At 36.2% G+C, this 144,179-nt stretch overlaps 4 protein-coding genes and 5 pseudogenes across 7 annotated transcripts; 5 read left to right on the top strand and 4 right to left on the bottom strand.

The window, feature by feature from the left end:
• Nucleotides 1-40,193: 40,193 nt before the first annotated feature.
• Nucleotides 40,194-42,138, bottom strand: LOC143626993 (flotillin-like protein 4; annotated as a pseudogene). Its single transcript, XR_013152522.1, has 3 exons — nt 41,487-42,138; nt 40,795-41,163; nt 40,194-40,700 (listed from the first exon to the last, which is right to left on the bottom strand). The product of XR_013152522.1 is annotated as a flotillin-like protein 4 (transcript).
• A 24,295-nt stretch (nt 42,139-66,433) lies between these two features.
• LOC143626972 (lysM domain receptor-like kinase 4) lies at nt 66,434-69,183 on the top strand. Its single transcript, XM_077096886.1, has 2 exons — nt 66,434-67,289; nt 68,109-69,183. Exons 1-2 carry the CDS (start codon nt 66,496-66,498, stop codon nt 69,181-69,183), a joined length of 1,869 nt encoding a protein of 622 aa, XP_076953001.1. The 5' UTR covers nt 66,434-66,495.
• A 3,970-nt stretch (nt 69,184-73,153) lies between these two features.
• On the top strand, nt 73,154-76,240 carry LOC143626971 (flotillin-like protein 4; annotated as a pseudogene). Its single transcript, XR_013152519.1, has 4 exons — nt 73,154-73,253; nt 74,589-74,791; nt 75,289-75,657; nt 75,731-76,240. The product of XR_013152519.1 is annotated as a flotillin-like protein 4 (transcript).
• A 1,975-nt stretch (nt 76,241-78,215) lies between these two features.
• LOC143626970 (uncharacterized) lies at nt 78,216-78,842 on the bottom strand. The gene has a single exon (XM_077096885.1). The coding sequence runs from the start codon at nt 78,840-78,842 to the stop codon at nt 78,216-78,218; it is 627 nt and encodes a 208-aa protein (XP_076953000.1).
• Nucleotides 78,843-89,422: 10,580 nt separating this feature from the next.
• On the top strand, nt 89,423-91,069 carry LOC143626969 (flotillin-like protein 4 pseudogene; annotated as a pseudogene).
• Nucleotides 91,070-91,123: 54 nt separating this feature from the next.
• On the top strand, nt 91,124-91,676 carry LOC143626968 (flotillin-like protein 4 pseudogene; annotated as a pseudogene).
• Nucleotides 91,677-108,518: 16,842 nt separating this feature from the next.
• Nucleotides 108,519-110,373, top strand: LOC143626991 (flotillin-like protein 4; annotated as a pseudogene). The gene is made up of 3 exons (XR_013152521.1): nt 108,519-109,167; nt 109,255-109,623; nt 109,805-110,373. The product of XR_013152521.1 is annotated as a flotillin-like protein 4 (transcript).
• A 5,352-nt stretch (nt 110,374-115,725) lies between these two features.
• LOC143626967 (flotillin-like protein 4) lies at nt 115,726-126,212 on the bottom strand. Its single transcript, XM_077096883.1, has 4 exons — nt 125,655-126,212; nt 125,015-125,106; nt 116,546-116,837; nt 115,726-116,232 (listed from the first exon to the last, which is right to left on the bottom strand). The coding sequence occupies exons 1-4, from the start codon at nt 126,210-126,212 to the stop codon at nt 115,726-115,728; spliced, it is 1,449 nt and encodes a 482-aa protein (XP_076952998.1).
• A 208-nt stretch (nt 126,213-126,420) lies between these two features.
• On the bottom strand, nt 126,421-130,597 carry LOC143626994 (hydroxyproline O-arabinosyltransferase 1-like). Its single transcript, XM_077096901.1, has 8 exons — nt 130,085-130,597; nt 128,817-128,884; nt 128,522-128,723; nt 127,891-127,988; nt 127,733-127,802; nt 127,578-127,649; nt 126,771-126,884; nt 126,421-126,699 (listed from the first exon to the last, which is right to left on the bottom strand). The coding sequence occupies exons 1-8, from the start codon at nt 130,484-130,486 to the stop codon at nt 126,640-126,642; spliced, it is 1,086 nt and encodes a 361-aa protein (XP_076953016.1). The 5' UTR covers nt 130,487-130,597; the 3' UTR covers nt 126,421-126,639.
• Between the last annotated feature and the right edge of the window lie 13,582 nt (nt 130,598-144,179).

Raw genomic sequence — 144,179 nt, 5'->3', positions numbered from 1 at the left:
GGGATGTTCATCTTTTTGAGGACGTCATGCTGGATAATGTTGACTGAGCTGCCCCCATCCACCAGGATCCTGCGTACATAATGGTTAGAGATAAATAAAGTAATAATCAAACCGTCATTATGAGGATGAGGAATGTTCGGCTTATCTTCCTCATCGAAGAAGATTCTCTTGTCTGTTGTTAATGTGGTTGACACTATTGGATGATCTCCGTTATCCATCTTGATCTCCTTGGCGAATCTTTTTGTTGCGGAGAAAGAAGTTCCACATATGTCTGAACCTTCCGAGATGAAATTAACTGCTGGCACATCTGGCTTGTTTTGTTGAGGATCCTGGATCCTTGAATTGAAAAGGACTCTCTGATCAGTCACCCAAGTAGCGGGAATCAGTGGTCTTCTCTCATTGTCCGGCTCGAATTCCTCTATGGGGATTTCTTTTATGGCGCAAGAGTCTCTAAATAATTCGTAGTCTCTGGAGACAAAGTTGATCACATGGGCATCTGGCGGCGGTGGTGTTGCTTTCTGTGGAAGATCTTCAGGATCCTGGGTCTTGGATTTCTTTCTTCCCAAGAGTTCTTTAAAGTGACCGTTGCTCAGGAGGTACCCAATTTCTTTCCTTAAGCCGATACACTCGTCTGTCGCGTGGCCAAAATCTTCGTGGAAGGCGCACCACTTAGACTTGTCCTTGAAGCCGACAACCCTCTCATTCTTTCTGGGCCACCTTGCTTTTTCTCCCAGATCCTTCATGGCACAAATCAAGCCATGAGTATCTACAGAGAAACAATAGTCGGAGATGCAAGGATAGTTTTCATCGTCATCTCCTTCTTCAACTGCCCGTACGTTCTGATTGTTGAACTTGGCGTATGGCTTCGGATTGTTGTTCCTATTACAGGATCCTTTATTCTTCTCAGGAGTTTTTTGTTTCGTTTGTACCCCGAGATGATCTTGGATCTTTTTATCTTCTTCCAAGCGGATGTACCTTAATGCCCTGCTTCTGACTTCATCTAATGTCCTGCACGGAGTCATCACTAAATCATCATAAAAAGGGGAGCTCTTTTGAATTCCCATCTTGAATGCTTCAACATCAGTAGTCATATCAAGGTTTGGGATTTCTAGAGCTTCCTTGCCGAACCTGGTAACGAAATCCCTAAGTGATTCATCACTAGGCTGGATAACACGATATAAATCACTGGTTAACCTCTCAAATTTCCGACTACAGAAAAATTGAGTGTTAAACAAATTAACTAAATGAGAGAAAGATGTAACCGAGAAAGAGGGGGGCTTAGCAGCCATTTTAGTGCAGCTCCCGTCAGTGTGGCTCCAAATCCTTTACAAAGGCAAGCCTCTTTGAGTCTTTCAGGAATAGGATTAATCTCCATCCTTTCCCTATATTGGGCAACATGTTCCTCAGGATCGGTGCTCCCATTATATGTCTTTATGTTGGGAGTTTGGAACCGCTTCGGAATTTCAGCATCACATATGGGCGGAGCGAATCTGGATAACTTTTGACTTCCCTCCGGTATCTCAGGAATTGGACGTATCACCCCCGGGAAACTGGATATCATATCTTTTAGCTTCTGTAACTCCCTGGCCAAGGCCTGGTTGATGCCTGAATCCTGCATGGGAACATGGTTAGTATCTAAAGATATATGATCGTACCAGTTACCTCTCTGCTGGGTGGAGTTTGGTATTCCAGACGAGTATATGGGAAAAGAGGAGTCAGCAATCGGAGTGGGTCCTCCAGAAGAAATGGTCTGCATGGGGATTATATTCCCATCATGGATTTCGGAAGATCGTAGGTGCTGGACTCCTGAGGATCTTTGATTCTGAAAGAAGGAACCTTGAGGTTAAGAATTATAGGACCCTGAACATATAACCCAGAGGACCCTGGTGGAATGACCGACGACCCCTGCTGAAATGGCGAGGATCCTTGAGCGTATTGACCCACGGACCCTTGTTGAAGGATATGTGATCCTGACTGAAAGAGTGAGGATCCTTGAGCCTACTGACCCATGGACCCCTGTTGAAGGATGGATGATCTTGGCTGAAAGGTTGAGGATCCTTGAGCTTGCTGACCCATGGACCCTTGATGCAGGATAGAGGATCCTGGCTGAAATACTAAGGATCCTTGAACCAGTTGACCCATGGACCCCGGTTGCAGGATAGAGGATCCTGGCTGAAACAGTGAAGATCCCTGCGAAGGCTGAGTCATGGATCCTGGACTGGTGAAATCCAGCATCCTGGGTACCAAGGGAGTGAGATCTTCTGTTGGCCTCTTATTCTTCCTGAGATCTTCTATCTCACGAAGGATCCTTTGGTTGGTCTTGTTTTGTTGTTTCATATATGCTTTAACCTGTGAAAAAATAGATGAAACATCACTGTCAGTATTAACCACCGGGGCAGCAGCAGCGGTTTTCGAGCTCTGGAAGACTGGTAGTTGCATCCTGCTTCCAGCAGCAGCAGTTCGTTGTGCTCTCGTGATTGGCGGAGGCATCGGTGGCAAGGTCCTTGATGAGAGAGAAACCGACGATGGCATGGTTGATGACGCAGAGGTTGATTGAGAGGCCATTGCGAGTGTTTAGGGTATGGAAAAATGAAGGTTGATGAGAATAATATGGATTATAGCACCAATTTCCCATGGTGGGCGCCAAATTGTTTTGGACAAAAATCAGCTAAGGATCAAGTATCCAAATCTGTTATGTGAGGTAAGGTGCTAACTTGATAGTAACAAGTGTATAAGCGTGATATCGGTGAACACAATGGTTTGATCACGAGGGAAAAAGCCCTTAATCACGATAGTCTTACTTCGGTCAAAACTTATCGAGGTAATCGTTGGTAAAATAACTCCGGTCAAGGATTAATAGGATAATCTTTGGTCGAAGCACTTTAGTCAATGATCAACAAGGTAACCTTTGGTCGATGAGTATATGGTTATCATGGTCTCCGGCACAAAAAACCCCCCGGATGGTGAAAACTATCACCGTCGAGTTTATTAATGAACAATAAGTGATTACAAGTGTTTATGGAGTATATGATCGAGATTACAAAGAAAGCTAGTGTAGAGAGAGTGTTTAGTTCTGCTCTAGTGTGTGTAAGTACATGTGTCTTTTTCCTACTCAATCATATCTCATTTAAATAAGATAATAAAAATAACGATCTTTCCTATTTATCCGGAAGTCTTCCACCTAGCCGCTCCACGACCTTTGACCACGTGCCAATAGCCACCCATTAGCGAAATAAGCGGAAGAATGAGTCACACAGCTGTTGTTGATATTTAAACATCAATCTTCTAGAGAGTTCGTCCATAATCAGCTATGTTGAATTAGGATCCTGGATCCACGTTTCAACTATAGGATGTCCCGTGAGGATAACTCGTACAAGTACATTTTAAAGTTGCTATACCTGTCTAACACATCACCATACTAAACGCAATCATTAGTAAACAAATAATACCAAGGATCGTCGATCCTTTATATCCTTACGTATATTTCAAGAATAAACTATCCATAAGACAGTCAAGGATAAAGGATCCTCGGTATAAAAATCGTGGCCTAACAGGTAATTAATCTTCGGTTTGGATTTCGGACTCAGTTTGATTACTTGTTGCTTGATCACCTTCATCAAACCATTTGAGCTTAATAGACTGCAAGCTACGTTTGCTTATTATTTATGCGTGCTAATTTTCACGTTTACATTTCTGCACGTTCTAGTTACTCATGATCTTCCCATGTTCACATTTATGCATGATCTCCTAAATAGAGGAATTTAGTTGTTTTGCATATTTAAATTCCTAGTATTTTGCATTGAAAACTACATTAAAATAATTGTAACAATTCTTAATTTACGTTCAATACATTTTTTGATAGCAAATGCTCGGCACACCCGGGATCACCCTGACAAATGGATTATCCTTTAGTCCAAAGAATAGAATGTTCATTTCATTTTGTTTATTTCTTTCTGAGTCTTCGGTCTCAGTCGCAGTGGTCTCTTTCAATTTTTGTTGTAAGAATGATTTTACTGGACACATTCAGTTGGTTTTTGTTTGCATTTTGTTTCATAGGACATAGCAGATTTTGCATCAAACAACCTTGTTCATTGTCACGTCACCATCCAAAGTCCCAAATATACCTCTACAATTGGTATTCAACATTGGGAAAACAAGTAGTCCAAGAACACATTAAATTTACTTTTGTGAGTTTGATATATAGGTTTCTAATTGAATATTTGAAAATTGATTTCTAAATATAAATCCTAACAATTAATTCGAATTTATTTTAGGCTTATAGAACGCAACTGGAATATTTGATTAACTTTTCCTTTTTATTAAATATGAATTTATTTTGTATCTTGGATATATTGACCAAGTTCTTGAAGTAGAAACGGTGTCAACTTAAAATTGTCTTAAAAATATTTAAAGCTTATGTTAACGTTTTAAACATAAGCAAATTAATCAATTCATCCGTTTTTTTTAAAGACCAACAAAGTCCAGCAGCATGGTACATCCATTGACAAAAGACCACCCACGATCTCAAACCCTAGGTCGTCATCAATTCCGGTGAAAACCGACAGCCCAAAAGGCACTCTATGATAAAACCCGGCCCATCTCGTGTACACCATTTTGTAACGAACAAAATTCTAACCAGTGACATTCCTCATAGAAAGTAACCGAACAAAATTAACATTATGACCTATTAAACGATAATGGGTTTGCTCGTCGAAAAAAATGGGTTCGCCCGTTAATTCAACACTATAGGTTATATATAAAACCGAAAAAGTACCGGGTTCAACCGAACCTCTTGGTGATAGTATGGCTCTGCCACTGAGTGCTTTTATCTCGAGCTTCATTGCTTCCGTATGTTGCGGCTTCTTACTTGCTTCGGGGTAGTTTTTTAGATACTTTTATTTCGTCCTTAGTGATGACCACGTGTGCATGCCGAGGATTGGGTCTATGGTCTCGGATCGTTCACCTTAGCGGTTGTACTGCGGCTTCCTTTTTCTCGGTTTTGCTTCGGTTGGGCTTTTGGAATATGTTTGATCACCTGTTGCTTGATCAAACGGTTTGAGTTTAATTCTTGAAGCCCCAGGAGAAGATTGCAAGCCACGTTTATTTGTGCATGATCTTTTAAAATAGAGTAATGGTAGTTGTTTTGTATATTTAAATTAATTCCTTATGTTTTGCATTGAAAACTACATAAAAAATGAAACAATTCTTAACATACGTTCATTACAGATTTTTTTAACAGCAAAGTTTCGAGGCATCCAGGATCATCCTGACAAATATATTACCCTTCAGCCCAAAGAATATCATGACAAATATATTACCATTCGGCCTGAAGAACGAAACATTCACTTCATTTTATTTCTTTCTTTCAAAGTCTTTGGTCTCAGTGAAAGTAGTCTTGCGATATGAGAGAGGTTTGTCATGTTCTCATCCTTCCTAGATCTTACTATCAATTTTTGTTGTGAGTTGGATGTTACCAGACACGTTTAGTTGTTTTTATTTTGCATTTTACTTCTTGGCAGATCAACATCCAAAGTCCCAAATTTAGTTTTACAAACTAGTATTTACACCCCCGCGTTGCGGCGAAGGTGTAGAATCTTGTATTTACATATCCACTCCACTCGAAAGCATAAATTATCACCACCACCACCTTTGTTCGCCATCCCCTCTCCCGCAGTCAGTAACTTACGTTAACCATTAAAAAACTAGATAAAAAGTAGACGTAAAAACGTTGAACCACACACGATCATTGCATCGTGTTAACACACAAAAAATAGACCGAACACGAAATATGAAAAAAAATAACTAAGTCAACTTAACATCTACGCGTTGCGATGAGGCTACTAAATGGGAAAATAGACAATAACGTTCAACCACACACATGTGTTGCAACGTGTTAACTCGTTAAATTCAAATGTAAACAAAAACAAAATATAAAAGATGAAAAGTATACGGCACCAAAGTTGAAATTGAAAAAATATATTTTATGGCATACTTGTAAACTATGAAAAAAGTGTAGGGACTAAAAGTATAAAAAAATAAAAGTTATATAAAAATGAATATTACATGATACAAATTTGAATGCATAATGTACAAAACACTAATGCATGTTTCTTCTATTTTTATTATTATATAAATTGCCATTTAACATAGAGAAAACAGCGAGTCCAAGAAACCCACCTAAAATTTACTTTCGTGATTTTGATAGGTTTCTAGTTGAACATTTGAAAATTGAATTCCAATTTGAACTCTTAACAATTAATTTATTCCAGGCTTATAGAACGCAATTTTTTTAAACAATTATTCCACGCAATTGGAATATTTTTATCTCCCGTGACAATTTCCTTTTTATTAAATAGGAATGTAATTTTTATCTTGGATATTGACCAACAAGTTCTTAAGTTTTTTTTTATTAAAACCGACTGAAATATTGAGAATTTGAGACATTCTTACGTGGGCAAAAGTTACTAACTGAAATAGGATACAATAAGTATATATGTGAAACATATGTTATTCTAGAAAATCATGTACATAAGCTTGAATGCTTGATACCAATAACTGAATCAACAATAATATAAATATATGTAAAGTGAAACATAACAATTAAAAGGAAAGAAACAATCTAATTATAAAAACATGATCATGCAGTGGGAACTTAAAGCTTTCAGTGGTGAATTGGGTTTGGTTCAGAAGGAACTAATCTTTTTGCAACTCCATATCTTGGATCGATTTCATCCAGCAACAACGATGGTTGTGGTAGAAGTAGCCGACGAGTATAGACCAAGTGTGACTTTAAGTAAGGATGATGTATGTGCTTCGGGTTCAAGATGGCGGTGGTGGCGGTTTCTAGCGAATTAGTGGAGGCAGTGGTGATAACGAGAGGGAAGAGAAACAACAACAAAACAACACATTTCTTGCAAAAGTTCAACATCTTCTTTACTCTTAAGATATCTCGAGATTAAGAAAGATGGTACATGAATTGGTGATAGTAAAAGGAGTATTTATAGCAAGTGTTTGACTATAACTAGGAGTCATAAACCTAAAATAAATGTAACACTAATTTTGGATCATCCTAACTGTTTTTAAATATTGTTATTTGCGATATATGCTAATTATTAATACTTCATTCGTTTATCATGAAATAATATAATTAATATAAATTTATCGTATTTTATTGTGATTCTAGTGACAAGGTTAGTTACGTACAGAAGAACATTAAAAGTGTAAAGGAAAAAAGTGAATACGAAACTCAAATTTTATTAATTATTAAAAAATTAGTATTCTATAAAAGCATTATTTTGATTTAATAGTAATACTAGAAAAGAATTTGGAAACTAATTCTAAAATTGGTTTAAATTGGAAATGATGAATAGATATCGTAAATAAGGTTCACCGTCGTTATTTTTCTATCGAATTGTGCGACCATACAAACGGTTGCAATTTTGCAACTGACTTTGTGTGCAATAGCAATATTGCGACGTGCTTGTTGTTACCGCTTGCAACAATTTTGCCTGTATTATTTCAACTCCCTCCTAGCTGATTACTGTATCTCACGTGCCTGGGTGAAAATGACTTTACAATTCATTTGTATTTGGTTTTCCAGTGTAAGTTGATTAACTGTACATTATGTGTATGTTAAAGATTTAACTAAATGTTGCATTTATTGTTGTGTCAAATCTCACGCCCCTTAACCAATGAGCTACAAGGCGGGGACATTTATAGTGTTTTGTTGTATATATTCTACATGTACATGCGCATTTTATCAGAGAAAATTTGGCCTGATAATGCGACAGTAGAGATTATACACGAAGAGGTGGGCAAGATGAGAGATCCAAAAATCCTTTTATTTATATCATTTGATCACTTTTGAACATCATCGAAACTCTGTGTGCCAAAACTTATGTAAGTCTAGTTGTTCTCTATTTATTTTTAGTTCTTAATTTGACTTATGTGGGTCAACTTTATATACACAAAGTAGCAGAGGATTAATAAAAGGGAAGCGGTCCGGTTTTAGTTTTAATTTAAGCTTGTTTTCAAGTTTTCTTGGAACAACCGGCAACTCTAATGTGTGATTATAAATAGAAGATCTTGTACTTGTAATTCCGATTCGGAACCTTAGGTGGCGGTTGTGTGTTGTGGTGGGTGATTATCGATCATGTATCGTTGACGGGTTCCGATTCAGGACCTACCTTATGTGGCGGTTGAGTGATTGTGGCAGTTGTCTGCTGTGGTATGTGATTGTTGGTGATCAAATGCTTACCGATGGCCACGTGTTCACTATATGGCCTTGGGATTTTGGTTGTTATCTCATTGATGGTGAGCATAGGGTCATCTGAGAGGTGTTTGCTCTGGACTCAATGGTTTTTTTTTATTTCAAATGAACATGAACCTTATCTTTTTTGGGTGTTCAAGGTTATGATGATGGGCCTCTGAGCTACGACTTTATTCACTATGTTTTGGTTATCTCAATTATTCACTATGTTTTGGTTATCTAAATGATGGTGAACGTACAATCATCTGAGAGATGTTCGGATCTGGATTTTAATGGATTTTTGTTGTTAATTAGTTAATGTAATCTTTTTTGGGTGTTACTAGGCTATGTTGATGGACCAGGGCTCATCTGAGCCACGATGCAAGTCTGTGTTATTAGAATATGTCACAACTTTATGCTTTTTGCTATGTCATGTTGTTAATGAATTATGTTTATAGCTCTAACATTTTGGGGTGAGCAGAAAACCGAAAATACCAAACCGAAACCGAATTAACCGAAAAAACTTAACCAAAGCATTAACTGACGGTTTTTTTTTGGTTTTTCTGAAAAACCGAAATTTCGGTTTCTGTTCGGTTACCCATTTCAAAAATACCGAAAAAAACCGAACCGAACCGATTAACTTTAAAAAATAAAATAAATAATTTAAATGATTGTTAATATATTTATACTAAGCCATATGCGACAACAACCGAAACAAATTAGGAGTTTGTTGGTTCAATAGATTTGTAAGAGAAATTAGAGCTTGTGAAAGGAATAGTAAATGTTAATATGTATTTTTGTACGTAGGAACTAGTCGCATAAAACAATTAATAGAACAAAAAAAACAAAAAAAAATAAAAAATAAAAAAACCGAATATAACCGAACCGAAACCGAAATACCGAAAACCGAAAAAGCGAAACTGAACGGTTTGTATATATGAAAAAACCGAATTTTCGTTTTCGGTTTCGGTTTCACCCAAAAACCGAACCGAACCGAACCGAACCGTTCTCAGCCCTACTAACGTTTGATATTTAAAGTGACAATTAGTTGTTTGAAAGTGGATGTTTATTTTTCCTAATTTAATTAAAAACAGTTTGCATAATGGATTTGATTTAATATTTGGATCATATTTTATTCTTTAATTAGATTTGGTTGACAAAGTAAAACATATGGATCAAATTCACTAGAAGTTTGGTTATCGATATTAAATTTGCAAACATATAGTAAATTTTTAATAATATACGGGGCATAAAGGATATTTTTTAATTGGTAGGTTTGGTTAGGGATGGTGTGGATGGCGTGTCATGTTCCTTTAATTGGTATTGTGTTATCATTACCGACATGTATAGACTTAATAGGAAAAGATGACAAATACTGTGAAATTATACTTGGATCATGGGTGAGATGGGCAGCTGCTCCGGTGTCCATGTGCCATGGGTGTTGACCGAGGTTGACTTGCTGCATTGTTTAAGCTAAGTATGACAAGGTTATAATCAGTATACCCGGCGAAAGATGACGAGGCAGGTGAGTTGTTGGATGAGCCAGGGGTAGTTGGCGGATTATATTAGGCTTCGCCTGTTCTACCAGATCCTTGCCACTGGGTTGTCTAACGAGGCGGGAGTTGTTGCCGGCCGTGTATGGGGGTTGGGACGGGTATGGGGTGGGTGGTGGATGCCATTGATTAGGCCACTAAGTATTGGCATAGAAATTAGGTGGTGGTGTTTGCTGTTGATAACCACGATGTGAATAATTCCCATAATTTCCTCGACCCCGGTTTTGACCACGGCCACTCTGGCCTCCTCTGCCTTGGTACCCACGTCCACCACAACTTGAAGAAATAGATCCAACATACGGCGTGGCAAAACAAAAAGTCCCTTCTGGCCTGGACCCGATTCACAATTGAAAATTTCTTGTTCCCTTTGTATTGCTTTCAAGATCCCCATAATAGAATAAATGAATATAAATACACTTCTATGTGTTAAGATGTCTTTTTGCTGTTTTATATTCTAACATGAGTTTCTTAGAAATTAAAAATCAATAATATTGTGATGCAGAGTAATCTACTTTAATCTTTCTTACCCTTAATCTCATAAGCTAGAATGTTTGTGCTTCGTTTCGGTCTGTTACAAAATATTTACGATAGACCGACCAAACCCGTTTAATAATGTTGTGTATTAAAATATCATTGAAAAATTTTACATGTTGGATTAAGAGTAGAAAATAGAAGATGTGTGAGTTGTCATTAAAAAAAAAGATTTAAAAGGTTAAAATACTTGCATCAATACATTTCAGGCGTCTATATGTTAATAATGTGAATTTTTTTGTTGATTAGGTGGTTTAAAGAAAAAAAATGCATTTAGGTGGTTGACTAGAATTTAAGTGGTTTTAGGTAGTTTTTTTTATCTCAGATGAAGGATTACTAGTACACGTAAGCTTGCTTTCCACGTATCTCTCCACATCATCCAGATGTTCAACAAGTGTCGTCCAAGTCAGCGGGGTGTGACATGTGGAATCCGCTATTTTAGATAGAGGGTTACACAAACTCCTATTACCTGGCATTTACCACCATCTAGAAACTCTTTTTTACCACCTGGACACGTGTCACAACCCCAGGAATCCATTATCTCAAATGAAGGATTGTCACCACAAGAATATATTCTTCAACTTTCTCCTAAATGAATTGTATTGAGCTTTCAGAATTTATTCCAAACTAGCATGCAGACTAAGAAATAGTTTAGGGTTGCAACCTAACTAAGCTCTTAATACGTCAATCAACTTTTACCGTCAATGAACATGTCACATTTACGTGTAGTTAGTTAGGGTATGGGATAAAATAACAATAGATTTTACAAATCCTTCACCTCATTTTTAAAATAATACATTACACTACATTAAAGACAATAAAATGTAAAGCACAAAACATTTTTCAAACGATAACTTATTACAAACACGCATAGTTAACCACCTAAATAAGATTCTTCATAAACAACCAGATGACTTATTATTGACGATAAGGACACCTATTTTTCATGTGACCGGGGTCCTTGCATATTGAGCAGTTACGAGGAACATTTATATAAATGTGACATATTCATTGATGACAAAAGTTGATTGATATACGTATTAAGAGCATTGTTAGGTTGCAACCCTAAACTATTTCTTTGAGCATTCTCATCCAATCCGCCATCTCTTAATCCAAAATCGCACTAAAAACATTACATTTTCTATCTCCTTTTTAATTAAATAATAATACTTTTTTGTACATTTATCATTACACTTTCTCTCTCCTTTACTCACAACCACTTTCACCAAATATTAAATAATTATGGGGTGAATGGTAGTTTTTCAAATATACAGAAAAATCACTGTATTTTCTCTCTCATCTACTAACAACACCCTAAACCACTTCATAGATTATAAAACCCCCACTCACCAAATTTGATGGTTTGAATCTAGTCTGCATGCTAGTTTGGAATAAACTCCGAATGCTCAATACAATTCATTCACAAGAAAGTTGAAGCATATATTCTTGTGATGACATTACTCTATTTGAGATAGTGGAATCCTGAGGTTGTGACATGTGTCTGGGTGGTAAAAAAGAGTTTCTGGATGGTGGTAAATGCTAGGTAAAAGGATTTAGTGTAACCCCCTATCTTAAATAGCGGATTCCACATGTTACACCCCGTTGACTTGGACGACACTTGTCGAACATGATGACGTGGAGAGACATGTGGAAAGGAAGCTTACGTGTACTGGTAATCCTCCATATGAGATAGCAAACTATCTAAAACAACTTAAATTCTAGTAAACCACCTAAAACTACTTGTTTTTTTCCTTTAAACCACCTAATTCACAAATCATTCTTAGTAATGTTGTGAAAATAACATAGAAATTTGTTAAGGAACATCTAAGGGAAACCATAAAAAGGTTAAAAGATTTACAATTTTGTTTTGATAACAAACAGAAAGTACATGCACTAAGTTAATTCACAATTAATTTGGTTTTCGTAAGTTGTATTTCCTACTGTTGTTAGACTTAATTTTCGTCCTCAAATCAACTAGGCGGGTTGGGTCAATCCATCGAGCCTATGATGGATTGGTGTCTTGTTTATCAAGTTGAGCACGTAACTTGGTTCACATTGAATAAATTACTTGGTGAATAAGTCGAGCCAATAACTTAGACATAATGGAATTTATTTATTAATTATTATCAAGATTTGATTTTACCAATTACTATTTAAATATGATAAGTATGTGTATTCCATCCTAGTTGGGTTTTCAAGGTTAAATCTATACTATATAATAAACAAATGTTTCTTAATGGCATATGGCATCACAAAAGATAGATTCTTACAAAATTTTCCAACCTCTCTCTCTTATTAAATACATTTCTATTTCTTATTAATAGTTTTATATTTAACTTTTTTTCTTTTTAATCTTTCATTTTCTCTTTTTAATAAGTATTTTTTGATTTAAAAAAGTTCATACCAACATAATTATGTTATTTTACTTTATATAAATATATTGTATTAGTTATTAATATTAAGCTCTTATAAGTAACGTTTTTTCACTTTGAGTTTAATAAAATAATTAATTTCAAATTTCAATGAAGAAATTTTCACTTTATGTTTGTTTTGCAATGAAAATTAATAAAAGCTAAAGCCAATTACTATAGATGGTTGATTTGTTGTTGAGACAATCTGTTTTAACGTATGATAATGTAATGCCCATATTTGGTATTAGTCTTTTGTATTTGTTAGTTGTAGTTTGTTAGCTTATTTAAGTTTATGTTTTGTATGTTTGGACCCGAGGCCTATTGTATTTGTAGCCCATTAGGCCGTTCAATATGAAAGATGTGTATGGGAATACACACACTATATATTGTGTGTCTATCAGATACACAACACAACCTTTTGCAAATACTATTCTCTAACCTACAAACTCTCTCTTTCTCTCTTCTTGTTCTCGGCCGAAATAATCACCAAACAAGATCCGAGATCTCGGTCCTAGCTAGTTGTTTCCGCCAACTAGTTGAGAGGTTGATCCAAGATAACTAGTAATAGTTAGTGTGTTGTTAGATCCGGTCACGGGACCTACAATTGGTATCAGAGCTTTTGGGCTCTACTAGTTGTAGATCTTGGGTCACAACCTTGGAGTTAGGTCTTGTTTGTGTAGAAAGACGGATTTTCAAGAAAGTTTGTGGGTTTCGGGTTCACTAGTTCAAGAAAAAGTCTTCAAAAAGTTCAAGAAAACGTATGTTCAAGCTTCAAATCTTCAAAGGGTGTTAAAGATTATGAAAATTGTGTTAAATAGGTGTTAAATCTTCAAAAGATAGTGTTTGGAAAGGTGAATATGTTAGATTATGTGTAAATCTACAAAGGTTGGATCAAAAGTTGTGATATACACAAGAAAGGAGTGTTTTGAAAATGTGGAGGAAAGTGGTGTGTAGACTTTCCCAAAATACAAATCCATTCGAATCAAAATTTCATTTGAATCGAGTGATTGATTCGAATCACTATTCGATTAGAATCACTACTCCAATCGAATACAAGTTTGAAGTTTAATTTAACACAAGGCAAATCTATTGGAATCAAGAAACCATTCGAATCAAATCACCATTCGATTCAAATAAAAGCTGAAATCAATCCCAAGTCCTTTTCATTCGAATCGAATCTCATTCTATTCGAATCTCCATTCGATTCGAATAGAACATTCGATTCGAATAAAATCACACTTGATTAGATCTCCTGATTCGAATAACTTTCCATTCGAATACCTTGTGTCAAGCTATATTACATTCGAATACTCATTCGAACACTTATTCGAATATCCATTTGAATAGCCATTCAAATAGTCATTCGATCATATTGTACTTGTGTGTTGAGAAGATCTGTTTCAAGTGTGTTGATCTTAAAGTTGTTTGAGAAATGGCCACTCCTAACACTGTAGCTAGTAATGAAGCTGTAACGAGTTGTGTGATATTTGAAAACCAAGCCGGAACTACGACAAAACCTCTGAAGCTGATGAAGTGGGACTGTGATTTTAATTAATTCAAATGGAGATTTAAAAACTATCTTAAGATCTTTGACTACAATCTCATTCGACCATTTGAGGAAGGTCCACATATTCACACAACTACAACTCCTGATGGTGATATTCCAAAGCCGGTAGCTGACTATAATGATGCTGATAGAAGAATGTTTGTTGAAGACAACAAAGCCTTTGGTGTTCTTAGTGTGTGCCTTTTGAGAGAAATTGCTTTAACTCTAAGAGATTACACTACTGCCAAGACACATTGGGATGCCCTGGTGAGCAAGTTTGAAGGTAATTTGGAAAGGAGAAACATCCGAAAATGGATGTTGAAGGGAGAATTCAACATGTTTAACTATGTTCAAGGAGAAACTATAGCTAGTCTAATCTCAAGATTTGAAACATTGATTACCAACATCAACAGTGCTAGTATTGAATATGATAAAATAGAGATTAATGACAAGCTACTCAATTCTCTCCCTTACTCCTGGAGTAGTAGTGTAATAACCATCAAGAGAACTACAAATCTTCATGTTACAAGTCTGGCTGACCTAACCTCCATCATCAAGTTGTATGAAATGGATGATAAGTTGAGTAGCAGTGTAATAACCATCAAGAGAACTACAAATCTTGATGTTATAAGTCTAGCTGACCTAACCTCTATCATCAAGTCGTTTGAAATGGATGATAAGTTGAGGATGGGTAACCACATTAGTTCTCTCTCCAAAGCCGGTATGTCTACTGGATCAGGTGTAAGCACGACATTCATAAGTCAAGCTAATACTGCTGCTCACAATGCAAGTTCAACCTTCAAGACAACTTCTGTACCCCAAGCTTCATCAAGGTCAAGCTCCAGTTCTTTTCAGAATGCAATTGACAGTGATGATGCACAAGCCTTAAACGCTCATGGGATTAAAGCCTCAACAATCACTCCAGCTTACTCTGCTACTCAAACCATCTCCCATGATGACTCCAACATGGCACTGTTTCATGCCTTTATGGCAAGTCATGAGGAGTTATTGCAAGGAAAGTTACTTCCTCCTTCCATTGAACAAGGAGATCTTCCCGAGATCAACAAACATGATCTCAAGAAAATGGATATCAAGTACCAGATGGACATGGTCGTTCACAGAGCTACTAACTTTATGAAGAAGTATGGGAAGAACAGTTTCAAGGATGATGGGAAGAACATTGGGTTTGAGAAGGACAAACTTCATTCTTACAACTGTGGGGAACCTGGTCACTTTGCCAGAGTATGCACCAATCCACCGATGGTCGTGGGTGAAATCAAAATCATGGAGATGTCGGATAATAGAGTGCTAAAAGGCCTGACAAGAGGCATGTCCCAAACTACTCCTCGAAGACAAGACTCCCAAGAATTAGTCAGGGAAATGGATCCAAAGGAAACTTCGAGTCGAGTTCAAAGGCAATGATTGCCTGAAATGCTGAGTCAACCCAGCCTGATTGGGAAGATGAGCAATTTTGAGGAGTTGAAGAATCCTCTGACCTTGCTTGGGATGGCCTTCACGAATCAAGCTAGCACCTCATTAAGCACTGCCGATAGAATTCCTAGACCTGCCTCTCTCATTACCGAGGTACATAAATTCTGTTCACATGCTTGCATTGATAAAGTACTACACTATAGAAATCATAATGCTAAAATCTTAGAACAAATCCAAAGCATTAAATGTCAGAATGATGGATTTAAAAAGGCTGAAAAGATCTATGCTACTAGGATTAAAACTCATAATGATGACATGGCTAAACTTATTGAAAAAAGTCTTTGTAACTCAAAAATTAGCTGAACATCATGAAAGAAACGTAGTTAAGCTAAATGCTAAGATTGTTGAGTTAGAACTAGAGTTAGCCCAAAGAAAGATTACCAATGAAATTATTTAGTTATCTTCTGAAAAGCTGAATAGAATTATTGGAACACAGATGGGGTTAAACATAAAAATAGGAATAGGCTATGATAGTTCTGCGTTTCCACCTCCTTTCAATGATAACTAGCATTGGTCATGTACCTATCTCAAAGTCATTTGTTCCTGCTGTTCCTAAAACAGTTGAACCGATTTTTCAAACAGTTAGCCCTAATGGCAGTTCATCTTCTTCAACAGGTTGTGTAGAAGAAAGTGAGTGTGTGGAAACAAACAAGGGTAGTGGAGATAAAAACTTACTTTTTGATTCATCTATTGCCAACCCTGTCTGTAATAATAATTCTTCTAAAAACATTTTGAACAATTATGTAACTTGTGAGAGTGTCCATGTTGGCACTTCTCTTAATGTTGAGAATGAAAATAATGTTTCCACTTCTGATAGTGATTGTGAAACTGTTTTTGATGAAAGTGTTTACAATAGAAATATGCAAGAAACGGTATATGTGATAATAACTTACCTATCTGTTCATCAAGTGATCGTAAGGTTTGAGGAAATTAAAGTAAATAAAAATTGTTTTGAAAAGGAAAAAGCAAGTACATCTAGTAAATATGTTCCACCTCATAGAAACAATTTTTATCAATCAACAAATCAATATTATCAATCTCAACATTATAATCAATTTGATAATAGCTACTATGGTTATTATCCACAAGATCATGTCAACTCTTTCTATTAAAATGTTTTTGATGATCGGGGTTATAGATCTAACAACCTGTTTGTTCCGTTCCAAGCATCACGTTTTTCACCACAGTCCATGTACTGTGATTCTGATAGATTCTATAAGGATGATAAGAAAATACTTTGTTATGTGTGTGGTAACCCGTCTCACCTTGCAAGACATTGCAAGAACTGACATAAAATGCAAAGAGAAACGAATAATCAGTTTAATCAATTCCGTTCAAGAACTAAACCTAGTTCAAGAACATGAAATGATCGATCTGATAGTTCTGCCAGTGAAATGGATGTGAGATCCATAAATAAAAGGAATAGTAAACCTCCTTTTTGGATAACCAAGAAGGAAAGAGCAAAAAGGAATTCGAAGACTGAAAAGTCTAAGGATTCTTCAAAAAGAAAGCAGAAAAGAAATCCAAAGATTGAGAAATCTGAGGATTTTGGTTTGAAAACAAGAAGAAGACAGTCTAGAAAATTTTCTAAAAACAGGAAACCTGTACGCGCATGGACTCCTAGAGACTTCTCTTCTGATTCTGACACGTCCGAAAACTTCATAATTCAAGATGTGAAAAGGAAATTTGACAACCTTGTGGTTGACCTTCTCGAGACAACTAAGTCTCGGTAACCCATATCTAATTAAACTATTAATGTGTGTAGGGTCAACCAAGACAGTCTGTAAATAGTATTTGGTACTTGGATAGTTATTGTACCCGACACATGACAGGAGACGAATCCTTACTGTTTGACGTTAAACCATTAGATGGTGGATACGTTTCTTTTGCTGGAGATATGGGAGGGAATATTACAAAACATGGTAGAGTGTCAAATGGGATCCTGACGTTTGACGACGTCAATTTGGTGGAACAGCTCAATCATAATCTGTTCAGCATTTTTCAAATCTGCGACATATAGTATTCCACCTTGTTCACTAAGAATGAATTATTAATTCTTAAACCAGGTTTCAAGGTTCCAGAGTAATGGATATTGATGCGTACTCCGAGGCATAATGATGCTTATATAATAGACATGAATAGCTCTTATTCATGTAAGACCGCTTCCTGCTATTATCTAAGGCCTCGAATAACGACTCATCTCTATAGCATAGATGGCTCGGTCATGTAAATTTTAAAAATCTAAACAAGTTGGTTAAAGGGGAACATGTGAGGGGCTTGCCTGTTAAATCTTTCTCTTGCATTGAAAAATGTATTTCCTACTCTAAATGCAAGCAACACAAGCTCCCTCACAAAACGATCAAATCCATAGATTCCATTCTTCAGCTGTTACATATGGATTTGTTTGGTCCTATTCATCCTATGGCAATCGGCCGAAAAGCCCATTTTCTTGTGATGACTGATGACTTTTCCCGTTTCAGCTGGACAATCCTTTTAAGGCACAAAGATGAAACCGCATAATTTTTGATCAAGTTCATCACTTTAGTGGAGAGACAGACAGATAAGAAGGTGAAGTGTATACGAAGCGACAACGGAACTGAATTCTGCAACCGAGCTATAGATAACTTTTGCAGTTCAAATGGAATAGAACGTCACTTCAGTGCTCCTTATACTTTGCAACAAAATAAAGTAGCTGAACATCGAAAGCGTACACTGATTGAGGCTGCAAAAACAATGTTATCTTACTCCAAACTACCACTGTTCTTTGTGGGGTGATGCCATCAACATGTCTTGCTTCATTCAAAACCGAGTACTCATTAAAAAGCGTCTGAAAAAGACTCCTTATGAAGTCTACTACAAGACAAAGCCTCTAGTCAACTACTTCAAGACTTTTGGATGTCCCTGCACCATACTCCATACCGGTGCTCAGCATGATCCCAAGTTTGCTGAAAAGGCTGATGAATGCTATTTTTTTGGGTACGCTTCCAACAAAACCGCTTATCGAGTCTACAACAAGAAGACCAAGCTGATTCTGGAATCCTACAATGTTGACTGACAAGAGCTGAATGTTGCTAATGCTCGCACGGGACCAGATTGGTTATTTGACTATGATAATTATTTAACCAGTTTCGTGGCATGTCTATTCCACAACCTGCAAGTACTCAAGTTCCATCTTCCTCACAAGAACCCTTGTTGATGCAAACTTTAATCAACAGTCTGTCTGAGATGGATATTTCTGCTCTGCCTGCAATACCTGCACCACCTGCAATTCCACCTCCACCTCCACCTCAAGAGAATAATCAAGTTGGTAACAATCCTGCTCCTCAAGATGCAGGCTCAACTGAATTAGTTGTTGTCGAAGATGTGTCCAATACTGATTCATATGACTCATTTCAGTCTGCTGACAGTGTGGAACAACATTAGACTGAACCCATAGCAGATCTTCAAGTAGCTCCTAGTGTGGTAGAATCTGTTGCCACGCCTCTCTCTGTTGATGAAACTGTTCAAGTAGCTACTCCTGTTGAAGAACCTGTTGTTGGTGATTCTGACCACACTGCAACAACTCCCATTAATACCATTGTTGTTCCATATGATGAAGATCTGTAGGAAGAACAAATTGCTCAAGAAAATAGAGTTGATCAACCTGACTCTGTTTATTAACTGCCAATGTTCTTGAAACCGCTCCTCGCATCTTCCATCCTATTTAGAATCTCTCTGTAAACATTTAAGCCGAGCCCATCACCATTGTCGAAGACATTCCTCAGTTGCCTATCCATCGACTCCATCCTACATAGAACATCATCGATTCTCTATCCACTGGTATCCAAACGAGAAGCAAGTCTGGTACCATTAACAAATGTCTTTTTGCGTGTTTTATTTCACAGGTTGAGCCGAAGGATCACAGAGTGGCTCTGAAAGAAAACTCGTGGGTTGAGGCTATGCAAGAAGAACTATTACAATTCAAGAAGCTTCATGTTTGGAGATTGGTTAAAATGCCGCCGAAAAAGAAACCAATTGGGACAAAGTGGGTCTTCAGAAACAAGAAAGATGACAAAGGGTTATTATAAGAAATAAAGCAAGATTGGTTGTATAAGGTTTCTCTCAGCGTGAAGGCCTTGATTATGATGAAACTTATGCACCTGTGGCTAGGCTTGAAGTAATTTGTCTTTTTCTAGCATATGCCTCGTAGATGAATTTCAAAGTGTATCAAATGGACGTAAAGACTGCTTCCTTGTATGGGAAAGTAAAGGAGGAGATCTACGTGAAGCAACCTCTAGGTTTTGAGGATCCTGATCGTCCAAACCATGTTTACCGTCTTGATAAAGCTCTTTATGGTCTGCACCAAGCACCTCGTGCATGGTATGCTACCCTAGCAGAACATTTATGTTTGATCTCGTTGATTATCCTAACTTAATACAGATCGTAGATCTGAATCGTATATAAGGATGATGGAGGTATTTTGAATATAATTTGCAATTTGATCCTTGGTCTTTAGATGTGGGTGCAAGAGTGGATAAAATTTAGTTAAGGGGGTATTATTGCATAGAAATCATAGTTATTATCAATAAATAAATAAATGAACAAAATATATATAAACTTAAACGAATGCGGGAATTAATAACGAGCGTTCGAATAATAAATGAGGCAAAAGAAAGAAAAAATAAAATAAACTGGTCGGGTTTCGGATTTGAAAAGTAACTAATGTTACAGGATGGAGGAGAAGGAGGTTTAGGTCCTAAGGCTGTGAATGATGAGCCTGAAGTTGTTGTTGGAACCGTTGCAAGCACTGAGCCTGTGGCTACTACTGTCGTTGCTTCTAGGTAGGTCAGTTCTACAAACTCACCACTTGTTGCACCCACCACTAGTGCACAAGTGAGTGTTGTGTTTACAACTGCCTTGATCGTTTATGTTGATCCACAACAAACAGCACAAGGCGGTGGTGATGATGGAGACGATGATGAGTCAGATGATGATGATAACGATGGTGATGAGAAAAAGGATGACGAGGACGATGTCCATGAGTATGACAGTTATAGGAACCTCTTGGTGGAAACGGTGATGATGGTGATGGTGGTAGTGGTAATGGAAATGATAGTGGTGATGCTACCGGAAATCAGGCGGTTGATGAGGAACCACCACAGGAGGCTAAACTCGTGAGACGGATGCTACAGTGGAGGCTGAAATTGCCTCTTTACTTAATGCTTGTTATTTTGCAGGTACCGTCCCGACAGTTGAGAAAGTCATGGAAGGAAATAATGATGATAGCGATGATGGCATCAACTATTCTCCTAACCCCGGCACACCAGTTAGAGAGAATGTTGAGCCGATTGCTGAAGAACCAATTGTCACTCATGCTGTTGATCATGCTCAAAGAAAGTCTAGAAAATGTGTCACTATAGTGAACAGAATGGCAAGCTTAAGATGTAGGTCAAAGCCATTCCATGATGCTGATCTTATCCTCTACGCCAAATGGCATAAACATAGCCAAGGATGGGCTATCAGACGTGCCAATGGCGAACTTACATATATGTCCTATTCAAATATGCACACACTGTCTGTTTTATATGAACTATTTCAGACGGGCAGTTGGTGGAGGAGAGGACGAGAAGACTTTGCAAGGATGGAAGAAAGGTTATCCATAATTTCCTCTCAATCCTGGAAGAGCTTACAAGTAAAATGAGATCAATCCAATCACAAGCAAGCCAGTGAAAGGATGGAAGTACAGGATGCCTAAAGATCATGGAGAACCTATCATGCATGGAATGCCGTTTGAAGACAACTTGTTTTACGACTTCATCTGCTGAAAATTTGACAATGAGACGGGTGAGGTAATAATTCATTGCAAAAGTATGCATCACTTCAGGTTCTTCGATGAGCATGAACTATCAGTTTTTGGGAAGGAAGATCTGCTTAAACTGCATGGATCTCCTTTGTGCACAGTTGAAGACGTGCGCAAGGACAACACCGACGCCATCGTGGGCAAGTTCAACAAGTTTGTCCGTCTACTTGTTGAAAAACAACCATTTGACGATAACGAGGTGTTTGAGTACGAGTCCGAGTCTGAATGAAGATAGAAGTAAATAAAGCAAATACTAAAGCCTAGAGGGAGATTGTAAGGCCCATTTTTGGTATTAGTCTTTTGTATTTGTTAGTTGTAGTTTGTTAGCTTGTTTAAGTTTATCTTTTGTATGTTTGGGCCCGAGGCCTATTGTATTTGGAGCCCATCGGGCCGTTAAATATGAAAGATGTGTATGGGAATACACACATTATATATTGTGTGTATCATATACACAACACAACCTTTTGCAAATATTATTCTCAAACCTACAAGCTCTCTCTTTTTCTCTTCTTGTTCTCGGCCGAAATAATCACCAAACAAGATCCGAGATCTCAGTCCTAGCTAGTTGTTTCCGCCAACTAATTGAGAGGTTGATCCAAGATAACTAGTAATAGTTAGTGTGTTGTTAGATCCGGTCACGGGACCTACAGATAAGTTATGTGTTTCATTATCTACAGTTAAAGCAAAAACAAAGTGAAACTACTAATTTTGATATGGGGGTTAAAATTACAAATAAAATTACATATATTGTATATAAAATAATATTTAGAGATTTATGAATTTTCAACAACTTTTTATTTCTATATTGTGTAAAATGTGTAATTTGTTCTACCATACATTATATCTTTATATCTTTAGAACATATCTTATATTTCACATTGTGTTATTATTTAAATAAATTTATTTATTCTAAACACGAATTTCTTAACGTCATATGTCATCACACATGAGTGATCATTACAAAATTTTCCTACCTCTCTCTCATATTAAATATATATATATATATATATTTCTTTTTCTTATTAATAGTTTTATATTTTATTATTTTTTTTCTTTTTAATCTATTATTTACTCATTTTAGTAATTATTTGTTGGTTTAAAAAATTTAATACCAACATAATTATATATATTGTTTTATAAAAATATATTGTATTAGTTATTAATATTATGACTTTATAAGTAATGAATTTTCACGTTAATTTAGATAAAATAATTAATTTCAAATTTCAAAAAAAAGAAATTTTCCTTTTATGTTTGTTTTGCAATGAATATTAATGAAAGCTAAGGTCAATCGTTTTAGATGATTTGTTTGTTTTTTAGACAATATGTTTTAACACATGGTCATATACGTTTCCATTATCTAGAGTTGAAACCGAAAACAAAGTGAAACTACTAATTTTAATATGGTGGATAAATTACAAATATTGTATACAAAAATATATTTAGAGATTTACGAACTTTCAACTATTTATTTCCATATTGTGTATTGTTGAAGTAGATGTCGTGATATAATCAAAAACAAGTATTTATAAGACTTAAATACTTATAGCTAGTATGGTTAAGTAAGGTCGTCTCCACAGTGAATCAGCGGAAAGTGCAAGTAAAGTTCAAAATTATTAATTATTATATTAAGCGGACAAAGGATGTCAAGCGGTTTATAAAGGATGATTATAAGAACACACGATTACTTTAAGTAGACTGTAAACAATTGTGAGAGAATGATTCACTTCAGGTTCAGGTAGTGTGATTACCAACTAATCACATATTCATAAAGATTAACTGCGTAGTAATTGCTAAAACTAACAGTTGGGTTGTGAGGACAAACGATACCCTAACCAAACTGTTGACACAACTAAACTCCGGTTTGCCCAATTACCAGTTTAATGTATGAAAATCAATTATAAGTAGTGACTAGCGATTACTGGTTCAATGACATAAGAGCTAACCCTACATGTGATTAACACAACTAGAAAAGCGATGCAAAGTTTGATAATCAAAATCATAAACTGTTTAAACAATAAATTCATAATGTATAACAAGATTAAATACATTCAATCAAGTTCATACTCATTCAAACATAGAATCTGATCAAAGTTAGTTTACACAAAACCATATCCTAAAGTTAATACAATGGTTTAGCCTAACATCGGCATCACGAAGGATTCGCTTATCTGATGAGAGGACGAAAGCATGTGACGAACAGGCGAACCGGAGGCTTCAGGATGGTGGAAAATCGTCCTAGGGCTTGTACTTGGTTGCTAGAATGAATGATATGTCGAAATAGGGGCTCAAAACTGATTATATAACATCTAGGGGTGAGCCTTTAGCTCCGCCCTAAGACTCAAATTGAGTATCTCTAAGGTCACCCTCAGGACCCCTTAGCGTCGCGCTAAGGGTGTTTGACACAATTTTCTTTATGTTCTTCTTTTATTTTGCATAGGAAAGCGTGTCAATCATCATGACAAAATCGTTCAAAGCCCATAATTCATCCCGATAAGCATCCTTAACGTCAAATATCCTGAAACACATAAACACGCTTGAAGTCCCAAAGTTCACTTAATATTTAAACTAAAAGTAAACATATAATATAATAATATACATGACTTTTATCCGACCATCAATTGTGTAATTTATTCTACCATATATTAGAGCATTCTCATCCAAACCCCTGTTTTATGTGAATGATGTTTTTATAATTTAGAGATTGATTTAATGTGTTGGGAGTGAAGAACTGTTATATTTTGAAAACACAGTGATTTTTCTGTATATTTGAAAAACTACGGTTCCCCCCTATAATTTTATAATATTTTTTGAAAGTGGTGGAGTGTGAGGGAAAGAGAAAAGATAATGATAAATGTATAAATAAAATATTATTTAATTGAAATAGAGAGAGAAAATATAGTGTGTTTTAATTTAGTTTTTGTTTAGAGACAGAGGGTGAGATGAGAATGCTCTTATATCTTTATATATGTTGAACATATTTTTTATGCTTCACACTGGGTTATTATTGAAAAATATATATTTATCCTAACCCGTGTTCTACAGGGGTACCTAACCTAGTTAGTATATATACCTGAGCTTATGTGTTATATCATTAAGATAGCTTAAGAGTTGTAATTTCGAGCTAATGAGAATTACAAAGATCAAGCTTATGACCTAAATTTTCGGTTTTGTGTTTATCGACGTGGTCACCAAAAGCATTGCAGTTGGTCTTCTGGTCTAATTTTATGAATTGATAGTTAAGGCCTAAAATCTTATCGTCTTATTCGAAACTTGACTCAACGGGGGTTTCTTCACAGTGATGGGTTTCCTCCTTTACATTCTTCTTGGTGAGAAGGACCTTGAGTGTCAAAATCAGTATGTATAAAGGTTCGCATCCCATCTCAGGAAGGCTCTCTCATGTATTAGGGTAGTTCTAAAACTAGTTGAAAAAAACGTCAATTAAGCATTGTTTTTATTCTAAACGTGGGCAGGGAAAGAACTTGATTTTTGGTATTACTTGGCTTTCTGAGTTATATGCTTTTTTTAACTGAAAAATGTATTCATTGTTCACTTTTGAAAATGCTTGAGTTAATTAACTTTACTATCTCCTAAAGAAGACTTGCATAAAAGTATGAGGAAAATGGTTGAAATATGTGTAAAACTAGGAGAGCTCCAAATCACACAAGAACGGACATGTTTGATCGACACACTTGATCGACTCTTTTTGTTTAATAACTTGAAAAACAAAGATACAAATAAACGAATCCACTATGTTGGTATATACAACCCAAACTAGATATGTTTTACACGTTACATAAGTGAGACGCGTCTAGGGTCAGTTATAACAATATTGATGTATGTATTAATATATACTTGTAACATTACTCTAAATGTATAACTTAATTTCAGCATTAATTTTACGACTTATGAAGCTCTTATAAATATTCCCTCAATTAACCATTACCAGCACCGTTTATCTCTCCCGAAGAAGTCTTAAAAAGATGAAGAGCTTTCCCTTGTTGTTAGTCTTCCCTCTCCTTATCACCACCATCTCATCCACCAAGTCATTAGAAACATCCCTTAACTCTCATGATCAGCATTCCACCACAACCAACACCATCACCACAATCTCCAACCTTCGTCGACTACTTCTCACACCACCACCACCACCAACGCAGCACCAACAACTATCTTCACCGGAAGAAATAGATCTAATATACGGCGTGGTAAAAGAAAAAGTGCCTTCTGGATCGAATCCGATTCACAATTGAAATTTTCTAGTTTCCGTTACATTGTTTCATGATCCCCATGATACAATAAATGAATAAAACATGCATTTCTACATATTAAGATGTATTTTCTCTATTTTATATTATAACATGAGTTTCTTGAAAATTATATATCAATAAGATTGTGATGCTAGAGTAACCTACTTTATTCTTCCTCCACGTAATCTTGTAAGTTAGAATGTTTGTGTTTGTTTCGGTCGGTTGTTACAAAATATTTACGATAGAATGACCAAACCAGTTTATAATGTTGTGTATTGAAATATCATTTAAAAATTTTACATGTCGGTTTAAGAGTAGAAAGTAGATGGTGTGTGAATTCTCATTAAAAAAAGATTTAAAAGGTTAAAATATTCGCATAATTACATTACAGGCATCTATATATCCACATTAATAATTTTGTGAAAATAACATTGAAATTGGTGAAGGAATACTTAAGAGAAACCATGAGAAGACGTGGACTAGGTTTAAAAAGGTTAAAAGATTTACAATTTGGTTTTGATAACAAATAGGAAGTACATGCGCTCATGTAACATCCCGTTTTCTAGTTTCGGTTAATAAAATGAAAACATGAGTTATTATGAGTCAGGCTAGCGTTGGGTTAAATGGGTATGGGTTATGGACTTGGACTAGGAAGGAAAGAAGGAAAGACCATGGGCTTAAGCCCATGATCCGTAATTATATAAACCTTAATTACCAAATAATTCATTCATTTACACATATTCCATACACCACTCAAAACACACACTTAAGCTTTCTCTCTAGTTTCTCTCTTTTCTATAGCCGAACCAAGAAAGAAAACCGATCCCGATCCAAGGTAATGATAGTATGATATTGTATGAGCTCAAACCCGTTAGATTTAGTCAGGAAACGACGAGCCGAAACCTTTAAACCGTTAAAGTCACGAGATCCGGGTGGAATCGGGTATTAACCGAGCAAATAATGAGCCTAGGGATCACCCTAGCTCAGATCTGGATCAAACGGGACGAAAAACGGTGAAAATGGTGCTGAAACCCATTTTTCCGGCCACTGCCCGGTTTTCCAGCGGTGACGGCGCCGAAAGGCGGCGGGTACGAGGTTAGTATGTCAGAGAATGTTTCTGACATTCTCTTACCTAACCCTAATTCGTTAACGTAGAGTTAACGATCTAATTCGTCAGCTGATTCGTTAACGAAAGCTTAACGAACTAGCCTTAGTTCGTATCCAAATTCGTCAAAGAAAAGATAACGAATTAACCCCAATTCGTTATGGCCATTCGCTAAAAGGAGATAACGAACTAGAAGGTCCAATTCGTTATAGAGGGGTCATTCGCTATGAGGTTCAATTCGTAAAAGGACCAGTTCGTTATAAGGTCCAATTCGTTAAAAGGACCAGTTCGTCATAAGGTCCAACTCGTTACAAGAACTAGTTCGTTATGATACCCAATTAGTTAAGAACCAAGTAACGAACTAGAAGTTTGATAAATGACAGAACAGTCCCTGGACTTAGAAAAAAAGAATGATTTAGTTACAAAGAAGCCCTTGAACCTTTAAGTTAAAAATTTATTAATGATTTAAAATTTTAATGGAAAATGTGTAAAGACAGTTAATGGAAATAAAAGTTGTCCAAGCTGACCTGGCAGCTCGACCCCAGCCAGGGGCTCGGCCCCTTGGACCCTGCTAGGGGCTTCCGCCCTATAACCCCGCTGACAGGGGCGCTACCCACGGACCTTCATTGAGGGTAATAATTAAACTAGAAACACGATATGGGTAGTGATAGTTAAATTGATACGTGTAATCCTTATACAGTTAGTCGCGCACAGCTAAAGAAGGGAATAACTATAAACGGTGAACGTAATCACATTCAGGTGAGTTTCTATCCCCATTCCTTGTTATGTTTTTCGGGGCTGTGTGCATACTCGATGTGATTTGTTAATACACTTATCCTAAGTGATAAGTATATGCCATATATGTATTTTGTGAAATGTATGAATGATTTCTTGTCGGTACGTGAACGATCTTCGGATATTGCATGTACTGCCAGGTAATGGTTTGATGATATATATGTTATAGATGAAGAATGAATGATGTATGTACGTATGAAACTTACAATTATGTATATAAAAAAGTATGGTATGGAGGTATGGAAGGAAGGGTGACCGGACCCTAATAATATCCGAGGATGGAGGGTACCGGACCCTAATAATATCCAAGGATGGAGGGTACCGGACCCTAATAATATCCGAGGATGAAGGGAGACCGGACCCTAATAATATCCGAGGATGGAGGGTACCGAACCCTAATAATATCTGAGGTATGTAGGGTGAAATGCCCTTTATAATGTAAGGTTAGCTATGAATGTGTATGGACGACGATGAACAGGTTATGTATGTAATGCGTACCTTCGGGCACGTATATGTGTATGTAGAGTAAGTTATGTGATTAACTAGAACTCACTCAGCGTAGCTGAGTTTTAGTATGCACGCAGGTTAACAGATTGAGACAGCTGGTTTGAGATGGACACATGATAGGATTGAAGAGGCTGGTATCTGAAGATTTGTCATTATGTTTTGAATGTTATAAATTTACGTTATGTTTTAAAGGACAAGTTATGGATGTTTTTAATGAATGGTTGATTTTAAATTATTCCGCGAAAGTTTTAATTAATTCTGATATTTAGAACGGTGTTTATGAGTAAATCCAACGTCAAAAGCGAGGCATCGGTAACGGGGCCTTACAGCTCAGTTCACATTTAATTTGGTTTTAGCAACTTGTATTTCCTACTTTACCGTCAATTAAGCATCACAGTTGGTTTTCTGGTCTAATGATATTAGATAACAGTTAAAGCCTAAAATCTTATGGTGTCATTCGCAACTTGACTTAACGGGCTTTTTTCACAGTGGTGGGTTTCCTACTTGACGTTGTTCTTGGTGAATCAGACCTAGAGAGTCAAAATCAGTACGTATAAACGATTGGCATCTCATCTCAGAAAGACTCACTCAAGTATTAGAGTAGTTCCAAACGTTGTTGAAAAAAAAACGTTAATTAAGCATTGCTCTTATTCTACACTTTGACAGGGAAAGAACTTGATTTTTGGTATTATTTGGCTTTCGAAATTATATGCTTGTTTAACTGAAAAATGTATTCATGGTTCACTTTTTGTAATTGTCGATTTAATTAATTTTACTATCTGCTAACGAAGATTTGCATAAAAGTATGAGGAAAATGGTTGAAATATGTGTAAAATTGGGTGAGCTCCGAATCACCCAAGAACAGACGGGTTTAATCGACAGTTCGACACACTTGATCGACTCTTTTTGTTTATTAACTTGAAAAACAAAGATACAAATAAACCAAACCACTATGGTGGTATATATAACCCAACATGACTACAACTAAGACTCAAACTATATAATTTGAAATTCAAATAAGATCCTAAGGTAATTAAGATCTTCCCTTTGACTTTTATTAATCTCCTACAATCAGTTCTTTAGAGATTATTGTACCACCCTTATAATTTTCGTACATACTAACTGTTTTGACCCCTTGAGTTACTATTGCAACGTTTTTCACATTCGCTCTTAAAACCAACCTCAATCATTTCCATACTTGAGCAAATGGCCAACAGCTTAACTTGACACACGCTTTGTCAACACATCTTCTATTGATTAAACCTTTTAACACATTTTCATGTATGTAATGATAATGCACTTCTATATGCTTGGTACGTGCATGGAACTTCGGGTTCCTGGCCAATTGGATCGCGGATTTACTGGCATCGCAAAACCCAACTCGACTCCTTCTTGTACTTCTCTCCAAACCCGAATAAGTTTTTCACATACCTTGGAACCTGATGGGCTGCATATGCAAGCGACGGGACTGTTCTATTAACCAACGCGAGACTCCCACCAAAAACGCTATGTCCAGCCTCGTCAACATTAGGTATATAAGATTTTCTACCATTTTTAGGTAATCGGTCAGGTTTTCCAACTCTTTTCCTTCTTCTTATACAATCAAACATTTTCTTCCAACGGTGTTACCGTTGGTTTTGAGTTTGACATACCAAATCTCTACATATAGTAAATCGAACATACACTTTCTTTGGTGAAACGCTAAACTTGTGTTGGAGTATTCAATCTCCAATCCTAAAATCTGGCCAATTGCCCTAGATCTTTGATCTTAAACCGGGTACTGAGGTTACCTCAAAGCTTCTTGGTTTCGTCCTTCAAATTCCCAGATACGATCATGTCATCTACACAGACTAGGACTACCTCTACACTCGACCCGGATTGCTTAATGAACAATCGACCCCAAGCAACTAGTCTTGCCTTATACCGATTGATCGTCCCGTCTTCTTTCGTCTTGATTTTATAGACCCACTTAATTACATGTCACGATTTTACTCCATCCGATCTTGGGACCAATTCCCAGGTTTTAATATTGTTATGTGCTACGATCTCTTGTTCCACTGCTTGTGTCCATTCTGGTTTCTTACTTGTTTCGGAGTAGTCTTTTGGTTCTTTTATTTCGTTGCCAATGGTAACCATGTGTTCCTTTCCTCGCTTATGTCTATTATATATATATATATATATATATATATATATATGTAGATCAATTCAGTATGTAAACAGGAGGGTGATTTTTAGCTGTGAAACTGTCAACTTTCGAAAGCAAGCACCCCCACTCCGAGGATTGGATTTCAGACTCTGTTTGAGCTTCTTCTCTTAGTTAATATTTGGTTTGGATTTCGTACTCTGTTTGATCACTTGTTGCTTGATCATCTTCATCAAACCTTTTGAGCTTAATTCTTGAAGCCCAAGTAGAAGACTGCAAGCTATGTTTGTTTATTATTTATGCATGCTAATGTTCACGTTTACATTTCTACATGTTTCTAGTTACTCATGATCTTCCCATGTTCACATTTACGCATGATCTCCTAAATAAAGGAATATAGTTGTTTTGCATATTTAAATTCCTAGTATTTTGCATTGAAAACTACATTAAAAAATTGAAACTATTCTTAATTTGTATTCAATACATTTTTTAATAGCAAATGCTCGACACACCAGGGATTACCCTGACAAATGTATTATCCTTCCGTCTAAAGAACAGAATGTTCATTTCATTTTATTTATTTCTTTTAGAGTCTTCGGTCTCGGTCCAGTAGTCTCTTTCAGTCTTTGTTGTGAAAGAGATTTTATTGGACATGTTTGGTTGGTTTTTGTTTGCATTTGTTTCTTGGGACTTCGCAGATTTTGCATCAAACAACCTTGTTCATTGTCACGTCACCATCCAAAGTCTCAAATATACTTCTACAATTGGTATTCAATATAGGGAAAACAAGTAGTCCAAGAACACATTAAATTTACTTTTGTGAGTTTGATATATAGGTTTCTAATTGAACATTAGAAAATTGATTTCTATATATAACTCCTAACAATTAATTCGAATTTATTTCAGGCTTATAGAACACAACTGGAATATTTGATTAACATTTCCTTTTTATTAAATATGCATTTATTTTGTATCTTGAATATTTTGACCAAGTTCTTGAAATAGAAACCGCGTCTACTTAAAATTTTCTTATAAATATATAAAGCATATGACAATGTTTTAAACATAAGCAAATTAATCAATTCATCCGTTTTTTTTAAGACCAACAAAGTTCAGCCGCATGGTACATCCATTGGCAAAAACCAATCACGATCTCAAACCCTGTTGGTCACCCCACGGTCGTCATCAATTCCAGTGAAAACTGACCGCCCAAAGGCACTCTATGGTAAAACCCCTATCTCATGTACACCATTTTAAACGCCAACAACGGTTTATTTCATTTTATTTATTTCGTACGAACTGACCTCCAGTGAAAACTGACCGCCCAAAGGCACTCTCAGTCCAAAGAACATAATGTTCATTTCATTTTATTTATTTCTTTTAGTGTCTTGGGTCTCAGTCCAGTAGTCACTTTCAGTATTTTAATGCGGTCAAAGACCCCTGCTGTTCTGGTAAACTCTACCATCATGATATTTTGTACGAAATGCAAAACTGTGGATGTCGTATGAGTCGTATTTGTATAGGTTGCGGTGTGCTCCGTGTGCAATCCACTTTACGGTTTCCGATATGGAACCTGGGGAGACGGTTAGTTCTCTTTCAACCTGAATTTCATTACAAAGATTAAATTCACCTACATTGCATAAACTATAAAAGATTTTTAAAAATTACAGAAGACATAATAAATTGATCTACCTTGTCGCGTAACCAGTCACCAAACTTTAGGGTATGCTCCTTCTCCAGCAATGCTTATCGTTTACCAGGCATTTGGTTTTTCAAAGAGGTCTTGTGTTGTCTGTAAGTAGGAGTATAATATATTGTGAATTAATATATATACATATACATGTATATATATATATATATTTAATTTAGAGTATATATGTTAGTAATACTTACTCGATATACGCCGCTATTTTGGGCGTAGTCTGCAGCACATAGAAATGTTCTCTCTTGAAGAGATCAGGAGAAACTTTCAACTGATTTAGCGCCTGCGACAGGAATTGTCTCCCCATTATCATCATGCTTATCATGTGGAATACCAACAGTACTCTTGATGTTTTTTTGGTATTCGCTGAGAAACTCGATTGTTTCTTCCGCAATGTTCACCTCAGCAATGCACCCTTCTGGATAAGTTTTGTTTCGCACATGCCCTTTGATAACCTTCATACACCTTTCAAAGGGATACATCCAACGAAAGCATGGTGGCCCACATAATTTTATCTCTTTGGCAAGTGCAAGGTTAAGTGAACCATGACATCAAAAAATGATGGAGGATAGTACTTCTCCAGCAGGCACAGTGTAACTATTTGCTCTTCCTGCATCTTATCAAGCTCTTCACAATGATTTCTTTGCTACAAATCCTGATTATAGCATTTCTCATTGGTTCTGGCATGATGGACCATATTGCAAGGGGCAAAAATTGTTGCATAAGCATGAGATAGTCATGTGATTTAAGGTCTTGTAGCTTCCTTTCTTTAAGATTTGCCAAACTAGAGAAGTTAGAACAATACCCTAGTGGAGCCTTAAGTTTATACAATGTATCAAGAAACATGTCTTTTTCTTGTGCTAATAATGTGAAGCATGTTGCAGGCAGTTCTGTAGTGTTGTCTTTTACTTTCGGTTGCAATCCTTTTTAATCCCTAAAAACTACAAATCCTTTCTAGCTGCCAATCCGTCTTTTTCCCTACCAGGGATGTTCAGCAATGTCCAGACAATACTCTCTACCACATTCTTTTCAACATGCATCAAATCAATACAATGTTGGACAGGTAAATGCTTCCAATAGCTGAGCCGTTGGTACCATATGTTGAACTTCTTCCAATATGGCTGCGGCGTTGTGTTATCCCTTTTTCTCTTACTCCCACTTAGAGATTCTGATCCCTTTCCACATTCATTCTTAATGTTTTTGACCTCGTCGTATATCTCTTCCCCTGTCATAGGCTCTTCAGCGGTTCTCATCTCTTCTTTTCCAGTGAACGTCTTTGTTTGTTTTCTGAAAGGGTGGTCATGTGATTGATACCTTATGTGGGCAGCATGACTCTGCCTTTTTGAAAAAGTCGAACACAATGAGTGTCACCCCGACACACTACACAACCTTTAAATCCACTGTAAGGGCAACCACATAGTGTACCAAGAGCAGGGTAATCATTAATCGTCCATAACACAACTGCACGTAGTGTAAACATTTTTTGTTTATATGCATCATATGTTGGCTCCCCGACCTCAAATAAAGATGCTAGATCGTCAATTAAAGGCTGTAAAAACACATCAATATTGTTTCCTGGCACTCCAGATATTAATAAGAAAAGCATGATGAACTTTCTTTTCATACACATCCAAGGTGGAAGGCTGTAAATGACTGCTAAAACATGCCAGACACTAAGGTTTCTGTTGCCTCTATGTACGTCGAACTCATCACTTTAAATCCTTAGACGAAGATTTCTTGGATCACTTCTGATGGTATCTGAGTACCTGTCATCTATGACTTTCCATGCTGGTGAATCTGATGGGTGGCGTAAAACACATGGTTTATTGGTATTCGTGGCGTGCCATGTTAAATTCTCTGATGTGGTCTTTGATTGAAAGAGGTGCTTGAATCATGGAATAATGGTAAGGTACCACAGTACCTTAGCGGGCGTGTTTATGTAATTTTTGTTAGTCTTATCATCCACCTCCCACCTTGACTTGTTACAAACTGGACATGCTTCCAAATACGTGTAATCCTTATAGTAAATAATGCAGTCATTGATACACACATGTATCTTTTCGTATCCTGAGCCCATTATCTTCATCATCCTTTTACCCTCATACATATTATTTACCATTTCGTTATCAGCAGGTAGCATCTTTTTCAACAATTTCAGAAGTTCATCAAAGAACTTATGAGATACCCCGTGCTTGCTCTTCAAGTTGAGTAGTTTTACTAATGCAGACAACTTGGTGAAGTCAGGATATCCTTTATACATGGGCTTCTCAGTGTCAGCAAGTAGTTGTAGAAACTGTTGATGCTTCTTGTCTCCTTTGAAATTGTCTTGTGTAGCATTTACCATTTCTACAGTTTCACATGCATCTGGAATGTTGCTGTCAACAAACCTAGTATTATTATCAGTCACATTAGTTGGATTGTTGGTGTCAACAAACCCAGTATTATTATTATTAGTTGGAATGTTGGTGCATGCAAACCCAGATTTATTAACATTAGTTGCAATGTTGGTGTCGGCTTCTCCATGTTTTATCCAAGTAGTATAATTCTTATCAATTCCACATGGTACGAAGAGTGTAGTATTTACCGATCATAAGAGTCTCCAACACAATTTCGACCAAAAATAACTCAATATGAGACAACGTCGATGGGCCGAGTTGCTTAGCGACTACGAATGCGAGATTCGCTATCATCCTGGAAAGGTGAATGTGGTGGCCAACGCTCTCAGTCGTAAGAAACCACTCAAATTCATACTTCTTACTTGTGTTCTTGTCCAAAATGATCTCGAAAAACGTGTTCTGGATGCTCAACACGAATCCGTCACCGAAGACAATATGTATGACGAGATGTCGTGTGGTGCTGAAACCCAACTTGAAACTAAAGCCAGTGATCTGCTTTACTTTCTGAACCTTATGGATCCCCGATCGTGATGATCTTCGCACATTTATTATGGACGAAGCTCACAAGACACGATATTTCATACATACTAGTGCGGATAAGATGTACCTTTACCTTCGTTTTATCTATTGTGGCCAAGAATGAAGAAAGATATCGCCTTATATGTTTCTAAATGCCTCACGTGTTCCAAAGTGAAAGCCGAACATCACCGACCTTTTGGCTTACTCGAGAAACCTCCCATCCCCGAGTGGAAATAGGAAGGTATCACTAAGCTTCCATCTACCCGTAAGAAACACGATAGTATTTGGATAATCATTGATCGTATAACCAAGTCTGCTCATTTTATTCCCATCAAAGAGACGTATTATGCGGATCAATTGGCACGTATTTACGTTGAGAAGATTGTTTGTCATCATGGAACCCCTTTATCTATTATATCTGATCGTGATGGTCGTTTTACTTCTTGATTTTGGAAGTCTCTTCAATCCGCTTTGGGTACTCGTTTGGATTTTAGTACTGTTTATCATTCGCAATCTGATGGACAATCCGAGCGTACGATTCAAACTCTAGAAGATATGCTCTGTTCTTGTGTCCTCAATTTTGGAGGTAATTGGGATATTCATCTACCGCTTATCGAGTTCTCCTATAACAATAGCTTCCACTCTAGTATTGGTATGGCACCTTTTCAAGCACTCTATGGTTTCAAATGTCGCTCCCAAATTTGTTGGAACGAAGTTGGGGAATCTCATATCACTGGTCCTGACTTAGTTCAAGAAACTACTAATCGTATTGCTCAAATCCGTCAAAACCTCCTTGCTTCTCATAGCCATCAGAAAAGTTATGCTGATAAGAGACGTAAACCCCTAGAGTTCAGTGTTGGTGATTTTGTTCAACTCAAAGCATACCCTTGGAAGGGAGTCGTTCGTTTTGGAAAGAAAGGAAAACTAGCTCCTCATTTCGTTGGTTCTTTTGGAATCATTGATAGAGTTGGTATTGTTGCTTATCAGCTCAAGCTTCCTGTTGAACTCTCAAATATTCACCCGGTGTTTCATGTTTCTAACCTCAAGAAGTGTCTTGCCGAGGGTAATCTCCACATCCCTCTTGATGAAGTTGATATTGACGAGACTATGCATTTTGTCGAACAACCCGTCGAGATCATGGATCATAAGGATAAAGTTACTAAACGAAGCTGCATTCCTCTAGTTAAAGTTCGTTGGAATTCCAAACAAGCCGCCGAGTTTACGTGGGAGCATGAAGACCAGATGAAACTCAAATATCCTCATCTTTTCGTTGTTATTGATTCTCTAATTTCGGGACGAAATTCCCAAAAGTAAGGGATACTGTAACAATTCGGGTTCCCCGCATTTTTTTGTAACCGTTACCCGACCCATTTACGGGTCTGGGCTTTAACATCAATAAAAAATTTCCGCATTTATCAAGTTAAATTGATTATTATATTAATATTTAATTATTTATAATTATATCTTTTGTATCTTGACACATTTTACCCAAAACATAAGATTTATATTCTTTTGTGTCCATCTACAAACTCCAGCGTCCAAATTGTAATTATTATTTTAACCCATATCACTAAACTAGGTATCCATATGCCAAACCCGTATTCACATTCAATTTCTCGAACCCGAAATCATAATCTATTAATTTGAAGTTTGAATTTTCGTTTTTTTTGTTGCATCTGATCTCGTAAATATCATAATTATCATAATTACGACCTAATAAACGATATAAACGTGTTAAATAAATTCAAATATGATCTATTATCCCGTATTAAATGAACCATAAACCCCAAAATATATTTCCTATATAAACGAGCATGATATTTGCAATTGAATCATCCCTTAGCACCCTTAACACATCGCCGACCTAACCCCTCTATTTAATTGAGTTATCGTTGATGTTTACCCATCCATTCAGCACCAAGTATAGCCAACTCTGTGCTACGCTAACTAACCTATCTCAAATCGTTAAACAAGATAATTGTTCAGTGTTTTTGGATCGTGATCAAGTAGTGATCAAAAGCCCTAAGGCTAATTTGATTAACTTTAAGAAATTGAGTCAATTGTAATTATTAGGGTTCATATTCAAATCAATGTTTGCGTCTGTTTATAAATATTCAGATCTGGGTTATATTGCACGTCGTTGGTAGCCCAGCTGGTTAAAATATATGACTTACGGGGGGCAGGTCGCGGGTTCAACCCTCTGCCACCTTGAATTTTTAGTAATTTTTATTATTTTTTTTCTTTTTAAAATCATTTAATAAGTATAATATTAATAATGATTAAATAAAGTTATTTTATTAAAAAACCGACTATTGAACTTGGGTTCTCACATCTTTTGTCCGTGTATGTACGTATATGTAAACATATATGTATACATACATATATATAATAGCATGTAAACTAATATTTATGTTTTAATATATATATTATAAGCAAACTTTATTTATAAATATATTTATAATTTAAAAAACTAACAAAATTTAAAATATTTTTATATACTTTATATACAATTAACAAACTAATAATTTTTCATATAATATCTTTATATATAATATTATATTATGATTAAAAAGGGGTATAATATTAACTTAATAATAATTATAATTATTGAGCTTTCATAATCGATCTAGTTCATTAACCTAGCATATCCGTATTGTATTTTCCTTTATAGGCTTTATCTTTAACGCGTGATTCCGCGAATCATCATTCTTAATATTCCATTTCACCTTTGTTCGTCTATTGAGGTGAGTACCACATTCCCCTATTTTAATCGTTTTCCATGTTTTGGGGACATGTGTGTCAACATATTATTTCTTATTTATACATATACTCAAATTGCAACTATTGTCTTATGTGTTAATAATTTTATACCATATTTGTTATGTGCGTATGTGCTCATTGTGAATCGCATTCAGTGAGATCCAACATAATCTCATAATAGTATGATCATACGCCAGTCGTTATAGCCGTTGTGCTTCTCGACATCTCATTTATCTTTGCTCATTGGTTAAATTCCTTTCTCATTTGACTTGTTGCAATATATATATTTTCGTATTATGTGTACATTAAACTGGTGTGTTGCTTACTCAATTTGTGTTGACAAAACTACTTTATTTTTAGCGTATATGCAGTCATCGTGTGATGTGAAGTTTTGGAAGATCACTTAAGGAATAAAGTTAGAGAAATTTAACAAGACTTATGTTTGTATGATTTATGTTTGTTGGTGAACTATTTGTTGGATTTAGTATTGAATACTTGGTTTTTATTTGAATTTATTAAATAGATATTGAAAACCCCAATAGTGCATGATAGTACCTTGAGAGTTTTGGACAATCAGTTCACGCCCCGGCATTTCCACCGTAGGTTGGGGTGTGACACCAATGTTGTCACCACCACAACCATCGCCTCTGCCGCCTGACCGCCACCGCTACCTCGTCACCACCGCCACGACCATTTTCGATAGAGACGTTCCTCAGAAATATGATCAAAAGTAGGATGTTACAAGCTACATGAAAGAAATTTCCGGAAGTCCACAAAAAAATGATTGCTAATTGTCCGAAGAGAGAAGAAAAAATATTTCGATAGATACGTTCCTCGGAAATATCATCATGACTCTCAAAGTCATGCGCGGTAGCAATACCAAACCAAATACGACGAGTAATGGGGTCCTGAGCTAAGCCATGGCTAAACCTTGGAAATCTTAAAGCCATAATGTCTCTCAAATCTTCTTAGCTATTGTAAATTTACCCGCTTTCGACCAAACATTTGAGCCCCCCACCCCCTCCCCATTTATGATTTTTTTAAATACAAATTGAGTGGGTCCTTCGACGTTCTTGTTCAAGTTTCACCACTAATTGAGAGCGCACACAAGAAATATCAAGGGTTATAAGAAAAGGATTAACCAAAATATGTCTAGTGTTTTTCATATGTAAATGTTTTAGATAGACATGTAATTAAAGTTTGTAACATTAAGGACATAAATTTTTATGTCTGAAAATATTTGTCATGCTTTTTTTCTAAATAATATGTTAGCTATCGTTTATTAAAAAGAGAAAACTAGTAACTTAACTGACACGAGATAGTTGGTTTATCTCATTAGGGGAGGTTCGGAGGGTGTGCGAGCCGCACCATTGGCCGGGATACATAAGTTTTTGGGGCACAAGCTTTTTTATACATATTACATATATATGTTTTTTGGTTTAAAAAATAAAGTTATTTGCAATGGTTTATGAGATAATTACATGCTCAGAATGGTTTTTGTTTATAACAAATCGATCGATAAGCCATGTACATTATGGAATAAAAAATTTTCGTTAAGGCCTATGAGACTTTTTATATTGGCTCGGCCGAGGTATTTAAATTCTCGGAGACGGCCCTGTATCCCATTAATTATAATTATAATATGTGTGAATCTATCCACGCCCAAATCGACGATTAAGCAATGGTCAATTGAATTAAGCATCTTTTTGAATACTGATCGAATTAACCAAACCGACCTATAGCTAAACCGATCTATGTTCACACTAGAAACTTTATTTTTAGTAGATTGGGCTATCCAAAAGGGGTTGGGACGCAGCTTGTTGCCTGCTTAACTGCCACTTCATTGTAAACCGTTTGGATGTTTTTATCGGCTAGAAAATATAGAGTAGAAACTAAAAAGTGAAGATTGATCATTGAATGAGATCAAATAGCAAACTTTATGTTATTATGACACTTTAAATACTTTGTATTAAGTATAAGTATAAGTAACCCAACCGGTTCCATATTTGTTTACTCATATAATCTGTTCCAATAGTAGACCCGGTCATGTATTTGTTTAACTTCTTTTATATCTTTTACTAAACGCAGTCAGTTTGGTTTGTCGTTTACCAAAACCATAGACAATGATTCGGTTAGAATTTTCATTAAAACCTACGGAATCAGAGCATTAACAAGTTGATCAGCAATAACGATTACTGGTATCTTACGTTACTAGCAAGTATAGTTTCAACCAAAACATACATCCAACACCATCTAAAACATTCAGTATAACACCAAGTAAATTAATTCACAAAAAACTATAATACTATGACTCACAGTAACGATTCAATAATTTTATTCACACAACCAGATAATAATTAAACAAAAGACATAAATTCATGATTCCATATATAAAACCTACTCAGTAAGCTTCCCCGCCCAGTTTGGTTGCGACATTCCAGTCTGCTCATGAACCGTGCTAAACAAAGGCGGTAGCATCTTGTACAAGTTGGCCACTTCCTTCATAGCTCCACCCGGCCCTTGACCATCACCGCCATCCCCAACACCACCCGCACCAGTCCAAATGCTTATCTTCGGCTGCAATCCCTTAACCGCCTCCGCGTTAATCTTGGCAATCTCTTGATACATCCCACCATTGATCATCAAATAATCCCTTAACGCCCCATAATTGCCTCCCAACGCACCCAAAAGTGTCCTTATGTAAGTCCCCTGAGCCTGTGCAAGAGCAACCAGACCTTCAGCCTCCTTCTGTTTCGCATATAGTTCACCGTCTGCCACTTGTTGGCGAGAGTAGAATGTGGCCTCCGCCATAGCCTTTTGAGCCGCTGCTTCTTTTTCTTTCTCATATAGATTCGCTTCTGCAGCCTTTTGTTTCTTGTATAACTCCCAGTTTGCCTCTTGTACCTTTAATCATAATATTATACCCAATTTAATGATTACTTATTAAACATATGTATTCAAGAGATAGAAGATAAAATTCATAATTTGTGTATAATACCTTTGTTTCATATTCAACACTAGCTTTGCTTAAGAACTCCGCCTTGAGTTTCTCCGTCTGAGTCAACGCGTTCATGATCTCAACCTCCTTCTGCAACTCTGCCTCCCTAAGCGCCACCGCCTTGGTCGCCTCCACCTCCGCCACCTGTGAATCCTTGGCCCACTTGGCCTTCTTCATTGCCAGCTCAGCATTTGCTTCTGCCACCTCAGCCTCCCTCTCATTCTCAAACACCTTCACTTCTGTCCTAACCTTTATCTCTTCCTTCTTCCCCTGCCCTTGCCTCTGCGTCGATATGATCCTTGTTTCCGCATCAATTTTAGCTGCGTTCTGCAGCGTTTGTCCTTCTCGAAGCTTCGCCCCAATTTCACCCTAAATCACAAAATTAAAAAATATATTATGACCCCATGATCTATGAAAGTAATTTTTAAAAGACAATATCAAATTATGAAAGGGCCGGCGACACAACTTTCTATTTTCCTTTAAAATTAATTCTAAGCAACACAAAATTAAACTTACATCATATCAAATTATATTGATTATTACACAAACTTCAAAAAATATATTGACCCATGATCTATGAAAGTAATTTTTAAAATACTGCTATTCAAAAAGGGCTAGCAACACGGTTTTCTAATTAAACTTATGCAACATAAAATTAAGCATATATCATATCAAATTATGTTGATCATTACCTTCATCTAGGCTTCAGACACATCAATCTTCGCCTGATTCGCAGCTTCCATTTGCGTCTTCTGTCCTAAATACGAGAAATACTCGTGTCCAGGAACATCAACCAACTGCTTAACATTCGCATTATAAATCCACAACCCGAACTGATTCAGCTCCAACTGAACCTTCTCAAACACTTCTTGCTTAAACTCCTTAGTTCCTTTAAAAATCTCTTCCATAGTCATCGAGGCAGCGAGAACACGCGTCTCGCCCTCAATAATCCCCTTAACAAGCTCATTCACATGTTGTGACAGTTTATCATGAGGGGAGATGAGTTTAGCATACTTGTGTAGGCTTTCTTCGTCGTCTGAGCGTGGACCGATGGTGAATACGGCCGGGAGGATGAATGGGAGTTTCTCGGCGCTCATGGCCATGACTTCGAACGTGTAATTCACCGGAGAGATGTCGAAAACCGAGTAGGACTGCCCCGGGAGAACCCATGCTTTCTTTGCGATCTTGATGTCGTCGATCCCGAAACCGGTGATGACTAGGTACTCGGAGGCACTTGCTACACGGTACATGATTAATGGCCGGAGATGACAACGGAGAAAAAGAGAGGAGGGGTTTGTAGTATGTACTTTAAAGGTTTAAAGTTGATATGTAGACTATGGAATATGTATATATATATATATATACACAGACATATGATCGAGTTATGAGTTAATCATAAATGATTGAATATTATAACAATTTGAAGATTATCTTTTGAGAGTTTGAGATGTACAAAAACTCAAATAGAAAATATATAATATAAACGATGGACATAAATCAAATAATCATAATTATTATTATTATTATTATTATTATTATTATTATTATTATTATTATTATTATTATTATTATTATTATTATTATTATTATTATTATTATTATGGTTATGGTTATTAATATTTAGTTGATACAGTCATATATACAGTATTGTTTTTATTTATCTATTATTCAAATTATTCAAATTTTAAAAGTTACTTGGAATTTGTTGACATTGGTGTTTTAATGAATCGTTAGTAATACTTCTTGTTATATTGTCAACTTTATAATTCATAATAATGTATTGAACTAAAAATATATATAATATATAGCGTAACTAACCGTTTTTTATTCCTTGTAAATGATAAAGCATGACTCTTAAATTTCTTAAAGTTAAATGAAGTTGCATTGAAACTACAGTATTTGAACCGCAAGGAAATTGTTGCTTGACATTTAAGTTATTAAAAAAAGTTTAATAAATAAATGCTTTTGTATGAATTTAATGCTAAATTTGTTTAATTTGTTTAATTTGTTTCAAATTAATTTAGAAAAAAAAAAGATAGTAGTAGTTTTGTGCTTATCTTTTCCATAATCAAGTTATTAGTTAATTCTTTTTATACTCAAACTTAATCAAGTAGTTACTCAAATATATAACTACATAATCTATGGTTTGAGTTTTAGTCTAACAGATTTCCTATGATCAGTTTTGGCTCGAACCTTGAAACATGTTAGCAAAATATTGCGCCGTTTTTAAATCAATCAGATATATAGGTTCAACTTCAACGGTTGATAGGTTAAATTTTATATATGTTTTTGTAAATGTGTTTATCTTATAATAACTTACATTGATTTTGAACATTTATGCTAGTCTTACTTTGGGGTTTTGTGATTAACTTCTCATACAGTTATCTCAATCTCTCACGTTATAATTTTATTTTATTTTTCATTTAAGTAAGGACCTATTAGTAAAGTTGGTAATAAAACAAGGCAGAGTTATGTTATAAATATTAAACAAATAAGATAATTAACTTATATATAATGATTGAACGGGTAATTCACAGGCTGGCTTTTACATAAACAAGGGAGTACTTACAAAACAAATGTTGTCCAAAAACCCTTACCTTAAAAAACCAATGTCAATATGTCATGTGAAGTTGTGAACTTTGAAGCGTAAATGGGTTTAATAAAAACATGATCAAATACATTTTATTCTTAACATGAAAACTGTGATAACCAATTTGCTGTTATTATTAGGTTTAATTTTATAGGTGTTTGTTGTTATTTTTTGTCCGTATTTGCTAATTTTCGATTATGAAATTTTATAAGTGTTTGCTGATTTATATTTTGTTGTTATTATTAGATGTTTTCTTATGTTGTTATAAGTATTTGTTGGTATTTGCTGTTATTATTTTGTTCTTGATTTTGATTGTAGTAATTTTTAGGTTCTTTTCTTTGTTATTATAAATCATTGTTTATGTAGATTGGTATTGTTTCTTACGTTCTCATTTTTTTTATAAATTGGTATTATATCCTACGTTCTCATATTAAGACTAAAATGTACATAAACATTCCCCGGGTTTAATATAACTTGAATCTTTAATATATATATACATAACTAGTTTTATTCCCCTATATTACTGGGTTATTTTACATTTTTCGGTTCTAATATTTATATATTTTTTTGAATTTTTATTTTATTTATTGTAAGTAAGTTAATAATATAATTAGGGTTTATGGTTTATGAAGAAAGAGTTTCACAAATAAATTAGATGTAATAACACGTTTAAAAGTTATCTGGGTTTGGTGAGACTCATAAATAATATATTTTTTTATTAAAAAAATCGGATATTAGTTTTTAGTATATCTTTATTTTATAGGATTTTCATATCAAGTATTTTGTAAGATTAATTATTAACTTAATGAAATATTATAACCCGTTTAAAGGCTATCTGGGTTTAGTGAGACCCATACCTTGAATTCGGGTCAAATGCATGAGAAGCCTCCATTAACAAATAAAACAATCTGGTGGCTTGAGAGGAGGTAGGAAACAATTAGCGAGCTTTTAAATGTTTCGTTTATATATATTTAAGATTATCGTGAGACTAAAATGCATTCAAAACATACCTTAATATAAATATCATGAGACTCACTCGAATTGATGGTTTCATGTGCGAATCTTGTAAAGATCGAATAGCAATATAGTGACATTTTAGCATACTTAGTCAAGTCGAATACGAATATGTGAGATCTAGATCCCGTCTTTTACATGTAATGTGATTCAAAGTAAATTTACATGTTAAAGTAATGTTGAGATGTGTTTCAAAGTAAATTGACATGTTAAAGTAATGTATCGTGTTATGGTAAAGTAAACATGTTTTATAGCTAAAGTGTGAAAGTACATAAAAGGGTAATGATTTTTTAAAGAAAAAATATACTAATAAAATAAATGAGCATATAGATTTTTATAAACTTTAGTGTGTTTTCAGAAAATATATATAATCAAACAATCATTTAAGAAAAATATATATGTATATGTGTGTGTGAAATTGTTTCGTTAGTTATATGTCACATTGTCACTTTTTAACTTAGTTGGCATGTTACCATGGGTTTTAGCTTATAATAAACACAAAAAATAAAATAAGTGTTTAATTTTTCTTATATATAACCATTTATATGTAACCAAACAATCGTTTAATAGAAATAGTGTACAGTTTGACCGTTTGTTACCTTCTTAAAGGATTTTTGTCATTAAAAATAGTCCTAGTCTATCGGTTGTACACATTCGAAAATAAAAATCACAATTAATTTCAGGACCACTTGCGTTTGATGCAGTTGTAATACTGGATAGTAAAAATAATATAAAGGATAATACATTATGTCGTTATTTAGATGTCATTATTTCTCGAGTTGCTCACGAAGTTGCTTCACCAATCATACATTTTCTTTCACCAATTTATCCTAGCTTCTATTTCATGTATTAAGGGGAAACAAATACCAAATCATAATGGAGTTTTTGTCTTAGAAAAACGAAATCTTAATTTTTAAATATAGACAAAGTATTTGATTATAATAAAAAGGTGGATAAGTAGGTAACAAGTTGTATCACAATCCGTTCCATTGAGTAGAATAGGAGGAAAGGAGACGATGACATGTGACACAATTAGAGTATAACTATTATATCCCCCTCTTGTTATAGTCGTCACTTTTCTTTTATCTAAATCCTACACACCCTAAACTCTCAATTTTAATCGAACATTGCTCCCAATTTAAATCACTTTCCGTTTCCATTTGTTGAAATCAAATCGAAACAAGACATTGTTACCTATATAGTCTTCGTTTTTAGTTTTCACCTAATCGATCATCATCATCACTAATAATTAATTATTAGTAATTTAATTATTTAGCATACAATCAAGAAAACTTTAATTACATCGATATCTTCAATTAATAAGCACTAATAAACAAATAGAAAAGTCTCCAAACATAGTCACTAATCATTTTGAAGGATATAAACAATTAATAATATATATTTAATTTATTTAGTAAAAGGAATTTGTCAAATTGTACCACATCAAAGTCCACATCTTGACAGTGAGGAAATTAAACAAGAACCAAACACGACATCACCTACGAAGTTACATGGAAAATCAATTTGATTACCAAAATAAGAGACTAATTTAGTAGAGTTATGTGAAATAGATCATTTTGAGAAATGAATAAAATATTGCTTCGTGGGCCACTATAATAATATCATATATCACACAAAAAATTTGCTCTCTAAACACATGATATCATTACCCAGTACCTATTGATTTTTCTTATTTCATTCTATTTCATCACATCGTTCTCTGTAGACGTGCACGGTTCGGGTTCACCTTGAAAACCCGAACCGGTTCGGAACCGGTTTTTTTCACACCGGGTACAAAATGACACCGGTTCCAGTCAGGAACCGGTTCGGTTCCCGACCCGAACCGATGCCCAGAAATGCAAACTTTTAGGAACCGGGTAGGGTGGAACCGGAACCGGTTTTTACGTAAAAACCGGTTCCACCGGTTTTTTTTGAAATTTAAACATTATAGCCGTTAGGAACCGGTTCCAACGGCTATATAGCCGTTTTTGACCGTTGGAACCGGTTTTTTAACTATAAATAGGTTATCTTCTTTCTATAAATAGCAAGGTTTATTTGTGTACTTGTTAAACCACTCCCAAAACTATAAAACACACTCCAAACCACAATTAACCTTAAACCGACAACAAATGGCAACCAATGATGACGTTGTTATGGTGATCGAAACAACAAGATGCCCCGATGTTTAGGTTCATTACGATTTGTGTCTCATGACCGACTCACATGAGTTGGCACGTTGCAAATATTGCTCGAAGTTTTCTAAAGCAGGGTCTAACTCGACATTACGAAAACATAAGAATATGTATTGTCGAGAGAAAAGAAGATTGGAAGCTAAAAAAACGGAAGTGGGAGAGTCGTCCGGCTCTACAACCCAAAAATAAGTATTCCCGGATTAAAACGACGGACTTTGTTTTTTATGTTTTAGTTGTTATGTTTAGTATCGTTTATGTTTTAATAATGTTTGTAATAGTTATTTTTTAGATGAATAAAATGTTCGTCGTTATTAAAAAAGTAACAAACAATTAATCATGAGTAACAAAAGTAATTATAATAAAACAAATCAAAACTAAATATTAGTTGAACAAGTTGCAAATAATTTTACCAAAACAAATAATTACAACTCTTCTTCGTCTTCATTCTCGTATTCACCCTCGTCTTCGTTATCGGAAGAAACCCCGTCCTCCGCCTCCTCATCATGAATATGACGCTCTATTGGTATTTCGTCTTCAAAGTTCGCCTTGTGTTGTACACGATCCACCGCATCCAAATGGTCCTTTAGGCAAATGCAAACCTCTAGAGACTCGGGAGTTAGTTTTGTTCTTCGCATAGATAACACCCTCCCACTAAGAGAAAAAACCGATTCGGAAGCAACCCGTTGAGGCTTGTACGGCAAGCAAATCACGAGCCATGGCGGATAGAATGGGAAATTCGTTTTGTTTACCTTTCCACCAAGCCAACAAATCAATATTGCGAATTTCGTCGACCGTTGCGCCCTCAACATAGTTTGCTCCACTATATCGACCAAGTTCACTACTTGGTGTGTTTCCTCTTTGCCTCTTAGATGCCGATTCACGAATCCCATTCATCAAGTTTATAAGTGGGTCATTGCACGGCCTACCAGTTGTTGTTTTTTTCACAAAAGACGATCTCGTGCTTGGACCATACATTTGAAAATAATGGTCATAAAGGTCTTGAAGGTTTTTGTTGAACTTGTCCTTCGCTTCCGTCGACAACTTCGGGTCAATCTCGTGCATACCTAAGTTGTCGAATATTTCCTCAATCGTTGTTTCAACCCCATTAACATTCCAATAGGGGTTTAATGCGGCGGCACAAGTAAAGACCGGCGGTATGATTTCAAAATATTTTATGAACTTTTCTTTTATCACCGCAACAATATTTTCGAAGAGTTTGTTCTTCTCCGCAAAGCTTTTAAAAACACAAGACATATAGTACAATTCTTGCAAAACCCAACAACTAGTAGGGTAATAGACTCCCGATAATTTTGTTGTTGACTTTTTGAACACATCAAGATACTCCAACAAATAACCGACTTGGACCCAAACACTTTCCGGAAACATATCGGCCTCGCGTTCTTCAACAAGATTGTTATGAAAAGCTTGTAAAGTTTGGCGTTGGGCAAAAGCACACTTTAACATATGACAAGTTGAGTTCCAACGGGTTGGAACGTCCCAATTCGGCCCCAAATACTTTCTTTCAACCGACTTGCAATAGTTCTTATATTCAAGATGTCTTCTTTTACCACTTTTGAAGACATCTTGTAACATAAGTCTAAAGTATTTTAAATCATCACAAATGTGTTCATTGTCAAGACCTATTTGAACAACCAAGTTGATGATATGTGCAACACCGTAACAACCATATGTGCAACACCGTAATCAAATCCCAATTCTTCCATATGTCTTGGTTGCGGTTATGGTTGACTACCGTAACAACCCTTGGGTCCTCCGTAACAGGAACGGGGGCAACAAAAATACTCTTCTTAGCCTTGTTGTTAGTTTTTTTGATGGGTGCCATAATAATATTTAGTTGGATGGTCGGGTAAAGGAACGGGTTTGCTAAAGGAGTAGTATTGTAGTTTGTTTTTGAGTTTGGTGGTGAAACAAGTAATGGAAACAAGTTATATATAGGTTTGGGCATCAAAAACCGGTTCCAACGGCTATATTACCGTTGGAACCGGTTCCAACGGATCTATTGTCTCAAAAACCGGTTCCAACGGCTATATTACCGTTGGAACCGGTTCCAACGGCTAATTGGTGTCTAAAAAACCGGTTCCAACGGCTATATTACCGTTGGAACCGGTTCCAACGGCTAGTTTGACTTTTGTTTGACCCTTCAAAAAAAACCCGTCGGAACCGATTATTCCGGGTACGAACCAAACCGGTTCCAATTAAGAACCGGGTAGGAACCGGGTTGGAACTGGTACTGACATACAAATAGGAGAACCGGGTACGATTTTCGGGTACAAAAATACCCAAACCGGGTATTGTTCCAACCGGGTTGGAACTGGAACCGGTTCCGGTTCGGTTCCACCAGTTACATGTAATGTGATTCAAAGTAAATTTACATGTTAAAGTAATGTTAAGATGTGTTTCAAAGTAAATTGACGTGTTAAAGTAATGTATAGTGTTATGGTAAAGTAAACATGTTTTATAGCTAAAGTGTGAAAGTACATAAAAGGGTAATGATTTTTTAAAAAAAAAATATACTAATAAAATAAATGAGCATATAGATTTTTATAAACTTTAGTGTGTTTTCAGAAAATATATATAATCAAACAATCATTTAAGAAAAATATATATGTATATGTGTGTGTGAAATTGTTTCGTTAGTTATATGTCACATTGTCACTTTTTAACTTAGTTGGCATGTTACCATGGGTTTTAGCTTATAATAAACACAAAAAATAAAATAAGTGTTTAATTTTTCTTATATATAACCATTTATATATAACCAAACAATCGTTTAATAGAAATAGTGTACAGTTTGACCGTTTGTTACCTTCTTAAAGGATTTTTGTCATTAAAAATAGTCCTAGTCTATCGGTTGTACACATTCGAAAATAAAAATCACAATTAATTTCAGGACCACTTGCGTTTGATGCAGTTGTAATACTGGATAGTAAAAATAATATAAAGGATAATACATTATGTCGTTATTTAGATGTCATTATTTCTCGAGTTGCTCACGAAGTTGCTTCACCAATCATACATTTTCTTTCACCAATTTATCCTAGCTTCTATTTCATGTATTAAGGGGAAACAAATACCAAATCATAATGGAGTTTTTGTCTTAGAAAAACGAAATCTTAATTTTTAAATATAGACAAAGTATTTGATTATAATAAAAAGGTGGATAAGTAGGTAACAAGTTGTATCACAATCCGTTCCATTGAGTAGAATAGGAGGAAAGGAGACGATGACATGTGACACAATTAGAGTATAACTATTATATCCCCCTCTTGTTATAGTCGTCATTTTTCTTTTATCTAAATCCTACACACCCTAAACTCTCAATTTTAATCGAACATTGCTCCCAATTTAAATCACTTTCCGTTTCCATTTGTTGAAATCAAATCGAAACAAGGCATTGTTACCTATATAGTCTTCGTTTTTAGTTTTCACCTAATCGATCATCATCATCACTAATAATTAATTATTAGTAATTTAATTATTTAGCATACAATCAAGAAAACTTTAATTACATCGATATCTTCGATTAATAAGCACTAATAAACAAATAGAAAAGTCTCCAAACATAGTCACTAATCATTTTGAAGGATATAAACAATTAATAATATATATTTAATTTATTTAGTAAAAGGAATTTGTCAAATTGTACCACATCAAAGTCCACATCTTGACAGTGAGGAAATTAAACAAGAACCAAACACGACATCACCTACGAAGTTACATGGAAAATCAATTTGATTACCAAAATAAGAGACTAATTTAGTAGAGTTATGTGAAATAGATCATTTTGAGAAATGAATAAAATATTGCTTCGTGGGCCACTATAATAATATCATATATCACACAAAAAATTTGCTCTCTAAACACATGATATCATTACCCAGTACCTATTGATTTTTCTTATTTCATTCTATTTCATCACATCGTTCTCTGTAGACGTGCACGGTTCGGGTTCACCTTGAAAACCCGAACCGGTTCGGAACCGGTTTTTTTCACACCGGGTACAAAATGACACCGGTTCCAGTCAGGAACCGGTTCGGTTCCCGACCCGAACCGATGCCCAGAAATGCAAACTTTTAGGAACCGGGTAGGGTGGAACCGGAACCGGTTTTTACGTAAAAACCGGTTCCACCGGTTTTTTTTGAAATTTAAACATTATAGCCGTTAGGAACCGGTTCCAACGGCTATATAGCCGTTTTTGACCGTTGGAACCGGTTTTTTAACTATAAATAGGTTATCTTCTTTCTATAAATAGCAAGGTTTATTTGTGTACTTGTTAAACCACTCCCAAAACTATAAAACACACTCCAAACCACAATTAACCTTAAACCGACAACAAATGGCAACCAATGATGACGTTGTTATGGTGATCGAAACAACAAGATGCCCCGATGTTTAGGTTCATTACGATTTGTGTCTCATGACCGACTCACATGAGTTGGCACGTTGCAAATATTGCTCGAAGTTTTCTAAAGCAGGGTCTAACTCGACATTACGAAAACATAAGAATATGTATTGTCGAGAGAAAAGAAGATTGGAAGCTAAAAAAACGGAAGTGGGAGAGTCGTCCGGCTCTACAACCCAAAAATAAGTATTCCCGGATTAAAACGACGGACTTTGTTTTTTATGTTTTAGTTGTTATGTTTAGTATCGTTTATGTTTTAATAATGTTTGTAATAGTTATTTTTTAGATGAATAAAATGTTCGTCGTTATTAAAAAAGTAACAAACAATTAATCATGAGTAACAAAAGTAATTATAATAAAACAAATCAAAACTAAATATTAGTTGAACAAGTTGCAAATAATTTTACCAAAACAAATAATTACAACTCTTCTTCGTCTTCATTCTCGTATTCACCCTCGTCTTCGTTATCGGAAGAAACCCCGTCCTCCGCCTCCTCATCATGAATATGACGCTCTATTGGTATTTCGTCTTCAAAGTTCGCCTTGTGTTGTACACGATCCACCGCATCCAAATGGTCCTTTAGGCAAATGCAAACCTCTAGAGACTCGGGAGTTAGTTTTGTTCTTCGCATAGATAACACCCTCCCACTAAGAGAAAAAACCGATTCGGAAGCAACCCGTTGAGGCTTGTACGGCAAGCAAATCACGAGCCATGGCGGATAGAATGGGAAATTCGTTTTGTTTACCTTTCCACCAAGCCAACAAATCAATATTGCGAATTTCGTCGACCGTTGCGCCCTCAACATAGTTTGCTCCACTATATCGACCAAGTTCACTACTTGGTGTGTTTCCTCTTTGCCTCTTAGATGCCGATTCACGAATCCCATTCATCAAGTTTATAAGTGGGTCATTGCACGGCCTACCAGTTGTTGTTTTTTTCACAAAAGACGATCTCGTGCTTGGACCATACATTTGAAAATAATGGTCATAAAGGTCTTGAAGGTTTTTGTTGAACTTGTCCTTCGCTTCCGTCGACAACTTCGGGTCAATCTCGTGCATACCTAAGTTGTCGAATATTTCCTCAATCGTTGTTTCAACCCCATTAACATTCCAATAGGGGTTTAATGCGGCGGCACAAGTAAAGACCGGCGGTATGATTTCAAAATATTTTATGAACTTTTCTTTTATCACCGCAACAATATTTTCGAAGAGTTTGTTCTTCTCCGCAAAGCTTTTAAAAACACAAGACATATAGTACAATTCTTGCAAAACCCAACAACTAGTAGGGTAATAGACTCCCGATAATTTTGTTGTTGACTTTTTGAACACATCAAGATACTCCAACAAATAACCGACTTGGACCCAAACACTTTCCGGAAACATATCGGCCTCGCGTTCTTCAACAAGATTGTTATGAAAAGCTTGTAAAGTTTGGCGTTGGGCAAAAGCACACTTTAACATATGACAAGTTGAGTTCCAACGGGTTGGAACGTCCCAATTCGGCCCCAAATACTTTCTTTCAACCGACTTGCAATAGTTCTTATATTCAAGATGTCTTCTTTTACCACTTTTGAAGACATCTTGTAACATAAGTCTAAAGTATTTTAAATCATCACAAATGTGTTCATTGTCAAGACCTATTTGAACAACCAAGTTGATGATATGTGCAACACCGTAACAACCATATGTGCAACACCGTAATCAAATCCCAATTCTTCCATATGTCTTGGTTGCGGTTATGGTTGACTACCGTAACAACCCTTGGGTCCTCCGTAACAGGAACGGGGGCAACAAAAATACTCTTCTTAGCCTTGTTGTTAGTTTTTTTGATGGGTGCCATAATAATATTTAGTTGGATGGTCGGGTAAAGGAACGGGTTTGCTAAAGGAGTAGTATTGTAGTTTGTTTTTGAGTTTGGTGGTGAAACAAGTAATGGAAACAAGTTATATATAGGTTTGGGCATCAAAAACCGGTTCCAACGGCTATATTACCGTTGGAACCGGTTCCAACGGATCTATTGTCTCAAAAACCGGTTCCAACGGCTATATTACCGTTGGAACCGGTTCCAACGGCTAATTGGTGTCTAAAAAACCGGTTCCAACGGCTATATTACCGTTGGAACCGGTTCCAACGGCTAGTTTGACTTTTGTTTGACCCTTCAAAAAAAACCCGTCGGAACCGATTATTCCGGGTACGAACCAAACCGGTTCCAATTAAGAACCGGGTAGGAACCGGGTTGGAACTGGTACTGACATACAAATAGGAGAACCGGGTACGATTTTCGGGTACAAAAATACCCAAACCGGGTATTGTTCCAACCGGGTTGGAACTGGAACCGGTTCCGGTTCGGTTCCACCAGTTACATGTAATGTGATTCAAAGTAAATTTACATGTTAAAGTAATGTTAAGATGTGTTTCAAAGTAAATTGACGTGTTAAAGTAATGTATAGTGTTATGGTAAAGTAAACATGTTTTATAGCTAAAGTGTGAAAGTACATAAAAGGGTAATGATTTTTTAAAAAAAAAATATACTAATAAAATAAATGAGCATATAGATTTTTATAAACTTTAGTGTGTTTTCAGAAAATATATATAATCAAACAATCATTTAAGAAAAATATATATGTATATGTGTGTGTGAAATTGTTTCGTTAGTTATATGTCACATTGTCACTTTTTAACTTAGTTGGCATGTTACCATGGGTTTTAGCTTATAATAAACACAAAAAATAAAATAAGTGTTTAATTTTTCTTATATATAACCATTTATATATAACCAAACAATCGTTTAATAGAAATAGTGTACAGTTTGACCGTTTGTTACCTTCTTAAAGGATTTTTGTCATTAAAAATAGTCCTAGTCTATCGGTTGTACACATTCGAAAATAAAAATCACAATTAATTTCAGGACCACTTGCGTTTGATGCAGTTGTAATACTGGATAGTAAAAATAATATAAAGGATAATACATTATGTCGTTATTTAGATGTCATTATTTCTCGAGTTGCTCACGAAGTTGCTTCACCAATCATACATTTTCTTTCACCAATTTATCCTAGCTTCTATTTCATGTATTAAGGGGAAACAAATACCAAATCATAATGGAGTTTTTGTCTTAGAAAAACGAAATCTTAATTTTTAAATATAGACAAAGTATTTGATTATAATAAAAAGGTGGATAAGTAGGTAACAAGTTGTATCACAATCCGTTCCATTGAGTAGAATAGGAGGAAAGGAGACGATGACATGTGACACAATTAGAGTATAACTATTATATCCCCCTCTTGTTATAGTCGTCATTTTTCTTTTATCTAAATCCTACACACCCTAAACTCTCAATTTTAATCGAACATTGCTCCCAATTTAAATCACTTTCCGTTTCCATTTGTTGAAATCAAATCGAAACAAGGCATTGTTACCTATATAGTCTTCGTTTTTAGTTTTCACCTAATCGATCATCATCATCACTAATAATTAATTATTAGTAATTTAATTATTTAGCATACAATCAAGAAAACTTTAATTACATCGATATCTTCGATTAATAAGCACTAATAAACAAATAGAAAAGTCTCCAAACATAGTCACTAATCATTTTGAAGGATATAAACAATTAATAATATATATTTAATTTATTTAGTAAAAGGAATTTGTCAAATTGTACCACATCAAAGTCCACATCTTGACAAGGAGGAAATTAAACAAGAACCAAACACGACATCACCTACGAAGTTACATGGAAAATCAATTTGATTACCAAAATAAGAGACTAATTTAGTAGAGTTATGTGAAATAGATCATTTTGAGAAATGAATAAAATATTGCTTCGTGGGCCACTATAATAATATCATATATCACACAAAAAATTTGCTCTCTAAACACATGATATCATTACCCAGTACCTATTGATTTTTCTTATTTCATTCTATTTCATCACATCGTTCTCTGTAAGAATAAATATATGGATACTAGCTTTTAGCCCGCTGTTACGCGGGGTTATTTAGATTTTTTTAATATGATTTTGAATATATAATTTTTATTTTTCATTTTGATTGTTAATATTTTGGTTGCTTTTAATTTTTTCAAGTTATAGATTCTATTTTGTTATTTTCTTCCTTTCTTCTTTTTCATTTCAGACTAAAAGACAAAGTGGCGATTAAATAAAAAATCTAAAAGAGGTTCATGGCTAACGGTAAAGATGTGCAATTGCTGATTCTTTTGTAATGTATCTTTTGTGTTTGAAACGGTGTTAATAAGGAATCAATGGACATTTCCAAATATGTTACTCAAAAGAACCAACACAATACTTCATAAACATATTGTCTTCTTAAAGTTTCCTAAGACAAAACCTTTGTGTTGATGAAATGCTCATCATAAGCTGCTGATATTTTACCTTCTAATGTTACCCAAAGACATGCCTAAAACATCTTAGTCAATAGCTAGTATCACCTGCAAATGATTACTTTTTATTTAATCTTTTGATAAACATATACTTGTTGTAACAAAACTAATACGCGACTTTTATTCATAGTCTTAAAATGTGTCTTTTCCCATAAAAATGTCTTTCTCTCATCATTTTGGGTGAACTTCAGCAGTTCCCTTTTGGTGTATGAAATTTGTAAAAACAACTTTTCTTTTATAATGTATTTGGTGCATTTTTTTTACTGTTTATGGCTACTTCAAATGGTAAAAAATGAATATTATCAAGTTTTGAAAGTTTGATGTATCAAATGGGATCTTTTGAAGTTCTCTACAGGCTATTCAAATAAGTTACAGGTTCAATACTTTTTTTGTTTGGTTAACCCTTTTATAATATTTCTTTAAAGAATCATAATTGGTCAAACACTAAAACATCCAATTATTACAACATAAACATGTCTATACACTCGCTTCTATGTTCTTTACAGTTAACTATCTTAGTATCACATCACTTTCACAATACACATTTGCCATCTAAATGTTGATTAATATAGTAGACCAGATGAACAATAGGTTCTCTTGTAACAAAAAAGCAAGCCTTGCATGGAGCGAATATAATTTCAAATCTAGAATCAAAGATAAGGTTTGAAGGCCTTCTTAACAACATTTCAAGATTTGTAAAGGGTATTCTGATTCAAAATCATATTCAAATTCCATAATGAGTTCTAACTTTGTGTTAATAACATGAGTTCGTGATCTAATTAAGTGATTGTGTTGAAATAATATAAGCTCATGCAAAACTGTATTTATCTATAATAAACTACACTTAGGATAGAAAAACGTAAAAGATATAAACAAATGTCGCTCAATGAAGACACCTCCAACTCCGGATAAACCTAGCAGAACTTGAGGCTTGCCCATTTTAACCTGCAAAAACCAGAAACAAAAAACTCTTATGCATCCTCAAACTTGAAACTTTAATGAAATGTCTCATTTGAGCTTAAAAAAAGAAGCACCACTTCAAGGAGATCATATCTCGCATGGACTCGTAGGGAGTTAACCTCTTCAATAGGCTTACAAAAGTGTGCTGCTGTTGAGTCGGTGTCAACTCTGTCTGTTGTAATCAAACCGTGAATGTGAATAATACAACTTCTAAAAAAGAAAAAATTTATATATTGTATACTGGTGAACAATTATTCTTATTTTATTTATTTATTTATTTATTTAAGTTTTCTTTGCAAAATTGGTTGAAATAAAACACACATTCTTATCAAAGTAAGAACTGAAGTTTTGTTTTTATTCATGCAATTCGACTAATTTGCAATCAATATGTATATTTGACTATTTTACGATCAAAATATAATCATGACGAAAACACCCCTAATTGCTATCTGAATAACCCGTTTATTTATGACTTGTAATCTGTAATCAAATACAGATCCGAAATCTTCAGTCTTTTACCCTAGAAATCCAAATTCTGAAATTTCCCTATTAGTCAAAATATTGCACTTTGACCCGAAATCAATTCAGCCAAAATATTGCACTGGCCCATTTAAATGTTAACCGATTTTCAACAACTCTTCGAAAACTAATCTTTGTGACCAGAAAGAAAAGAAAAACAATTTCCGGAAATGATAAATTGATCGAAAGCCCTTTTACTCGTATCTTAAAACTGTTTAAAATTCTGTAGTTTGCAAAATACCGATTTTGTCCTTGATAGCGATTACTTAGCAGTTAGCACACTCAAAACTGCAGATACTGTTGCAAGTCTGGCCCGTTTACTACAGGGTGCGATTTAACCCAGCTACTTTAACCAAAATACCCATACATTCAAAATTTCCATCAAGTTTTAAACATGCCGTTTCCCAATCGCATGTCAATGACCAGTTAACAAAATTTTATAACTTTTTATCAACCAGCACTAAAAACCATGCGTCAATTAACCATGTAAGCTCTTAGGCTGAGGGGTGTGGAGCGCGACAGGGGGCGCCTGAGCCCATCCGCTCGCGCCCCGGGGCGCGAGCACCACACCACCGAGGCTCGAGAGGGGCGCGAGCGCGGAAATCCAGGCAGGCGCGGATGGGCTAGCGGCTGGGAATAGGCGTGATGGAGTCTTGGGTTGCGTAAATAGAGCCGTTGGGCTCTTTGTTTATTAAAAAAAAAAATTTTTTTTCTCTATAAAACCAATATCACATACCACCCAAAACCAATATCACATACCAATATCACATACCATCAACCCATTTTAACCATATCAAACACAACTTCAATCTCCAAACTCATATATAATATCCCAAAACCAATTTTTTTTTTAAAATAATGTCGTCGTACTCGTCTGATTCCGACTCCTCCGAAGAGGATGATTTGCTTCTTCATGTAGGGGGAGTTTTGACCGCAACCGTGGTCAATCTCTTGCAAAATCAAGCCCATCAACCCCGACTCCCGAGGGTTAGAGCACCACCTCGTGATCGTGATCGATCGGGTGCTAACGATACTTTGATGAGGCATTATTTTAGCCCTCAACCGGTATACGCGGAGTCGGATTTTCGAACTCGTTTTCGAATGAGCAGGCAATTGTTCACGCGTATAGCGAGTGATTTAGAGGCACGGTATCCCTTTTTTCAACAAAGGGAGGATGCTAGGGGTCTTCCCGGTTTTACCCCTCTTCAAAAATGCACGGCTGCTATCCGTCAATTAGCGTACGGCATCTCGTCGGACGCTTTGGATGAGTATTTACAGATGTCGAAAAGGGTTGCACGTGAATCCCTTCATTTTTTCTGCCAAGGTAAAAAACATTAATTTTACTTTTTATTAAATATTTATTACATTTTGTAATATATATTGTACGTAGGAGTCATATCGACTTACGCTCGGAGATATCTGCGTAAACCTACAACGTATGACATCCAACGCATATATGAGGTGCACGCAGAAAAACATGGTTTTCCTGGGATGCTAGGTAGCATCGATTGTACGCATGTTGGATGGGCTATGTGTCCAACGGCCTGGCGAGGTCAGTTCCACCGTGGTGATCATGAAGGGCCGACCCTCATACTTGAGGCGGCGGTGTCACAGGATCTTTGGTTTTGGCATGCTTTTTTTGGTGTTGCTGGGTCAAATAACGACCTTAATGTTATCGATCAGTCACATTTGATCAACGACCTTATCGACGGGGTTGAACCACCTCAATCTTTTCTTGCAAATGAAGAACTCTTCAAGTACGGGTACTATCTGGTCGATGGTATTTACAACGAATGGGCTGTGTTAGTTCAAGCTTTTACAGATCCAGTCGCCGACAAACGGAAGTATTTTACGAAGAAGCAAGAGTCTGCTAGAAAAGATATTGAAAGAGCTTTTGGAGCTATAAAAAAACAATATTATGTTCTGGCGAACCCGATACGTTATAAAAAAACAATGTGTGTTTTTTTAAATAATTTCTTGTTTTTTTAATAATACGTTTTTTTAATACATTTATAAAAAAATAAAAAAAAACCGCCCGCGCCCCCTCTCGCGCCCCTCCACACCATGTCCCGTGGCGCGAGCACCACAACCAACACCCATCTTATCAAGTTTCTCTCTCTGCCACATGTCACAATATTATTGGCTGGAGCCCCCACTCGCGCCCCCTCTCGCGCCCCCCACACCCCTCAGCCTAATTAAAAGTTCCCTGTCCGCGAAAAGGCCGACATACCCACTGCTTACACTACGCTTTACTTTTCATACTTTCTTAACTCTCTCTCTCTCTCTCTTAAACTCCTATCTCTCATCTCTCTCTATCTTTAGTTCCCAACAGCCATGCCTTCTCTTTGGTGACTCCATGGTTGTAGTCTATATTATTGACAACGCCGGATCTATGGTTATTTATCTAGAGAGAGAAAGAGGGACTAAGGGTGGGCTTTAGAGAGTGAAACAAAGAGACGGGAGTTGCCCCACCGTTGTCGGCGGCTTTGGCTGTCTGTGGCAGCGGCAGAATGTGCGGAACCTATTTTTTTCTTTGCACTCCTTCTCCGGTGACTCCATAGCCACCCAGGATGATTGTTAGTGGCAGTGGATCTAAAACTTTATTGGGCTCTAGGGAGAGAAACAAGGAGACGCCTTATGTTCTTCATTTCTTGCTTAAACCATTTTTTATCACCCGATGATGATGAGAATTTGACTGGGTGTTGCTCAGTCGTTGTCGGTGGCTTTTGACGTCTATGGTGGAGGCTGCCATGTGTGTATGTTGATGATTATATGTTTCTTAAGTTTGTATGTTGGCTATGATGATACATTTGGAGATATCTGAGCCTCTTTAGCCACAATAACTCGGTGATGATAAGCCTAGGTTCGTCAGAGAGGTGACTGATTTCGTAATCAGTAGTATGTTTTCTGCTGATTTTATATTTTATATAATTTATTGATCATTGAGCGTCCTGTATTGATTGTTAAGTTCATGGACACTCACAAACATTTATTTCTCCCACTTTCTATGCATGAGTTACAACCATTTTAAGCGTGTTGACAGAGGCTCCAACTATCTGTGGCGGGGCGAAGCGTCTGGTGCTTTATGTTCTCAATTTATTTTGCTTTGAACCATTTGCGTTGACCCGATGATGATGATGATGAGAATATGTTGTTACCGACAGCTTCGGCCGTCTATGGTAATGGCAGCAGCTGCCATTTATATTAATGATGATAAGTATTGTGTATTGGCTATCATGATAGTTTGAACAAATCTGAGCCTCCTTGGCCACGGTAACTAGGTGATGATGATGAGATGAGCGTAGGTTCGTCATGGAGGTGACGGATTTCTTAAGAAATAATTGATTTTAATTTCCAATATACCTAGATTGTTACCTTGGTTGAAATTTGTAACTGTGTTTGTGTTACTATGATTTTATTCTAACCTAACCATTTGGTGACATAATGACATCAAGAGTACCAGGGTTGTAGGCCTTGAACCAGCTATGGTTGTATCCATTCCCACTATGAAATTTGACCGCTAAGTCTTCGGTTCCATGGAGTTTGCCGAATAGTACATTTTACATGTTTGTGAAAAAATATTAAATATATTTGCTGCGGTTACGGACACTCGAGCATAGGTAACAACAGCATAGGTAACAACGAGATACATACGTGTCCTCGCCCCAGTGTGCGGGGGGCAAACCATTAGTTCGTAATTAAAATTTAACACTTCCTAGTTCAAACAAGTTTTGATTTAAAAATTAGTTTTTATTTCATTTTAAGTTATGACTTTCAACCTAGTCATCTAAGAAAATGAATATTACGTCACGAGACTAGTGTTTTGTCTCAATAAAAGCTAACTTCATAAGACTCAAACGAGTCATTCATATTTTTTAATCACGTGACATATAATAAATGATTACATATAAGGCCATGGGTTATGGAGCGCCAACAGGGGGACGCGAAGGACGTGACAGCAGGCAGCGATCGCGAACATCACTACCACCTATCCGCGATTAGGGGAGCGAAGCCCTGGGGCGAGCCGGATCACGAGGCTAAAAATAACAGTTGGACACTGGGTTGCTCAAAAGGAGCTGTTGGGCTTGAAGAGGTTTGAGGAGGGCTACTTGTGGGAGTTTTTAAGGAAGTGCTCGAAATGGATGCAACAATGTGAGGAGGACTTTGACGAAGTAGCAAAACGTACGAAAACTATTTCGCCCGGCACATATGTCTCTGTAGGTCTCTTGACTGGATCTAACAATACACAACTAGTTATCTTGGATCAACCTCTACACTAGTTAACGTAAACAACTAGCTAGGACCGAGATCTCGGATCTTGTTTGTTTGTTATTGCCTTGAACAAAGAATAGAGAAAGAGGGAGTTTGTATGAGTAAGTATAAGATATTTGCAAAAAGGTTGTATTGTGTAAGAGATACACACACAATATATAGTGTGTGCATTCTCATGCACAAGTCTTTCATTACCAAAATAGCTCAATTGGCTTAAGTACAAGTGGCAGTGGGCCCAAACATACTTTACAAAGTGTTTAATAAACATAAACAACATAAACAAGTGCAAACGAAGTACAAGATACAAATATCAAAGACTAATCCTAGAAATGGGCCTTACAATCTCTTCGAGCGGGTAGGAGAATCAAATTAACTTCGACCTAAACTTGTCCGAAGGACATTTGAAAGACCAAGGTTGTAGCCACCCCCGGGTAGGGAACGTGGGAAAAACCGGTTGGTGATGATGACTATAAAAAGAAAATTAAGGAAATGTCAAGTGGCATCTTCTCGATTGGTGAAGCTCCACATAAAAAAACCGGTTCAAGAGTTTGGCTTTTCTAGCCAAAGACTTTAGCCACCTATCACCATCCGACCAAGCGATAATGGAGGAAGAAAAAGGTCGTATTCGGAAGGAATTTGCGAAAAAAAATAAAAACGCTATTTTTATGTATTTTTTAGAGGTTGTTGCATTTTACATTTATGTTTTTATTTTCCTTTTTATTTTTATTTTAATGAAATGATTTAATTTAGTATTTTTGTGTTTAATAAAAAAAAATTCAATGATCGATCCCACCTGAACCACTACACTCTGGGGCTTAATCATGTGTCACGTCAGCACCTACGTATCGGATATGTATTGGATCACTTGGGGTGGGATCAAGCCCCATTACCCTTAGCCCAAGTAAATATATCATAACGTAAACCGGTGGAAGGATGATGGTTGTGGTCTTGGTCAGCAATTGGGGTGGAGAAGATGAATGAGCAGAGAGAATAAAGGCTTGTGTAAAAGGTGGGGCCATTAGATTATGTGATTTATAATTCATTAATTATCAACCAAATATCATAGGAAATTACCTATTTGCTCATGGCACATGACTTCGCTTAACTGAATTTTTGAATAACCATTAAACAAAAGGACGAAATTCAAATAAACATTTATTATAAAGGACACTGTCTGAAAGTAAACTTTTAGAAAAACTTAATCAATAAATCAATATGTTTAAAAGAAAATTTTTGTAATTCTATATCTTTTTTTAGAACAAATAAAGGAGGATATATAACTTTGATATGGAAAGCGAAAGTTCTTTTTTTTTGACAGAATCACAGAAATTGTCCTTTATCTTTGTACAAAATTTCACTTTGTGTTCTTTATCTTTAAAATTGACAGGTTTTGTCCTTTAAGTTTCGAAATGCTACATCGTTTGTTCTTTAACCCTAACCCGGTTGGTTTTTCTCGTTAAGTCAAGTCATATGCCTTGCACTTGAGGGACGAACTGGTAATTTAACCTATTTAATTCAATTTTTTATAATTAAAAAAAAAGAAAAATATCTACACTTCACCTCTTTGATTCTTTGTTTATAAACATTGAAAACACACTCTTTAAAAAAACACCACCATCACCATAGCTATCATTGATTGTGACCACGGAATCTGGAACCATCTTCATCTCTCATTAAGGCAGCGCGTAGTGGGCGTGGGTTAGGAAGAAAAAGGGGCGAGAAGGCTTTGGAAACCCCCCCCCCCCCGATTTTTGGGCGAAAAGGGGCAGGGGCGGGGTTCTTTTGTCGCCGGGATGGTTTGAATATAATAATAATATTATATTAAATGGACCGTTTTCAAACGGTAAAAAATAAAAAAAAAAATTAATTAAAACAATATACATATATATATATATATATATAAACAAACACCTTCTTCTCCATTTCATACATAATTCATACCCAAATTCTTCAAAAAATCTAGCTAAATGAATCTTACAAACAACCCGAACCAACCGAAACCCGTGGAACTCACCGCTATCATGATCGAAATCATCAAAAAACACAAAAAGTTTGTCGAGGAACTCAACGATACCATGAGAGAAACCAACAAACAACATGAAAAGATTGCCGCTATGATGGAGTTGCGGAAGATGAGTAAAAAATACGAATCCCTCAAAGCGACCGGGTCACATGAAGAGGCTGCATTGTTGCAACGACGACAAGTCGAAAAAATGCGCGAATATTATGGATATTACTATTTTTTTTAGTTACGTTTTTTTAGTTATGTATCTTTTTTTAGTTATGTATTTTTTTTTGTAATTATTTTTAATTTTAATGCATTTTTATTTAATTATTTAAATAAATTGGTTTTTATTTGATTAGTTTAAATATAAAAAGAAAATAATAAAAAAAAAGATACTTTGGGCCCAGTTTGTAGCCCCTACACCATTACACCCCAAAAACAAATTCCCACCCTTTGCTAACTGGGCGCCACGTTTCGCAATTCGACCAATTTGTATCCCCTCCACTACGCATAGCCTAAAAGAGTATCACTATCGCCGCTTGTGACTACCACCACCGCCAAGTTAAATACCAGATCCGACCCTATCTTCACCTTCTCTCTCTCCGGCCAAAAACTCTGTTAAGATGGTGGCGGCGTTGTGGTATTGCGGTATTCCGAGAAACCCTAGATCTGGTGTTTAAATCGATAAGCCCTAGATCCGGCTCGCTATCTCCGTTGTCTGAAACATTTCCAACCACAGATCCACTTGCCGACGGCGAGAGGTAGTGTGGTGTATGCACAAAACTCAAATGAAAAATTCCCAACTTGCACAACCTTTGCTGGAAAAGCGAAGCAAGGCAGAACCCTACCCGTCGTTGCGGGGGTGATGTTGGTGTAACAGTCGTGGTGGCCGGAGGTGATGCTGTTGGATGCTGTGGAGGTAGGATAGACGGTGGGGTGCTTTGGGTTTTGGATTGGAGTTAAATTAAGGGGTTGTTTGGCAAATGTTGAGGCATTAAATTAAGACTGTTTGACAAATGATTAAGACTGTTTGACAAATGATTAAGAGACTCTGAACCAGTAAGTGCTGAATCATCAAGTGCTGTTTGGTTGGACCTCTGAATGATTGTGCAGAATGATAATTTTACCCTTCAGAACTATTTGATGTCGTGTACCAACTTACCATCACTTTCTCCACTTTGTATATTATTATAAAACATATGTTTAAAAGTTTATTACATAAAGTGACAACTTACATTAAGTTTTTCATGCATTTTGCAAGAAAATTAAAACCAAAGACAAATCAAATGCATTTTCCTACCACGTATACCAAAAGACCGATTCATATAAATACAAGAGATACAAACACCGTCTCCCAATATAAACTTTAATGTAGATTGTAGTATATAAGTGCAATCAATCAACACAATAAATCAATAAAAATAATGAACATAAGACAATGTGTTTTCAATACATGAGCATACTTTAGTTGTCACAGTTGAAACTTGAAGCCTCCACATACTGACCACCATTTTCTTTAAAACTGTGGTTTGTGTTCACCTTGATGTATGCATTAGTGGTTCCTTCAACTATGTACATAAGTTTTTTTTTTCTTTTTTCCTGTCCTTGCGTTCTAGCCTACCTTCGCACCTACAAAACAATAACAATATGCCTTTTAAATCAAGATCTCATTTTGATTATTAAATACAAATCCAATCACCTGTTAATTATACAAACTAACAAGAACCACACGCATTGCAATGGTAGATATTGAATTACAACACTCTAGTAATGAGCTGTACCGATACGGTCGATACCAAAACCTCAAAAAGTTGGGGCCGAATTGGTAACAGTACCCGTTTCATTACATTACCGTGTACCATTTGCTCATCTATACATATACTCTACAAATCATAGTTATGCCATCGATTCAATCTAGCGATGACTCAAATCCTCAATAATCAACGTTATATTAATCTTTTAACCACTTGACTAATATAACTATAAACCAGAAAAATGACACAGTGCTTGAGTACAATGAATCCAGGTAATAATAAGAGAATACAAGTCTAAAATCCATATTGATAATTACAACAGTAGAACCATTACAACAAAAGATTTATATCATATTACAGATCTTAGTTTTGTGATCGGTCGAAACTTACAATGACTCAAAATCTCCGGTATATGTACGAGAGCCGGCAGCAGTGACTCGCCGGAGATGGAAGGCCGGCGGTGATAGGTGGCAAGGACCTGCGACGGTGACAGGTTGTGGTTATTAGGGTGAATGCGCTGCTGATATGTGGTAGAGCTGTAGAAGGAATGCCATATGTTAAGGATAAAATGGTCCTCTTTTTCATTCAGATTCTCTCCAAAGCTGAGCCATTAAGAGCTCCATTCAACAATTCAGATGTGAACTTCTATAAAACAAACAATCTGAATCTAGCCGAATCAGACCTTTGTCTCTGAATGATGTCATTCAGAACTAAAACAAACAGCCCCTAAATAATATATGTGCAAATGTTTTAATTTAATTTGTTTAAAATTTAAAAGAAAATAAAAAAAGGGGTTGTGAAATTGTTGTTATGCCTCCATGTGAGCTGCACATGATCTTACTTAACGACGGAATTTAACGAGGTTAGGGAATAGGACAAACGTTGTTAGATTCTGAAACGTAAAGGAAAATACTTATCAATTTTGAAGATAAAGAATACCGAGTGAAATTTGGTATAAACATAAATGACAACCTCGGTGTTTATATTTTTTTTTAAATAAAATATGACATGTCATCTTACATGTGTACATGAAAAATAATACAATTTTGACCTATTCAACTCACTATTGAATTAATAAAATACATAACCTAACTACTAAAGTAACTTTTATGTTTTTTATTATTTAGTTTTCGGAAGCTTTGAACATTTCTACATAGATAAAAGCCAAATCCATATATTAGGCAAGATTCTGAGGAAACTAGGTTCACGTAAATACAATTAGAAAATAACAAAATTTGAAGACTTACATACTAGTCATATACTTGGAATGTTTCATCTTTTTGTTACTGATAGGAACAATAGTAGTGTTACTTTGATGGGTTTATTGACTTAGATTCATGGGTTAAAACTTACAAAATTACCCGATTCATATATTTATTTGTGTAAAGACATTAGTTTTTTAACTCGAACAAAAACATTTTTAAGCGCTTACAAATCCGAAAAAATTACCTATAGATTCTCTCCAACATTAACAACCAACAAAATTCTATGAATTCTCTTAATAAAAGATAACTAAAAATATATATACTTACCTATCATCCCAATCTCCATTATTATAAATCATAAAGGCCATGGCATTCTTAAGTCCTAAGCACCCACACAACCATAATCTTTTCACTTCACTTCTTCAAAAGATAAAAGATATTGCAAATATGAAGTGGGCTATACTCAATATCTTCTTGTTCATCAGCTTCCAATCTTCATGCATCAAATCTCAACAACAATACTCAGCAAACCAACCTTTTAACTGCACAAACAAAACCCTCTACACTTGCAACGGCCAACACACTTCATGTATCTCCTTTCTTGTCTTCAAATCCCAACCACCATACAACTCCGTGGCCACCATCGCCGCCCTTATGTCTGCCAACCCATCTAACCTTGCCCGAATCAATAATGCCTCGAAAACCACCGTTTTCCCTGATGACAAAGAGATCATAATTCCAGTAAACTGTTCTTGCTCCAATAAATATTATCAATCAATCACCACTTACCGTATTAAACCACAATCACTAACCTATTTTGTTGTAGCAAATAACACGTTTCAGGGTTTATCGACGTGTGCTTCGTTAAAACATGCAAATCTGTACGACCAGTTCGAGTTAAAAGAAGGGTTTGAACTCAAAGTTCCACTTCGTTGTGCTTGTCCTACGAAAGATCAAATCTTGAATGGCACAAAACATCTGTTGACCTGCCGGCTTAGTTTCGGTGATAGTGTGAATCTTGTTGCTCGCAGATTTAACGTGACTGCCGAAAGTGTGCTAACAGCAAACGGGATTAGTGAAACCGACACTTTGTACGCTTTCACTACGTTGTTGATTCCGTTACCCGACAAACCTTATATTTCCCCGACAGTAATCCAACGGTAAGTACTTTTAATCGAGTTTATTATTATCCATTATAGTTATTATTATTGTTAATATTTTTAGTGCAATTAGATTAATTGGTCGACAACGTATTATAATAAACATTAAGCAAGCTAGGGATGTGCGGAGTGCACACTTGTTTTAGTTTGTTATGATTTTGGGGCGAAGCCCCTAACGAACGGGGTTGCGGGGGCGGTCCCTAGCTGGTCTAGGGGCTTACTAAAACTAATATTTAAAATCTGAAAAGATAACTGCTTGAAGCAATTATCTGTATTAATAACTGCCATAGAGATAAAACACCATTTATGTTTGATCGACAATCTCTTTGGTTCTTCTTCCATACACATTCCATACAAATTTCTTGTCTCAAGTCAGAGTTTTATCAGATTAAAGCATTTTGGAGAACCGCTAACCAAATTAACTTTTAATCTAAAAGTTATCATACGACTCTGATTATTCAAGTTGCTACTTCAAAATCCCCAACAATTATTTGACGTATCTTTTATAGTTTTATTTTTAATTTTGTTCGTTAGTCATTATTCCACTACAAGCAAAATAGGACGTTCTATGCAAAACTGAGTCAAAATTTCGACAAAAACATATGGTGGCGAGAAATTATGTCTTTTACTAATAGGGTTCTATCTTTGTTTTAAATATTCGGATAGTTAATAACGTTTTATTATTATTAGATGGTTACCTTTATTAATAGTTATCATTTCCATTTTAATCTTCAATAGATATGGTTTTTAGTTATAGTTATTCAATACACGAAAGATATTGTTGATCACCACTTTTTATGTTATTTTGAATTCTTTCAGGTATAATCCACCAAATTCGTTAACTTCTGCGAGAAGATCGAAAGCACACAAATCAAAAAAAGTTGGAATTGCAGCAGCGTGTTCTTTTCTTGTATTCACAGCTGTTCTGGTTACTGTAGTAGGCATGATTTACATGAGGAGCAAAAGGAATAACGAGACAGAAAACGAGATTTTGCCTGCATATCTTCTTGCTAAAATTTCAAGCTTTGAGCGAATTACTAAAGTTTATAGCTTTAAGGAGCTGCAAACCGCTACAGAAAACTTTGATAGTAAGCATTGGATAAAAGAATCTGTGTACCAAGGAATGTTTGGAAACCAGATTTTAGCTGTTAAAAAGACGAGTATTGATGTATGCAAGCAAGTGAATATATTGAGCAAGATTAACCATATTAATTTGGTAAAACTGAATGGTTTTTGCAAGCATCAAGAATCGTGGTACCTTGTTTTAGAATACATGAAGATGGGTTCGCTTAAAGATTGGCTAAAGGAACCTCGTAGTTTGCGTATTCGTATTCAAATCGCTATTGATGTGGCTAGCGGGCTTCGTTATCTTCATAACTTCACCAAGCCGGGGTATGTGCATAATAACCTTAACACCTGCAACATAGTTCTTGATGGTAATCTAAGAGCAAAGATTACAAATTTCAGTCTTGCAAGAACTATTGATGAAGGGAATGATAATAGAATTGTGGGTACTAGAGGTTATATGGCTCCTGAATATGTAGAAAATGGTTTGGTTACGTCGAAAGTTGATGTTTATGCGTTTGGAGTGGTGTTGTTGGAACTAGTTACTGGGAAATATGCTGTGTTTAGATATGGAGGTCAAGAGGTACTGCTTTCTACAGCAGTTGGTGCAATTATGGAGGGAGAAAATGCACAAAGTGAGATATGGGGTATGGTTGATTTAGGAAATGAAGAAAATGGAAGCATGGGTTATGCAGTTCAAGTGGTGAGATTAAGTCTGAATTGCTTGAAACATGATCCGGAAAGCAGGCCGAGCATGGATGAGATTGTGTCTTCTTTGGTTAAAATTCAGGTTAATTTGCAAAGTGATGCAATGTTAGTATCGGATTGAAGATAATGGCGAAGAATGTTGTAAGGGTATCCGTAATGGGCGATATGTGAGGGGCGATGAGGGTGATATTTGGAGCGAACACCCCCCCTCCCTCCCACCACCCCGACAACAATAGGGGCGATAAGGGAGGGGTGATCAGTTTTTTTCGCCAGCCAACATTTGCAGATTATTATTATATTGTGTTGTGTGATATATATATATATATATATATATATATATATATACACTATTGGGCTACAACACCACTACACCCCTGTAACAAAAACCCACATTTTGCTGACTGGACGTCACATAACACAAATCGCCCCCATTTTGTAGCTACTCCACTACACATAGCCTAATGTAAAACTAGTTAAAGGCAGTTATGTTGAATTAGCTATTTCCGGAATACTATTGATTTCTCGTTTAACAGAAACTGTTTATTTCATGATATATAAGTTAATTCAAAATGAGGCATCTGCAAAGGTTGTTGCCCGTTTGCCTTCAGTTTCAATGTAAACGATAAATAAATCATGTTTAAAAAGAATAATAAGTAAAGTGTTTAAAAGGAATTTCTATAGTTATGGACTTAGGGTAACTCTCTATTTTTTTTTTATTTTAACTAGACAATGGACACTACACCTAAAAAACTCAACTTTTTATTTATCATGGACATTAGCCTAGATTATATAAATTATAAAAGAAGACCCAGTATAACTAGTTTTATACCCGTCTGATAATGTTATATTAATAACATAAGCCACCTCCACTACCACTGATTATCATATAGTAATTATCATACATATATTAATAAGAATAATAGTAATAATAGTGATGATACTAAGGCCATGGGGTATACTCTAACCTCTACATGGGTTAACATGACATGGCACTTTAAAGATGGGTTAAACCACTCCCCACTTGTGTTAAGTGTGTTAAAATAGCCCATGAGTTATGCTTCTAACGGGTTAAAATGAACAATATGCATTAAATATGTATTAATTACTAATTGTTTTGTTATTATTTATTTTGGTAATTAAACTAAATGTTTGATTTTAAATTAAATATTAATAGGAGAGAGATGAAGTTAAATGAGTTAAACCATTTCTTTTGGATGACATGGAGTGAAAGAGAAAAAATGAGTGATGTGAAGCTTATGTGAAGTTAGAATGGGTTAGAGTATACCTTATGGCCTAACAATAAAAGAATAACTATTGTCACAGATATATATTAATAGTTATGCTAGTTAACAAAAATGATAATGCTAATAATAATAATAAAAAAAATAATTGACATAGATGTTTACAAATCATTAAGCAATATTGCCATTTTTTTATGTTACAATCACACAAATACACTTGAAAACACTATTTCATCAAATAATCCAACCATTAGTTCACCACTAAGTTCACAAGCTTCATTAGTACCCTTAAGAGTTAATAATGCCTCCTTCAATAGGTAGCAACAATCACGCCATACCAACTGGTGAGCCACCATCTTTCCAGTGAAAATAGTTCATGAGAGGTCAATCGGGTTATAGTGACAACATCCTATATGTATGAAATTTACTTGGTTGTTCTTTTGTTGTTATTTTATGGGCATATATTCACCAATTAATGAAACAAAAAATTGGCCTGTTACTAGGTTAAATATGACCTAGAAGAAAAACCTTTTTTATGTATAATATAATATAATATAATTATATTATAATATAATTATATTGAGCTATTCACCAACAATTATAATTTTGATCATGCACCAAAAAATGATATTTTCACCCGTTTACTAAAAATTTTTGCCTTGAGCCGTTTACCTAAAAATGTAACCTTGACCCATTTACTTTGAAACAGGTTAATGGGTCGATAGTAAACTATTTAGGCGTTTAGCCAATTGTGTTTGCAGGTTGACACACCAAACTTTTACACTATTCCTAAACTTGAAAATGCCGTTCTTTATTTGTATTTTACCTGCATGAATCCACACTCTTAAAAACAGAATTATCATTCAAGCCACCGGTTCCGCATAAGCAGGTCATTGATCATTTATCAGCCATTGAAGTCATGCTAGCAAGCAGGAAGTAAAGTATTAATTATGTTGATAACAAAATAAATAACATCTTTCTAATTATTTATATATGAGGGTCTTTTGATTATAAAGCATACCTATCTTAATTATGATAAATGTTTCCTGTCGTCTCCAGCTATTGTCGACTTCAATGGCAGGATCATGTTGGCCCCTAACACGAAATAATATGATCAATCAGAATCAACTTTAAGTTTCAAAATCAAGCCAATTTTCAGCCTTCAGAAAAGGTAGCTCTATGGATTCTTGCACTCTGGAATCTGATCTGATAGCCCACCAACTACAGAGTAGCTAAAATTTGTAGTCTACTTTGATTGGTGGCAAAGTTTACCGTGGAACTTCATAAAAAAAAAAGACAACCTCTTCTTTCAGAATGTCTAAATAAAGGTGCTTATGATATATCTTGTTATTGCACAGTTTGTAGTTGTATATTTTATATGCAAGTCATGTACCCATGTGTGCCTCTGGAAAGCGAAAAAAAAATCGCACCACTAGATCCTATGGAGCCACAAAACACTGACTACAATGAGCTAAAGTTTACCTTGAACCCCTTTAAGGACGTTTTTTACCGTACCCCATTGGTTAGGCAGTGTATTTGGGTGTCATAAACAAAAAATCTTAAAACAACTTTTTTTGATGTTTCACATTGTAGTGTGGATTACATAGTTTTTAACAAGTGTGGACTGGGATGATTTGCCAGATGGCGGGAGTCACTTTGCTGAAACTGTCAAAGCAATGAATGCTCATAAATAATACAAACTATCTTCTTTTGTAACTTTTTAAAATACAAAAAGGACATAATTAAAGAATTAAAGAATTAAAGTAAATGCATGGTAGAAAAGCAAGCCAGAGATAATGGTGGATAGTTTGTCTTTTGATTTCCGGGGTGATTTAGAATCTGTATCCATGTTGGCAAACTCATGGTTTGGATGCTTTTGCCCATAATATTGAAACAGTTAAACGACTACAACGAATAGTACGTAAGAGACCCATGAGCTGGGTGAGTAAATCAAAATCTTAGCTATTAATATGAAACAATGAGTTATATTATTAAATTATATTTTGTGGGTGTAGATATGAAGAGTTTGTCGATGCTAAAGCATGCTAAGGTAGCATTTGGTATAAGAGAATGAAAGAGGGAATGAAGTGAGTCATTACAATGGAATGAAAAAATCATGTTTGGTTGTCATGTGATAATGGAAAGAACCATTCCATAGTGAATGAAATTCTTTTCAAATATAGGATTTTCATTCTTTTAGTAATAGGTGTTTTTTTTTTCATTCCTTCATGGAATGGAATCCATCACTAATAATAATAATAATATTATTAATATTATATAATATATAATATATAATATTTGTATTATTATTATTAATATAACATATTATTATTATTAATATAACATATTATTATTATATTATATTATGATTATGATTATATTATCTTATTGGTTTGTATAATAAAATATAACCTATTATTATCTTACAGTTATTATTGTATTATCTATATTATTACTATTTGACGAGTCAACGTTTCACAATATGCATGCGCGATTCAACATTTTACGAATGTTTTTATTCGTTTTGATGATCTCGCTGAAATGCACGGATCCTAAAAAAATGAGTTAATATGAATATTTATATTATTACTAATAATAATACTAATAATGGTAGCAGCAGTAGTAGTAGTAATAATAATAATAATAAAGGGACGATCATTCCATTCCTACATGGTACCAAACATGATAATGAAATGGTAATGATTTATTTCATTCTTTTGTCCATTCCATTCCCTCATTCATTCCATTACGTCATACCAAACATACCCTAGGTAAAAAAGGAATTATTACTAAAACATCAATAATGCTGGGATCTGGAGACTCTGATGAATAGTTGAAGCAAGCCATGCCATGGCTGATTTACCCTTAATCGATGTTGATGTTTTGACTCTTGGACAATACTTTCTGGCGAGCTCTTTTCTTCATGTACTTTACATGACTAATCAATACGGTATATGTCTATATTGTGAATTTTTAACTTATAAGATACTCTGTTTACTCAGTAGTAACATGTATGTTTTGTCTATTTCACTAACTGTTTTGTATTTGTGCTCTTGCCGAATTAATATTGAATTTTCTAACAAACGGAAGTACTATTTGATAGATTTGCACGGAATGAAGGAATTTTTGTAGAAGCTTATTGGGTCTTCAATGACGGCTTTGCTTTTTCTCCTCTTTCTAAATTGTGAGTGTTCTGTGTTTTTTTTTCTTTTGCATCAGTGTATATTATAAATTTGGAATCCATCATACTTAAGTAACTTAAGGTAATTTACATGGTCTTTTTAGTTGTACATATATAAATATCTTCATGGTAAATGACTTGAAAGAGTTTATTATTCGAAGTCTATTAGATCCCATGTTTAAATTAAATAGTTTATATAACAATAATTTTATTTGGTTATTAGCCTCATCAACAAGAACCTATAGTTATTTATAATTATTGTTGTAAGTAGTTTGTTATAAAATAATAAAGCAGTTAAAAATTAAAAACCTAAATAAACACCGTAACACATGGGCTAAAAGCTAGTATATTAATATTTATAAAACTTAGCCTGTTTCATACCTTCTCATGTAAATCTACCAGCGACATATTAGAGGCGACTTACGCATGATACACGTAAAAATTAAAAGATTTTAAATATGTTGTTATGATCAAAATATAATGCGGGACTGATCAGTAACCAAGAAATCATTACGAAGTTAGCCCAAATTTTACTACAGTTTTGAATTAAAAATAAGTAATTTATACACATTCTATCAATTAATAATAACTATATTTAAAAATCTTGAATACCAACAAAATTAAAATCACAATTTGAGCTCTAACCCAACAGGAACTCAAAACACCAACTGTATGATTTTTCAAAACAATTAGATTTGATCAAACCTAACCCTTGTAATAACTAAAGATGATCATGATTGTCAAACGTTACTAGATTAAAAAGCTTTAATTTCTTGAAATCTACCATGAACTCAATACTATCATCTCAAGCTAACAACATTTAATCACTAAATATTATCATCTCAAGCTAACAAATAAGAACTACTTTAGAAAACCTTATTTTCAAGAAATCCACCAAGAATACACAGATACTTGTAAGTTGTAACCCTCTAGCTAAGATATATATAATATGAAACATAAAACTAATTAATTGTATTAAATATATTATTATACATATATTAACGGAACCTGTATTTCAATTAAATGTTTTAAAGAGTCCTATTTGAACTCGTTTACTTAACCATGGATGAAAGAAACACGTAAAAGATATTAACATATCTATAGTTAAAGGAACCAAAGAGTTTAAGCAGGAGGTGTTCGGGAAGGTTCAGCTGGAACTCAATCAGTTCGGGTTGTGGATATATAATGCGAATGTTAAACAGTTGGTGGATGTTCCCGGACACGAGTATTTCTCGTATTTAGGCCAGAAAACACAAATGGAAGCTCAGAATCAGGCGAAAATCGATGTCACTGAAGCCAAGATGAAGGTAATAATAAAATGTTATAATATACGATTTGCAATCCAAGGAGGAGTAACCTGTTCGGGTTCTGGGTTAATCTTCTTTTTTTTTTTTTTTTAAAGTTCGTGATCAATTAGTAAAGTCTTTATAGTTTGTGTCTAGAAACAATTGGTAACTTTTTTATTACAGAAAGTTTGGGCATTTGGGCTGGTTAACTTAAACTAGTTCGGATTATTCTGGTTAATCAGATCCTGATTTTGTTTTTCCCAAAAATTAATAAACCCATAACCCGACCCTAATTATAATATGGGTTTGGCGGATTAACCAGAATAAACAGATTAAGACTTTTTGACCCTATTTAGCTTATTTGGGTTGGGGTAGGATCGGGTTAATCGGGATTGGGCCTTATGGACACCCCTACTAGCAGCGCAGCTTGTACTCCGTTTGTTATTTATTTTGATGTAAAAATATATATACAGGGTATTCAAAAATTTAAACTAAAGTTTTGTTATTTTATGATATAGGGTGAAACTGGAGCTAAGCTTCGAGAAGGACAAACGCTGCAGAATGCAGCTAAAATTGATGCGGAAACAAGGATCAAATCGACGCAGAGGCAAGGGCAGGGGAAGAAGGAAGAGATAAAGGTGAGGACGGAGGTGACGGTGTTTGAGAACGAAAGGGAGGCCGAAGTGGCAGAAGCAAATGCTGATTTGGCGATGAAGAAGGCCAAGTGGGCCAAGGATTCACAGGTGGCGGAGGTGGAGGCGACCAAGGCGGTGGCGCTTAGGGAGGCGGAGCTGCAGAAGGAGGTTGAGATCATGAACGCGTTGACTCAGACGGAGAAACTTAAGGCGGAATTCTTGAGTAAAGCTAGTGTTGAATATGAAACCAAGGTAATATATTCAAACTTGTATTTATTGAATACATATGTTTAGTTACTAATGATTAAATTGGATGTAATAAAAGGTACAAAAGGCGAATTGGGAGCTGTACAGGAAACAAAAATCCGCAGAAGCAATTCTTTACGAGAAAGAAAAAGAAGCGGAGGCTCAGAAAGCTATTGCTGAGGCCGCATTCTACTCCAGGAAACAAGTAGCAGATGGTGAGCTATATGCAAAACAGAAAGAGGCTGAAGGTCTAGTTGCCCTTGCACAGGCTCAAGGGACCTACTTAAAGACACTTTTGGGTGCATTGGGAGGTAACTATGGAGCTTTGAGAGATTATTTGATGATCAATGGCGGGATGTATCAAGAGATTCCTAAGATTAATGGGGAGGCGATTAAAGGGTTGCAGCCAAAGATTAGTATTTGGACGGGTGCAGGTGGTGATGGAACCAGCGGTGATGGTTGTGATCCAGGTGGTGCTATGCGGGAAGTGGCCAGGGTGTACAAGATGTTGCCTCCGTTGCTTAGCACAATTAATTAACAAACCAATTTTTTGCCGCCAGGTTGGATGGGGAAGCTCCCTGAATCCTAAATTTTCACATATGGAACGCGATGAATTCAAGTCCTTTGTTTTTATTATCATTAGACAATGAGTTTGAGTATTAGTATAATTTTGTGGAACTAAATTTACTGGTGTTTGACGAGTGTTTTATACTGTTATGTGTGATGAATGCTACATTTACATATTTTGGTTGGAACTATTTTTGGTAAGTTAACATACTCTGGTGATTTCTGATTTCTTGTTGGTGAACTTTTTGTTTATGGTCCGGTTGAATAGACGTTAACTACGGTTTTAGAATACGGCAGACTAAACCAACCATGTTGGGGTGAGTTGGTTAAACTGGCTAGTATACTTTATTTTGCATTCGGAAAAAGAAGTTAATACTGAAGATGGTTCATTAATGTAACTATATATTTCAATATGAAACTGGTTTCGTTTACACGACCAACACCAAGTTCTAAAGCGTTGGTTAGACCGTTAGACCTTCAAATCCTGTATATCAAAATTTGGCTGAACGCGCAGTTTTATGAAATTTCCAATTCGTTCAAGGTAACCATACGTTCATCATTCCTTCATTTATACTTTATGTGACCAACCCCTACACATGAATGATCACGTTCATGTGCAGGCCTTGAAACTCGTCCAAAGACCCGATATACTGATTTAGATGATTAAAAACCAAACCAGGAAATTAAAATTTAAATAATTATAAATTCCTAACCAGAAAACTCAGTTTTTAAACCAAACCAACTGGTAGTGAACCAAACCATTTAACTTTGTAAATATTTCCAGAACATGCAGATTACATAGTCAGGTTGAAACTATAAAAAAATATCCTATTGAGAGAAGCAACAAATCCATGGCTGGATTTATGACCAATCGGTAACTCTTATAAGTGTAAACTAGCTTGAAAACGAACCCGGCAAGTGACCTTGTTAACTTCTGTACATTTAACCTGAACCGTGTATTAAAAACTATCCGAACCGACACTTTGGTAACTCGTTCAACTAAGAAACGATCCCTGCAACCAAAAGAATATTATAACATATTTTGCAGCCTTAAATATATTGTTTTAATGATATATCATCTGACCCAAAACTACTTTCAAGTGAAGCATCGCTTTAAAACCGAACTAGAGTCCGAACGGGCCAAAATCGGGGCCGTACTCGCAAGAGCAGCCCTGAATACATTTTAAAAACCTATAAAATGTTAAAGCAACTTATTTTTCTGTATTACAACAGGTCCTAAAATGATTGATAACCAAAGATGCAGAGAATCTCTTTGAACCTACAACAACACTCCTATAATTATCAACCACCTGATCATGACTTTCTGAAGCCAAAACGTTTATTGAACAAGAATCAGAATTTGACCCCGTTCTGGTCCTTTTTTGTGAAGACTTTGATTCTTAAATATATTCGTAGACAGCTTAAATATTAGTCACTCAAAACCTCTAACACAACAGCTACAGATCACTACAGCTAGTACACACATACAACATAAAAGCCTTCAATGAACAGTAGTCTTTTACTAAACTCTAATAGCAAATTTGTGTGACATAAAAACCTACTACATTAGTTATATACTACAACGTAATTACCAGCCATAATTTATTGCACACATAAAGAACTAAAAATACACAACGTAAGTATCTAATCTGGAAAGCATACCTTCAACAAAAGCGAATAAAGTGTTGGTAATCAGCGAACAAATCACACAATCCACAATTGAATAAGAACAAGATGGATGTTACACAAAAGCAAATCTTGAATTAAAATACTGAACATATGTGATTGAAAATACTGAATACACAATCGTTAATTTGTCTGACATCATTCCCTATTTATAGACCAAATAATTACATATTAACCCTACTAAATACAATAACTCAATAAAACCCCTATACTTAATATAAATATTAATAAGTTTAGTTTATATACTAATACTCCCCCTTAAACTAAACTTAGTTTAAGTGAGTCTTCGTTTCTTCAAGATCCGGTTGCCATCACAGTAGCGTTGGTTCGTCATCTTCATCCCGGATCAAGTTTGCCTCCTGCCTTCTTTTCCAATTTGGACATTCATGCCTGAAATGCCCACGTTCATTACACTTGAAACATTTTATGTGATCCTTGTCCTGTTGGGCTTGATTTCCTTGCTTTGAACTTTCATGACCGCAATGTTCACACTTTTGTTTTTTTACTTTCTCTTTTCCTTCTTCTTTAGTGAACAGAAGTCTGTCATGCATGTCTACCTCCTTGTTTTTCTTCTTGGTGTGTTCCACGAAAGCCTTTAACCTTCCAACGGCTTCTTGGAATGGCATTGCACCAATATCCACAACCTGCTCGATCGCAACAACAATTTGTATGAATTTTTCTGGCACAGAACTGAGTAGCTTTCGGACTGGTTTCTTGTCATTCATAGTATGCCCGAGATTGCTCGCTTGTGATGCAATCTCACTTATTTTTCCGGCATACACATCAAGCAACTCGTCAACACCTATTTTTAGAGACTCAAAATCTGAATCGAGTGTTTCTAAACGCGCTTCTTTAACTCTGTCAACTCCAACATGTCGAACCTTTAATGCGTCCCAAATTTCTTTGGCCGAAGTAAAATTAGCAATTTGCAATACCATGTTTTCTGGAATCGCTTGGAATAGTAATGCAATTGCAGTATTATCTTTTTACTCATCAACTTCGCTGCCCTCTTTTGGTTTGATGGCTTCCCAAATTCCATGGACGTTAAAGATCGATCTGATCTTTATAGCCCAAATGGTGTAATTTGTGGAGTTAAACACAGGGCATTGAAAACTCATTGATGTCCCTCCTTCCTTTGAAGTCACAACTTCTTTATCCTTGGACTCGACCATTTTACGAGTTTTCTTTTTCCCAATTTTGATAACTTGACTATTACAAATTTAGAAAAATTTGTTGTCAACTTTAATCCAAACAGTTTCGGGTTATAAACAAACCAACTGTTACTCCCAGAAATAGTGAACGGGTTTTTTGAAACCAACTATTTCAACAACAACGAAAGTTGTCAGAGTACAATTAACCTCTGGATTTGAAATCACTGCTTATATACCAGGTATTGGCCATAATTCACAAGAACATTCTGTAGTCTTAGTAAGAGGGGGGGGGGGGGTTCCGATCACAATGTAAATCAAAACCAAACCGTTTTCTACCAAGAATAGTACACGGGTTTATCAAGGCAAGCCAAAACCAACTGTTTCTCTCAACCAACAACAGTACACGGGTTTATCCGTTGCCTAAGCCGACTATTCTAAACACTAAAAAACAAACGTTTTTTTAAAACCGAGATGAATAGTACACAGGTTTAACAAGGCAAGCCAAAACCAACTGTTTGTCTCAACCAACAACAGTACACGGGTTTATCCGTTGCCTAAGCCGACTATTCAAATCACTAAAAACAACCGTTTTTTTTAACCAAGAATAGTACACAGGTTTAACAAGGCAAGCCAAAACTAGCTGTTTGTCTCAACCAACAACAATACACGGGTTTATCCGTTACCTAAGCCAACTATTCAAAACACAAACGGTATACTGGTTTAACCAACCGCTTCGACCAAGAATAGTATCCGGGTTTTCGGTTGCAAGGCAAATCAAAATACCAATTGTTCGTCTCCACCGACAACAATGCACGGGTTTTTCGGTTGCCAAACAAATCAAACCAACTATTTCTTAAAACAAAACCAATGTTCTTGTTCAAACTTCAAGAATACTTTGAATTTCAATTTGCCACAACTTCAATCAATTCAATTTAAATTTTGGTTTATGAAGATAAACAACCTTTAATATTTGATTTCCCAATTGATTGTGTTGATGGATAGGAACTGTACATACGTTCACTATCAATTTAATCAATTTTAAAATTGCAATTGTCCTGATCGATCTCTTATTGGTAGGTTACATAACCTTTCCCAAAATCAATTGTTCAATTGGTTAGGGGGTTCTTCACTCAATGTGGTCAATTTTTATGAATTGATCCTTCCAATTGATCACCACACCTTCTACAAAATTGATTTATGCAAACCAATTCGTTCTTTTTTCTAAATCAAAGATCGTTGACCACAGACAAGATTGCGTTTGTGGTCGCCACTTTTGATCTTTCTTTCCCTTGATTAGAATTCTGATCTCTTCTTTCCCTTGATCGATTTCTAAATCTGGGACGTTCACAACAGAATTCTCAGTCGATTAAAAACCTTGGCTCTGATGTCACTGTTGGTAACCAGCGAACAAATCACACAATTGAATAAGAACAAGTTGGATGTTACACAAAAGCAAATCTTGAATTAAAATACTGAACATATGTGATTGAAAATACTGAATACACGATCGTTAATTTGTCTGACATTATTCCCTATTTATAGACCAAATAATTACATATTAACCCTACTAAATACAATAATTACAATAAGACCCTATACTTAATATAAATATTAATAAGTTTAGTATATACTAATATAAAGCATCTTGGAAAAATCTTCCAAAACTAGAACCTTCAAAAACAACAAAAAAAAGTCAAAAGTATGGAAACATTCTAACATATAACATAACAAATACATATATAAGCTATACATATTATTCTTAAAGAACAAATATTAATTCATGTACAAAATGCATTAAAAATCAATAATATAAAAAGCAAAGATCCAAACAACCAACTCTGTATCTAATTATCATTACTACCGTTCTTTAGTATGTTGAATTTGCATAGTGGACATGTGACATTGATGTAGGGCTACTTATCAATGCATGAAACATGAAAATGGTGGCAGCAAGGGAGCTCACGCACATCACTTCCATCATCGTAAATTAAGCATTACAAAATTGACTTGAAAACTTGCAGACAAAGGACCACTTAATGCTTCTTTAGATTGTAATTTCTATCAACTAGAAATACTTATCAATCCACGTCGGAAAGAAATAGGAAGATAAACATAACGAAAACTAATAGAACAACGATCAGTTATTTGGGGACCGTCTCACTACCCAGATGCGGTGCTTTATGACGTAACCCAGCTTCACATCTGCCCATGCATGGGCAATGACTCCACACCCCTGGCCTTATGAATTTATAGCTGTAGGGCTATGTTGCACGGGAACTGGTACGAGAACGGGAAACGGGCACGGGTACGGGAACGGGAAACGGCAAAACTCAAAAAATCAAGAAACGGGTACGGCAAGGGTACGACAATAAATGCATATTTAAAATAAATATATATAATAGATAATGTACCACAAAGCCCAAATATTGAAATACACAAACTAATTTTAAACTTTTTATGTTAAAACTTATAAGTTTTGGGGACTAGATACAAACAATTGAAAGTTAAAGGGGTAAAATGTTAAAATATCTAAAGTTATTTAAACCTAATAAATAACCTAATTCTTAGTTACAGCCGCACAACCAGATATTCTTCTTCTTCTTCCTTGTTTCCGGCAAATACTACAGCTCCGGCGTCGGAATATGCTGCCGGAAACGTGTAATAATGGTCACCGACGTTCAGGAAATGTTTCGAAACCACGTTTGAATTTTCGAAACGGTCAACGTCCGTCCCCAACATCACAGAAACGGTCAAGAAACGTTTCCCGCCATCCTCGACGGCGTTTCCAACATCACAGAAACGGTCAAGAAAAGTTTCCCGCCATCCTCGACGGCGTTTCCGTCCCCGGCGAGTTTTCGGGACGGGGTACGGCACCATGGCAGCGTTTCCGTGCATCAGAGCTGTAGGGTAGTTAAAAGCCCCGGAAACCCGTAGAATAACACCCGCATGTTGCTCAGAATTCTACCAAGAGTCCCCCGCGGGTCATCTACAACAGTGGCGGATCCAGAAATTTTTTTGAGTGGGTTCACTGTTCGGTTTAGTATGACGGTTCGGGATGGTTTTATGGTTCGGGTCGTTTCGACTGTTCTAGTCGGTTAAGGTTTATCACATAATAAAACTATGATATAATAAAACATAATATCTCTTAATATTCATAATGCCTATAAATTAAAATTTAAATATTATTAGTAAAATATAACCTACGTTTCCAAGCAGGTAATATCATGGAGGGTACATTTACATTATTAATAATAACATCTCGATAAAAGTTCACATCGAAGCATGAAAAAAATAATCTACAATCATAATTAATTAGTTAATGATAACATTAATCCCAAATCATATGATCAACATTCACCATCAGATTTTACATATCTAGTCAAATTAATGTGCTACCTTTTTATATTTCAAATAGTGAAGAGTTTGAAGTCTTTTCAATTGTTTGTATTGTTAAACTAATATTACAAAATTTGTGTTGGTAAAAGTGTTCTCAAGAATGCAGTAAATTACAAAGAAATATAAATTACAGATTGATGCTTGCGCCCAACCAAAAATCAAAACATTACAAATTAAATCATCTGTCATTTTTATGTTTTTTAAAGAGGCCTACTATTGATTCTCACGGGTTAGCCAACGGTTTAGGACTAGAGAACCTAATAAATTATTTTACAAAAACGGAATAACTATCCGGTTCTAATGGGTTAAATTTAACGATTAGTAACAGATAGCTATATCCGGTTCTCTGTCTTCATTTTTTTATAAATTAAATATTTAAGATGAATTGTTCTTTTAATACGTATATTACATATTTTATACACCTGCACCTTGGTTCTATCCTGTTTTCACAAAGTGGCTTGCTATATTAAAATCCCTACCTACATGCTTTCAAATTAAGAACGAAATTGCCTAATTCAACTAACAAACATACGTTCTGAATCCACCGTCAAGCATACACAACTGACAAACCCACCATTCTCTATGTTTGATGTGTGGAGAGGGCTGGGGGTTGGATAAGCAAAAATCCTAATAAGTTAACTAGTAAAAAAAATACAAAGAGAATGAAAACACGCAAAAAGTGGGAATTGAACCTGGGTTGTTAGATTAAGAGGAAGGGATGTTTACCATTGAGCCAAGGCTTCATTTCGTTTGTTGGGTTCACTCACAAAATATATATGGGTCCACTCTCATATTTTATATAGGCGTTCTATATAAAATTTGAAACTCAGTGGGTTCCCGTGAACCCGCTCTCGTATATGTTGATCCGCCCCTGATACTGCGATACTCGCTTCACAAAAGGAAGGTACACAACACAAAGATATAAGTCCAAATGGCTATCCTAAAGAGTATGGAACCTCACGCAAATGCAGAAGCCTCATAAATGCAGGAGAGTGAATAGGTAACGACAGTATAGGCAGTTGTAACCAACTTCCTTCTAGAAGATTGATTGATATATTCCCTGAAAGCGACAACTCGACCAATAACATTACCTTAACCACCGACTATAAAAACCTAACTTAGCATCATGAGGTATTCTGTTTGAAGGTCATCTTCGTGGGAATTGGTTTGGCTCTAGACTTAATTTAACCTAATTCCAATTCCATAACCCATGCCTGGTGGAAATATAGATCTAACCTATTCGGGTTTGGATCTGTGTTTCTTCATTGGCGCCATCCGTGTTTTTGCTAGAACAATTGTTTTTCCGTTGTATTGGTTAACATGAGTCAGATCCAGCAAGTTTCAGTGGAAACTCCGGTGATGGTAAAACGACCTGTTTGTCCTACTCCAGATGATGATGGACGAATAATGGTGGAGACTCGTCGGAATCGTCGAATTTCATATCTAGAAGATAGATCTGGAAGTTCTACTCAGCCGAGATCTTATCATCATCATTCTAGATATGGGAGGATTCAAACTCCAAAAGAATGGTTACACATGCAGGAGGAACGAGTTGTTGCTGAATACGAACGAATGTTGCAGGATAATCGAGTCCGCGCACGGAATTTGACGTATGATGAGTCACCTTCTTGATCTCCATCTCCTCCACCGACAATCTGTCACAGTCAGCTTCATGATAGTGTTAAGACTGTGGCGTATTATGATGAAATTTAGGAGGAGGGAAGTCGCGACAGAGGTCGTCGGGTTGTGCGGAGGGTTTCTCGCAGAACTACGTATGATCAGAGTTGTGCTTCCCACAGTCACCTTTATGTTATATGCCGTCAAGATAATGACAGTTATCTCGATGTGGATAGTCAAGTTCATGGTCGTGAAGAGATTAGTCGCCTGCGTGCAGTAGTTAGACATATAGAGCACCATAGTGATGCAGAAGATGACTTTACTAAGCAATCCATAGCTTTCGCAGAAAAATCTAAGTTCATCCCGCGAATTACTACTGCTCCTTTTTCTAGTAAACATGAAGATTCTAACTGGAGGAATTAGTGAAGACATATTGCGTGGTGCCTTCCGAAAGAATGTTCGTAGCAAAGATATGATTCGATGTTTGACAGGACAAAATGGAATGCTTAAGTCATGGGATTAGATTATGTCGCCCGCAAAAGTATTCGTGGCAACAGAAAATGTCTTAGATCATGACAGTCCTAAACAAAAAATAAAAATAGATTTTAAGAGTGCCCGACCAAATAAACAAGTTTGGGGCTCTATTTGGTCACAAATACAACCACCCGCATAATCCTCTAAACAACCTGGTGCGCGAACATTGATCGGTCAGAAAAGCAAAGATCCTACTTGGGGGCAAGACAACCACAAGTGGACTCCATTGACAAAGACTCTGTGAGAGATTTTGACGACCGAAATTGTTGATTTCAAGAAGCCGCAACCAATCGTGCGAAGAGCACATTTGAATCCAAACAAGCAGTGTTTGTTTCATAACGATATTGTTCATCATACCGATGATTGTGTGATCTGAGGAACGCAATAGAATAAGCAATCAAGTCAGGAAAACACTTGTTGAAGAACGTAAGGCAAGGGGCTCAAAAGCAGCCCGCACAAGTTGATAATGGACCTCCAAAGAAATAAGTGAAGGATTTAAATGTTCACATATCCAAGTTGATAACCATCCTTCTTCTTAACCAGAACTACCGGGGCAACAAACGAACTACAACTATTACGAATAATGCCGGCATCTAACAACTCACGGGTGGTCTTTTCAATCACATCTTTTTGTACACCCGGGTATCTATAGGGACGTAGGCTTATAGGGCTGGTACCATCCTTCAAGACGATCTTATGGTCAAATGGTCGCTTGGGTGGTAGTTCTTTCAGCACTTGGAACACTTCAGGGAAGTCTTGAAATACCCACGGTCATTTTCCTTCCTTTTGAGTTGGGTCACATATTACTTTTGATTGAAATATAGGTTCCGATGACAGGTTTGTAAGTTGATACTAAATAATTGTATCGATCCATCCTTTGAGTATTTTTGTAACAGCTCGCCTAGCTTTTCTATAGAACACACAAAAACCTTGTTGGGAAGATGCCACTAGACGCCCAAAATCATGTCATAGTTTTCTAGGGGAATCAGCAAACCTCTGTGGTGAACCAATGACCCTACATTGTCCATTGGAATTCCGGGTAAATTTGGGTACAAGCAAGTTTTTTTCCATTCGCCACACTCATGTTAATCGGCGGAATATCTCTAACCATGCATTGTAGTTTTTTTTATTGTCAACTTGACATCAATGAAATTGTGGGTTGAGCCTGAATCTATAAGAATGTGGAGTTGTTGGGTTCCCATTGAGCATTGGACCCGCATCGTGGAGTATGAAGGAAGGCCCATCAAGGCGTGTAGAGATTTGGTGTTCCTTTTCTTTATTGTTGGGTAATGTTTCCTCAAAAACCGTCTCGTCCTCATCATCCACCTCAATGATATAAACCTGGTTCAATTTCAGGCACATTTATGCCCAGGCATGAACTTTTCCATGCACAAAAACACTTCCCTTTTGTTCGTTTTTGTTCTGATTTTATTGCTCGTAATACGACGTGAATCCCCCGGTCGGTTTAGTGGTCATGGCGGTTGTTCGGTTAGGCGTTGGTAAGAGTGGTAGTTTGGTATTATTGATGGGTGGTGTACTTTTTGAGTTGGTACTGCTATTTGTGTTTCCCATGATCTCATTATTAATTGCTTGAGTTTTAGCCAACCCATATGCCTCATGAAAGGTGTGCATCTTAACCGCCCCCTAATTTCCGGTTTAAGGGCTTTGAGATAAAGGCTAATAGCTTGGGTTTCACAAACGTTACATTATTCAATAATGAATCAAAAGCAGTATTGAGATCATGAAGCGAACCCGTTTGGTTAAGGGAAGCCATCTTTTCCAAAGGATCCTCAAACATAGTATTAGAAAACCGAGCCGAAATAGCTAGCACATAGTCTTCCCACGTGATTTCCGACACGGTAACTTGGCGTGTGCGCACGAAACCTCTGTGCAATTGAATTGCATCCCCTTCCAAATGAAAAACGACGTGTCTGAGTTTCATCTCATCGGAAGTCTAATCAAGTGCGAAAAAATGTTCACAACGGTAAACCTATGCCTCCACATCTTCGCCCGAGAAATTAGGAAATTCAACCTTCCCAATCCGTATGGGTCGGGTACCCCTCGAGTCAGCATCCCCAAACAAGAACTATGAACCCGAGCTAAACCCATTGCCACTGCCATGGCCCGATTTATCTTGTACCGACTTCAAGATATCTTCTTGTTATTTGGCTGATTGTTCTTGTTGTTTCATTAACGCCGATAGCACTTCTTGGATATCTGTGATTGCCTTATCGTGATTCTTGAGGGTATTGCCAACCTCCTGGTTGCTAGTATTCGTCATTATAACGAGATAATTTCGACCGGAGATCGGAACGCCTTTGATACCCTTGATAGGTAAAAATCAAGAGAGAATAAGAAACTAGATAGAGAGGAAGCTAAAAAGCCTTATTTTGGATACCCAGAATGTGATCGGCCGATCTTATTAAGCAAGCACTAAAGTTACACATTAAATTAAAGGGAAATAGCAAAGGCCATAATGGTCCTTAAGTAACATAAAGTGACATAAATAGGGAAATAGCAAACGACATGTAATAACAACATATGAAACTAAGTAGTTATCAGTATCACAAAGAAACCTTCAACTTAATCTTTTGATTTAACTTTCAGAAACCCTAAGCTTTACTTTACAAACAATCACCATAGATGACACCATAATTGAAACAAAATCTGAACAAACATCGAACACCAAAACAACAAAACACCCAAAAAAAACCCAATCTCATTATATGAAATAACCGCAAATACGAACATGTAAAACACAGTAAAAAATTTCCTCAAATAAATCAAAATGAAGGGGAAAACAACACGGAGGTTTACCTTACAACAATTGGAACAAAGAACATACACAAGAAAATAAAAGACATACAGACTGACTATAGAGACAATAAAACCAGTTGTCATCCATGTGTTAAAAGGAAAACAACTCTATACAGGTCTAGCCCCACCTAAAAAAGAATAACTTAAAAACAAGCATACCACCGCCTGCGTAAAAAAAGACTCGAACCCGGAACTTGCAGTTAACACCACGACCATCCGGCCAAAGCAAAGCTATTATGTAAGCACGAAACTGATGCTATATATATTATAACATACAAATAAATCTTTGTCTAATTGTACTAATAATTAGATAATTATCAAATAGAAACATGGCATGTGTTAAAGAGACGTTAGAAGTGGTGAGTTAGTGGAGACGTTTGTGAGATGATCAACGACATATTGGCGGGGTGAATTTGGCTTTTATGGCTTTTCTTTTTTACTTTTTAGCCAACCAACCTACGCATTTGTTCACTAATAGGAACGGTTTAAGAGCATTCTATCTCTTACACTATCTCTAGCTTTATAATTAAGCTAAAAATCATATTTTTCTAATTTATCAATTATTTTATAAAAACTTTCCACATCCATTCCCTATGTTTATTTTTATTTTATACAAAAACGTATTTTATTATTTTTCTCATTTATGTATATTTGAAAAATTATTATTCACCTCTTATAATTTTGTATATATTTTGAAAGTGGTTTTGAGTGTATGAAAAAAAAATAATGATAAATATATAAAAAGTATTATTAAATTAAAATGGAAAGAGAAAATGTAGGGAGTTTTAACACTTTTAGTATAATTCTCATGGGGTGGGATGAGAATGCTCTTAGCGACAAGCCACTTTTGTGAAACCTTACACGTGTTTTCAACTGGTGTTCCAAAGGGGCTGCACCGTAAAAATCTTATATTATTTGAATTGGTTAGACAAAGATTGGAGGTAGAGATGAAAACAAATGCCAAAGTCTGCGGTGGGAATTTAGGAACTCAAAGAGTGTCTTAATATGTTGGATCAGACTATTACATGTTTGAAAGAAAACGGGAACGTAGATTGGTGATCTAAACTAAACGCGTAGTTCCGATTAAATTTGTTCGGAATAAGTTACGTAGTCAATGGTCCATCGGATAACTCATTTAAATGGAATAATTGGATACCTCTAAACGTAAATATTCTCGAGTTGAGAGTGATATCGGAAAGACTTCCGACTAAAGTGGCTTTGGCAACAAGAAGGGTGAATGTGGGTCCGAAAATGTGAGTAAACTGCAATTTACAATCAAAAAGTGCCATACAGTTTCCAAAGGTGGTGCATGAAACCAATAAAAAAAAAGTTGTAGCATCAATTTGCGAATCATTTCTCTTTACACATGTACACACTAGCTCACATAGGCTATGAGATGGGAATGTGTTTTTTTTAGCCGTACCCAAATACCAAACCCGACCCGAAGTCATGACCCCAACCTGAATTAGAGAATACCTTTAAACCCGAACCCGACCAACCTGAACCTTAGATGGGTCAATTATGGGGTCATTTTTTTACTAAAAAAAAGACCCGAACAATCTGAAACACGAAACCCAAAAAGATCCCGAACATTTATTGTCTTTATTTAAACCTAAAAACCAAATAAGTCGACCCGAATCTGACCAGCCCGAATTTATATGGGTCGGTTGTTCGGTCACTTTTTCCTGGCCAAAAACTAGAACAACCCGACTTGAAAAACTCGACACCCGAAAAATTAACTCCAAGAACACTCCTAGTAGTATGAGATTTCTAAAGAAAGTGGCTTTCATTTAGGATGTTTTGATTTTCAATTGAATGCCACATAATTTAGTCATCATAGATAGCTTACTCGCCAAGGCATACGTTTAAGATAATTTATATCATAATTAGTTAATTACGGAAGCTATAAAAGAACAGAAAATTTTGAAGAATTGTATTTGAATACAAATTGCACTCTTTTTAAAGTTCATAGTAATCTCCTAATCTTTAAAATCTCATACCGTGTCTATATATACATATATTCCAATTGTTGTGTATCAACTTAAATAAGAACCTTCATTCAATCCATAGTAGAGATCGCATACATTGTTTTCCTCTGTAAATTAAATCATGTACCGTGTTGCAACTGCGTCTGAGTATTTGGTCATCACCGGCTTCGGGATCGATGACATCAAGATCGCCAAGAAAGCATTGCTGCTTCCAGGCCAATCCTACTCCAGGTTCGACATCTCTCCGGTTAATTATACGTTCGAAGTCCAGGCCATGAGCGCCGAGAAACTCCCATTCATCCTCCCGGCCGTATTCACCATCGGTCCACGCGTCGACGATCAAGAAAGTCTCCACAAGTACGCTAAACTCATCTCGTTTCATGATAAAAAGTCCAACCACATGCATGAGCTCGTGAAGGGGATCATTGAGGGAGAGACGCGTGTACTCGCTGCCTCGATGACTATGGAAAATATCTTTAAAGGAACCAAGGAGTTTAAGCAGGAGGTTTTCGGGAAAGTTCAACTGGAACTCAATCAGTTCGGGTTGTGGATTTATAATGCGAACGTTAATCAGTTGGTGGATGTTCCTGGACACGAGTACTTCTCGTATTTAGGACAGAAGACGCAAATGGAAGCCGCGAATCAGGCTAGGATCGATGTCTCTGAAGCCCAGATGAAGGTAATATTATAACATTATAATTTGATATAAATTATAATTTGTTTAATCGTGAATAGATTCACAACATGATTTTGTGATATAGGGTGAAATCGGAGCCAAGCTTCGAAAAGGGCAAACATTGCAAAAAGCTGCTAAGATGGATGCGGAAACAAGGATAATATCGACGCAGAGGCAAGGAGAGGGGAAGAAGGAAGAGATAAAGGTGAGGACGGAGGTGACGGTGTTTGAGAACGAAAGGGAGGCCGAGGTGGCAGAAGCAAATGCTGATTTGGCGATGAAGAAGGCCAAGTGGTCCAAGGATTCACAGGTGGCGGAGGTGGAGGCGACCAAGGCGGTGGCGCTTAGGGAGGCGGAGCTGCAGAAGGAGGTTGAGATCATGAACGCGTTGACTCAGACGGAGAAACTTAAGGCGGAATTCTTGAGTAAAGCTAGTGTTGAATATGAAACCAAGGTAATATATTCAAACTTGTATTTATTGAATACATATGTTTAGTTACTAATGATTAAATTGGATGTAATAAAAGGTACAAGAGGCGAATTGGGAGCTGTACAGGAAACAAAAATCCGCAGAAGCAATTCTTTACGAGAAAGAAAAAGAAGCGGAGGCTCAGAAAGCTATTGCTGAGGCCGCATTCTACTCCAGGAAACAAGTAGCAGATGGTGAGCTATATGCAAAACAGAAAGAGGCTGAAGGTCTAGTTGCCCTTGCACAGGCTCAAGGGACCTACTTAAAGACACTTTTGGGTGCATTGGGAGGTAACTATGGAGCTTTGAGAGATGATTTGATGATCAATGGCGGGATGTATCAAGAGATTCCTAAGATTAATGGGGAGGCGATTAAAGGGTTGCAGCCAAAGATTAGTATTTGGACGGGTGCAGGTGGTGATGGAACCAGCGGTGATGGTTGTGATCCAGGTGGTGCTATGCGGGAAGTGGCCAGGGTGTACAAGATGTTGCCTCCGTTGCTTAGCACAATTAATTAACAAACCAATTTTTTTTAAACAGCCATCCAAACACTACTGGGACGGCCGTTTGAAATGGCGTGTGTAAACCTGTTTAATTTATAATCATAAATTGGATATAATCAAAGGTACAAGAGGCGAACTGGTTGCTTTACAAGCAACAAAAGGCTGCGGAAGCAATCTTGTATGAGAAAGAAAAAGAAGCGGAGGCTCAAAAGGTGATGGCAGATGCGACATTCTACTCTAGGCAACAAGTAGCAGATGGTGAACTATATGCAAAACAGAAAGAGGCTGAAGGTCTAGTTGCCCTTGCACAGGCTCAAGGGACCTACTTAAGGACACTTTTGGGTGCATTGGGAGGTAACTATGGGGCTTTAAGATATTATTTAATGATTAATGGGGGAATGTATCAAGAAATCGCCAAGATTAATGGGGTGGCGGTTAAGGGGCTGCAGCCAAAGATTAGTATTTGGACGGGTGCAGGCGGTGGTGAGAATCAGAGTGGTGCTATGGAGGAAGTGGCCGGGGTGTACAAGATGTTACCGACTTACTGCCTTTGTTTAGCACGGTTCATGAACAAACTGGAATGTTGCCACCAAATTGGATGGGGAAGATCACTGAATCCTAAATGGTAGGATTAATATTCTCATATGGAATCTTGATTTCAAGTCCTTAGTTAATTAGTAATCTAATAACGGTGTTAATAAGATCAACAATCCTTAGTTTTTGTAACCGCGTGTTGCAACAGTAACATTGACGTTTATTACCTAGAAGGATGAAGTAACTTCTTTATACATTTGAATGGATCAGAAACGTTAAGCAAAAGATGAACATACAATAAATTCATGGTCATTCTTGCGAGTTTAGTGATGGTGGAGTGGGGTGGGTATGTATGATCATAGAAGATGAAGAGTAAAATCATAATTTTCATTCATGGATAACCTTTACAAATATAGTGATGTACATTCTGCACGTACTGAAAATATAGTACTGTTGGGTTTCGTAGGCCTTTCGGTGTAGGCCCGGTTTATTATTTGAAGTCTAAAGGGCAAGCCCGACTCGGTTTGAATTTCTTGTTTAATAAGATACTAACCCTAGTCGCATCTCTATATATATATATGATTGCTATGTACTTGTAATCGTTGTCACTCAATAAAGAATATCTAGTTGCCACCCGTGGACGTAGGTCAGTTTAGACCGAACCACGCTAAATCCTCGTGTCGTTTTTTTCTTTCGTGTCGTGTTCAGTTTCGTGTGTGCGTTTCCCGTGGACGTAGGTCAGTTTAGACCGAACCACGCTAAATCCTCGAGTCGTTTTTTGCGTTCGTGTCGTGTTCAGTTTCGTGTGTGCGTTTAATCCTAACAAGTGGTCACATTTTGATAATTGTTGGTCAGATAGCCGTTTGTCCAATATCCAGACGGCTATTCTGACCATAGACAGTCAAACTTTGAACTTTTTTTTTAAACAGCCATTCAAACACTACTGGGACGGCCGTTTTAAATGGCGTGTGTAAACCTGTTTAACATATTCATCTAACAAACCCTAAAGGACCCTTGACCAAATCAAACGAAATCCCAAAGAATAATTATTATATTATTAAGTAATCAGTTGGATTGATTTCCTCAAAGTCATCAATTATGGTTAATTAATAGTATCATAGGCAAGCAATCTCACGAAACACTAAACCCTAGATAACTTGATAAACTAAACACGACATCATGAACAAGGATCAACACAATAACCAAGCAAGAATATTGTCACTAATCTAACCTAGAATGCGATTGACCAAGACACATGAACAACTCCTCACCTTACAACTATTGGAATTTAGCATAACATTATAACCCTAACCAACGATCAACAAGCTTCTATTATCTAATAGGCCTATTCAATCACAATAATCAAAACACCAAGTAATTATTAAACATAAACCCTAAATCTAAAGAACAAAATCAAGAGATAAAAGATCTATGTGAAGCAATAGTTAACAATCAATCAAGATAGCAAACACTCATATGCATCATGAAAGCAAAATCAAGTCTTTACTATTAAATCAACAAATCCATAATCAAAATATTATCCAAAGCAAGAATCAAATCAAAACATGTTCATCAAACCTAGGTAGACATGAAGTATAGCCTAGAATCATTATTAACAACGAATCCAAACAAAGAAAACAAAAGAGAATCATGATAAATAACAAGAATGGAGAAAGTAGAGCGATAAAACCCTTAAAACTCCTTCCTTGATTGATTGAATGAAAGCTCCTTGATCTCTAATGTAATCACCCTCCAAAAGCCTTCAATCTCTTGCTATTCTATCTCCAAAATCGCCTGCAACAAGTTCTATCATCTAGGTTTTTAATCCTCTCTTTATATAAATGAGTTGGGCCTTAAATTGCAAAATATAGTTTATCAGGATGCCTAGGTGCCGCGCGACGGGCCTAGGCCTCCCCGGTCGCGCGGCGTGGTGTGTTCCAGGGAGGCTCTCGAATTTTCTTTTGATTTCTTGCTTAAATCATGCTATATTTCTTCCTTGAACTCCAAGAAACGATAGGAACAAGGCCTTCTTTTTCTTGAATTACAAGCCACCATCTACATGAAAACAAATCGAAACTCTAAGTTAACTAATCATTTAACCAATGATGAGCAAAAACGAACTTAAACTTCACATGAGATGATAGAAAGAATTAAAGCTTAACATGCAAGACACCAAAAGATTTAAAACATATAAACATATAATAAACTTGACTCAAAAGCAAAATTAATAAAAGATAAACGAAACACAAACTAAACCAAACTCAAAACATTAAATAAACATAACTTTACAAGGGATTCGAGATGTATAAATAGATGCATATCAGTGATTGTACTTCTGTCTTTGAGTGATGAATCATCACCCCGCGAAGAATATTATTCCGATGACACGCCTCAAACTTCAGAAATTATGCACGCATTGGCATATTTGGAGCAGAAGAGGAAGCAACGTTCCTCTAAGGCAAGTGAAGCGGACGAAGGTTCTGCTGATGTCGAATGGGGACCGGCGAAGAAGAAGCACCGGGCACAAGGCCTGAAAAAACAGAAGGTCCGCCTTGCGGATCGTGTGAAGAAATTTATGTAAACCTCCACACGTAAGTTATTTTAAAATTACAGAGTAACTAGCTTCTTTCCTTGTGTTTTTGGTTCTAACACTGGTGTTTATTGTTTTGCAAAGGCGACTAATAAACCTGATCAAGGTGTATCTGAGCAGAAGCCACCATCTCCTCCTACCATCATCATATATGATGATGTGTCTGGTTCAAAGGGAAGGAACCAGTTGAAAACGCTGAGGAGCCGCAAATACAGGGGTTGTCTCACCATTCTCCACCCTCTCCACCGCAGTCTCCTCCCCATATCTCATTTTCCTCACCACCGCGCCAAGCGGGTGGCGGAGAGGCTTCCCATTCCCAACACTCAAGTGCCGATTATTATGGGATGAGAAATCATAGGAAGGATGTTCATCTGTACATACCGCATTGGGCTTTAGCGCAGGGGTCTCGTTTAATGGACAAGGACGTTTGTACTAAGTTCATAAGCCGCGGTGTACCATCTGCCGAACGTGCCTTCCAGCGTGGTCGTCCCCGCCATGACCTCGCCCGCAAATTTAATCTTGTCTTGGCTAACACCGTAGCCAACGAACTAGAGATTATGCGAGAGTGGCAGTCTATGGGTGATAAATGGGGCGAAATGTCCCGGGCGACTGAGGAAGACAAGATGGTGGCTGAGGAGCAAAGTCTTAAGGCCAACACTGTTGAGTGGAAGCTAAAAGACACGGGAATTTCCCTCTAAGCGGAAAAAGACAGACAGGTCGTTGCTGCTCACCAATGGGAGGAGGCGTGAAAAAAGAAAAACGCTCTTCTCATGGTTGCATGGGACGAGACGAAGCGGAAGGAGGCAGACTTGGCCAAATCCCTCGAAGAAAAACCGCACTGGAGACTCAGGTTACCAAACAGGGTAACTTGATCCAAATTTATGAGGAGGAGGCCAAGCTACGGAAAGAGCAGGCGGAGGACGTGGAGAAGAGGGCAATGGACCTCAAAGCTGCCAATGATGCTCTTCTAACAGCTCATGAGGAGCTGGAGGACGTGCAGGAAAATTTAATGAAGACAACTTGCAATTAGCTTACGGGTACCGGAAATTGGCGGAGTAGGCCAAGACAACCGAGGAGGACCGATGATGGTTGATGACCGATGGTCTTGCGCTGGTATGTTCTTCCTCCGTTCATTTATCTTTTCCTTCTTTCTTTTGCCATTTTTGTTGACGATTGTATATTTCTTATATTTGATAGGTTATTGACCATATCAAGGAAGGACCTGAGTTGACAGATAGTCTTGCTATCTTGCTCAACACCTCATTGCAAGTCGGCCGCAAGGTTGGCTTTGAGGAGGGAGTGGAGCATATGAAGGCCTGCCGCTCAGTTGAGGAGCATCCGCTACATGGGCTTAACGTTGGAGGGGAGTATAATAAACACATGAAGGAGTATGACGATCTGTCGTTTTCTCTTCAAGCTATGCTTCCCGAATTTGCCGCAACGAAGGATGGCGTTCAACGTTTAAAAGAATATATGCGAGAAGCATCTGAAGATACGCCATCCACTCCTCCAACTTCCCCAAAGCCGGATACTCCTTCTGCCCAGATCCAAGGTCCAGAGGATGCAACTGCTCAAGACCCTTATATTAGATGTGACTATGCCTTGTAATTTATCTGTCTTGTAATTCCTTTTGACTTAATATAAGTTTTATCCATTACACTTTGTCTTATGAATAATATAAGTGTTAGATTTAGGATCTTCGTGTATGTGCCAATAAAGGATTTCTTAATTTTAATTACATGCGGATCATTCCTGGCACATAGGCCAGGAATAAAGCTTAGTGACAGGTGGATCACCTATGGCACGCATGCCAAGAATAAAGTTTATTGACTCGCAAGTTATCTCTGGCACCCAGGTCAGGAATAAAGTTTTATGGCACGTGGGTCATCTCTGGCAAGTAGGTCAGGAATACAGTTTATGTTGTGGTTTAACCTATTGCTTTAATAAATGTGGCACGCGGGAGGAATTGCATTACAATCGATGACATGAAACGTCATTCTTACTAATTATTAGGGAACGCAGGCCGAAAACAAAAATAACAATTGTACGGTTTACATATAACATTTCTTTAACTGCGCTATATTCCAGGTTCTTGGAATTTCTGTCCCATCCAGTTTCTCCAACTTGTAAGCGCCCTTTGATAATACTTGTTTCACTTGATAGGGTCCTTCCCAAGTTGGGGCTAACTTGCCTGATGGTTCTTGTCATGACGCCTCATTATTGCAGAAGACGAAATCTCCCGCATCGAAAATGCATTTTTGAACTCGTGTATCATAATACTTCTTCAATTGTCGATTGTAGTTATGTTCACGGATCAAGGCTAATTCTCGCCTTTCTTCACGAGGTCTAGGTTCAACCGCAACTCTTCTTCATTGTTATTAAAGGATAGAATTCTTGCGAACGGTATTCCAATCTCGGCAGGAATCATGGCCTCAGTGCCATACGTTAAACTAAATGGTGTCTCTGAATTGCTCGTCTTTTTCTGGGTACGGAAAGCCCAGAGCACATGAGGTAATTCATCCACCCATCACATCCGTTTGGTACCCAACCTCGACTTGATTCCATCCTTGATAGTTCTATTGGTTCTTTCGACCTGGCTGTTGGCCTGCGGGTGAGCTACTGATGTGACCACTTGAGTAATTTGAAGTTCTTTCAACCACACTTGAATCCCACTATCCGCAAACTAAATTCCATTATCACTAATCAATTCTTGCGGGAGGCCGAAACAGCAAACGATGAACTCCCATAAGAATTCTTGATGATGGCTGCAGTAATGGAGGCTACTGGCTTAGCCTCCACCCATTTAGTGAAGTAATCAATTGCTACGATCAAGAACTTGATGCGTCCTGGAGCCTATGGGAATGGGCCCATGATATCAATGGCCCATTTTTGGAACGGACATGCAGACGTGACCGGCACTAATTCGTTTTTTGGTCTGAGGGTATTAGGGGCATGGCGCTGACATGAGTCACACTTTTTGATCTCTTTTACTGCGCCCATATGCATTCCCAGCCAATAATACCCCTCACTCATCAATTTTATCACTACCATCCTTGGATCCGCATGAAGGCCACAAATGCCTTCATGGATTTCTCTTATTAAATAATTAGCGTCCTCGGCGTCCACACATCTCAAGAGTGGGCCAAGGAATGATCTTCGGTAAAGAATTACGTCTTGTACTTGGTAATTCAGGGCTTTATGCCGAATTTTCCGGGTCGCCCCTTTCTCTTCCGGGAGAATGCCAGAAGTTAGGTATGCCAAAATCGGTGTTATCCAGGATTCATCTCCTTTTTGTATAACCAACACTTGATGTTGCGGCACAGAGGGACGATCAAGTACTTCTATGCGGATATCTTTTGCAAAATGCTCAAAATTTGTTGAAGCTAATTTGCTAAGGGAATCCGCCGATTTATTTTCGTTCCGCTTGATATGGATGACCTTGCAAGATGAAAATCGGAGAATAAGATCCTTTTCTTGCGAAAGGTACGAATCCATTACATCGTTTTTTGCCTCGTATGACCCATTAATCTGTCCGGCTATCAACATAGAGTCTACCCATGCTTCCAAATGCTTTACCCCGAGATTTTTGGCTATCCACAGGCCTGCCAAGAAAGCTTCGTATTCTGCCTCGTTATTGGTACTTTTAAAGTCCAACTTTATGGCATAGGTGAACTCATGGCCTTAGGGATTAACCAATCTGAGGCCCGCGCCTGATCCTTCGCCACTTGAAGCTCCATACGTGAACAATGACCAAATCTGATCACGCTCCGGGGGTATTGGAGTTTGTTGTTCGATCAGTCACTCTTCTTCTTTGTTCTGCGGAACTTTTGTGACAAAGTCTGCTAGCACCTGGCCTTTAATCGCGGGTTGTGGTCTGTACTCAATCGAATGTTCTCCCAATTCTATGGCCCACTTTGCTAACCTTCCGGGTAATTCTAGTTTACGTAACACGTTTTTCAGTTTGTACCCAGTCAACACGTTGATTGGGTGCCTTGGAAGTATCTGTGAAGGCGCCTGGCCGCATAGACTAATGCCAACACTAGCTTTTCAAGCATTGAATATCTAGTTTCTGTGTCAAACAATGTTCTGCTGACATAGTAGATCGGTGTTTGAAGATTTTTTCTGTTTGTCAACAGTACAGCCCCAATGGTGATGTCTGATGCTGACAAGTACAACGTCAATGGCTCTCCTGGTTGCGGTGCTGTTAAAGTAGGCAACTCCATTAGGCACTTCTTGACTTCCAGAAACGCTTGTTCCGCTTCCGCAGTCCATTTGAAGTGTGCTTTTTTTGGACAATTCCTCAAAGTTGACACAAAGAGGAAAGACTTAGCGCGTGATTGGCTAAAAATCTATTCAAGGCCACCAGCCTACCATTCAGTGTTTGCACCTCCTTGAGAGAATAAGGTGAAGGCATGCGGGCGACTGCCTGGACCTTGTCCGGGGTTGCCTTGAAACCCGGCTTGTAACAATCACGCCCAAGAATTTTCCCTCTACCATCCTGAAGGAACACTTGCTAGGATTAAGCAATGTTGCAAAAGTCGCTAGGCGGTCCCTAGGCGGCCGACCCCCTTGGAGGGAGTACTCGGAGTACTCGGGGAGTACTCGGAGAGTACTCGGACATGATAAATATAAAGAAAATTAGATTTTGGGTAATATATATATTTCAAATATCATAAATTTACTAATATTTATAACAAAATAAATGGATATCAATATAAATAAGAGAAATACATTTTTAAACACTAAATTATTCTAAAAAATGTTACCATTAATTAAAAATAATGATATCCGTTCTTTAATAATATAGAAATACGAATTATGGTGTATATTTTAAGTCAAAATAGACCCAAGTTAACCGACTAACTGTGATTCAGGCTAATGTTGACCACCTTTGACCAATTTTTAGTAACTAGGCGGAGTTAAAGAAACTCCCCTCGGCACCATACCTTGTAGTGAGTACTCGGCCTTGTAGACCTACTTTTACAACATTGGGATTAAGATTCATGTTGATCTTCCTTAGAGTATTGAATGTTTCTTCGATATCTCTCAACATTTGATCTTCCTCAACACTTTTTTATCACTAAATCGTCCATTTACACTTCAAAATTATGTCTGATTTGATCTTTGAAGGCCTCGTCCATCAAACGATGATAAGTAGCACCCGCGTTTTTCAATCCAAAAGGCTTCATCTTGTTGCAGAATGTGCCCAGATATGTGCGGAATGCAATTTTGACTTCGTCACCTGCCGCCATGCGGATCTGGTGATAACCTATATAAGCATCAAGGAAGCATTTGAACTTGAAGGGAGCAACCGCATCAACCTTCAAGTCAATTTTTGGCAACGGGTGACAGTCCTTAGGATATGCTTTGTTTAAATCCTTGAAATCAATACACATCCACCATGTTCCGTTGCTCTTAGGAACAATGACTGGATTCGCAACCCATGTTTGATACTGAATTTCATGAATGATTCCAGCGTTCAATAGATCTTGAACCTGCTCCTTCATGGCTTTAGTTTGCTCAGGACCCATCTTTCGTTTTTTTCTGGACAATTGGTGTGAATGTCGGGTTCACCCGCAGCTTGTGTTCCGCAATCCTTCGTGGGACGCCTGTCATGTCCGCAGGTTGCCAAGCAAAAATGTCCATATTTTTTGTTAACAATTGTTCCAAAAACGTCCTCACTATCTCATAGATAGCAGGTCCAATTATAATTGTCTGCTCTAAAAATTTTCTTATTCAACACCCACTTTTCTGGTTCAGTTTTGTTCACTTGCTTTGGTACTTTACTTGGTTTTGAACTTTCTGTCATGAAGCAATGTCTATTTATGCAGATCATTTCTACTCCGGTGCAAGTCGGAACTTTTACCGCACCATGAGCCGTGGAAGGATGGGCATTGAAATCACTGATTGCTTCGCGTCCCAAGATAACATCGTGTTTTGACTTGGCTGGTAAAACCAGGAATTCCACATCCTCGGTGCGTGAGTAAATACCATCACTGAGTGTGATGGGAAAAGATATCACTCCATGCGGATGCATTACTTCGTATGCGCATGAATTGGCTTTAGCCTCGCCTTGTCTTCCTCGTCAAGTTGCTCAAAACACTGTTCGTACATTACGTCTGACGTGCTTCCAGTATCAGCAAAACATGATGTGAACGATAGTGACCAATTAAGGCAGTGATTATCAGCAGATTCTTGTTGGATGGTCCTCCTTTAACTCGCGGGAAAATTCCGGGTTCACTTTTTCATTCTTCATCATCTATCTCCTACCTTTTATTTCCACTAACACGTCCTCCCTGAATCATATGAACATTCAAATCCTTGACCTACTTTTTAGGCGGGTCAGGATCAACTTGCGCGGAAGCTTTGTTAGTCCCTTGTCTTACATATTTTACCAGGTGTTCCAACTTTCCAGACTTGATTGCGGTTTCAATCTCAATCCTCAAGGTAACACAATCATCTTTGTTATGACCAATATCATCATGAAACGTACAATGCTTCTTAGAGCATATACAACAACAAACTTCCACAAACCGTCACATCAGCACCACATCATATTTCAAAATTTTCTCAAAAATCTCCACTTTCTTCCACAACAACAAACATCCACAAACCACCACATCATCACCCACCTCTACAATTAATTTGTATTTAAATAGATTACTTTTATAAGATAATTAGTTTTTATATTTTACATATATTTAAATGATAAAAGAAACATTTAAAAATACATTTTTGAAGATAAAAAACATTTAAAAAATATAACTTTTGAAAAATAACATCTAAAAATTACAACTTAAAAAAAAACATTTAAAAATATAAATATAAAAACAAAGCAGTTAAGAAAATTAGAAATTAAGTTTTTTTTGTATGTTATGTGTTATAAAAATTATAAAACTTATTATATATATTTTTTTTAAAACTCCTAGCCATTGTAAAATGCATTCATTAAGTTAAAGAAAAGGTTAAAAAAGAAAGAAAGAAAAAAATACATTGTAAAAAAGTATCGGGTCAATTTTGCTAAACCTATAAGAATGAAGGTTGCAAAAAAGGAAATAAAGAAACGCATCTCAAATCTCAATATAGTTTTAACTTATACTCATCTCAACCGTTGGCCATTGTTTCATTCCCTGCTCTCTAAAATGGCTTCATACATTTTACAATTTCAATCTACAAATCAAATTAACAAGAAAGCAATCAATTTCTTCATTAACTTTATGTGTTCAAGATTTTTTTCTTTTCAATTTGGCCTTTGACAGGGCCCACATTTCCGTCCGCTGCAGGGTTGCAGGCACGGACCTGCAGCACAACCACCACCTTCACATCGGTTGCGTACGCGCCTTGCTCCGTCCGTAGTATGCCATGTGTGTTCAGACCTCGGGCCATGGAGCCCGTTGAAGATGCTCTTAGGATTGAGAAATGCTCTCTTCATGATCGGTTGGGGTTTTCTAAAGTTCACGTTTTCAGTGGTCAAATTTTATGAGGGAGTTTTGGTCAGCGGAGTCCAGTTGTTGGTATTTTTCATGAAAATACTTGTTTTATTTTTGTTACCAATCAGTGTTCTTGCATCGAATTGTTTCGATGTTTCCGCAGAAGGTTGAAGTCTGACCAGATTGATCCTTTGGCTTGCTTATTTGCCTTCGAACTTTGAAATTCAGCCTTCGAGATTTGTTTAGGACTCTCATATCCCAAAGTTTTTTATGTCCTTGCAAACAACTTTGCTGCAGACATTATCTCATCCCACGCCTTGGGCATTCCATCTTTGCCCGTTAAACGACAGATCAATGCATTACTCTGCAGATTCTTGCGGAAGGCTCCTCTCAACATGTCTTCGTTAATTCCTCCAATGTTTAAGCTTTCTTTAGTAAACCGTGAAATGAAATCTTTAATAGACTCATTATCACGCCTAGCAACATCCAGAATTTCGGAAGGATCACGAGTATGTTTCTTTTGCTAACTAAAGTGTTCGGAGAATTTGGCTACCAGGTCGTCCCAACTTTTGATCTGTCCATCTGTTAATTTTTCAAACCACTTCCGCACCACCCCAGTCAACGTCAATGCGAACATATGGCACCAATAAGGGAGGGTCCAACTACTGACCCCTCCCACTGCCACAAAATTTAATAAGTGGTCACTAGGATCCGACATCCCGTTATATTTCCCTAAGGTAGTGGGAATTTTCACGTTAACTGGGAATAGAGTCGTTGAAATGTGCGGAATGAACTTCGACTTCTCAGCGAATGGGGGGACGGTATGGTTTCATGAAATCTTCTTCCACATCACTGTGGTACTATGTATAACAAATTATTGGGGGTGGACGACTAGTTCTTTCTCTTCCGCGGATCTGACTACCAACGCTAAAGTAGCTTACTTCCTTACAGCGATATGTCGGGTCTCTCGGGCCTCTGGAATCGTAGCTTTCGTACTCAATTCTGTGAGAAGATTCCCGTACAACAGGGCGGACTGGACCACGCCATCGTCTTCCAAAATCTTCGTCAGAGAATCTCTCAGTCTGAAGACTATCACGCATCTGACTCCTTCGTACTGTTGAAGGAGGAGATGGAGATCTCAAATGAATGTCATCATAAACTAAAGTTCAAGCATGAATTCATTCTTCACGAATCATGCGTTCATATTCAGCCAGAGCGTTCTCTTGTTACAAGTGCAACCATTCTTCAAGAGACTGAACTCTTTCAGTTCTAAGGTTAGAACGATGAAATCTCGCCGGAGCGGAATTACCAGATCCGTATTCCAGATCTGGTTCCGTACGTACTCGACGATTTTCCATCGTTACATGTCCCAAATCACCCGGAGTAGGACCTCCAGGTGCTCCGATAGCGGTGGAACGTCTTACTGTTGCTGGAGTTTCCGTCGGCTCTTGAAAAGCTTGACTCATATCGTTCGGAACAACAAAAACTCTTACAATTCTAGCACAAACGCGGATGGAGCCAATGAAGAAACACGGATCTAATTCCTAAGGAGTTAGATCAATGAGTCCACAGGGTATGGATCAAACAACTACCAAACTAACGATACAAACTCAATCTCCCAAGTTCAATAACGAAAACCTTCAAAACAACCACCATGATCTCGTACGTGAAGGACAAGAGGGGGGGTCTTTCCGTAACCACCATCCGGCATGAGAATAAGTACTGATCTTAAGGAGAGAAACGTACTAAGTATTTGGAGTTAGAGTGAAGTGTGTATGAATACCTTGTGAAGGCGATGGGAGTATTTATAGCCGAAGGGTAAGGGAATGTGATTGGTCCAGCTGTCGTTTTCCAGAAGATACTCTCGTAACAACCTGGACATGTGTCCGCATATGATAGGACGGGCTAGTTTGGCCATGTGCATGGTTATAACAACCTTGGCAGCTGTCCTTCTATTATTGGATGTTAAGTCTCGTGCTTCCCAAAGAAAAGTCCATGTAAATCTTCTAGAAAGAAGTTAGTTAATTACAGCTGTCCTTCTGACGTCACCTTCCGGTCATCTCTGCCGGTGGAAATAGTACCCTTCGGATGACTTCTGAGAGCGTCTGGATTACCCCACAGATAGTCTCTGGATCTTATTACTATTCTTTCTCAGACTTAAGTTATGCGGGTGATTAATGTGTCCCGCGGGTGACTATTGAGGTAATCTTCTTTCACCCGAGGGTGATCTTTATGGGCATTTGGGTCTTTTTGCTACCCTACCTCTATAAAAACCAAACCGATAGGTGACCATTTTAAATTCTGGATGTTAACATAATCTCCAGAAGTTAAAATAGTTAAATTAAGACTAGAAACTACACAAGACCAACCTCGAAAACTAAAACTAAACCTTATATTAAAAAACCTTTTCAAACCCGCATTTCGTAACTCGTTTAACTAAGAAATAAGCCCATTAACCTAGATAAGATTATAACAATTTTTTGCAGCTCTAAAAATGATATTTTGAAAAACAATAATCTGGCCCGAAATTGTTTTCGCGAAAACTTGCCTTAAAAACCGAACTAGAAGCCAAACGAGCCGGGACCGGGTGATTTAACATTGATGCGGCCAAGTGTACGTTTTTAAAAACCCAATAAATTTAAAAACAACTTATTTTTATGTATCATAACTGGTCTTAACAGGTTTTACGACCAAAAGTGGGGTTTTGATAAAAAGGGTATTTTCGGAACACAAAAATCAAGTTAAACCGTAAACTGTGGAAAACTAGAAAACTAAAAGTTTTAAAAAGAAGATTATAATATTAAATAGGCAAATATAAACTAAGACATGTGTAAGGGAAATTGGATTTACAAAACGGGCCCGTTTACAAACTTTAAAGTGTTGTTTCGTTTAAAACCGAGCGGGCCGGTTTTTAAGACTAAAACGCTTCAAAGAGGTAAGATTCACAATATCTAGAAAGTTTTGTTTAAAATATTTTATTATAAATGTATAAAACATTTTATGGAAAAACAACACCTCTTTGGTCAAGATTTGGCATTTAACCGCTAGTTGTTGCGAATCGACATAAACTGAACGGGCAGTTTCAACTTTCAAAAATACAAAGATATGAACATTCTGAATTTTTACAGTAACTATACTTTAATAAAGTCATAATTTTAGTGTGTACTCATTTTCCAAAAATTAACTAAGTGTTTAACTCGATCTTTGTCGAACCAAGCGTTAATCGAATCGTACAAGGGCTAAAAATGTACAACACAAAGTTACTAAATTCTCAAACCTGGAAATAATATGTTTTGTATACTTTATATTTCTGGAAAATTAGGAGTTTTAATTACAAGGGAAGTTGTTTATGCAAACTACGTATATTTTAAGGCTTATCGTTAAAAACGACAACACCGGTGACAACCGGTATTGTTAACTTTTGAAAACCTGAGGCTTGATGTTTTCAACCATACATAATTATGTTACAGATATATATATATATATATATATATAAATTATATAGCTTCTATGGCCATACATTGACCCGTAATCAAACCTAAAGCCCGGACTTTCTAAATATAGAAACTTTATTAAAACATGGTCAAGTAAATAGAGATAACTAACGCATTTAGAAGTTAAACTAAATACTTGAACACACATCATCAACACTATATACCGTATAACTGTAAACTTTCCATAAAATGAAACTTTATCCACCGGGAACTTAACACTTGGTCTAACGCTTAGAATTAAATACCCGTTCCACCATTGAGCCTTTATTAAGGTTGAAACTAGTTGCGTTAAGTATTTATAATTCGTTATTTATCATAGGAACCACCACTTTCGGGAAGTCGGTTGTTGAATTACTTGGAGCATTCGGTGAGTCTCACGTGTAATCCCTTTTTACTTAAATATTTGGGAACTACTACACACTCCTAAACTTTTTATATGGTATGGAATTTCGGGGTGTTTTACTGTTAATTTTTTGTCCCAACTTTTACACAAACATTAGCCTAAGGGAATGGGTCAGAGGCTTGTATGGGTAGTACTATTTGGGAGACCCCCACGCACAGTGACCCTATGTTGGGTAAACCACACTGAGATCTGCGAATCGTTGCGGCATATAACCTACTTGTTTGATTATTTCTTTTAGCAGGTCGATAGTCCGAGACGGTATAACTTCTAGTACGAGTTGGGAATACATGTGCTAGTTGCAGGTTTAATTGTGGACTTGATATGTGAGATACCATCATGTGTCAACTTTACTATTATGTGTCTTAAACTCATGAGCTCACCAGCATTATGTTGACGCATTTTAGTATGTACTTTTCAGGTAACATAGCCATTGGGGGAAAGGAATCATGTTATGCACTAGTTGCCTTGAACCGTAGAAGCCTTGATTCTCAAGAATAAAGTAATGTAGTCATGGAAGACTACTTGATAAATAAAGATGTAATCGTTAGATGACATTCTAGACTAATTAATGGCGATATGCACCTAAGACAATTTAAGGGTGTCATGGTTGACCCGTTTACTTTGTACCTTTGAATTTTGCAAACTCTTAGCATGCATGTTATGAATTTTCTTTAAGTTTATTTATTTTTCGCTGCTCATGGTTGATACCAGTTGGTCACGACTAGCCCCCTTGGGCCGGGTGTGACACCACCGTCTGTTACCGCCAGTTACGAAACAAATCCGACACACCGCAGAAATGCCGTTGTCTTTTCTGATAACGGTGGTAGAAGGTAATAATTTGAAGAATGATGGAGAAGAAAGTGAGTAAATGATATAAGGAATTAGAGGTAGTTTGTAAAACCACATTTCTACCCAAATAGTTTGTTGATTATATTTTCATTTTCAGTTTTAAATTGTGGCCCATCTCTAGGTTTGTTGACCTTAAATTTAAATTAATTTTTTTTATCTACGTTGACTTTTATCATTTGAGTTGATTTATTTTTGGAACGGGATATACCAAACTCCTTTTTTTTATTAATTTAGATGGTAGTTTTAGTAATTAGTTAGTTTTATTTGATAGATTATACATAACATGATTCCATCCCGCCCCCTCAATCCCATCTTGTAGACAAAATTTCTAGATCCGTCTCTGGTTACATCATAACTTTCATTTATAACGCTAAAGTTAAATTTTATAGTCATATAAACATCTAACTAGTATAGCATAAATTTTAGTTAATGTGTTTTGTTATATCAACATTTAACAGCACTTAATGTGTTTTGTTATATCAACATTTAACAGCACATTATGTATCCTATCCTCTTATATGCTTGTTACATTTGAGAAACAGAAACATATGGCAATATTATATGTCGTTTTACAATTATTGAATACGAGAAACTGCTGAGAAATTTACAATTGCTATATATAGTAAAAGCTATTAAAAGGTAAAAGATCACAAAATACACATTTTCATCTATATAATTGATTACAAGGGAAAATACGCAGAAGTTTAGCATTGCTCTAATTAGTTAGAGCTATTAAAAATTAAAACTCACGAAAAAATAAACGTTATCATCTATAATCTCGTAAGATAAGTTTTTTTTCGAAACAAACACCAAGCAACACCATTATTTTCTTACCCGCTAGCAAGAAACTAGCAGGAGAGGCACTACAAACAAACACCAACACAACACTAACAAAACATAATTACAAGTTAAACTTCGTCCACTTATCCTACTTTGTACTCCAATTCTTTGACCTACTTTTGATCCAAAGAAACACCATTGATTTTATTTCACCGATAATTTGAAAGGAAAATTAGATAAGATGAACTCATTACAGGCACGCCATATACTCCAGCATGCCACCAAAACATTCTAGGGTAGAGAGCGATATCAAGAAGACTTCCAACTAAGATGGATTTGGTAAAGAGGGAGGTGTTTGTAGATCCGACAATACATGTTTGACAAACAAGACGACATTGATCTATTCACATCATGTTACATTTCTTGTGTAGTTATGAATGGTTTGAGTCAATGTGGCAGGACTCATCCTATATTCAGATGTTTGTAAAGATTTCTTTTGAGTATCTAGCCATTTACAGTCGAAGGAAAAATCAACTTCAAGAATTCACTTGTTGATCTCATTGCACTCGAGTTTTATGGATATAACATAAATCGTTGATAAATAATTTAAAGTGGACAGATTAGTGTTTGTATTCGTTTATTGATCTCTAGCTTGTATTTAAAGTCATCTTTAAAAAAGAAACAGAATTTGGTTTTCATACATCATCCGTGAAAAAGACAAGAAACTATGTATTGTAAATGATTGTTTACCTTTGTATGAAAATAAAGTGATTCCCAAAAGTGTTGTATGAAATCACAGCCCCAAAAGAATATATTTTGTAGCATAATTCTGTGCGAATCATTTCTTCTTACACACTAGCTCACACATGCTATGTCATTCCTAAAGAGTCGAACGTTTTCATCTAGGATTTCTAGGTTTTTAACTGAGTTTGCAACAATGCCAATATTTAATTAGTCACCAAAAAGTATAGCCTAGTCCCCAAGGTAACCATTTAACAATTGTAACCGTTTAATATTTTATTAATCATAATCTTTGTCTAAGAACTAGTATTTAGACACCCGCATGCATAAAATCGTGTATATACTATATAGAATGCAATTCAACTATTAACTTTTTAACACGATTAGTTGTTAGTAGTTTTATATTTACAAAGCGTTTAGTTGTTATGGGCATATACACGCCATAAATACAAAAGAAAAGCATATCTAGTGCTAGTCCATTAAAGAAAAACTTGCATTTTTTTAGGCTCAAATTTGCTATTTTCTGATTTAACAAATGGTATTTTGTAACATAATTGACGAAGTTAGCCTTAGACTTCAAACTAATTACAAATGTAAAACCACAAACTTGTTACTTTCAAACTCTAAATATATATGCACTCTGCCAACCACATGGGTCTCAAAACTTTAGCTTAAACCTTCAACCCAAAGTAAAGACTACATACCATCTCCATTTTCATTTCCGGCCACTGATCATGTATAGAGTAGCAAGTGCATCCGAGTACTTAGTCATCACCGGTTTCGGGATCGACGACATCAAGATCTCCAAGAAAGCATGGGTGTTTCCTGGTCAATCCTACTCGGTTTTCGACATCTCTCCGGTGAATTACACGTTCGAAGTCATGGCCATGAGCGCCGAGAAACTCCCATTCATCCTCCCAGCCGTGTTCACCATCGGTCCACGCGTAGACGAACAAGAAAGTCTCCACAAGTACGCCAAACTCATCTCCTCTCACGACAAAGAATCCAACCACATGAATGAGCTCGTCAAGGGGATCATCGAGGGCGAGACACGTGTACTCGCTGCCTCGATGACCATGGAAGAGATCTTTAAAGGAACTAAAGCGTTTAAGCAGGAGGTGTTTGGGAAAGTTCAGCTGGAACTTAATCAGTTCGGGTTGTTGATTTATAATGCGAATGTTAAACAGTTGGTGGATCTTCCTGGACACGAGTATTTCTCGTATTTAGGACAGAAGACACAAATGGAAGCCGCAAATCAGGCGAGAATCGATGTCTCTGAAGCCAAGATGAAGGTAATTTGATATTCGATATTCGATATAAGCTACGTTTAGTTTTATATTTTGATAGGTACTTTAAGATTTTGTGATTGTGTGATCTAGGGTGAAATCGGAGAGAAGCTTCGACAAGGACAAACGCAGCAAAACGCTGCTAAAATTGAAGCAGAAACAAAGATTGTATCGACGCAGAGGCTAGGGCAGGGGAAGAAGGAAGAGATAAAGGTGAGGACTGAGGTAAAGGTGTTTGAGAATGCAAGGGAGGCTGAGGTGGCAGAAGCAAATGCTGAGCTGGCAATGAAGAAGGCAAAGTGGGCCAAGGATTCACAGGTGGCGGAGGTGGAGGCGACCAAGGCGGTGGCGCTTAGGGAGGCGGAGCTGCAGAAGGAGGTTGAGATCATGAACGCGTTGACTCAGACGGAGAAACTAAAGGTGGAGTTCTTAAGCAAAGCTAGTGTTGAATATGAAACAAAGGTAGTATACACTACAAATTATGATTTTTTTTTTTTTTTTTTTTTTTTTTAAGAAAGAAATGGAAATATAATTTACTAACAAAAATCCGCAGAAGCAATTATGAATCAATCTTGTAATTAATTTCTTGAAGATACATGTTTAATTAATAATCGTTAAATTGGGTACAATATAATAATCAAAGGTGCAAGAGGCGAATTGGGAGCTTTACAGGAAACAAATATCCGCAGAAGCAATTTTGTATGCGAAAGAAAAAGAAGCCGAGGCTCAAAAGGCTATAGCGGATGCCACATTCTACTCTCGTCAACAAGTTGCTGACGGTGAACTGTATGCGAAAAAGAAAGAGGCTGAAGGTCTGGTTGCCCTTGCACAGGCCCAAGGGACCTACTTAAGGACTCTTTTGGGTTCAGTGGGAGGCAACTATGGAGCCTTAAGGGACTATTTAATGATCAACAATGGAATGTAACAAGACCTTGCTAAAATTAATGGGGAGGCGGTTAAAGGATTGCAGCCCAAGATAAGTATATGGACTGGTGCGGGTGGAAGTGGTGTTGGGGACGGTGGTGATGGTGCTATGAAGGAAGTGGCCGGAGTGTACAAGATGTTGCCTCCGTTGTTTAGCACGGTTCATGAACAAACCGGTATGCTGCCGCCTGCTTGGATGGGGAAGATCACTGAAAACTAAAGGTAACATATTTCATAGTTGCATATGGAGTCATGAATTAAAGTTCTTAGTTTTATATAACTTTTAGAGCTTTTAGTTGGAGTTTTAATTATGTGAATGATTTATGTGGTGACTTGACACTGGTTTGTGGTGAAGTTGTGAAGGTTAAATATTTGTTTGAAACTGTTTTATTATGTTATGCAAATTTACTAGTAAATTTACTTGTTTGCTAAGCTAATTTATCCTACCAGTTAGGTCTATTTGATGGATTTACCAGCAGTTTGATAAGTTTTTAAAGTGGTTAGATTGAACTATACATTTCAAAAATAAATAAAAGGTAATCGGTTGTTTACATGACTGGTTTCATGTTTCAAGTTGTATGTACCGTTACAGTATTAAGTATTTTATGGCTACTTTTTTATATAGTTATATACAATAAGGATATTTACAAATAAAAGCTAGTTATATCATATCTTTCATTTATAACACTTAAATTAATTCTTTTAGGTTGCTTCTAGGAAATTTACATTTGTTATGTATAGTGAAACTCTTAAAAGGGTAAAAGAAAGAAAATGGACATTTACACGTAAAATCATAATAATAGATTGCAGCTGGAAACTACTCGGAAATTTAACAGTTGCTATAAGTAGTTAAAACTTTTTAAAAGGAATTAACTCTCAAAAATACATATTTCTATATATGATCACATAAGAATAGCTAAGAGCTAACTATTAGACAGTGGTAACTTAATGAACAAATGGATTTAAAACAGATCTTATAAATGAGCTTGGTGAGACAATTGGTGTGGGTTCAAGAATGACTTTAAGTAATACTCCATCCGTCTCTTTGAAAGTGTCCACATTACCTTTTTAGTTTGTCCCATTACAAATGTCTACTTTCAAACTTTATTAATTAATTTTCAAATTTACCCTTAAACATGCAATCATTCAAACTTTATCAAATTTTGTCTTTTTTATATATGTCAAGGACATTTTATTAATTTGTTAAGAAAAAAGTACAATCGTTAAAACTTTCTTAAATTTTCTGTTTTTCAAACCATGACACTTATATAGAGACGGAGGGAGTACAAATTAGCAATATTTGAAAATCTCAAAAGAAAAAAATTGTATATAAAAAAGAACTTTCATATTCAACTCTACCATAACATTTTAAAACTGTTTCTACGAATTGATTTATTTATAGAAATGCATTTAAAGAGTTGTTTCTATACTGAAACTTGATTATTGGTTGGTTTCTTTCTTTTTTTTTTTTTTATCATGTATACCCATCCATTTTGGGGCATCTTGGTGAACCAAGGTCAACAATTTGAGTCATATAGAAACAGTTTACAACCAATTTTGTAGTGTTGTGATTAAAACTAGGTGCTGATTTGAACATTATGGAGAATGAAGTTTAGTGAACATGTAGAATGAGATTTCCTTTTACTTTCTTATATTCTCACTTGTTAGAGTTGGCAATTAAAACCAAATTAGTTACTTGTGAATTGATACCTTAGGGTTATAATTGACCTTAGATATGGCATAACGGGTGAAATTAACAAAATGTCAAAACGAGGGTGAAATTAACGAAAGGTCAAAACTTTTTATTGAAATGATGAAGGTTTTCACATTGGCATTACTTATTTATCTAGATTACAAGGTATGATTTTCGGGTTATTTATTTATTTTTGTATTACGGTAAATCTTTGGTTCTTTTACATACATGATCTTTTTTTGGTGTTGGTAAAGTTGAACCATGCAACACCTATCAAAATTTCATATCTAAATATCAACTTTTTAAAAAGAAGTTCAAGAGGCAAAATGTAATTACCCAACATAAGAAGTTGGTGTAAAAAAATAAGATATATGTCACTACGAAGTATAAAACAAAAATATTTTGGTTTATATTAAACGATCATTTAAAAGAAATAATTGTTCGAAGTTGTGAAATATTTAAATGAGCGACTGAATTTTATTATACTATAAAAGATAAATTATTTTGTAGACAAATATTTATATTATTTAGGAGACAACTACATGAGTAATATTAATCCTAGACTTTGAAATGTATCTATTCATTTATTGTAGATTTCACCCAATTTTTTTACAACAATAGATATATTTTCATATTTGCATTGTACTTGTTAGGATTAAACGCACACATGAAACTAAACACAACACGAAAGCAAAAGCGACACGAGGATTTAACGTGGTTCGGTCTAAACTGACCTACGTCCACGGGTGGCAACTAGATATTCTTTATTGAGTGACAATGATTACAAGTACATAGCAATCATATATATATATATATATAGATGCGACTAGGGTTAGTATCTTATTAAACAAGAAATCCAAACCGGGCCGGGCTTGCCCTTTGGACTTCAAATAATAAACCGGGCCTACACCGAAAGGCCTACGAAACCCAACAAACTCCCACTCGGAGGCCTTGAGTACTCTCGTCTGCACTCCTGATTGTACTTCTGTAATCTAAACATTTAACTTTTAGTTGCCACCGCCTTCTCATTAATTAACCTGAAGGCCCGTTGAAGCTCCCCGGAGCTCCAACACGTCAATCACGGCTAAAACTGTCATGACCTGTTCTCTGTCCATACCGGCTCCCACTGAAACAAACTACCAGATCTTGAGATACCCTGAGAATAAACACTCTCCATATTCAGCAAGTAATCCACTGGAGAGACTTTTACAGCTGGAATACTGGTTTTCTTAATCCACTGTCGACCTGGAACTGTAACTGAACCACGACCTGTGCTCCCACTGTCACGATGTCCTCTGACTGATTTAACCTTCCTAGCTCGTTCATCCTGAATCTTCACTTTGGCTCTGGGTTTGTTACTTGCAAAACGAACCTTCTTCTGCCCACGAGATTCTGTGAACCGGACTTTGTCTTTCACCAAAACTGGATCCACTCCTTTCGGTGACATGTCGACCATATACAACGAACCCATTTTCTTGCCACGAGCAACAACGAGATTCCCTTTGACTACTTTCCACTGCCCATTCCCGAACTTAACATCGTAACCCTGGTCATCCAACTGCCCAACTGAAATCAAACTTTTCTTCAAACTTGGAATAACCCTAACATCTTTCAAAGTCTAAGAGGTACCGGCTGAAGTTATCAAATCAACATCTCCCATACCCGTAACCTCTAGAATATCATCGTTCGCAAACCTTTCCAAAATCCCCAAACTTTAGATTCTTTGTCGTTTCACTACAGTGAGTGGCATGAAACGATGCACCAGAATCCATCACCCAAGCATCAACGTTATCCTCAACACTAAGAACATAAAACTCATCCTCTGGGCATTCTTCTGCAGTGTTGACTTCTGTAACGTTCACCTCTTTCTTACCATTCGGACACTGATTCCTGAAGTGTCCCTTCTCTTTACAACCCCATCATTCAATATCATTACGAGTCCTAGACTGACTCCTCTTCCTACTCCCACCGCCTCGTTGTTTTCCCCTACCTCTGCCTTCTGTGACTAATATATTACTTGATGATTCACCTGAATTTCTATGTCTTGAATCTTCTCCAAGAATCAAATCCCAAATCCCATCAAAAGTAATTTTTGTAGACGAACTACAAACTGCAGTCACTGTTTGCGACCAACTGTCGGGCAAAGATGATAATAACAACAAGCCTTGAACTTCATCATCAAACTTAATACCGACTGCCACTAAGTGGGAGAGGTTCGAATTAAGATTATTGATATGCGTTGTAACTGACACACCCTCTTTCATTCGAGTTGTCACTAGCTCTCTGATAAGATAGACCTTATTCGCTGCCGAAGGCTTCTCATACATGTTGGATAGTGTGTCCATCATACCACGGGCCGTGGTTTCTTTCATGACGTTAAATGCCACATCTTCCGACAACGACAATGTAATACAAGCCCTAGCTTTCTTGTCTAACTTCTTCCAATCTGCTTCTGACAACTTTTCTGGTTTTTCATCCTCAAACACTACATCCAAGTCTTTCTGCCAAAGTAGTGCCTCAATCTGCATCTTCCACCAACCAAACTTCTGTCCGTCAAACTTCTGTATCGAAACATTTCCGTCTTCTGCCATGACAATGACTAAAAAAAAACTGGATAAAACAGAGACAGACACGACAATCGCACGGGCCTGAACTTAACAACTGTTCTACTGAACTCTGTTAAATAATCAACCTATTTTAAACGCAACGGAAATACGAACTGTAAATCAGAAACCGAAACTTTAAACTGAAACGATAAAACCTAACAAACGCGGGTGGCACTGGTTCTCGGTTTCTTTAACGCTTCTTCTGACTTGACAACTGTTCTTCAACAAAAATAAAATCTTGATTCAACTGTTCCTGGCTAGTACTTGGCAAAATAGGATATCGACCCAAATTTCTTTACGGGCTAAACTGCCCAAACTTTGGCCCACACAATCAAATTTGAGCTTGCTGCCCTTGTAATTTAAAAGCCCAAAAAATTGATCTGGTCTAACTCCTAAGCCCAAACTCAACCTTTTAATTCAACGTGGCCTAAATTGAAAGTCTAAGTATGTGGTTCAAACAAAAGAACTAGGTTAAAACTTATCTTGATGGTGGCGGTGGAAATTTTGACTTTTTGCGGCTATCACTAGATTTACGTCGGCTATGGCTGCCGGCGATACAAAACCTATACTCTTCTCTTGCAATTGTTCACGTGCGAAACGAACACCAATCTCTTGTCAGCGGTGGCAGCGAAACTCTAGCAACTGCTAGCGGCGATGCGACAGCGTAAGAGGCTGGTTCAACGACCTAAGCTCTGGTACCACTTGTTAGGATTAAACGCACACACGAAACTGAACACGACACGAAAGCAAAAAAACAACACGAGGATTTAGCGTGGTTCGGTCTAAACTGACCTACGTCCACGGGTGCCAACTAGATATTCTTTATTGAGTGACAACGATTACAAGTACATAGCAATCATATATATATAGAGATGCGACTAGGGTTAGTATCTTATTAAACAAAAAATTCAAACCGAGTCGGGCTTGCCCTTTAGACTTCAAATAATAAACCGGGCCTACACCGAAAGGCCTACGAAACCCAACAGTACTATATTTTCAGTACGTGCAGAATGTACATCACTATATTTGTAAAGGTTATCCATGAATGAAAATTATGATTTTACTCTTCATCTTCTATGATCATACATACCCACCCCACTCCACCATCACTAAACTCGCAAGAATAACCATGAATTTATTGTATGTTCATCTTTTGCTTAATGTTTCTGATCCATTCAAATGTATAAAGAAGTTACTTCATCCTTCTAGGTAATAAACGTCAATGTTACTGTTGCAACACGCGGTTACAAAAACTAAGGATTGTTGATCTTATTAACACCGTTATTAGATTACTAATTAACTAAGGACTTGAAATCAAGATTCCATATGAGAATATTAATCCTACCATTTTGGATTCAGTGATCTTCCCCATCCAATTTGGTGGCAACATTCCAGTTTGTTCATGAACCGTGCTAAACAAAGGCAGTAAGTCGGTAACATCTTGTACACCCCGGCCACTTCCTCCATAGCACCACTCTGATTCTCACCACCGCCTGCACCCGTCCAAATACTAATCTTTGGCTGCAGCCCCTTAACCGCCACCCCATTAATCTTGGCGATTTCTTGATACATTCCCCCATTAATCATTAAATAATCTCTTAAAGCCCCATAGTTACCTCCCAATGCACCCAAAAGTGTCCTTAAGTAGGTCCCTTGAGCATGTGCAAGGGCAACTAGACCTTCAGCCTCTTTCTGTTTTGCATATAGTTCACCATCTGTTACTTGTTGCCTAGAGTAGAATGTCGCATCTGCCATCACCTTTTGAGCTTCCGCTTCTTTTTCTTTCTCATACAAGATTGCTTCCGCAGCCTTTTGTTGCTTGTAAAGCAACCAGTTCGCCTCTTGTACCTTTGATTATATCCAATTTATGATTATAAATTAAACAGGTTTACACACGCCATTTCAAACGGCCGTCCCAGTAGTGTTTGAATGGCTGTTTAAAAAAAAAAGTTCAAAGTTTGACTGTCTATGGTCAGAATAGCCGTCTGGATATTGGACAAACGGCTATCTGACCAACAATTATCAAAATGTGACCACTTATAGTTAGAGCCACAATAATTTCCAATTTTTTCTCTTTTGGTCAAAACGGTCTTCTAAGTGTTTTATGAACGGCCATTTCATGATGTGAAATCAAATACATGTGTGAATAAAATGTTGTTACCTTGGTTTCATACTCAACGCTAGCTTTGCTCAAGAACTCGGACTTGAGTTTGTCAGTCTGAGTGAACGCGTTCATGATTTCAACCTCCTTCTGTAGCTCCGCCTCCCTGAGGGCCACCGCTTTGGTCGCCTCCACCTCGGCCACCTGTGAATCCCTGGCCCACTTGGCCTTCTTCACCGCCAGCTCAGCATCTGCTTCAGCCAACTCAGCCTCCCTCTCATTCTCAAACACCTTCACTCCGTCATCACCTTTATCTCTTCCTTCTTCCCCTCTCCTTGCCTCCGTGTCGATACTGTTGGGTTTTAAACAAGAATATCAAAGTTCAAGTTAACCATATTTAACTAGAAAACGCAACGGAAGCTAAGATTTTAAAACTTGTTATGAACATACCATTATGTTAAAACTAAAACCCAAAGAACAAGGATCAATATTACAAGAACAAAATGCTCACAAAATGTAAAATGTACCTCTTCTACCTTTAGAAGAAGATGTAGGTGGATGAAGATGATGATGTCTTCAAATGGCAAGGTTGCAAAGGAGAAACCCTCAAGCTTTGTATACCCCAAGCTTTGTAGCAACAACACCAACTTTATGCTAGGAATTGAACACTATATGAAGCTCACAAAACTCCCCAAAATTGGCCAAAGTGGCCGTGAGTTTAGAGGGAGAAAGAGAGGATGTTTTTGATTACTTGAAATTCAAAAAAAAGACAAGAACCAAAATGCATGTCTTGTGAATGGTTATTAATAAAAGGTGGTCAACACAAAAGGACAAAAGTTTGGATGGGACCAAACCCTCCACCCACATGGGGTGGCCGGTTTTGTTTTTTTTTTTTTTTTTGTGTTTTGTTTTAACCATTTAAAACACCTCCATTTATTTTATAAAACTCACTTTTATAAAATTGTGCATACATTTATGTAATTATTTAACCAATTAAATAATTTATTTATATAAACAAATTATCCAGATAATTTATTTAAATCCTCAAGTGTGTTTGTTTAGAAAACCAATTTTCTAAACACGTAGTGTTCGGTATTCGTTTAAATGATCAAATCACTAAAAGAATACATTTGGTGTTGTCTAGCTTGTTATTGGGTATGACCCGACTTGGATCAAACACAGTTAGCCACATTAGTTTAAGTATGTGTCTCGGGCATACGTAATTCCAACAATCTCCCACTTGCACGAGATACATAGAAAATTAATGCAAGTGGTGAATACCGCCTAACAACAGTTCACCACCCCTAATGTGTTTGACGAAGTGCCATTCAATAACATCATCCCTTCAAGTCCCTTACTTGATATGATTTAGGTGAATCTATCATTATATCCCTTTGTTACTAGATGTCATGTTGGATCTAAGAGACATAGGCGATCATTCTCTTTACAATTCAACTTTATCAGGCCTTAGACATCTAAACTCTCAACACATAAGAGGAACAAATTCCATCTTGACTGTATACGCCTCTCACTATCACTTTATACTCCACCTGAGCTCATCCTTATGTACCATCTTTTACGAATAGCGAAGGGGAGAGTCAAAGTGTAATACTTGGTGAAAATCAAGACCCAGTATACATCTCAGGTCTAAGGATAATATGAAATTCTCCTTTACTCAAGATTACTAATGATCAAGTCAATCGACTCCATGTAGTAATATTGAGAGCGGGTCAGTCCAATATTTGTATCCCACAAATATCTATGAACTTTGGCAGCAAACCTATGCTCCATATTCATTCCTTATGAATATCCACCAATCCTAGTTCATAATAGTCTTGCTTCATATTTGTTCCCACAAATGTGATTGACTACGGACTTTTAGAATAAGATAACTTATTCATGGATTAAACATGCAAAATTAGAATTTAACTCAAGATTCCATAATCATATAAAAGAGTTAAATTACAAAAGTCTTTTAAACTTTAATACAAAATAGATCAAATCCAATTACTAGAATATCGAAGTCCTAAGCCACTCGCATGACGCTCATGTTTCGGTCTTTCTAGGAGCTTCGTGAATGGATCCGCAAGATTTTGATCAGTTCCAACTTTGCGAATACATATCTTTCCTTTTTCAACTTCATCCCTTATGTAGTTGAATCTCCGCTCTATGTGCCTTGTCTTTTGGTGCGAACGAGGTTCCTTGATTTGTGCAATCGCACCCTCGTTGTCACAAAAGATTTCTAGGGGGTCTTGAATGGAAGAGACTACCCCTAGATCAGTAATGAATTTCTTCAACCATGCAGCTTCCTGAGCTGCCAATGAAGCGGCGATGTATTCTGATTCTGTAGTGGACAATGCTACCACTTCCTGTTTTGAGCTCTTCCAAGAGACAGCTCCTCCATTAAGAGTGAACACATACCCAGATTGTGATCGAGAATCATCTCGATCAGTTTGGAAGCTCGCATCCGTGTAACCTTTTATAGCGAGTTCCTCCTCACCAGATCCATATATCAGAAACATATCCTTAGTTCTCCTAAGGTATTTCAATATGCTCTTAACAGCCATCCAATGACTGTTTCCTGGATTCTGTTGGTATCTGCTTGTCATGCTCAAAGCGCATGACACATCCGGTCTAGTACATATCATCGCATACATGATGGATCCTATAGCAGAAGCATATGGGATTTGTTTCATCATCTCTTGCTCACCCTTTGAGTTTGGACATTGAGCTGAACTCAATATGGTCCCTCTTTGAATAGGTACAAAACCTTTCTTGGAGTTTTCCATCTTGAACCTTTTCAAGATCTTATCAATGTATGTACTTTGGTTCAAACCTATCAAGCGCCTTGACCTATCCCTATAGATCTTTATTCCCAAAATATAGGCAGCTTCACCAAGATCCTTGATGGAAAATCTACTTCCAAGCCAAGCCTTAACGCTTTCCATGGTTGGAATGTCATTTCCAAATAGTAGAATGTCATCGACATACAATACTAAGAAGGTAATTATACTCCCACTAGCCTTCTTATACACACAAGCCTCATCAGCGTTTTTGATGAACCCAAAACTTTTGATTTCTTCATCAAAACGATGATTCCAAGTTCTAGATGCTTGTTTCAATCCATAGATTGATTTCTTTAACTTGCATACTTTATTAGGATGTTTTGGATCGACAAAACCTTCAGGCTGAACCATATAGACATCTTCCTCAAGATATCCATTTAGGAAAGCGGTCTTGACATCCATTTGCCAAATTTCATAATCATAATGTGCAGCTATGGCAAATAATATCCTAATAGACTTAAGCATTGCCACAGGCGAAAAAGTTTCATCATAATCAACCCCTTGAGTTTGAGTGAAACCCTTAGCTACAAGTCTTGCTTTATAAGTATCCAAGTTTCCATGCATATCAGTTTTCCTTTTGAAAACCCACTTACTTCCAACAGCTTTGGAGTTGAGTGGTGGTTCAACCAATTCCCAAACTTGGTTGTCATACATGGATTGCATCTCAACGTTCATGGCTTCAAGCCATTTGTCACAATCATTCTTGGACATTGCATCACGGTATGTGGTTGGTTCATCCGAATCTACCACGTAGCAACCTTCTACAAAAAATCCATATCTTTCAGGTGGATTGCTAACTCTACCAGATCTGCGAACGTTTTGTGTGTTTTGATCAACCACTTGATCACTTTCAACAACCTCTTGTTGAGTGCTAGTATCAACCAATTGTGTATCATCTTGTGATTCTTGATCCTCATCAAATTTCACTGTTCTACTATTAGTTCCTTCCTCAAGGAACTTAGTTTCCAAGAACTTACCCTTTCGAGCAATAATAACATTTTGCTCACTAGGATCGTAAAAGTAATATCCTAAATCATCTTTAGGATAACCTATAAAGATACACTTAGTGGATCGGACTTCTAATTTGTTTGGGGTGTATTGCTTTACATAAGCTTCACAACCCCAAACTCTTAAGAATGATAGCGATGGAGCCTTTCCATGCCATACTTCAAAAGGTGTCTTCTCCACTTTCTTGGTTGGAGCCATATTCAATATGCGAACAGCGGAAAGTAAAGCATAGCCCCAAAATGATAGAGGTAAAGTGCTTCTAGCCATCATCGATCGAACCATATCTAATAGGGTACGATTTCTCCTTTCAGACACACCATTATGTTGTGGTGTTCCAGGTGGAGTAAGTTGTGAAATAATTCCACAACTCTTAAGATGATCTTGAAAAACACCACTTAGGTATTCACCTCCTCTATCACTACGAAGTACTTTGATTGTGGTCTTGAGTTGTCTTTCTACTTCAGTTTTGAAGTCTTTGAACATTTCAAAAGCTTCATCTTTGTGTTTCATTAAGTACACATAACCATATCGACTATAATCGTCAATAAAGGTAATGAAGTATCTTTCACCATTCCTAGTCATTGGTCTAAAAGGACCACATACATCCGAATGTATGATACCCAATAATTCTTTTGACCTTTCAAAAGTTTTATTAAAGGGTTGCTTTGTCATTTTGCCTTGTAAACAAGATTCACATACATCAAATGAATCATACTCATTTGTTTCTAGAATACCACTCTTGCGAAGAGTTTGCATGCGATTCTTGCTTATATGTCCAAGGCGACAATGCCAAAGATAGGAATCACCCAAGTCCTTCTTGAGTTTCTTGGTGTTGACATTGTACATTGAACTACTATGTGACATACCACTTTGATCTATTTCATATATACCATTCATGGGTATAGCTTTAAAATAAAACATGCCATTCATCAAAACATGAATATCACAATTTATAAATTTAAGATCAAAGCCACATTGTTTTAAAAGGGACACGGAAATAATGTTTCTCCTTAACTTAGGAGCATACAAAACATTCTTCAAAATTACTTCCAAACCACTTGGAAGCTTTAATATGTAGTCTCCTTGGGCTTGGACTTCAACTCTTGCTCCATTGCCCATAAAGAGACTAATGTCCCCTTTGTTGAGTTGTTTACTTCTTTTGAACCCCTGCAACAAATTGCAAATGTGAGTTCCACATCCGGTATCAAGTACCCATGTATTTGAAGAAATAACATTTAGTTCAATATGTATAGTAAAGATAATACCTGAGGTATGCCCCGCATCCCTCTTATCTTTTAACGCATTGAGATAGGTCGGACAATTCCTTTTCCAATGACCTATCTCTCCACACTCAAAGCATGGATCTTGCGCCGCAACCTTTTGCTTCTTTTCCTTCGGTTTGGTGGGCGTGATGGCTTTCCTCTTTCCCTTTCCTTGGACGTGGCCCTTGCCCTTAGCAACACTTGCTTTGGGGTTGGAGTTATGTCCCCTTTTTCCTTCATTGATTGTTAGAACGGGTAAAACCCTTTTACCCATTCCCGCTTCGGCCGTTCTTAGCATTGCGTGAAGCTCACCAATGCTTTTGTCCCATCCATTCATGTTATAATTCATGAAAAAGGTTTCAAACCTTTTGGTCAAAGAGTTGAGGATCAAATCCGTAGCCAACTCATTAGACACGGGACAATTCAACCTACGAAGCTTTTCGATGTAGCTTTTCATCTTTAGGACATAAGATGAGACGCTTTGGGTTTCCTCCATACGACATGCATGAAACGCTCGAACCGTTTCGAAACGTTCGGCTCTAGCTTGTTGAAGGAACATTTCCTTCAATTGAGTTATCATGTCGTATGCCCCATGATGCTCGAAATCCTTTTGGATTTCGGGAATCATAGTCCCTAACATGAGGCAAGAGGCTTGCACCGAATCTTTGGTGTACTTGACCCAATTGTTATACGCCTCCTCATCTTCCACGTTAGGCTCATCGGGAATGGGATCGTCTAAGACATATGATATCTCTTCTTGCTTGAGAACTATTCTCAAGTTGCGATACCAATCCATAAAGTTATTATGGTTTAGACGATCCTTTTCAAGGATGGTTCTTAAGGATAGGTTACGGGTGTTATGGGTAGAGGTGTTTGCATTGTTAGCGGCCATCTACAAAATTTAACAAAGTTTTATTTTAGTATTATAAATAATTTAATTATTAATACCCTTTTATTCCAAATTTTAAAATAATAATTAAATTCTAGAATCCAACGATAAATCAAATTTCGGTTAGGTGACCTTTATCCCGTTATTTGATTTAACAAGGTAGTCAATCTTGACAATTGCAACCCTTTGCAACTTCTAGAGGTATGGGACCATTCGAAATCCTTATTTCGTGTTGGCATGTTTATCCCATCAACACCATTAGATCCCATGCTTAGGTGACCTTTATCACATGGTTTCCAATTCAAGTCGTCCTACTTGTATAAACATGTAAGATTAACATACAAGTGGTTAGGTGACCTTTATCCCACAAATATGTTAATATTACCCTAAGTATATTAGTTTGCTCAAAATGGTTAGGTGACCTTTATCCCATTTAAAGTTCCCTAATACGTTAAGTGTCATACAAAAGGATGGTGTTAGACTTGTTTCCTTGGTAATTATGAAAAAGGGATTTTTAAGTTTTCCAATATTCTAGTTTGAAAAACATTATGCCATATCCTAACATGCATTTAGTAATATGGCGATTTTGAAAACCAATTTTCAAGGTTCAAGTTATAATAAAACCAATTTTATTATATGTGAGTAATCGCTTAGTTTTAATAAACCCATTTAATTAAACTAATTGACGCGATATTACCAAATATATATTAGAACCCGTTTTATGCTTGTTGTCGTTCCTATGTGACGGTTTGGATATCCTAATATCTATCAACCACACATTACATAAAGTAAAACAAACAACCAAGCATACATATGCAAAATATAGTCATAACCGAGAACCCCTAAGTTTGACCATACTTGTTAGCCGAAACAAGTATAGGTCATAAGTCACACCTAAGGGACAAAACATGACACAAGGATGGAATGTTGACTCCCACTTGACCTTGCATCCAAATGCTTCAAGTATCCTTTCCAAGTTGTTGTGTTCTTGTTGGGCTTGTTAATGGGCTCCAAACTTCCAAAAGTCTTCTTGGGCCCAAGAGTGAAATTTATGGGCCTAATGGGCTTGAATCCCATGATGGGCCGGTGAGGCCCAACAAGCCCAAAATTTCGGTCCAAGGCCCAAATCCACCAATTCTTGCATCTTCAATTTTTACAAAATGTATCCTAATACATATTTTTCTAAAAAAAAGAAAATGCAACTAATCTATTTATTACAAACCAACTTATGAATAAATAAATTACACAAGCCTAAGATTATGAATTATTACAACCATATTGAATAATAAACATAATCAACATACACAAACAACAATCAACACATCCAAGGTCTAGGTTTCGGTTATGACACATCCAAACATACCAAATGTTCTAAGCATGCAACCTAAGCAACCAATGCCCAAAATCACCAAATAAAATCGCCCCCCCCCCCCCCCCCAAGAGGCTACGGCCCAAATTTTTATTATTTTTTTTTATTTTATTTTCAACATCCAAATGTTAATAATGGTTTCCTAAGATCTTTCCATGCATGTCAAGATCTTACAAATCCATGAGGGGTAAAATCCACCAAAATTTCGGACCCCTTTTTCACCCATGAAAAACCCGAAATCTATGAACATGTAAGAAGCATAAGTCCTTGTAACCGGCTCTTGATGCCATTGTTGGGTTTTAAACAAGAATATCAAAGTTCAAGTTAACCATATTTAACTAGAAAACGCAACGGAAGCTAAGATTTTAAAACTTGTTATGAACATACCATTATGTTAAAACTAAAACCCAAAGAACAAGGATCAATATTACAAGAACAAAATGCTCACAAAATGTAAAATGTACCTCTTCTACCTTTAGAAGAAGATGTAGGTGGATGAAGATGATGATGTCTTCAAATGGCAAGGTTGCAAAGGAGAAACCCTCAAGCTTTGTATACCCCAAGCTTTGTAGCAACAACACCAACTTTATGCTAGGAATTGAACACTATATGAAGCTCACAAAACTCCCCAAAATTGGCCAAAGTGGCCGTGAGTTTAGAGGGAGAAAGAGAGGATGTTTTTGATTACTTGAAATTCAAAAAAAAGACAAGAACCAAAATGCATGTCTTGTGAATGGTTATTAATAAAAGGTGGTCAACACAAAAGGACAAAAGTTTGGATGGGACCAAACCCTCCACCCACATGGGGTGGCCGGTTTTGTTTTTTTTTTTTTTTTGTGTTTTGTTTTAACCATTTAAAACACCTCCATTTATTTTATAAAACTCACTTTTATAAAATTGTGCATACATTTATGTAATTATTTAACCAATTAAATAATTTATTTATATAAACAAATTATCCAGATAATTTATTTAAATCCTCAAGTGTGTTTGTTTAGAAAACCAATTTTCTAAACACGTAGTGTTCGGTATTCGTTTAAATGATCAAATCACTAAAAGAATACATTTGGTGTTGTCTAGCTTGTTATTGGGTATGACCCGACTTGGATCAAACACAGTTAGCCACATTAGTTTAAGTATGTGTCTCGGGCATACGTAATTCCAACAGATACGATCTTTGTTTCTGCGTCAATCTTAGCAGCGTTCTGCAGTGTTTGTCCATTTCGCAGCTTCGCTCCGATTTCACCCTATATCACAAAATTCAAAAATCTAACCAATGTAGATTTAAACGTATATAATATAATAATGGGGTGTGCACGGTTTGGTTTGGGTCGATTTTAGGCTAAACTGAAGTACTGAACCAAAAAACCAAAACTTCGGTTTTTGAATTTTTGAAAACTTTCCGTTTCGGTTTACAGTTGTCGGATAGAATCGGTTCGGTTTAGGTTTTTTGGTTTTGCGATTTGAGCATGAAAATTTTGAATTCAAAATTTTTTTTGTCCAAAATCAAGAATTTGGGCGTAAATCATTTCATTAGTAATAACTAATTGATTATATACATACATTTGGGTTAAAACATATAAATTACATACTTATTAAAGCTTTATAAATTACTTAAAATATAAAATAAATAATGAAAATCTATAACTTTGGTTCGGTTCGGTTTTTTTATATACAAAACCAAAGCATCGGTTTTTGTTTCTGTTCAGTTTTTTTAGCAATTCAGTTTCATGGTCGTTTTTTCGGTTTTATGCACATCCTTACATTATATCAAATTTTAACGATATATTTTTACCTTCATCTTGGCTTCAGAGACATCGATTTTAGCCTGATTTGCGGCTTCCATTTGCGTTTTCTGCCCTAAATACGAGAAATACTCGTGTCCGGGAACATCCACCAACTGTTTAACATTCGCATTATAGATCCACAACCCGAACTGATTGAGTTCCAGCTGAACTTTCCCGAACACCTCCTGCTTAAACGCTTTAGTTCCTTGAAATATCTCCTCCATAGTCATCGAGGCAGCGAGTACTCGTGTCTCGCCCTCGATGATCCCCTTAACAAGCTCATTCATGTGGTTAGATTCCTTATCATGAGGGGAAATGAGTTTGGCGTATTTGTGGAGGCTGTCATTGTCGTCGGAGCGTGGACCGATGGTGAACACGGCTGGGAGGATGAATGGGAGTTTCTCGGCGCTCATGGCCATGACTTCGAACGTGTAATTGACTGGAGAGATGTCGAAAACCGAGTAGGATTGGCCGGGAAGCACCCATGCTTTCTTCTCGATCTTGATGTCTTCGATCCCGAAGCCGGTGATGACTAAGTACTCGGAGGCACTGGCTACTCGATACATGATTATTGGCTGGAAATGACAAAGGAGAATAACAAGGGACAGGATGCGTAATATGTGGTACTTAGGTTGAAGGGGTTTTTGTGAATACGTATAAAAAGCATGCAATATATATATACACACAGATATCAGATTTTAAGGGTAAGTGGATGATCATAAAAAAATTGAATATTAAAACCAAGAAAATGTATTTTTCATTATAGCTTGAATCTCCTATCCAACCACCCTCTTAAATTTCAATACCTTCAAGGTTATGACTTAAAATATAAGCTTTTCATATAAGAGTGTTCATATGCTAGACCTGAAAATGGTTACAACATCAAACTCTTTAACCGATCGCAATTGTATCGAAACAGATGAAATACACATTTTTGGCACGTGCTGCAAATAGTTTGAACATTCGCAGATTTCTAATGTATAACAAAAGGGTCTAAGGTCCCCAGTTTGGGATGTTCTCGGAGGCTTCATGCACCATTTTCACAAGTGTCACCTGCCAAGTTTAATAAATTAGTTTGACCTTAAAAGTCAAACAATGGCGCAAGTGATAGAACAAAAGCTTACCACACTTTCAGGGACACCAGGTGGAGGAAGAGGAAGGTTTTTAGGCGGGTAGACGTTATCAAACGATCTTTTGTCAAATCTCCACTCGCCAATCTTCCCATACGTTAACTTTCCCTGTAAATATTCAACGCAATAACAGATTTTTTGTAAAATTTGTTTGTTAACTTTTGTTGTATTTTATTTGTGAACAATTCGTTTAAATTTTTAATGAACGAACATGAATTAACATGAAACGTTCATTTTTTATCAAACGAACATGAACAACAAATTCTTTCTATTAAAGTTGAAAGAACGAGCATGAACATGCCATGTTCATGTTCAATCGGTTTGTTTACCTTCCTAACGGGAGATATTCAACCATATATCGGCTTGTAATTAAAAGTTTAAATTAAAGATACAAAAACATAACATAAATAAAAATTATCTATTTATATTTAAATGAACACAAACGAGCGGATATTAATGAACGTTCACAAACGTAAATAAACGAGCAAAACATGTGTACATATTCGTTCACTTAACTAAATGAACAAAAGTCTTGGTTCATGTTCGTTCATTTATTAAATAAACCAACATAAATAAACTCCTCGCTGCAAAGTTCACTGAATTTTGGGTTCGTTTTACAGGCCTATGACCCAAGATATTTATAATACAAATAATCATTTTAATGGCTATATTTAATATAAAACAATTATCATTATTATAATAATCTAGTTTCTGTAATATAAATTATTTTCCGGTTGTGAGATCAACTTTTTTTTTAACTTTTAAAAATATGAAGAGAAGTTGGTTGCCGAAATATGGTACCTGCATATCATAGTCACATCCATATGTGTAGTGAATTATGTACTTGTTGCCAATTTCTGTGTCCCATGGAGGCTATTAATTATAACAAAAATATTATTATATTAGTAAATATTATTACATTTTGTTCGGAAATAAAAACCCGAAAAGAATAAAACCTGAAGCATGAAATCCTTGTGTAAAATGTTACCAACATCATGCAACGCCGATGAAACAGCATAAGCATACCTGTATATGAAGTATGAACCCAATAACTTGTATTTTATTAAGAAGTTAAGTAATTAAACATCCATTCAAAAAATGTCTAAATTCTTACATCTCAAGGACCCAACCGAAAGCCTTATCAGTTTCAGGGTCTTTTTTCATCGCCAACGACACGTTCATCCATGTGGGGGCTATTTTTTTAAGCGATTCCTAAATCCAGAAATATAAAAAGATCTTCAAATTTTAAAATAAACCAAAATGTGAATACTGTTTTCATCTAAGGGTATGAATTTCCGACACAACACGAATACAAAATTTGCGAACTTGGGTTTGCTACCAAAAGGTAAGGGGCAGTTTCGGTTCGAACCACGAACCCATTTAGCTAAGCGGGTCTTATTCATGTCAACCCGGCGGGTTCGTGGGGTGACCCGTTTAACCATGTTATTTATTATTTATTTTTTAAATATGATTTTAAGTTATCTTGTGTCAAAATTTAAAACTAAAAATTAAATTGACATAGATTTTATATTTTAAATGTAATTGTAAATTTAAAGTATCAATATGTGTAAAAGTAAGAAACTTTCGGGTCAAATGGGTCATGTGAATGTCAACCGGAGAATATGTATTTTGTGTTAGGGTTCATGTGTCTGACATGATTTTTGGATTCGAGTCGTGTTCAGGTTGAACCTGCAAACACGACCCGCTTAGCACCCGTGAATTTTTATGTGCATAATTATATTTACCTTCCCAACAATAACGGGTGAATTTCCAATAGGGTCAATATTGGTAATCGGGCCCTTACTTTCCGGGAAATACTTTCTAAGAACCTTCTCATATTTTTTAGGTTCAATGTAAAAGAACGGGAATGCGGCTCCAAGGCCATCTCGTGACAAATTTGGTATCGGTTTTACAATAATATGATCGGGCTCGGACATTAATATATAGCTGCAAACAATATAAGAACAAGGCATTTATAAATTAAAAAATATATATATGGATGAAAAAATGAATCCATTAACTTTTATAGTTTATGCATACTCTTCTTTAATGTCTGCTTTTTGAAGCCATTGCACAAATGCCCATGGTCTATTTAGGACTATGTAACCCTGAAAAATACAAGAAAATAATTAAGAGTTGAAACATAAAGATATTAATGAAAATAATCAGCAAAATTTCTATGCTCAACAAATTTGGTTCATTATATAAGTCAATTAGTCAAATAATCAAAACCTTTGCAATTTGTAATTAGAATCGTGGATATCCATCTATCTAAACACTATCATACACACAAATTCCTCTAAACAACGGTTTATTTTGACTTTGAAAGTTAACACTATGATACCTTTATAATTCAAAGTGGCAATAAAACATAAGTTTTTACACCCAAAAACACTTTCAATATATCTTACATCCTCTATTCAACTCACAAATCAATATTTCCCCTAAACATAACATTCTTGTCAATTTTAGAAGTCATATTTTGCCTAAATGACCCTAAAAGTCAAAATTAGACTCTATAGTACCTTTATGATCTGAAATAACAATAACACACTTAGTTTTTACATCCAAAAACTCTTTCTTGAAATACATTTTACATCATCTATTCAAATCACACATCATTTTTTTCCCTTAACCGAACATTCTTGTCAATTTTAAGGTCAAATTCCACCAAAATGGCATTAAAAGTCAAAACTAGACTATAATACCTTTATCATCAGAAATGGCAATAACACATTTAGTTGTTACATCCAAAAAACTATTTCTTGCAATATATCTTACAGCATCTATTCAAATCACACATCAATTTTCCCCTAAACCTAACATTCTTATCAATTTCAAATATCAAAATCTTCATAAGTAACATCAAAATTCAAAACTAAACTACTTAACTTGACAAATTAAACCTAAACAACAACTATTAACCAAAATCAAAACAAACCCACATTTCGAATCGGCTAATCACAGAATACCCATTCCGAATCTGGTCGACTATCCCTGTAGTTTCTTGTTTCATCTAATCAAAGTTTCGGTTTTATCACACACACAAATCCTAAGTGACCTCTACACCTAAAAAATGGTTTATTTTGACTTTGAAAATCAACACTATACTACCTTACTAACCCAAAGTGACAATAACACATTAGTTTTTCCCCTAAACCTAACATTCTAACCAATTTCAAAAATCAAAATCTTCCTAAATAACATCAAAAGTCAAAACTAAACTCCAAAACTCACCAAATTAAACCCAAACAACAACTATTGCCCAAAACCAAAACAAACCCACAAAACAATTCCAAAAACCATACCCGATCTGTCCCCGCGGGCAACGGCTGCGCCACGAAAGTCGGGATCTCATCCATAAACTTATCGGGTTTACCCGAATGCAAGATCCTAGTAAACCCACCCATTTCACACTCAACTCCACCTCTCTTCTTCATCTCCTTGAACCAATAATACATCACCCTCGTCTGCCACGTGTTATACACCGAATCAGAAGCAGTAACCGCAGTATGAAACAACCTCTTTTTATTATTCAACGTTGACTTCCTGTCACCAGGCATCTTAATAATCGGGTCAAAAGATAAGACCCCAGATGAACCCGGGAGTTCTTGCTTAAGCGGAGCATTGGCGGAGAGAATAATATTGTATGTGATCAGAGCTACTGAGAATGTTATGATTAATGTGAAGAATAAATTGCCACAACCCATGATGTAATAATATTAAATGAAGGTTTTTACATTTGGGGATTAGGGTTATTGGGAAGTTGAAGTTGAAGTTGAAGTTGAAGATGAAGAACAAAAGTCGTATATGTTATATGTATGTATATATATGGGTTGTAATCCATGGTGTGCGAGAGTAGTTGAAGAATAAAAAAACTGGTTGTCCGACCAAACTATAGGTAGGATTCTTGTTTAAGCTTGACTAGTTATGTTTTCGTTAAAAAATCTAGGGTCGTGTGATATGTCTGTCTAATGTAACATATATATTTTTAAACGGTGTTCATGGTATTTTACTCTGGTTAAACTATGTTATTTTAACATCGTTCATGCTAGTTTTAGAGTTTTGCTTGACTGTTTCCCCTAGAAATCATACCGTCGTCAACTGTCATTTGATAGTTGTTGTACCACTCTCTGACGTAACACACGCCGAGACGCAATTTTTTTATAAAAAAAGTAATGCATTTAAATATTGATTTATTAGGTAGAAAAAATATGTTTAGAAAAGTAATCTTCATATAATTGTAGCTATGTATTAAAAAAACTCGAGTTGTTGTATCTACTTTATATCTTAATAAAGTAAAACATGTGAATCGTCTATTTGATATATTAAAATTATGGCTTTAATCCTCAACGTAGAAAAATGGTGGCTTCTGTCGTTACTTTTTGCTAAGTCATTACCATTTCGTTTTGACGTAGAACTCTGATAAAAAAAGGCCAGTTAAATGAGTAGCACTTACATTTTTACTTTTACAATTTATAAGACAAAAAAACTCACACGAACCCTTCCCCTCTACGCGCTAATTCGCGAACAACAACCGCATTCGAAATCCGTTGACTACCCCCCCCCCCCCCCCGGTTGGCACATCACAGCCCCGTTCCCATCGACAACTCTCAATCAATTAAAGTTTTGGATAGATTGAGGGACTTCCACGCCTACAACCGACTCGTTAGTTCCTGGGAAAACTATGGATAAATCAGTGATCGGTTATCGCACACAAGATATGATGGTTTTTGCTAACCTCTTAACATGTTACCATGCATGGTGGAGCATTGGTATGCTAAGCATATTATGTACAAACGATTTTCATAATGCAAAATTACACTATACGATATTGATTTCACAATTTGTTGTGCACACACTTCCCTAACATGTGTTCTTAAAAAACATTGACCTTGTATAATTATTAAATTGTGTCTGAAGTCCTTTGAAGTAATTCCATTTCAAAACAATCAAAGTTACATTCTATGGAAGAGAGACACGAGAATTGGTTATCTTAGTTCTATGTATTTTTCCTACAATCTATTGTTGGAAAAAACCTTAAAACATTAGGAGTGCCTTCCTAACTATTAAACTTTTCACTAATGTGTCTCATTAGTTTAAATATTTAAAAATAATTACATTGAATCTATAGTTGCATTAATGATTACATTCATAACAATGTTTAATACAAGAGTTGAATTGCGATGTTTAATAAATAACATTTATAACTATAGTTGAGTACTTTTAGTAATTGAGTATTTAAACATGGAGAAAAAAAATAAATAACCAGAGGGGCTTGCCCCAATGGCCAGGAACATGATGGATGATCCGGGTGTCCCGGGTTCGAATCTTGATTCCGATCGGATTTTTTCAGAGCATTAAAAACCTGTCGTGCCTTCGGACGTGGTGAGCAAACTGGGTTTTACCGGGAACGCCAAGCCAAACTTGGATGCCAGTGTGGATCCCGATCATGTCAACATAGCTGGCCTGAGTGGGGTGGTGGGGCGCGACTTGGTCGCGTAGTACTAGCTTAACTGTGAAAGTCACCGTTAGAAAAAAATTACATATAAAGTAAAATAAAGATGTAGTTACATTCATAAATGATTATATTCATACCAATACTTAATACAAGAGTTGAAATATGATGTTTAATAAACGATATTTATAACAATAACGGAATATTTTCAGTAATATGCCTAAACAAAGGAAAGAAAGATCGGGTAGATACATGAAAGAGGGAAATGGAGAAGTTATACATATGACTATATGAGGTAAAATAAAGAGAATGTTGATAACTAGGTACTCCTTTTTGATAATTGGATATGTTGAAATATGTGAATATTTTTATTCAATTGAAAATAATATTAAAAATAATTTGGTTTTTTTCCCCTAATATATTCGTTATGTTTAATTTTTTATATGCTGGATTAGACTGATATTCAAACATAAGCTAAGTTAAAATTAGTGATTGGCTTGGAAGCTGGTGTCGCGCTTGTGCGCTGGACGGACTCCTCGTTTACTTGACAATTAATCTATAAAAAAAGAAATTGAGGAGGATGTAGTTAGAGCCCTTACAAAACATTTCCTAACATTATCATCTTTCATCTCATATCAGAATGCTTCCAGTATATCACATTAATATCTTTGAATCACCTTTGGTCTTCGTTGTTCGTTTGATTTAGGGTTTCATCAGTCGGATGAAGCCAGTCTAGTTTTGTGATTCGCAATGAATTTATTTGTTTTATAAAATCATTGTGTTAATTGTTGAGGTTGAGGTTTATGTTCCATTTTGTTTCTTTGATCTTGCACGTTTCTAGCTTGGGTGAAACATTTGTGTTTGAGTTTACTAATAAGAGATTTTATATTAATGGCAAGATAATGAAACGTAAGAATAAAGCGAGTTCGTCAATTGAGAAACGACCACTTTGGGAAAAAACGTGTTTTTTTCTTTTTTTATTTCTAAGGAAAATGTCTTGCATTTTTAATGAATATTATTTCGGGCTTGACTGGTCAAATGAATTGCCTAATGATGATTATCCGGTCTTCTTTAGCATATCGTATTGAAATAAAGTTTTTAAACATATGTTGCCTAATCGCGACATGTATAAATATGCGAGAGAGAATAGTTAGAAACCTCACACACTTCGATATGTTACACGAATAGTTCTTTTTAAGCTTCTTAGGCCTTAAAATTCGTGTGGGTACATAGATTAATGGGTAAATGAGCGTGATATTAGCAAAAAGTGTTGTACTTATATCTTGAATAAGATATCCGACCTAACATACACAAAGAAATAAAAATCCAGCGAGGAGACGTATCTCCAACATCAAAAGTGGGATTGAAGTCTTCAAATGTCTAGTCGAGACAAATTTATATTGAATGTGTAACCATATATGTAAAAAGGGATATTAATAATCATAAAAGTTGACTTCTACTCAACAATTAACATACAACTGATCAATCCTTTCATGGGTCGATGTCGACAAAGAAAATAAATAGTCATATTTTTAGAGATGATATACATATTTTAGAGGAAATTATCTTTGGAATTGAAGGATAATAAATATAAACATATAATAACTAAATTAAACTTTCTATACAAAAAAATATGATCTGTAGACATCCTGCTATCCTAGAATTCACATTATTAACATATAAATAAAATAAAATAAAATATAAACTAAATTCTCTTAAAACTATGAAAAAAAAATGATCATGCGAGGCCCAGTATATGACAACGAGCTCGGCCACGTCCAAGCTGTATGGTCACATGAAGTGTTGGAGGGAAATTGCAAGTAGTGCTAAAGATTGATAACACATTGATGATTGCTTTGGTTTAAAACTCAGTATTTCATAGTCAGAGAGAGCATATAAAGTTGTCGTTTCACTATTTACGAGACTCTATGGGATGGAACGGGTTAGCGATGGATCACATTAGTGGAAAAGAACAACATACCGACATTGTTGCCAAAGCTTTCGTGAGAATTAAGTTTGATGAAATGCAATGTTTGCTCATTGTTGAATACAACATTGAGTCAGAAATTAAAGAGTGATTGTTGGTAATTACCATTTAATTAGGCTCGTCACGTATAAGTGACTGGGTTAGACCAATTTGGCCGTGTGATTCATTAATGATGTAATAGGATTATGAGATTGCATTTAGGCTATGTGTTTTAGGCTAACTAGCATGTGCTAGTTAAAACGTCACATAAACATCGGGGCTCTAACTAGTTCACCCTTTAACTAGCCTTATGATTTAACTAGCTAACCCTTAAATATTGTATTATACTTATTTATTTTAAACTAGACAACACAAAATGCACATAAATATATAAAACTGCTTAAATTAAAATCAAAATAAAAAAGATACAAACCAAATTTTAAAAAAAAAAAAAGAAAAAAAAGAAACTACTACAATCAAAATTAATTTTGGCGATACTTGGCTAGGGATGATTTACGTGCTTCAAACATAGCACAGATCACCAACGATAGACGTGAGAGGTTTTTCTCGAGGAATTTAAATTTTTTTTCATCTGTCGTTCCATTTGTAGTTGTCTTTATCGTGCATTATTTTTTTCACTCATTATTGTTTTTTAAACAAGATAAGTTTATCATCCAAGCTTTAAAAATGCGGCTTCATCTCAGGATTCATTGTAGATGTAATTATAGACGATGAGGTTTCTCACCGCCTACTTGTTTTTATCATTACCTGGCAGACGAGGTAGGTCCTCCGCTTCATCAAAGTCTAGGTCAACATCATACTCGTCTAAGTTTATATGAGAATGAGCATCGGTGCTATTTGAGATGAATTTGGTTCTTCTTACTAGATTCCGTCTTGGATCGTTTAGACGCTTGAGCGACATGCATTGGCAATGCATTATGCTACTTTGTTGAAATAAGAAGTAAATTCCAAGCATCTACCAACGCAAATGGGTGTGATCTTTCAGGCCTATATTGTTTACAAGCCTCCATCATCACGCCAAAATCGGTTGAACCGTTTGCCATATTATTTGTAAGCACTACTAGAAAAAAGGCTTTTAATGACTCGTATTGCAAGTCATAAATGGGTACAGATGACTCGCAAACGCAAGTCATTGATAGCCTAGTCATAAATCAATTATGACTCGGACTCGCGAGTCATAACTTATGACTCACATTTCATGACTCACGTTTATAACTTACACTTTATGACACGCTTTTATGATTGCAATTTATGACACGCAAATTTGCGAGTCATGGTATTATTTAAAAAAAAATATTTTACTATTTTATTATTATTATTATTATTATTATTATTATTATTATTATTATTATTATTATTATTATTATTATTATTATGTATACTAATTTTTAAATTAATGACACAATTATACAAAATAAATCTTTCATTTCATTTCTTAATTAAACATCCTACATCAAAATGTTACAAAAAATATTTGTTTAGTCAATACAAGAAATCATTCTCGGAAAACAAACCAAATCACATAGCTCGACCATTCTTCACGAACCGCATCAAGATCCGCATCCGTGTATACCTCTTTGCCTCCACCAACCTAAGAAGAAAAAAAAAGACGTTACAAACTTGCATTTTCATATCCTTGGCACACACAAACTGTCTGCTCACACGAAAAGGTAAACCGTCTGCACAATTACCTAAGTTGTATGGTTCTCGCATGCTGGTTTGCATGCGCGTGCGAGTTGAACTGCACATGCGCGTGCGAGTTGAACTGCACCTACACGTGCGAGTTGACTAGCACACTGACCTGCATTTGAGAGCGTTGACCCGACCTGACATATGTGTAAAACTGATTTGCACGGGTGCGCGCTGATGTACATGTGCTAACCAGCATGCACGTGAGAGCTGAACTGCACCTGCACGCACGAGCTAGCCAGCACTGGCACGCTAACCTGCATTCGCTATCGTTGACCTGACTTTCTAATTAAAGTCAGTTGTGTGGCATTTCTATTTTGTTTCTATTCTTTTATGAATTTTAAAAATACTATGAAACACTACTATTATTTATAATCTAAACACAATTCATTCCCACATAACAATTGTGTAAGCTAAACTAACAATTACAATTGTAACGGGTCAAAACGTCCCGTACTTACTTTATATAGTCATAGACTCATATGAATCAAGTTACATCCTAAATGGGTTGTAACGACCCGTATCCACTTCAATAAATTATAATAAACAAAACATACTAACAAGGCTCAACTTCCTAAAGTAGATGTAAGATTAACTTACCTTTGCTTGTGGGGTTCGTGTTAATTATCTTCAACCTTGATCCGTTGGTTTCCAAGTTTTAGCATACATGGCTTAGAAATTCAACATAATAATTTTAGGATGCGTAACATACATCCTTAGTATCCATTCATCATATACTTCAAAGCATATATTCATTCATCCACAAAATCAACAAATCAATGTATACACATATATCAACCCGTTTGTACAAAACTTTAATAAATATCATGTCCGAATAACTCCAATAATCAATATTCCAATCTTAACCCTAAGGGCTACAAACATTAGTCATTATATACTAGTTTATAAAACTTGATTTTGTACAACACTTTCTGTGCAGCTGTGCTAATTGGCTTATTTGTCCAATTTAAAGGTTTATTTAGCTTTTCATGTTCAAACATGAATTGTAGTAGACTCAGAGATCTTTCCATACATATACAATACACCTTTTTCAGATTTTTATACGATTTTATATGATTTTTTTTAAGAACAGGTATGGACCATTATTTAACATCAAACAGCATGCTGGGTATACTGAATATCATTTTAATCTATTGATTTGAACCCCTTTAAATCTGAATTAGATTATAATGTTCAAAAATGAAACATAGCCTGTCAAAAGGGCTTTCCAAGCGTATATAATACACCTCAATATGATTTTTCTATGATTTTATACAAATATTTTTATAACTGCGGTAACATGAATTTTGTATCCTTACAACTCGTTTATTTTCTTTTGATTGAGGCATTTACACAAACACTTTGTGTGCATATATCTTTATTGCAAATAGCTTGTCACTTTGTCGATTTAACTCATTTCAAATAATTCGTATAGAATCATCTCAACTAAAAAGAATGACTTTTACCTATTTCAAACAAAAGCCACATGTTTTCAAGCTAGGCGTGTTACTTCCAAATATTCATCATCTTCAATATTAAAACCCACATATTCTATCAAGAAACCTAGCTTAATGATTTTTCCAATATTATACCAACCGTTAAATTAATGATTTCCATTCTCCTATGATTATAAAATATGAAGTTTTCAAACTACACAACATAATACAAAACCCCAATTTCATGGAATTTAAACTACACCTACATATGAGCATCAATGTACATCTTGGTGCTTTAAAGAGGAAGATAACACTTACTACTTGATCTTCTTATTAAACATACTCATTCATTAGTAAAAATCCAAAATATTTTCACGGGTTGCTTAAAACATTTCAAATAAATGTTTTATAAGTATTTTTCAGCTTGACAGATGATACAATGCTTGTTTTGATACATACGATATGGTTTAAGTTAACACCGCATTATTAAACGAAAATATTTTCGTTTAAGCGGCTTTGCACATGCTAGGGCTATAATATCAGTATGTTAGTTGTTATAAAATATACATAACTTGTATATGGCCTTCAGATATAACCGGTTCATAATCAGTATCGTTCGATTAATCTTTTACTCGATACGAAATAACTGGTTAACTGTTTACTTGCTACGCAATAAATAAGGTGTACCTCGTTTGGTCACGAATGCCACATGTCATGACATCAAGAATGAAGTTATCCTTATGAACTTGTTCTCTAAATTTATCGATCATTTCTTCTTGGGAAACAAAGGACGACGAAGAAGAAGAAGAAGAAGACGTTTTTGTTTTATAGAAAGAAAAGTTGGAAATTAATTTGGGTTGGTAATATCCTTTTATAGAGCAAAATAGCATAATTATATCATAAATCCACTCACTTAACTAATTTTAAATAATAACTCGAAAATACAACATTTCAAGAATAATATGAACCATCTAATTCATAATTACAACGAGGAACATAAAACCGGTGTAATACGTTATACTTTTAAAAACGGTTTACAAGTAACCGTTATCTTTACTGAGTATTTTAATACAAAACACAACTGTTTATAAAAAACATGTGTATTTTTATACTTAAATAGGAAATACAATGGATAAATATTAAAAAAACGGTGTAAAATGTTGAAGTTTTAACACGGTTTACATACAACCGATATAAATAAAAATGTTATAGACAACATAACACGGTTTAACTGATCCAGATATAAAATACTGATGTGCTGAAACGCGGTCTATAAAAATATTAACCTAACCTAACTTAGACACTCTAGTTTTAAATTTATAAATCTAGACTCTCCTAATGCTAGACCACTAGACAGGCAAGTGCACCTATCGACTGTAGTAAAGCCTAATGAAGTCCGGATATCGAACCCACAGGACACTAGCGACACCTAAACTAGACTTTGACTAATAACTTAAATAAATTGATTTTTGTCTTTTTTTTTAATTATTAACTATAAACTAAATAATACTTAAACTAAAACTGACACAAAAACTAGACACGGACAAATAAGACTTGAACTCAAATATAAGGGAAACAACTACCTAGGTAAAGAATCCTACTAGTTAACTTGTAAACTTTCGGAATTGGATTTATGATTGGTAACCGTATTCTAAAAATATGACACTAAGGAATAACTAAAGTATGCTAGATCTCCTCCCAGTCTCACCAACAATACCTAAGAACCCTAAATATCATGTAAGCTCAACAGTCTAATGATTCGGATCACCTCCCGGTCTCACCTTACCTAACTAAGCTAAGGTACCCAAATACTAAATTACCTCCCGGTCTTTCTAATCAAAAAATACCCTAAGGCATAAAAGGGTATTTTTATTGAATTCGATTATAACTCGGATATGTAAGAATCTAAAGGAATTTATGGTAACTCACTCCCGTGCAATCACTACCCAAACCTGCAAAAAACAAAAACAGACGACACTTAATTACCTCCCGGTCTCTCAAGTGGCTGAATATAAGGTATCTCTAAACTTTCAATTACCGCTCCTATGGAAAACGTTAACAATAAACCATAAACTAGTTGTAAACACACAATAAACAACCTAATATGCATCCATACATGAAAGACATTCACAAAGACGCATATGGAACAATAAATTGATAATAAATTAATACCAAATACGCATATGCATCACAACAAAAAAAAACTTTACCAAAATATGAACCAATCAATAATAATCCAAGATCAAAAATAAAACGAGTCTAAAAAGTATTCATCCAAGCTCAGACAGTATAACAATTTAGCCAATCATAATTACAAATGAAACAAGAATAAAATATTTATCACATTTCATCATAAAAAGAAATAAAATTAATTGAGCTACTAGCCTGTGAGCTTTAATTAATTCACGTGTCTGCCTGGTAGCTTAAATTAATTCACGTGGCTTCCTTCTTGCTTGCTTGTTTCTTTCTTTTTGGCCGAGACTTTATTGATATGCCTGGATGCTTGGTTGCTTCTTGTTATCTTTTTCTTTCTGTTTAATTGCGAGAAGCCACCAATAGGGGTGGTCCCTCTTGACTTCTCTAATAATTTGTTGTCCAAGTCTTTATGTACTCTACCCTAAATTATTCTCTCCACCGACTTCTTTTGTGGCCTCCTATATTACGGCCCAACCAAAACCCAACTCATTCTCCACGATGTACATTATTTAGACGTGCACAAATCGGGTACAGTTGAAAAACCCGAACCGGTTCGGAACCGGTTTTTTTTACACCGGGTAGGAAATGGCACCGGTTCCAGACTGGAACCGGTTTGGTTCCCGACCCAAACCGATGCCCCCAAATGCCAACTTTTAGGAACCCGGTAGGGTAGGAACCGGGACCGGTTATTACGTAAAAACCGGTTCCACTGTTTTTTTTTTTAAATTCAAATAATCTAGCCGTTAGAAACCGGTTTCGACTGCTATATAGCCGTTTTTGACCGTTGGAACCGATTTTTTTTACTATAATTAGGTTATTTACATTCTATAAATAGCAAGGTATGGTGTGTACTTGTTAAACCACTTCCAAAACTATAAAACACACTCCAAAACACAATTAAGCTTAAACCGACAACAAATGGCAACTAATGACGACGTTGTTATGGTGATCGAAACAACAAGATGCCCCAATGTTTGGGTTCATTACGATTTGTGTCTCATGACCGACTCACAAGAGATGGTTCGTTGCAAATATTGCTCGAAATTTCTTAAAGCAGGGTCCAACTCGACATTACGAAAACATACGAATAAGTATTGTCGAGAGAAAAGAAGTTTGGATGCTAAAAAAGCGGAAGTGGGAGAGTAGTCCGGCTCTACAACCCAAGCATCTACCACCGGTGACAACGCTTAATCGTTGTAGAACGCCGGATTAAAACGACGGACTTTGTTTTTAGTTTTAGTTGTTATTTTTAGTATCGTTTATGTTTTAATAATGTTTGTAATAGTTATTGTTTAAATAAATAAAATGTTCGTCGTTATTAAAAAAGTAACAAAAAATTAATCATGACTAACAAAAGTAGTTATTATTAAACAAATCAAAACTAAATATTAGTTGAACTTGTTACAAATAATTTTACTAAAATAAATAAAAAACACACATTACAACTCTTCTTTGTCTTCACCATCGTCTTCATTCTCGTCTTCACTCTCGTCTTCGTTATCGGAAGAAAGCCCGTCCTCTGCCTCCTCATCATGAATAGGACGCTCTATTGGTATTTCGTCTTCAAAGTTCGCCTTGTGTTGTACACGATCCACCGCATCCAAATGGTCCTTTAGGCAAATGCAAACCTCTAGAGACTCGGGAGTTAATTTTGTTCTTCGCATAGATAATACCCTCCCACTAAGAGAAAAACCGATTCGGAAGCAACCGTTGAGGCTTGTACGGCAAGCAAATCACGAGCCATGGCGGATAGAATGGGAAATTCGTTTTGTTTTCCTTTCCACCAAGCCAACAATTCAATATTGCGAATTTCGTCAACCGTTGCGCCCTCAACATAGTTTGCTCCACTATATCGACCAAGTTCGCTAGTTGATGTGTTTCCTCTTTGCCTCTTAGATGCCGATTCACGAACCGCATTCATCAAGTTTATAAGTGGGTCATTGCACGGCCTACTAGTTGTTGTTTTTTTCACAAAAGACGATCTCGTGCTTGGACCATACATTTGAAAATAATGGTCATAAAGGTCTTGAAGGTATTTGTTGAACTTTTCCTTCGCTTCCGTCGACAACTTCGGGTCGATCTCGTGCATACCCAAGTTGTCGAATATTTCTTCGATCGTTGTCTCAACCCCATGAACATTCCAATAAGGGTTTAATGCGGCGGCACAAGTAAAGACCGGCGGTATGTTTTCAAAATATTTTAAGAACTTTTCCTTCATCACTGCAACAATATTCTTGAAGAGTCTGTTCTTCTCCGCAAAGTCTTTAAAAGTGCAAGACATGTAGTACAATTCTTGCAAAACCCAACAACTAGTAGGATAATAGACTCTCGATAACTTTGTTGTTGAGTTTTTGAACATGTCAAGATACCCCAACAAAAAACCGACATTCACCCAAACACTTTTCGGAAGCATATCGGCCTCGCGTTCATCAACAAGATTGTTATGAAAAGATTGTAAAGTTTGGCGTTGGGCAAAAGCACACTTTAGCATATGACAAGTTGAGTTCCAACGGGTTGGAACGTCCCAATTTGGACACAAATACTTTCTTTCAACCGACTTGCAATAGTTCTTATATTCAAGATGTCTTCTTTTACCACTTTTGAAGACATCTTGTAACATAAGTCTAAAGAATTTTAAATCGTCACAAATGTTTTCATTGTCGAGACCTTTTTGAACAACCAAGTTGATGATATGTAAAACATATCAAACATGAAAAAAATCCCCGAAACAAGGTGGTGAATATTTAATGATAAATTTTTCGGCCGCCTTAGTATTGTTTGAAGCGTTGTCAAACGAAATCGAAAATATTTTATTTCTCAAGTTCTAAGTCGTTATAACTTCATTAAGTAATTCAAACAATTTTTCGGCGATATGTGGGAACGGGAAGTTTTCAAAAGCGATGGTGCGTTTCATCAATTGCCATGTCACCGGATCAACCCAATGAGCGGTGACACATATGTATGATTCGGGCAACCCGTGTGGTGCCGACCAAACATCAGTAGTTAAACTAACCATCGCTTGTAAAGAATGAAAAAACTCGATTAACTCTTTTTTAGCACACTCCCACAACTTGATACAATGACGTCTTAAAGTAGTACGACTTACATGTGTGTATCGCCGTTGTAGAGTTTCTCGAATCAACGACGTCAAATCCGGGTCATCAAAGTGGTTAAATGGCAAACCTCGTTGAATAACGAACTTTGCCATTCTATCTTGAACTTGAGTCGTGTTGTAACGAAATAGTGTACCATCTTTACCCAAGTCAACTTGATCGGTCGCGCCAATCCCTTTCAACGCCTTGCAATATGGCTTCTCGATGTGCTTTCTCAAAGTCGAGTTGGAATCGTGCTTTAATTGTGTTCCACATAGTTTGCAACGAGCCTTTTGATAACCTTCGGCATTCACAACCAAATCCCAATTCTTCCATATGTCTTGGTTGCGGTTATGGGTGAAGACCGCAAGAACATTTGGGTCCTCCAAAGGAGGAACGGGTTCAATAAAAACACTCTTCTTAGCCTTCTTGTTAGTTTTTTTGATGGGTGCCATAATAATACACTACTAGAAAAAGGCCTTTAATGACACGCATTGCGTGTCATTAAAGGGCCCTTATGACACGCAAATGTGTGTCATTGAAGCCCTTGTCATAAATTGGATATGACACGCTTTCTGCGTGTCATATTTAATTACACGCTTTAATGACACACATTTATGACACACGTTTTTGACATGCATTTATGACGCGCTTTCAATACTGGATTTTTACGACAGCAATTAACGACATGCACGTATGCATGTCATCTTATAACTTTTAATTTTTTATTTTATTTTGGTTTTCATAATTAATAATATTTAAATTAATAACCCAAAATATAGCAGCAAAACTATACATTCTATTTCAAAAAAAAACATTCTAAATCAAAATATTACATATAATCCTTAAGTTAACACAAATATCGGTTAAAATTTAGTATAATACATATCACTAACGAAATATTAATTGTGTCGTATACACCGACCAATCTTCTCGAACCGCATCGAAATCTGCTAGTGTATTCGTGTTTGCCTCCCCCAACCTAACTTGAAAATTAAACAAAAAATACGTTAGGTCAAAAGTCATGAACATCCCTTTGAGTGAAGATTACCATTACAAATAACCCAATGTTAATACTGAGTATTAGAAATGCCTAAGAATTTAATAGACACTTGCAGCAAATACTAAAAAGGACTTCATCTAATTACGACAAATATCTCTTTTATTTTTATTTGCATTAGTGTGAAATAAAAAAACACTTTCGATGTATATATTTATGTTTATTTTACAGCTATGTAGACTATAAGAATGATGGCAAGTGTAGCTGCACCAACTGCACATATGGTAATTAGAGCCGAAACTCATGTATTCCCTAACCTAAGTTGAAGCAAAAAACTTGATATGGTAAAAACCATGAACACCCCTAAACTTTATCTTCTTAATCAATTTGCCAAATGACCAATTTGTCCTTTAAGCTAAAACGGGCATATAAACCACAAATAAAACGGAAAAATAATAAAACAAATAAATTTCACTTACATTGTTATCAATGTGGATTTTAAGTCCTTCATGAACGATCTCTTTCATGAAATTTAAGACGTAATA

Source organism: Bidens hawaiensis, unplaced genomic scaffold (genome assembly GCF_021521415.1).
Source record: "Bidens hawaiensis isolate Kalapana, Puna unplaced genomic scaffold, B.hawaiensis_p1.1 tig00004551_1, whole genome shotgun sequence".
Classification (NCBI taxonomy): domain Eukaryota; kingdom Viridiplantae; phylum Streptophyta; class Magnoliopsida; order Asterales; family Asteraceae; genus Bidens; species Bidens hawaiensis.
This window is presented reverse-complemented; position numbering and strand designations above follow the sequence as displayed.

Excerpts from the sequence above, each read along its gene's own strand:
- LOC143626972 (XM_077096886.1), top strand. The coding sequence starts at position 66,496 with ATGGCATTCTTAAGTCCTAAGCACCCACACAACCATAATCTTTTCACT. Across the intron at positions 67,290-68,108 it reads TCCCCGACAGTAATCCAACG|GTATAATCCACCAAATTCGT; the intron begins GTAAGTACTTTT and ends GAATTCTTTCAG.
- LOC143626970 (XM_077096885.1), bottom strand. The coding sequence starts at position 78,842 with ATGGTATTGCAAATTGCTAATTTTACTTCGGCCAAAGAAATTTGGGAC.
- LOC143626967 (XM_077096883.1), bottom strand. The coding sequence starts at position 126,212 with ATGTATCGAGTAGCCAGTGCCTCCGAGTACTTAGTCATCACCGGCTTC. Across the intron at positions 125,107-125,654 it reads TCTCTGAAGCCAAGATGAAG|GGTGAAATCGGAGCGAAGCT; the intron begins GTAAAAATATAT and ends TTTGTGATATAG. Across the intron at positions 116,233-116,545 it reads GCGTTGAGTATGAAACCAAG|GTACAAGAGGCGAACTGGTT; the intron begins GTAACAACATTT and ends ATATAATCAAAG.
- LOC143626994 (XM_077096901.1), bottom strand. The coding sequence starts at position 130,486 with ATGGGTTGTGGCAATTTATTCTTCACATTAATCATAACATTCTCAGTA. Across the intron at positions 128,885-130,084 it reads TGCCCGCGGGGACAGATCGG|GGTTACATAGTCCTAAATAG; the intron begins GTATGGTTTTTG and ends TGTATTTTTCAG. Across the intron at positions 127,803-127,890 it reads TTCGGTTGGGTCCTTGAGAT|GTATGCTTATGCTGTTTCAT; the intron begins GTAAGAATTTAG and ends CTTCATATACAG.